Source organism: Toxorhynchites rutilus, chromosome 3 (genome assembly GCF_029784135.1).
Source record: "Toxorhynchites rutilus septentrionalis strain SRP chromosome 3, ASM2978413v1, whole genome shotgun sequence".
NCBI lineage: Eukaryota > Metazoa > Arthropoda > Insecta > Diptera > Culicidae > Toxorhynchites > Toxorhynchites rutilus.
The window spans coordinates 314,093,702-314,220,672 of NC_073746.1; the positions used below are offsets into that span (position 1 = coordinate 314,093,702).

The 126,971-nt window shown below is 38.8% G+C and overlaps 1 protein-coding gene and 1 long non-coding RNA gene across 8 annotated transcripts; one reads left to right on the forward strand and one right to left on the reverse strand.

Annotated features, from left to right (window-relative positions):
* The first annotated feature begins 6,861 nt into the window (after positions 1–6,861).
* LOC129775213 (bicaudal D-related protein homolog) lies at positions 6,862–109,099 on the forward strand. 7 transcript variants are annotated; one of them, XM_055779611.1, is made up of 5 exons: positions 6,862–7,157; positions 41,560–41,915; positions 103,084–103,843; positions 107,186–107,484; positions 107,558–109,099. In XM_055779611.1, the coding sequence occupies exons 2-5, from the start codon at positions 41,682–41,684 to the stop codon at positions 107,996–107,998; spliced, it is 1,734 nt and encodes a 577-aa protein (XP_055635586.1). In that variant the 5' UTR covers positions 6,862–7,157; positions 41,560–41,681; the 3' UTR covers positions 107,999–109,099. The 7 variants fall into 7 exon arrangements, with proteins under 7 accessions (XP_055635586.1, XP_055635589.1, XP_055635588.1 ...); XM_055779614.1 differs by having other exon boundaries at positions 41,696–41,915; XM_055779613.1 differs by having other exon boundaries at positions 41,734–41,915.
* Positions 67,024–68,092, reverse strand: LOC129775215 (uncharacterized). The gene is made up of 3 exons (XR_008742884.1): positions 67,985–68,092; positions 67,727–67,917; positions 67,024–67,651 (listed from the first exon to the last, which is right to left on the reverse strand). It is a non-coding gene; the product is annotated as an uncharacterized LOC129775215 (long non-coding RNA).
* Positions 109,100–126,971: the final 17,872 nt, after the last annotated feature.

Genomic DNA, 126,971 nt, shown 5'->3' on the forward strand with positions numbered 1-126,971 from the left:
GCCACGGGCAAGATAATGTAAGCAAAAGAAACATCATAGTTAGTGGAATGCCATCACGCGTTGGCCGTCCGCTAGGAGACGCAAGCGTGCGCATGCCGTAAAGATCATAATCGGATAAATCGCGTGATTAGCGTGGCAAATCCAAGCAACAACAACAGCACTAAGTTTGGTGCGGATTTCCATTCACACGTGTTGACTTGTGTTTTCAATTCGATCACATCGCGACTGATTGTTGACCCGGTGTTGTGCGTGAGTGTTTGTATGTTCGTTTGGTCGTGGTTTCGCTTTATTTTGGGGCGCCTTGTAGGCTTTTAAACTTAATGAGATCGATTGATGATAGCCATAATTGTGAGATGTAGTTCGATGTCAGGCGGTTCATTCACAATTTTAGAGATAAACCTTCAAAGTGGAGTAAGGATTTACTACGGTAATGATACATTAGTGCGACTAAACATCCGTTCGACATGCCTTTACGTAAGACGCACTGGCATTCTTATTCAAACCTCAGACGTGTCTAAAATTCTAAAACAGAGATGTATGGTGCGAAGGATCCGAATTTCAGGTCGTCTGTGAATAATTAACAGATTGTTGGGCTCTTCGCTTGAATGTTGGAGTAGTTTATATATGAATGAAATGTTCGTATACTTTGAATCTTAAAAATCTGAATGTGTATCGAAACACAATGTCCTGGAAAAAAGGTAATGAAGATGGTCGAGTTTCGAGCGACATAGCATGCGCTGCCATAACTATTTAGCAAATAGTGACGCCAGTCGTTGTGTTTATATTTGATTGCCCACCGCATCCATGTAAAAATGTTATTTTCAGGAAGTAATTTATCAATTAAAAACGTACATTTTTGTAGAGCTCCCGCTGAATATGAGGCTAATGTGATAGCGTGGAGTGAATATTTGTGAAATCACGTCGAAAAAGACGGATAAAAGTGATATTTCCATGTGCCATTTTCACTCCACCACGTTCATAGAAACAAACGAAGTTTTATTATTTTACCGTTATGAAGTTGATGTTTCGAAGGCTCTCAGTGTCGGTGTGTATGTTGTGAGTTAATAATCGTCAATTAATCAAAATTTCACCGGAAATGTTACTTCTTTCGAGAACTAAGTATACGACTGCTCTCTGGACCTTTTTACCACATGAATAATCGAAATAAGCCACGATATAATTGCCATCTGTTAAAAAACAACCAGTTGAATGATTTCATGATAATTTTGGCTCAAATTATCATGCAACCGTGAGTACTTTGAACATTGTTTTGTATCTTCCATATACATTCCATATTGAATGCAAATAATTACGACACGATATTTTGCTTGCCAATACAGATATACTTCGCCTACTGCTCCACCTCTATATGTACCTCATTGATCGAAACAGATAAAATTATTATGTTTCACAAATGTACAATTGAATCTAGTTCAGCGCTGCCGTAATCTCGCAAAGTGACGCAAGCGCCAGAGGAAAGAATTTTCAGTCGCAAAATTTCATGTATAATCAGCATACGCGTACATTACAAAAATATGATCTGTACAAATTGTGTACAATTGATGGAAAAACATTGCCATCTGCTTGATTTTTGAAAAAAATGCAGTTTTATTTAAGCTATGTTACCAACGCCAGTTTGTTATGGAAACAGCAAATTTTTATCACTATTTCTACAACCGATTGGAGTTCATCCATCAAAGTATACGAGAATCTGTTACCAATTATTTTCTCCAAAATACCGCCGTTGAGCGGAGCATGAAAAAGCATCAGGTAGAAAAGTTCTACACATTTTCCGACTTTGTAGCATGCGTCGAGCAGGCTCACATAGTTGAGAACCCGATTGTAACAATTATGGACAGCACAATTTTTTTCAATCCAAATTACAATTGAAAACATCCGTGTTAAATAATGATAGTGTCGTCCGGAATTGTCCGATGTAAAGCAAATACTGTTTACGAGAGGATGTTTTGAGTTTTGTTATATGATGCGTTTCGATGGAGAATTTAGAAGAGTGCAGCTATTCACCAAATCCGACATTTACCATTCAATCAACACTCAGCTTCAATTCATCCGAAAAAGAAATTGAGCAGGTGAGGTAAGTAAACATCGTCAAGAAGCTTTGTCCCTTGATTTCTGAAGATGAAGGACACTTTAGGGAATTCCTTGTAATCAACCATTAAATTGATGAGTTCAACTATTTCGTTACAATCGTTACGTGCAATATGTGAGAACAACAATACACTTAAATCTAGGATATTATTTTTTTCTTTTAAGATGGGTTTGATTTTATGAATTTAAATATTTGACGAGACATTTAAATAGATCTTCTAAGTACATAATTTGTAGTTCTAAAACAAAATTGCTGTTAGTAATTTAGCACTGCATGGAGATCGACTGTTTTTGATTAAAATATTTGACATGACGAGCTTTTCGGAAAACTGTTTTTTCATAAGAAGGCATGTGACTCTCATTATGCCAAAAGTCCATTACGGAACATGTTGTTATTTGAAATTTGCTGTCTCTGCTCGTTTATTCTATGCCATCAGAACAGATAAAAAAACACATCGCATCACAATAAAATTACGTCACACCATAAGGGAAATGGCGCTTGCGCAACATCACAGTGGAAATTCCGTTTTCAAGAATTTACGAGGTTATTTTTTCACATTTCTGTAAAACTTTGTGATCGTTTGAAAGGATTTGGTATTCTTTATCGATCTATAACATAAAAAGTAAAATGTCAATTTTGGCGGTTGCGTCACTTTGCGAGATCACGGCAGAGCGCTACTCAACCTTTTTTCAAAGAGGCCACAAATACGTGTCAGTGATGGTGTCGCGGGCTGCAAAAAATGTTAGGAAAGGTGATGTTCAAGACACAACTGTACTGTAAACATAGAACTATGAAAGTATTATCGACGAGCACAAACATTAAAGAAATTCAATAATAAAATTCTTTAATTTTTAATAGCAATGGCATGGGACGACAAATGAATGCTTTCATGCGAAGCAATTTGAGTAGATTGTCAAATTAATCCTAAACATCAACATGTACTGTTGATTGTTCGCTGTCTAGAGCACTGAAACTGAAATATTGAACTTATTGAATATCTAAGTGGTTTTTCAGTGTCTCTTAGCAAAATTACATCTCCAACGCAAAAAGAAACATCTTAGTAGACGCAGAACGGCAACAGAAAATTCGAACCGAATCTATTATATGGTAGTGGCGGAGTAACAACATCGAAAAAAAATTCACCTTCAATTTTCCACCGAAGAACACTACTCTCAAAACTGAAAAATACCTTACGTCGCTTTCAACCCGAAAACAATAATTGAAATCACATTGAAATTGAAATTACAAATCAGACATTCCCGATTTATCAGTCATCCAGCTAGTGACTGGACGGCAGCACCGCTTTCCAAATGGTATTTTTTAAGGCCGGGCCATTTAGTTTGTTTTTTTTTCAAGGCTAGAGGCGAATGAACTGAGAAAGCTAAAAGCTTCTATAATTAAAAACAACATCATTACACCAATAAACTCAAACACACTCCAGAATTGACAGAAGCTTCCTTCTGCCAGTAATGAATATAAACTAGGTTTTTAGAATGCATCGAAATTTCTAAAATAATTCTTTAGTTGAAAGTTGTAATGTCCCTGAAGAGGACCGATGGGTTAGCATTGTTTTGTAGACGCAGCTCAAGCTGGCTGATTCATTCATGTTCTTGCGAGAACATTACACGCACTCAGAACAATAAACGTAACGCACTCAGTATGCATTGTTACATTTTTCTCGTACAACACACTGTGCGGCTCCGGGCCATTATATATTTATCCCCCACTACCGTTTTTTTTTATCTGTTTTATAGTGACTTTCAACTCATTTGGCTGGTTCGTCACATTTACTTCCATTTTTGGAAGAATGTCGGGAGTGAGAATTGAACTCGTGACCTTCAGCGTGAGAGGCATGGATGTTACCACTACGCCAGATCGCCTCCACCACCCCACTACCGTTATCTATTTGATAACGCATAAAATCAACAATACGTACAGCCTCCACGATATGAAAACCGAACCTATTCAATATTTCTCTTCTGCTTCGATTCTGCTCTGCACTATGCTTGCTTCTTACTAATTCTGAGGATGCATTCTGTGGTGAAAAAAAAAGTTCTACACAGCAAAATAGAAACAAATGAAACAAAAATTTCTGCATTAGTCGAGAATTAATCAAGCTAACAAAACCGAATTAGGTATATGGAGGTTTCATGGCGTAATAAATATTTTCACGGTGGTTAAACACTCCACCCCCTCTCTAAGGGGGAGCTGCCATACAAATGAAAGACAAATTTCTGCATGACTCGAAAACTAATCAAGAAAATTCCAAATTTGGCGTGCGAAGGTTTTTAGGGACACAAAACGTTTTTATGGCGAATAGACACTCCTCCTGTCTCTCTGAGGGGGGAGGAGGGGACTGCCATACATTTTCGCATAATTCAAGAACTAATCAAGCAAACGGAACTGAATTTGGCATATGGAGGTTTTCAGGTGCAATAAATGATTCTATGGTGGTTAGACACTCTACCCCCCCTCTCTTAGGGGGTGGGCTGCCATACAAATGAAACACAAATTTCTGTATAGCTCGAGAACTAATCAAGCAAACGAAACCAAATTTGGCATGTAGAGGTTTTAGGATGCAATAAATGTTTCTATGGTTCGGCACTTCTCCCCCCTCTCTTAAGGTGGGCTATCATACAAATCAAAAACAAATTACTGCATAACTCGAGAACTAATCAAGCAAATGGAGCCAAATTTGGCATGTGAAGATTTTAGGGGACACGAAACGCTTCTATGGTGAATAGACACTCCTCCCCCTCTTTAAGGGGAGAAGAGGGGAGGGGTCTGTCTTCGTTCTATCATATTTTCTGTATCAAACATTTATTCCATGTAACGGAGAAACATGTTATTTGCAAGTGGTTGAAAAATCTTGAACGAGAATTGTGTCTGAAAATAATCTGATATTATAATGATGAGTTTTGATAGAAGTACTAGGAATTTTTTGGTAAAAGGTTAATTCAACGGGGTCGATTAGAAGATCACTCAATGAACAATTCTGCGAATGGACTCATGAACTTGCGCTTAGTAAGAAAACGTGATTGTTTGAAGGTATTGATAACAAAAAAAAACAAATTTTGGGTGGGACGAAGTTTGCCGGGTCAGCTAGTGCGTAAATAAAGCTTAAAAAAGGTTTGTATGTAAGGGAGCAGACATCTTTTTCTTTTTTCATTTCATTTGGGATTGTACCAAAAAAAGTCCATACGATGACAATAGGGTTCGAACCAAAGTAGGTTGAAATGCAAAGCTGTTTCACACGACCACGCTATCCATATAGCTACTAGTGCTTTTGTATAAAAGCGTGATAATATTACACCTCATTATAAAATGAAATTGGAAAGTGTATTCTAAGAAGAAAAAGAAGAGCACAACCGAAAATATATACAGCCATTCCATGTCAAACCGATATAATGGTTCTCAGATTTTCGTCAAAAGTGGTAATTTTGTTCTTTACTTCTTCTTCTTTGTTTTTAAGAGGCTTTAAACTTTGCAGTTCATTCGCCTCTATTTTGTTCTTTATCGCAAAACATTAGACTCGTATTTTTTTATTTTTTTTATTAGTGTGCCCATTTCAATTTTACGTATTGGGGAGTAGAGCATTTTCTGTTACTTTTTGGCTCATTTATTGTAATAAATCGGGATGCCAAAACATGTGCCACGCAATATTTAACTACAAATTATGAAATTGAATTCACAATTGCTCTGGAACATGGTTGCTATTTAATGAAATGCAAGCCGCTTTCTCTCCAATCATAAAGTTTTCTTGTAAACTGAGTATTCAGAACTAAATGTGGCATGGCTGACGTCCAGGTTCAATTTGCGCTCTTTATTAATTTTTAAACAATTAACACATTTCAATACAGTTGACTTGCACTCAGATGTTTTGTGTTTTTGACTACATTTTAGAGCACGTCTCACAATTATTGCAATCTTTGCTCTTATGTCCGAATTTTGAAACATCTTAAAACATTAATCGCGAGAACAACTAAGCACCGATCGAACCCTACATTTACTTTTTTCGCACTCAATAAATTGTTATATGTGTCAAGATCTACTTCAATTAAAACACTAGCTACAAATCCACAAAATCAGCAAATCCACAGAAAATGTATCAATAGGATAGATATTTAGTGGACGTTTCTGCTTGTTGGCATAGCGTTTGTCGTTTCGATGGAAAACTGAATGTACGTTAAACATCAGATAATCAAGTGCTAATAATGAAGAAGGAAGAAAGCCTCGTTGATGATAGGACAAAATATCTTGGATTCGCAGGATATGACTAAAAGCTAAAAACTCCGTACCGCGCGATAGAAGAATTGAATTGCTAAAAAGTTAAGGACATAATAAAGCCATAAAATAGTAAAAAGTTTCTGCGACAAAATATGAAAACAGAAACACACACCGTTAACATTGCAATGAGGACATGATGAAGCGCAGGAATGAAACACCCATCGATTGGTCATTTCTACCGTGCACTGACGTACCTTTGTCCCCACGTGGCGCGATACGCGGAACTCGTTTATTCCGCCAACGCGCATCGAAAGAGCTACAACCCCAGGCGCCTTGCGTACTCTCTGTGCTGTTTGTCTGTGTGGTGGTGTGGTGGTGGTGCAAACCGATGATAACCGAGCGAGAAGCCTTCATCGCCAACCGACTAACCCGCCCGAAGCCAATCCAGGTGTGTAGAGGTGCGATGGCGCGGGCTCTCTCCGGTGGTGATGCTTTCCGTACCTTCGCGGGTTCGCTCTTCGGTAGCGCACTTTCAGTGCGGTTTTAGTTGCTACAGTGTCGAGATCGTAGCGGTGGTTTCGTCGTGCGTTCGTTTATTTTTCTACTTCGTGTCTTTTTTTTTCGCTCGCGTACCCGTCACCCCGTGGTCTTGGTCGTCGTTGTAAGGTGGTTATACCCAAGCGTTCCTGGAGTTCTTTGTTTTGTCCCGCAGTCGTTTACCTCGGTGGCACGGGTTGCTAAGGAACTTTTCGATGTAATCCAGCGATGCTGAAATAGAATTGCTTCTGTTTTTTGCGGCCGAGCAACCCAAGCATCCAAGGTGACAGCAATAGTTCATAGCCTTCCGTTTCGTTCGACTACACTCATCAATCTAGCCTTGGAATATCCATCGATTGTGCCGTTTTATTTTGGACGTGTCGCGGTGTATTATTATTTTGTTGTGGTTTTATTTTTCTCCCTTTCCGTTCTCGTTTATTTTTCTCTCTTCACTGCCGGCCGTGCGTGATCGATTTCACCTGGTTTCAAACTCGAGGTTGCGGTTTTGGGCCCACTACCGCCCGAAAACATCGCCCAGAAAACCGCTCAGAGGAGAAAAAGAAAATATGCTTGGCCTACTAAGGAGAAGATTTGACATAACTAATTTTTGCTTTGTGCTTAATCAATAGATTGTTGTAAGTGGATCGGAGTGCATGCGAGACAAAACAAAATCAATAGTGAAACGTGAAAAAAAAACTTGCATCCAAGAAGAGTCCTAACTGTGGACGACGGAAAACATTTGGTCGATAAAATGTTTTTGCAAGTAATATCGGGAGGGTAAAAAAACTCGTACGTTGGAAACACGTTGAAGCACACAGTTGAATCGTCTGTTTGTTAGATACTAAGCGTCTCGATGCCAAAATGAAAACAAGATGTGAGACAATAAATAAATAAATGAATAACGCGACTACGCGCGACTGGAAAGTGCGGAGTGTGTTGTCCATACGTCAAGTCAGTTGCAACTAATGCTTACGCTCATTGGTCCAAACAAACCGCCACGAACGAAGTCAGTCAGTCGGGCAGAAGTGTAGTGCAATTATTGGCCGATGGAGTGTAGTAATATGAACGTGATCCGTATCTGCAATGACACACAGCCAGTTATGAAAACAATGTTAGCGCCCTGGTCACGGAATGAGGCAGAAGAATTCGCCGTGACAGTCCCACCGTAATGGACGGTAGAATCCGAATTTGCTTCTTATCATCGCGGCTCGTTGTGGGGTGAATCGTCCCAAGCAGCAATATAATGGATTGCTGATGTTATCATTTTCAAGACCGCTGATGCTGCTGCTGCTTCTGTTGCTGTTGACGAATGTTGCACGTTTTTCATGGTGCGCTACGATCGTGTGAATCACATGGGATTATGACGGCGCGCCGATGGCAGTGACGCCAGATAACGAGTGAGTCTCAAAAGTGAATTCGAGGCTGAAATCGAAATCAATTGATGTATTAATTGGTAGCATAATTGGATTTGTACCCATCAGGTTGAAAGTCTGATGTAGATATGATGAGATAATGAATACACGATTCAAGCGTCCGACGCGAAAAAGCTAACAGTTTTTACCGTATATTCATATTTCTGCGAACAAGCGCAAAATGTTGACAAAACAAATAAATCAATCGTGGCAAATTGTAAAACGAGATGCTAGATGCTGCAACTAATTAGGCGTTGTTTACCAAGCTGTGATTTTCTGTTTACAATACACGCTCGGTGCATCCGCGCTGTTATGCGCTAGACGATGTTATGAGACGAATCGTTTGGAATTCAGCGATTCCAGAGTGTCAGAATAACTCTTGAGTCAAGTTTTTCCATTTGATTAGATCTGGGAGAAGACCTGAACACTTGCTTCTTATTCTTCTGTTCGCTCTTTAATCAATCAAGCGCGGATCAACAAGGAAACCAAAGCTGAGCGAGATGTCAGAGTAGCCCAATGATATGAAAACTCGACGATTATTTTCCTACAAAAGCAACACATATGTTCTTCGTATCATATATACTATGAAACGTAACATTTAAATAACTGAAAATTATATAACTTTCAACAAAAAGTATTTTTCTGTTTGTATCGCTTTCAAGGAACGAACTTCATTCCACCGAAAATTGATTTTTTAATATGAATACTTTCAAACATTTCCATTTTCTTACTAGCTGACCCGATGAACTTCGTCCCGCCCAAAATAGATTTTTTGATTTGCATACTTTCAAACAACCACGTTTTCTTACTAAGTGAACGTTAATGAGTCCAATCCCTGAACTCTTCATTGATTGATTACCCTTTGACCCTTTACAATTTCCTTTTACTATAAATTGTCTAGTACTTCTACAAAAAATCGTAATATAAAATTATTTTCAGACACAATTCTCGTTCTTATAATATACAATAATAAGATAAAATTATAATATAAAATTATAATATAAAATTATTTTCAGACACAATTCTCGTTCAAGATTCTTCAAGCATTTGGAAATAACATGTTTCTCTGTTGCATGGAATACATGTTTGATACAGGGAATATTACAAAATAAAGACAGCTCAAATCGGACCATTCCTTCCTCGGGTTTAGGGCACACCAACACATTTGGCCTTCCATTTTTGTTTATATAGATAGAAGTTATAGGAATGCGTTATTCCGTCTGAAAACCTTTTTCAACTTTCGAACAAAAACCAATTTCGTTAGCGCCAACATCAAATGGACTGACAACGCTTAGCTAATTGTAGAACATATGGGAATTCAATTTTCCGACTCAAATTGAACCATTCCTTCCTCGGGTTTTGCGCTTACCAACACATTTGGCCTTTCATTTTTATTTATAGACTAGCTGACCCGGCAAACTTCGTCCCGCCCAAAATTTGTTTTTCGTTATCAATACCTTCAAACATTCACGTTTTCTTACTATGAGCAAGTTCATGGGTCCAATCGCAGAACTGTTCACTGATTGATCTTCTATTCGACTCCGTTGAATTTACCTTTTACTATAAAATTCCTAGTATTTCTAACAAAACTCATCATTATAATATCAGATTATTTTCAGACACAATTCTCGTTCAAGATTTTTCAACCACTTGCAAATAACATGTTTCTCCGTTACACGGAATAAATGTTTTATACAGAAAATATGATAGATTAAAGACAGCCCTAAATCGGACAATTCCTTCGTCGAGTTCCGCTCTTATCAACACATCCTGCGATCCTTTTTTTTTTTGGTATAGATAGAAGAAGATATAGGAGTGCGTTTCGTCACATTAAAATCCATTTCCAGTTTCGAACAAAGATCAATTTTGCTAGCGCAAACATCAAATGGATTAACAGCACTTGTCACTATGTAATTGTAGAACATATGGGAATTCAATTTTCCGAATTTTCCCTTTTTCCTTCAGAGTTTTTCGAAAATTTTCTATTGTCATGTTTAGTTGGAATATTTTTGGTTGAAATATGTGTAATATTTTTATGGGACCCCCTCTCCATTCCAGAGGAGGGGTGTCATACCATTATAAAAACATTTCTCATACCCAAAAACCCTCACATCCCAAATTGTGCTTGATTAGTTCTCGAGTTATGCAAAAGTTTGTGTTTCATTTGTTTGGCAGCCCCCTTAGAGAGGGGGGTGGAGAGTCTAACCATCATAGAAACATTTATTGCACCCTAAAATTTCAATATGCGTAATTTGGTTTCATATGCTTTATGAATTCTCTTGTAATACAGAAATTTGTGTTTCATTTGTATGGCAGCCTCTCTAAGAGGGGGGGGGCTCTCATTTGTATGGCAGAGGGGGGAGGGGTCTCAAACTATCACGAACACCTACATGCCAATTTTCATGTTGATCGGTTCTGTAGTTTCCGAGTCTATAAGAATCAGACAGACAGACAGACAGAAATCCATTTTTATATATATATAGATATATAGATATAAGATATGGAAATGCGTTATTTCGCCTGAAAATCCATTTCCACTTACGAACAAAGATCAATTTCGATAGCGCAAATATCGAATGGACTAACAACACTTATTATGAAGTAATTTTCGAACATGTGGGAATTCAATTCTCCGAATTTTCTGATCTTCCTTCAGGATTTTCCGATTTTGCTCTCCACTATATTGATCTACAGGAAGAGACGAATACAACAAAATAAAGAAGGCTAAAATCGGACCATCCCTTCTTCGGGTTTTCCGCTTACCAACAGATTTTGCCTTACATTTTTATTTATATAGATTAGGCGAACGTTCGTGAGTTTAATCGCAGAACTCTTCATTGATTGATTACCCTTTGACCCTCTACAATTTCCTTCTACTTTAAATTTCCTAGTACTTTTACCAAAACTCGTCATTATATTATAAAATTACTAGCTGACCCGAAAACGTTGTTCTGCCACATAAATTATTTCTAGTTTCGTCGTTGTCATTCAATGGAGGAGTATTCGCACCGATATTCTGAATTTGAAATACAGCCATATTGCTTAGTTTATTTATGGACTTGTAAATGTATTTATTGCTCTTCACCGAATTGCAGAACTCAACATTAATATGAGCATTGAATGTTTTGCTGAACTGTGTCGAATATTGTACTACACAATGATTTTGTATGTGTTGATATATTGGATATCCGCCTACGCTTGTGAAATCTTAAGGAAGTTTGAGATCACCGCATGGGCCATGAACCTTGCATGTGGTAACCATATCACCCTTATGCCAGAAATTGTCTGATTTGAAACTCGTTCGAATCTCAAAGTCGATTGAACTCGACTTTTGCATTATGAAATCCGTTCGACTCAAATTCAATCGTCTGATGAAAATGTAACAACCTTGCCTTGACGCAAATTAAACAAATTAAAAATTCATCCGCATCCGCTCTATCAGAGTAGCAGACCAAAAGCAATTTTAAATAATTGTAGTTTTGAATGAATAATTATTACTTAATGTTGTTTTAATATTTAGAAGACATTGTCCTGGCTCAAAAATAACTATTTTTCTATAAATTTGCTTGCATTTTCGCCAAAACTTTATCTATAATAAAAATACTTTATCAGACATTGTTTCCGTTTCGTATTCTATGTATTACTCTTTTACATAGAATACATATTTGATACGGTAGAGTTAATTTTAATTTATAATTTTTGTTTCGAAAGGGTGTTCATTCCACCTGAAAATTCATTACCATTTTCCCGAATACATATGATATATATGAACAATGCTGTGTCGCTGTTGCTCATGATAGCGTCTCGCAAGTGAATGTATTTCTTCATACGCCGCTTCTGTTGATAGTGTTATAGGAATCGCAGTCGTTCGTTCTCTACCTTTGGGCACATGTGAACCATGAATTGAGGGCTGAGCTCACGCTATAATCATTTGATACACATACAAATCCATCTAACGCACTCTCTTGTTTGTTTCGTCTCCTTCAACCACATGTTCATAAATATTAATTTGAAATGAGTAATGATGTTTATAGTGAATGATAAACCTGTGGCAGGATCCTCAGTTTATCACTCAGAATACATTCAAGGCGTGTTGTTTGACATAAAAATCTCAATAAAAATGACGCAAGTAATACTATGTTGAGATGGCGAACGTTAGGAACGTTAAGAACGTTAGTAGCATTGAAGAATAAAATGTAGAGCTTGTTATGAACGGTGTGTGTCGACGATTGTCTCCAGATCATTGTTCCATCCTCGAATCAAAATTTCTCGCGTCGCTGTGCAGTCGCCTTCCATGCTTCTACCAACATCTCCAACAACATGTGCATGGAATCTTCACACACGCTCTCCAGTTGGTCTTTAATCAGGACTGATGACATTATGTGATTGTCATTTTGCAATCTGAGCATGTGCGATTTAATGAATTTCAATAATTAATTTTGCTCATTCAATAAACCTTCCAACTCGTTGGAGGTGCGTCATGCTTTAGGCGATTTAAGGTTACTCGTGCATGTGTGGATGAAATTTAGATGAAGCGGACGTAGCGCCATTTGTCATTCAACAACGTGAATAAATTCGTGTTGTTTCAAAAACGAAGGGTGGATAAATTTATTAGTTAGGTATTGTTTATAGAAAATAGTAAAATCACAATTAAGGAGGAGTTCGACCACGAATATCGTTACACGAGATTTTTATATACATGGTCTTTTCGATTAAACACTCACGCAAAAAAACCGAATAGCTCTTTATGACAAAAATTTTTCACTCCGTCGATGGTATGAGGCAGTCGAATCTGAAAGAATTTGAATATATATATATATATATATATATATATATATATAAGAACATATATATATATATATATATATATATATATATATATATATATATATATATATATATATATATATATATATATATATATATATATAAGAACATAGATAAATTTTCAGACAAATTCTCGTTCAGGATTTTTCAATTACTTACAAATAACATGTTTCACCGTCACATGGAATAGATGTTTGATACAGAAAATATAATGAAAGAAAGACAGCTCAAATCGGACAATTTCCTTCCTCGAGTTTTGCGCTTGCCCACACATTGGGCGATCCATTTTTATTTAAATAGCTAGAAGGTTTAGAAGTGCGTTTTGACGTAGGACTACGTCTTTCATTTCTATACCGGGGTGTAAAATCAAAGTTTCGAAACCGAAAGCGTTACGCCGGAGACCGAGATTTTGAGCGTTAATAGCTCCTGAACAACTGAACGAAATGGTATGATAAACACTTCATTCGAAAGATAAAATGTCTACGCGTTATATACTTGTTACTTTTTTATCCAAAAGCTTGTTTCAATAGCCTTAAAATTGTTCTTGAAACAGGCTATTGAAATCACCAATCGGTATATAAGCGAGCGCCGCTCGGAAATCCACTCAGTTCTAATTGAACAGCGATTGGAGCATGTTGTCGCTGTTGTGGTGAAGCTCTTCGTTTATCATGAAAGCGCGGATGAACGGTGTCACCAAGAGCCTGTTTGTGCACCCTAGGCCAGAAGGGAATCCATTAGGAGGAGAGTGATGCCACAAACGGTTCCCCGGGAAGACATCGCTACACACACATACACGCGCGGAATTCTTTCCGTTCGGATGCCATTCAGCATCGAGAAAGTTCCGGAAAGATCTAATCATTTCTGGAAAATAATCTGCCAGTTCCCCTGGGAGTTTAAAAATACATTCATGTGAAAGAGTTTATAGGTTACGTCTTCCTTCGGAGCGGAAGTAAAAGAAGTTGGCCCGGCTCATGAGTTGTTGAGTCTGATAGGTAGGAACAGGTGGAGTCGCCTCCCTGATGTCGGTGATTGGCACTAAAGTGGCGGAAATAGGCCGACGAAAAATAAGCGAAGATAAAAAAAAAAAAAAAAAAGAGTTTATTTTAATGTTTTCTAACCATGTAACACAGCGATCAAATTCATTTGATTTTGTAGTTGTTCAACCAAGTGTAATTAGCAGGAAAGTTTCTGAAGATTATTCTTCCCCATCAGTAGGATATTTACGTATCCAATATTGTATGCGCACGCAATCGATTATTGCTCAGTCGCCGAAAGTTTCGAGCTCAGAGAGTTCATTCCCCTCTAGTTTGCCTTCCAAATTGCCATCGTAAACCACACCTTCTCTCGATTCAATCACACACAAAAATCATACTTAAGCGATAATGCGTAATCGCATGGTGGTGGTGATACGCATTCATTTTTCGTGAGGACATCGACAAGACAACCCAGCAAACATTAAGTCGTATGAATAGCTATAATTGGAGGCGATATACATACAACCAAGACACATTTGTATGATATATGATGCAGATAACTAGCATATACACACAAAAGTGGAGGCGATATACGTATATGCCATATTTTGTACGCATATAAAGCCGTATATAGCGATATGCGATGCTTTTTAGACTGATATGCGATTTGATACGACAACGTTACCACTCAATCCATCGATGACATGGAAAATCGTGTTTTAGCATTTTATGCGATTTTAGATATATATGATCGATATTTTGATTGATATTTTATGCGATTGTGATTTGATACGAAATTATATGTGACTTATCATGTGCAAAGTTATACGATTTAATGTTTGCTGGGAACATCGTTGCCTAACGTGCTGGAGAAGGTGGACGGCGAAGGATCGACACATACACGCGCAGAATTCTTTCCGTTTGGATGCCATTCAGCATCGAGAAAGTTCCGGAAAGATCTAATCATTGCTGGAAAATAATCTGCCAGTTCCTCTGGGAATTTAAAAATACATTCATGTGAAAGAGTTTATTTTAATGTTTTCTATCCATGTAACACTGTGACCAAATATGTTTCAATCAAGTGCTATTAACAGGTGGTTATCGAATTAGTATTAACCACTGGTGGGCTTCCAGTATCGAGGAAAATGTGGAAATATCTAATCGTTGCTGAAAAATAATCTGCCAGTTCCCCTTGGAATTGAAAATTACATTCAAGCGAAAGAGTTTATTTTAATGTTTTCTATCCATAAAATATCCATATAATACATTTGGTTTTGTGATTTGTCAATCAAGTGCAGTTAGCAAGAAAGCTTCTGAAGATTATTTTTCAGAACAAGGTTTTGTTATCCTATATTGGATGCATAAAACCTTGTACCTCCAACGTAACGCTCTCGTTTTCGAAGTCCCCCAAATATTCATTTATTCATTCATTCAGAATGGAGTTTGATTCAACTTCAAACAAATGATCTCTAAATCAACGATAGTCCTACGTCACCCTTGCGGTTATACCATAGATATAACCCACTTCCTATTTTTTTTTTCTTGAAAACCCATATCCACTTTCGAACAAAGATCAATTTCGTCAGCGTAAACCATAAATGGGCTAACAACGCTTATCACGATGTAATTGTAGGACATATAGGATTTCAATTTTCCGAATTTGCCCATTTTTCTTCACAATTTTCCGAAAACTTTCAATTGTCATGTTTGGTTGACATATGTATTGCATTGGTATTGCAGTCTATCCAGTCAATGTCTTTTCGTCAATAATATCAATGAGAGACATTTAAGGCTATAAGAGGCATAATGAAATTAGGTTCAAGATGGCAACAGATTTTCAAACAAAACGGTGTACAGGTAAACTTCGATATAACGTACATTTCACTTTCAAAATTGTACGTTGTATCGAATTTTACGTTATATTGAGTCATAATAAAGAACTCAGAAACATAGCTTGTATTACTTTATTGTGTTGCTGTTTGGGTAAGGTTGATGAATAAATTCAACTAAAAGACGAAGCTAGCCTTTCTCATGATGTTTTCCTTTGCACTGTTGATGAAAGCTTGATTCATTTAGAATCCAAAATCACAAAACCAGTTGTATTTCGGGATTGACTTAAGGTACAAAACTTGTTTTAGCATCATAATACAGATAATTCATTGTTCTATCAGAAAAAAAATATTGTAAAAAAAATTCCTTTACACTTTGGAAATGTGTACGTTATATCGAGGTAAAATGTACGTTATATCGAGTGACGTTATATCGAGGGTACGTTATAACGAGGGTACGTTATATCGAAGTTTCCCTGTATATTTATTATGCTAACCTAAGTCTTGATGCATCAACCTAATATCATACACACGATTTTCTGAATGTAAAATACAAAGTAAGTGTTCTATTAAGCAGATGAATCTAAGCCATACATTTATAAAAAATTCTCGAGGAAGTTATAAATAAACGTTTTAATTATACATACAATTTCAAATGAGTAAAAACCAATTGTCAACACCATCTGTCCGATCTTGACCAATTTGTGCATTAATATTCTTCGTCAAAAATATGAAACAAACGCACAAAGGTGGATCAGTTTCCCATAATTGAATATAATTATATTGTGTGACTTCTATTTATTGCACACTTCCCCCTTTTTATAAGCATCAACCGACGACGGTGTTTGGCTATATAATTCAGATTCGAATAAGGAAGCAGCACCAATGTGTGGCCAGCACACATCCAATTATTCTTGGCCTGTCATGTTTCGGAAAAAAAATGTTTGTTATTACATTAGAATTGTTTATTCTCGTGGTTAAATATGATATTGATCAAATGCTGTGAAAATCTATTTTTCCAGCATGGTAAAGAGTTCAGACACGCATTCGAGAAAATGTAGAAAAATTATCAACCTGACAAAACACTAAAAATATAACCAGACCTCCACGGCCTTTTTCAAGACTAGAGACGAATACCCTTTGTAATTTGAATCCTCTTTAATACAAAATAATCAATCGAATTTCGCCTGCGAATGAGGGATCTCGATAGTAGCGGACCCGAAAAAGAACCTGGAACTTTGAAGAACCGGAGCAGAGGGTCCGAGGATACGAATAATTCTAGCAAATAAAATTTAAATTTGGAACTTTAATGTTGGTTGCTTCATGAAACTCCATATCAATGTCCGATCGTGTATTTTGAAAAATTTAGCACAATGGTAGGTGTAAAATTGTATACTATAGCCGTTGTGTTAACCCTTTCCCGTACAACATAGAGTCTCATTACATATGGTACATATAGTATTAGGTATTGTTAGTCCAATCAAAATTCGCATTGGGTTGAATAAACAATCAGAAAGTAAAAATTATAGAAGAAAATTACCTTTCCCATTTCAAATATATTTTCGCTATATTAAAGTAACATGTTTTTACTGATAAGAAAAATTGATAATTGTGTTCGGTATTAATAATTATCTTATATTAAATTGGTGATTTTTTTTTCTTTATTTCATCAATACATATCACAAGAGGCTTCTCGTCTAGGATTATAGAGGGCGGTTCTCATAATATCTCGTTCCACTTCGGTATCCTTTATCTGATACGAGCCATCCAACGACTCTTTATCACCCTTCTGTCATCATCACCCGTTAAACACTGGTGGAATGAACAAATACCCAACAACCAAACAAAACGGCCCTTTTCAGGTCCACCTAATCATTATAAAAGAGTTTAACGATGTAATTATCCAAAATCAACAGATAACCTAACGGAATCCTACGTCAATTATGCGGTCGTGTCTCGGACACAATCCTCCTGTGACTTTTTTAGTTCAATTGAAATTCGCGGAATGTAAATTCGTGTTACGTTGCTATGAATCGAAAACAGTAATACATTTTGAAGTGGAGTAACACATTTTCATTTATTATTATAGAGACTTTAAAATACAAAGTTCATTCGTCTAATCCCGTTTAAACCCACGAACGATCGCTTAGTTGGAAATATGAATGTTCAAATATATTCATCTAAAAGAAATTTGTTTGGGCGGGACGAAATTCGCCGGTTCAAATAGTATTTTTTTTTTAGCTTACGTGTCCCATTTTCAATCACGAACTATTTGGTTGAGGGTGGTTGTAAAAGCTGTTATCCATGGTTGTTGTGCAAAGAAAAACATGAATAAACTCCTAATCACAGTGAATCCAGATTCTTACTTCACCCACTAACAACTATCCCTCCCATGATAATCGCTAGGGAACCACGCTATAGAGGCCCTTCTGGCCTTCGTACTAACATTACTAACATTCCTTCCCTTCCCCTGATGACTGTAAGGACGTGGCCAGCGTCGTTATTGACGATTTAAAGCTCGATGCACCGAAACTTGCACAATGAGAATGATTTGCGACTCTCAAGCGTGTGTTCGATGTGTTCTTTGTTCAATTTCGCTGGTTCATGTCAATCACGGAGAGCAACTACGAAGTGTATAGTCTACCCAAGCTCAAGCTCAAACTCAAGCTCTTTAATAGTTTCTAATGACTTTGTTCTGGCATCAAGCTACGGAAACTAACATTGCATTCAGAACACCTTCTCGTAGTACAAGTTCAAGATTACCACTTCAAGTAGAACTCGTGCTCTAAAAAATTCGTCATAAAATTTTGCAATGATGCTTCTTCGGAACCGTGTGCATCCTTCGGAGGTTTCAGTTCACATTTTGAACCCTTCCGCTGATAGTTCTTGCGGATTTCTGCCACACGGATTTCTAGTGTGCATCGTTGCAGAGAGAATTATTGCATTTTTCTGGTGATTACTACTGAACAGGTTTGCATTCACGGCTGAACGAATAGTTTTGTTTTATTGTTGCCGCTTTAGCGTTTAGATTTTTGGCAAACGTCAGGCTTCTAAGGTGGTGCAATGTTTTGCTTGAACTTTTTTTCACTGTAGGAGTTTCGTGTGCTTTTCGCTTTTATCGTTGCTAAATCCTAGACTATTAAATCAATTCAATTAGTCGGAATGAATTTTCATGAATGAGCCGGCTCGTAAAAAACAAATAGTGCATTGCATTAAGGGCTTCTATCCGTTTCGTCTATAGAGCAGAAAAGTCACTCAGAATAATGCATACAAGAATGGTACGAATTTAAAATTAGTAAATTGGCATGAAATATATTTAATGCAGTTTCACAGTTTTTTGAAGTCGACAAATTTTGCAGCTCGGAATTGAGCCAACAAATTTTGATGGAGTAGAAGACATTGGATAATTAAAAGACTCATTCATAATATCAGACAACATAAAAAATCCCGGTCGGGAAGTTGTGAGACATATGAACATGTGATGAAAGATTCAATCCTTCGGCAAACCGATCGTTCGAGCTGAGCTGTTCAAATTGTGCATAAGGATATCGATGTATTGGTCAGCATTCATTTTACCATCGATCTGAACCAGGTTTCCAACCGGACCAAGCAAAACACACCCAGACTATGATGTTGCCGCCACCGTGTTTCACTGTGTTCTGAACGTTGTTGTTAAGCAGCTTCTCTCCTTGCTTAATCCATACTCTGGGTCGATGTTTCGTTCCGAAAAGCTCAAATTTGATTTCGTCTGACCACAGCACCTTTTTCCAGAACGAGATTGGCTTGTGGGCGTATTTATTGGCGAACTCCATACGTTTGATCTGGTTGACCTCACGGATTAACGGTAGCCAAGACGCAAACTTGCTCCTTAATCTTTGCTGTTGCAGTCCCAATCGCACTGTTCATTATGATATGTTCAATAGTAAGCTTTTTTCATAGTTCTACTTGTAGCTCTTGGGTTTTTTCGCACTTCTTCAACGATTCTGGTACATTCCGGTCCGTCGTCAAGCGTTTGTGTCAACGTCCTACCCGGTCGCAAAACGGTACCAAGCTCTTGGTACTTCCTCCAAAGCTTCTGAATCGCACCAATACTTACGTTGTACTTGGTCGCTATGTTACAAAAAGATACAGCATCTTATCTGCTCTCCTATTAGTTTCTGCACAGAAATTTCGATTTTCAAGAAAATCATCAGCAAGAAAAAACTTATAACAATTCACGAACCGTATTCAGAATCAACAAACTCAATCTGACTTTAGAGAATAATGTAACCCAAACACCGAAAGCGTACAGAAATGTCATTGATATCAGTAATGACGCACCATCTCCAGCTGAAAACGAAAACTGTTCAACTGTATTCTTTTTTGTGCCACATTCAGGATGACCGTTTCTACAGCATTATTCATTTGTTCGCAAATAAGATTAAATCTAGTACAACCAATGTACGAATCTTACTGCAATCCAAAAACAATATCTATGGTGATAACTGACATCTTACTTATGTGAAAAGAACGATTCAAGAACAAAGAGAGTAAAATTTAAACAGTGTATTCTTCATTATTACCTGTACTGTGTATTTCCATATCATTATCATTCTAGATCAACATGTCTAAAGGCTCTATCTTCTTTGATCGATTCTCTTAATCTACATTCTCTTTCATTAATAACTCAGCAGTAACAGGATTTGCTGATGTGTTCGACGACAAGGAGTGTGAAAGGGGATCTCGTTTATCAAACTACATGGCAAAACCGGAGTAAAATCTCTCTGATAGATCAATGAAGATAGACCCTTTTGACATGTTGATCTAGAACTGAGGGGCTCAAAATGAAAGGGATGTAAGTGACATCATCGATTTCTCTACATCGACTCTCTCTTTTGGTCATAACTTAGCTAAAACCGCATTCCCAGTTGCATTTGACAATGTGGAAGATAGGTCAGAACCTCATCTATCGGATTCTAGAAAATACTCAAATTGGATTCACCAGCTAAGTTATTAACTAAAGAAAAAGTTGATGAAGAGCCCCTGAGCCCCTCAATTATAATCCATATCCTAAGTTAAAATCTGAGAGAGAGGAGCCAGCTCGCTTTTGTTGTGATCACCCTTTTGTCAGCGAGGACCAGTCACGGTGAACCAAGGGGAAGTATTGAAATAAGTAGAAAATTTCAACATGACATTTTTTTGCAAGACATTTTATGTGAAAATAATTTTGACGTCAGACTACATCTTTCATTTCTATACAGGGGTGTAAGTTCAAAGCTTCGAAAACAAGAGTGTTACATTGGAGAAACAAGATTTTGAGCAATAAAACCTCTTCGCCGGTTGAAAGAAATGTAATGATAACCGCTTCATTCGAAAGATAAAATGTCTACGCGTTATATATGTGTTACTTATTGATCCAAAAACTTGTTTCAATAGCTAAAAAAATGCTTTGAAGGCAAGCAATTGAAATCACAAAAATCTGTATATTCGGAATATAAGGTGCAAGCTCGGAAATGCACTCAATTATAATTGTACAGCGGTTAGATCATTTTGGAACAGTTACTGCTGCAAAAAAAACCAAACTTCCCAGCAAACATTAAGTCGTATGAATAGCTATAATTGGAGGCGATATACATACAACCAAGACACATTTGTATGATATATGATGCAGATAACTAGCATATACACACAAAAGTGGAGGCGATATACGTATATGCCATATTTTGTACGCATATAAAGCCGTATATAACGATATGCGATGCTTTTTGGACTGATATGCGATTTGATACGACAACGTTACCACTCAATCCATCGATGACATGGAAAATCGTGTTTTTGCATTTTATGCGATTTTAGATATATATGATCGATATTTTGATTGATATTTTATACGATTGTGATTTGATACGAAATTATATGTGACTTATCATGTGCAAAGTTATACGATTTAATGTTTACTGGGTTGCTACTGTGAAGAAGGCGACCAGCAAGAAGAAAGCTGCTGATACTGCTGGTGTGGCTGCCCGAAAGCAAAAGTCAAACAAATCCTCAAAAATCGCTGCATGCAAGCCAAAAACGCCGAAGCCATAGAAATCAGTAGCTGCTTCGAAAAAAACTACCATAGCCACACATAATGCACAACACGAGAGAAAACAAGATAGTGTTTTCAGCAAATCAAATCCAGTTCTTTTCAGAAAGAGTTTATCAAATACTGCGGTCAAATACATTCTTTTTGTAAATTCTTCGATCAAGTGCGATCAACGTAAGATTACATCTTTCGAGCACTTATTAGGGGTACAATGAATCTTGAGAAAGACAATTCATTCCGGCTCGACACTCACACAAACAATGTTCACTCATCAATGTCACAAAAGGGAAGTGGGTGTTGTGAGGGAGAGCAGAGTGAGCGCTACATTTATGTAGACTGTTTGGAAGCGACAGTGATTTTGTCTATGGGAAATGGTATACAAATTAAATCACACATAAAGGGGAGAAAGAATCTTGACCCTTTTAGTTTTGTGGACAAGACCAATTGGTTCACCTTCACTATCGGTCGATTCGATTGGATCTTCGGTGATACTATTGCCTTGATTAGCGACCTGCATGTCAAATTTAAAATTTGCATATGAATGATCCATCAGTGATGGGCAGGAATATCATGGCAAATATGACGAGAGACTGATAGGATAATTCTCATCTTCATCCGAATCGTGATCACTGCCTGTTAAAATTGCAGACACTGCATCCTTTATAGTCAACCTACTATTATTTCCATCGGACACAAACAAAATTCCATCATAATGCACCTGAGAGAAATCAATGTTGACTCTTTTAATTGGAAGATTAGCACTTATTTTATATATTCCACATACGTTGCATATTCAAATTGCATCGGAGAATATACAATCATCGCCCACATTGCAAAAATCGATTCACTGAGCTTGCAACAATAGATCAACCTGGAACCAATGAAAGAATGAATGAAAGAATGAAAAAACTCGCGAAAACTGAATGAAAGATCGGAAAAAGTCACAAATGAGCCCAAAACACCCATAAATTCACAAAAGATCTCCACCGACAAACAAATCATAAAAAACAGTTTGCTTCTTATTTCGGATATTGTTTTAGTAATCATCGAAATAATTCTTTAGAACAACTATATCGAAATTATCAAAAGTAAATCAAAATATGTTGGAATGGGCCGATGCTGCTGGAACCCATGATGTGGGCTAACCTGGTACATCTTTTAATATTTCCTACATGATCCTTTTTATACTCCCCATATATTTCTGTTAGACGCAGTCCTAAGTCAAAAATCAAATCGGGGATAAAAACGAACAAAAATACTCACAAACAAAGGTTCACGTCAAGTTTGAACACTTTTCTCAGAAATGAATGACAACAACTTGCTTGATTGAAATTGTCAGATTGGAATTTTCTTGATGATGATGCGTAAGAAGAAAAAGAAGAAAACAAACTATCTGTCATTCAGCTGGCTCCTCTCTCTCAGGTTAAAATAATAAACCATTTGTTGGCATCCCTATTAAGCAACCATGGCGCACCGCTGCGCTGTAGAAAAAGGAGGCCATGTCACAACTTTCCCAATGCCGACACATCGCATGCCAACGAACGACCAAACTAAGGATCCTTAAATAGTTGAGCTGAATCCTCCTCCCTCCACCTGCACAAAGTATGAAGCAGAACAACGAAATAAAAACCAACATTGTTCGCCTACTGCTACTGCGTCGTCCGCCATTCGCGTGTCGGGGGCAAAACAAAAAAAAACACAAAATACGTCGACTAAAAATCGAACGCCAACACAGGAGGCTCCGGTTGGAGGTTATTCCTCTTTGTCTTTGCGTTCTCCCCCCAATTAGGGATCATCGAAATGAAATGAAAATACAGAAAAACATTCGCCTCGGCGAGTGTCGTGATGAGCAATCGGAAAAACCACGAAAATAGAAGCGATTGAGGTTTTTGTCCAAGGTCTGTTAACTTTACAAATTCGTATTTCTTCGTCGATTGCGTTTCATTGGCCAACATCAACACCGGATCGGTTTGCTCAAGCGTGACGCGGATAGAGTACATCGCAGCGATAAAACAAAAGCTTTACTTCCTTGCTACCCGAATCGTTCGAAAATAACATCTCTTCGTCGCCGATCATCTGTCGGGGTCCGGTTGTCACGAAAGTAAAATTTCCGCTTTCCACTAGCTCTAGCGTTTTCACCTTTTTCCCATCCTCCGTGGGGTCTCGCGTAATTTTGGAAAATTACAAAACAGGTGACGCATGGCATGACGCGCGCGTCTGCCTGCTCTCTTCTCGCGAATAAATTATTTTATTCATTAATTTCAGCAGTAGCCCCCCGTCCGATGATAGGTTGTCAAACACGAGTTTCACCTGCTTGGCGGTACACACACACACACATACGGCTGGGAGCGCACGATCATGTAAATATCCCGAGATGCAACGTGATGAGAACAATACATCATCCCGGAAGCAGCAACGTGCATAATTATTCCGCAAGCTGGAATGTGCTCAACCTAACCGGCTGTTAGTAGTAACGTAATGTGCGAAAACTTTCACTGGTTATGCTTGCTTCGGGGAGATAGTACAGCCTGCTTTCGATGAGATATGAACTCATCGCGCCTCATCGGCTGGTACATATAAGTAAATATCAGAGGAAGTTACGCTGCGAAAAAATCTTGGGATAGATTTACCAACCGGTTGATTCATTGAAGTAATAAAATTTATTGTTATTACCAAATGATGAGATGGTTATTGGCACAACGGTGTTCCGTCAGACTTCCGAAAGTGAATTTTATCTTTTTGGCAAATTATTTATCGTTTAACGACACGCTATCTTTCAATTCTAATCAGTTCGTTCTTCATCGGAAAAGGATGCAAGTGCAAGATTGGTGCTACAAGGGTGACTCATCGCTGCCGTCACTGATAAGAGGAGCGACAAACGGTGTGTTCTTGTCCACTTGACACTGTACCACAACGGCTATCTTATCACGTGAAACAAAATGGCGAGATAACTTCTTTCCCTTGATTTGATATTGAATGTTCGACGTTGTCATCAAATGGTTAAATCGGGTAGTTTTTCTCTATCCGCAAAAGAAAATCGCAATAAATTATTCGTGGAAAAAATTATGACATTTTAATATCGAGAGTTATTGTTCTGTTCGATATTCGCGGTAGATTTGATAGCGAATGTGATTAATGTGTATGCAATTTCACATTGTTTGAGTTTCACAACCCGATCATATAATTTATTCAATAAATTAATAATTAAGTGCATCATCACAGACAATACGCACACTATGTGAAATAATTGAAAGGTTGTTTCCGAGACATGACCACAAAGTTAACGAAGGATTAAGTAAAGATATTTGTTGGATGTTTATTTTGGATATCTTTGAAGATGATACTATGCAATCGACACTTATTTATTTATTTATTTGTTTTATAGATAGCATAAGATTTTGCATTCATCGCATTGCTACATAGCATACGGCTTGTTCCTACTAACATAACACAAAAAAAATAACAATCATACAATTCAATTATTAAGAAAACAAAAAAATAAACTATAACAATTATTAAAATTAATTCAGATATTCTTTGCATTGCTTGTGAATGATTTTTTATTTCTCATATGATTGGGAGGAGAATTCCAAAGACACCAGCTCACCTCTTACAAATAATGTTTTCCCAAATAATGCAGTGGTGTGTGGCGGTAAAACATATTTATTTAGTCTGTCACTTCTGAAAGGCGTCAATTTTTCAAATATGTAGGGCACTTTGTAGTGATTATTTTATGAATCAAAAAACAAGAACGAGCTTTGATAAAGTTGTGGAATGAGTAACCCAAAAGTTCGCTTTGTAAATGAGAAACGCTGTCCAGGTGGCTGAGATTGAAAACGAAACGAACACAAGTATTAGCTGCTACCCTTAGCCTGTCCAAAGTTTGCATATTAACCGAAAGCAAAAGAAAGTCACACGATATGAAGTATGGTAAAATGATACTTTTAAAAACTCTAAGCTTAGTCTCTTTATTCAAGCAATAACCCTTTAATTTGAAACATCGCAAAGTAGCGTAAATTTTGCCACATTGGGACAAAACAAATTTATCACATTGTAAATCGTTCTGAATTGTGAATCCTAGACTAGTGGCAATATCGACTAAACGTGTTGTGTTGATCCCAATTTTCAAAATCGAAGGTTCATTATCACTACCACGTTTAATGAACAAAGCTTGTGATTTTTGTGCATTGAGTTTCAAAAAATTAGCGTCTTCCCAAGTTTTTATACAATCTAAATCACCGTTCTCTAGTCTACAAATAGTCTCGTTGTTCATACCATTACAATTCATATATAGTTGAACATAATCTGCGAAAATGTGTATCGAACAAAACTTCAAGATTGACGGAAGATCATTAATATAGAGACTAAAAAGAATTGGAATTTGAACCGACCCCTGAGGCACACCCGAAGTAACTGGTAGGAAATTTGAGAGAATTTCATTTGACCAGACTGCTTGCTTACGATCACGTAAGAAGGATTCAATAAGTTTAACGGCATCAGTATTGAAATTAAAAAGCAATTTGAGCTTATTGCACAGCTGATTATGAGAAATCGTATCAAAAGCTTCAGAGAAATCTAAAAAAATCATGATCACTTTGCCACCACTGTCGATAGCAGCACCAACATCATCATAAATTTTTAGCATAGCCGTTTTGGTACTATGACCCGCACGATAACCAGACTGAAAAGATGTTATTAAACTATGCTCATGCAAATAAGAGCACATTTGAGTTTTTAGATGTATTTCGAAGCTTTTCGATATCGCGCATAAAATACTTATGGGTCGTAAGTTATTCAATGAATCCATGTTATTTTTCTTTTTCAAAGGTATTATTTTGGAGTATTTCCATGCTTGGGGATATTTGGAATGGATAATGATATTGTTGAACATGTATGTTAATGGCTCAAGTAGAACAGGAAGGATTAATTTTACAAATTTTATAGGAAGGTCGTCTAGACCCACAGCATTTGACGAAACTTCATAAATAGAATTTATAACATCGTAGTCCTGAAGACAACGGAAGCGGAAACTATCGTCCAAACCAGAATCAGGCGTTTGATGAAATGAATTAGTAATTTCATTAGAACAATTTAATTTATATCGAAATTTATATCGTTTTGCATTGATCGGCTAGAAAATCCTAATGCCCGAAACTTTTTCCAAAACTCATTAGATGACAAGCTAGCAGATAGTTGAGTGTTGTTATAGTTACGTTTTGCCTGAACCACTAACAGATTCGTTGAATTGTTTAAAAAAAGTAAAATAATTTTGGTTCCTAGAAATTTTCCATTGTTTGTACGCAAGATCACGATCAATCATAGCCTTTTGAATTTGGGTATTAAACCAGGGGTTATGGCGAGCTTTATGCCTGATTTTCACAATAGGAACACACCTGTCATGCAATGATTTCAGGTAATGATTGAATAAACCAACTAGCACATCAGAGTTTTCGGATGAATAGAAAATACTCCAATCAAGCTTGTTAAATTCTGACGCAATCAGGATCGACCCGTTTGTAGTCACGATAAAAGAAATCATTAGGGACAGTATTTCTATCGAAATCAAGATAAGCAAAAATCAGATCGTGTTGTGACATATTCTGGACATCAATTTGAGCAAATCTCAAAATTTTGCTCAAATTGTTAGTTATAATGCGAGCTGCGATGACCCAGAGGAATGAAAAAAAGTCGGTTCATCACGAGTTATTTTCAGTGACAATGAAGCCAGAACATCGGGAAAAACGTTCGGTTTTTGGACAAAGAATATTTGTGTTGAAATCCCCAAGAAGCAAAATATGTTTATAACATGTTCCATAATCTATGATTTTTTCGTAAACAAACTCTGAACAATCTAGCAGCGGGTGGAAAACAGTTCTCTGAACGGACGAATCAAAATTATAGGTGTTCAACCAAAAGCGACGGGTTCGTGTGTACCGCAGGTGATGAGCTTCAGAAGCGCCACATCCAGGGCACGACGGAGCATGGAAGAGGGAATGTGAAGGCCTGGGGTGTTTTTCGTGGGGTGGAGTTTTAGGTCTCGTGAAAAACAACAGGATAATAACGGCAGATTTGTATATCAATATCCTGCGGGAAAATCTGGAGGTTTTGCTGATCCAGAAGAGAAGTTCGTATTTCAGTAGGACAACGACAATTTAAATTTTCTCATGCATACAGAAACGTAGTAAGAAATACATAACATTCCGCATAATGAGACTTGATTTAGTTGGAGTAGCATATTTATACAGGGTCAAAGCCATAAAAGGATCCTCCTCAAGAGCAGAATGTGGTGCGGTATATCAGCTTTAGTGAATAAAACATTGTAAGTCGTTATTCACCTATGACCACTTTGCCCCCAAACATCAAAGTAATTTCTATGCTAATTAATCACTGAGATTGAAGAAAATATCTGTTCACCTCTCCTAGAATATGTGAACAGCCGTCCGAACTGATGAATTGTCCAATATATCAGATTGAATAAACTAAATTTCACGAGAAATTCCTTAGATACCATGCGCATAAAACTGCAGCCGAATGGCTGTCGAGAGAGCAATTTCTGTTTTTATTTATATTTTGACATGCGACAGCTCTACTGAAGTACAGGGTGACTCAAAAGTCATTAAATTCATCAAACATAAGGTGTCCATCAATACGGTATCTATAGTCAATAGTTATACTACCGAACAAGCAGGTGACCACTTTGCCCCCCATGACCAATTTGCCCCCATTACCCCTAGACTTTTCGTTATGAGAGCGTCGCCATTGGGAACGACAGTAAGAAATTGGAGAATGAGTCTTAGAAAAATTCACTATCGGACCGTAGGGACCGTCAAAGGCCAGACGGGAAGTTAATTGTCGTCTCCACAATTGGTGGACCAGTTCATTTGAACATTGACTTTTAACTCACGAATGATTTGCTCTTTGTTTTCTGGTGCATCTTACTTATCATTCATTTCAGTAGTCTCAAAATCGAAAATATTTAAAAAATAAAAAATTATCAAATATTGAATAATTTGGTTGAGTTGAAGTCATCCATATCAAATTAAGTCAAGAAGTCAAATTTAATAATCCACTAAACACTCAACTCAATGAATCCGTGCATAGTTGGATACTGTTATCCATTATTATGATTGCTTATTTGGTTTACATTGATATTCTAGCTGGTTCCCAAGAAATTCAGGGAGTTGAGGTGGTTTTTGGTGCTTTTCATAATAATTTAGCTTATCTATTTAAATAAATGACAGTAGTAGAATATACGTAGCCCATGTTTTGACCAACACCGTACTAAAAAAATAATTAACTGTAATACAACACTAGCATTTCATTTATTTCGGTCATTTTTTGACTATAGAAAAACCCAAAATAAGAATGACAGACGTATCTTGTACTTGTGTGTAATTTCCTTCCTAAGAGCGAATATGAGAAACATTTGATCACAAATCAACAATGATTCATGTCTGCAAATATTCCTAATTGAGAAACATCATTCATACGAACAATTCTTCTACAGCTTTAAAGTGTATCCGGGATGCATGACAGCGTGGGGTCGTTGACCTCATCATTCTGCAGAATCGCATTCGCACCAACTGGCGATGACAATGACTGTGCGGAGGTCTAACGAGTCACGAGGCGGATCCCGTCTCGTCCGACCAAAAGCAGACGGTTAAATTCACCATTACATTGCCATGAGCTGCGATCTCGTTAGGAGAATGGTTGATGACTCACGATGGTCTGTGAGCTCGAGGGTTCTCGGCCACGACCAGAAAAGCCCACTCTTGAACACGCTTGACCTATTCTTCCCCCCCCATGAAGTGGATGGAGGATTGTAACTGGAAAAAATCTGCACACGACATCGACATTCAATGTATGATACAAATGTTATTCTAAAGATAACACGATGCTATGTATGTACCTCGAAGCAGTGGCCGTGGATTATATGAGCTCCATTGGCTCTGTACACGTCCTTCGCGGTAGTCGGCGGTAATCATACACTATACAGCGCAAAACTTGTCCTGTAACAACCTCAACAATCACATAAATCGTGCCATGACCAACCGTAAAATATGTACGATTGATTTTGTTTCAGTGCAGTGAGCCCACACCGTAGTTTGAGAGTGTGCGTTTTCCACTTGATTGGCCGGCATCATGGCCAGCTGCGTGTACAACCGCCACCACCGCCACCTTCGAAACATGATCTAATAATATCGAGGAAGCTATCGAGCTATCAAAAGTAAAAAGCAATACATTGTGTTTAATTCCAACACATACACCCACACGTCACACAGCCAAGTAGACGCAAGGAAGCAAACAATTCAGTCACAACCAATCCCCCAAACAACACACAAGAAGCCTGCTTTGATGTGCGCGAAACAGATGTGCGCACATTGCGTAAGACGGCGGAGTTAAGTGTTGATTCAAGTGCGATAAGCTTTTATCTCTGGTTTGTTTTGTTATCATCGGATGTTGCGAGCACGCGAAAAGCGGAAAGTGTTGCGTCGTTTCGAGATGAATTAAGACAATCAATTAATCAAGTTACAGTTACTGGAAATTTACATTAAAGGGAAGAGAGTGGATTGTCGTCAGTTATTAATTACCAAGTGGCGAAAGCCTAATTTAAAAAAATGATCAAACATTGAAACACAATTCGGTTAATATTATTTTTTCTTGTTCTCCACCCAGAAATTGCCCAATTTACGAACTAAATATTTATTTCACAAAAAAAACAAGTCCGTGAAATTACCCTGTGCTTGTGCCACAGTTTCTTGCAAGTTTGACTGCAGTTCACGAACGCGGCCAGCGAAAGTCAGACATAGCAGGCGATCGATTGGAGCACAGCGACCGCATTCAATTATTGGAGCGTCAAAAGTACGCATGTAAACAACGCAACGCAACTCAATGCAGCATGTGTGCATTTCTCCAAACCGAGCTTGTGCTTGGACTAAGTATGCGGCTATTGCGAACTTTCGCCCATCGAAAGATTTTCGGATGGTCTGTTCAATGCTCGATGGGCTGTTATGATTTTCACACACATCAAGCGAAAACCCATCGATATTGGGTCCAAGATGAACTAGCATTTGATGAGCCTTTCGTCGATCGCAACACTGTTAACTTTCTCACACTGAATCTTGTTTTTTATTTATACAAATCTCATTCATTCATTCACTGACGGAAGTTGGGATATCATTCATCTTTTCGAAGCATAGTTCTATTTCTCGACTACGCACAGTGAGGCCGTTCTGAGGAGAGACGGTCAAAAATCTTTTCTCGTCCTACCTTACAATCTAGAAGTTGAGTGTCATCAAAGAAGTTGTTCAGATCATTGATCCGAATAATTGCACATAATAAATGTAGGTGCAATATCCGGACTTAATAAATGTAGATGCAATATCCGTTTTGTTTAACTGATAGAATAGCTTATCCCAGTCAGATTCCAAAAACACTCGTTGCGTTTACGAAGCCAATCGTTTCATAAACGCAATGGAGATGCAATCCATTTCAGGGATTCCGGCCAAATTGTGTGATACTGCCAATGCTTTCTGCCGTTTCATTTCTTCATCAGAACCGACTCTTCTTTCGAAAGCGACTGACTTAGATGATCTCTTGTGATTCGAGAATAATGAATGAATTCAGATCAATCGCGAGAAATTAAGCAGGGTCATAAGATGTTTTTTTTTTCAAATACTTGCGATTCAACTTGCGTGAACCGTATTATAATATTACATATTATATATAAAAATCTGCCAAAGGTAAATTTATTAATTTGAATTCTGGACTGGGAGGAAAAAATCTCGTAGCACTATCCTCAACGTTCATTTATTCAATTCGCGTTGAAGGCACTGAATTTTGTTTTTCTGTCATTGTGAAACGAAAATCTTATTGGATTCGCAGGTGTAATAAACGCACTTTTAGAATGAAAATTAAAACTCAAAATTTATTTTCCCGTATCGAATATGTATTCTACGTAAAAGAAGAACGTTTTTTCGCAAATGGTGATAAGAATTCAGCAAACATTTTATCGGATAATCAATTATATTATAATGATGAGTTTTTATGAAAACAGCAGAAAAAATTTAAACAATGGTTCAAAAAAGCATTCAAAAAACATTAGGTAATTATTCATTTTTCCATCTCAAGCTTTAATAAATGTCGACAAAAAAATTAAAGACTTTGATAAATGCGATTCACAAACGCAAATCGCCTTGGAATAAAGGGTGTGTCACATCAAATTGCATCACGGAAAAAACGCTGTAGAAATTCGCCCAGTAGACCGATCCTTTTGAAAATTTTAGACAGTAAAATAAAAACTATTAAACAACTTTTGGCATTTTCTTTTTATTCATACTTCGAGCCCAAGCCCGTATGCTCGCACCTTCCTCTTTACCCCGTCCATAAGGTTCTGTACAACGTCAGGTCGTAGTTTTGTTTGAACAGAAATCCATTTTCTCTTGAAGTCCGCCTCCGATTTGACAACTTTTGGGTTCTTCCGAAGGGCCTGCTTCATAATCGCCCAATATTTCTCTATTGGGCGAAGCTCCGGCGCGTTGGGCGGGTTCATTTCCTTTGGCACGAAGGTGACCCCGTTGGCTTCGTACCACTCCAACACGTCCTTTGAATAGTAGCACGAAGCGAGATCCGGCCAAAAGATGGTCGGGCCCTTGTGCTGCTTCAATAGTGGTAGTAAGCGCTTCTGTAGGCACTCCTCAAGGTAAACCTGCCCGTTTACCGTGCCGGTCATCACGAAGGGGGCGCTCCGCTTTCCGCAAGAGCAGATCGCTTGCCACACCATGTACTTTTTGGCAAACTTGGATAGTTTCTGCTTGCGAATCTCCTCCGGAACGCTAAATTTGTCCACTGCGGAGAAGAACAACAGGCTCGGCAGCTGACGAAAGTCCGCTTTGACGTAGGTTTCGTCGTCCATTACCAGGCATTGCGGCTTCGTCAGCATTTCGGTGTACAGCTTCCGGGCTCGCGTCTTCCCCACCATGTTTTGCCTTTCGTCGCGGTTAGGAGCCTTCTGAACCTTGTATGTACGCAGGCCCTCCCGCTACTTGGTCCGCTGGACGAATGAACTTGACAAATTCAGCTTATTGGCGACATCCCGGACCGAACTTCTCGGATCACGTCTAAACTGCTTAATTACGCGCTTGTGATCTTTTTCACTGACGGAGCATCCATTTTTGCCGTTCTTCACCTTCCGGTCGATGGTTAGGTTCTCGAAGTATCGTTTTAGTACTCTGCTGACCGTGGATTGAACGATTCCCAGCATCTTACCGATGTCCCGATGTGAAAACTCCGGATTCTCGAAATGAGTGCGCAGGATTAATTCACGCCGCTCTTTTTCCGCTCTTTTTCCAAATTTACGAAAAATTGACAGTGCAGCATGGCCAACGTGATCTATACACTCTTATCTGATTATAAGCGAAAGCTGAAGATATAATTCCTAAAAATTAAATTTCTACAGCGTTTTTTCCGTGATGCAATTTGATGTGACACACCCTTTAGATAGATAATAAATTAAAGAGTTAAGCATCATACGAATGTAGACCTGGGTGTTCTTCTTATGAAGGCTTTTATGACAGTCATCATGTTTTTTTGCAAAAATATATATTTATTTCTTACTAGCTGACCCGACGAACTTCGTCCCGCCCAAAATAGATTTTTTGATTTGAATACTTTCAAACATCCACTTGTTCTTACTAAGTGAACGTTAGTGAATCCAATCAATGAACTCTTCATTGATTGATTACCCTTTGACCCTTTACAATTTCCTTTTACTATAAATTGTCTAGTACTTCTACAAAAATTCGTCCTTATAATATAAAATTATTTTCTCGTTCAAGATTCTTCAAGCATTTGGAAATAACATGTTCCTCCGTTGCATGGAATACATGTTTGATACAGAGAATATTACAAAATAAAAACAGCTCAAATCGGACCATTCCTTCCTCGGGTTTAGGGCACACCAACACATTTGGCTTTCCATTTTTGTTTATATAGATAGAAGAAATTGGAATGCGTTATTCCGTCTGAAAATCCTTTTACACTTTTGAACAAAAATCAATTTCGTTAGCGCCAACATCAAATGGACTAACAACGCTTAGTTAATTGCAGAACATATGGGAATTCAATTTTCCGAATTTTTCGATTTTTCTCTCCACTTTCTCTCCACTCCATTGATCTACGGGAAGAGACAAATACAACAAAATAAAGAAGGCTAAAATCGGACCATCCCTTCTTCGGGTTTTCCGCTTAAAACAGATTTTGCCTTACTTTTTTATTTATATAGATATAAGATAAGGAAATGCGTTATTTCGCCTGAAAATTCATTTCCACTTACGAACAAAAATCAATTTCGATAGCGCAAACATCGAATGGACTAATAACGCTTATTATGATGTAATTTTTGAACATGTGGGAATTCAATTTTCTGAACTTTCTGTCCTTCTTTCAGAGTTTTCCGAACATTTTTCGTTTTTTCTCTCCACTATATTGATCTACTGGAAGAGAAGAATACAACAAAATAAATAAGGCTAAAATCGGACCATCCCTTCTTCAGGTTTTCCGCTTACCAACAGATTTTGCCTTACATTTTTATTTATATAGATATAAGATATGGAAATGCATTATTTCGCCTGAAAATCCTTTTCCACTTTCGAACAAAAATCAATTTCGTTAGCGCCAACATCAAATGGATTAACAACGCTTAGCTAATTGTAGAACATATGGGAATTAAATTTTCCGATTTTTCCGCGAATTTTCCCGATTTTCCGCGCTTACCAACACATTTGGCCTTCCATTTTTATTTACAGATATAAGATATGGAAATGCGTTATTTCGCCTGAAAATTCATTTCCACTTACGAACAAAGATCAATTTCGATATATCGATATATAGCAAATATCGAATGGACTAACAACGCTTATTATGATGTAATTTTCGAACATGTGGGAATTAAATTATCCGAATTTTCCGACCTTCCTTCAGAGTTTTCCGAAAATTTTCCGATTTTTCTCTCCACTATATTGATCTACGGGAAGAGACGAATACAACAAAATAAATAAGGCTAAAATCGGACCATCCCTTCTTCGGGTTTTCGGCTTACCAACAGATTTTGCCTTACATTTTTATTCATATAGATTATTTTTGTTTGATACAAACTTCTTCACACATTGAGTGAACGGCTATCGCTGTGCGTCTTAGGTCTAAATAGAAATTGCATTTAAAAATTCTTGTTTTTAAGGTTATTTATTTTTTGTGACATTTTAAATGTTGAACAAATTGATTTATTTTTTAATTATTAGATTAAAATTATCTATCTGCTAAACCTAATCTTAACTTACATCTACGACACTACTATACAAGTTCCGGACAATAAAATGCTCGGAAATAGAGCATCTCTCTCCAAATTTCTGAATATAGCTCTTTCGTGAACCTCCGTTGTTCTCGTCTAGAGGGCCAGGTTCAGAATGATTTTGAAGAATTTATCCTGAATTCATTGAAGTCTCAACCTGTGTGTCTTGTGCAGGGTAAATGATCTGTTTACAGACCACCATCTGATTTCCCAGACAAAGTTTAAAATTCCGATCAATCAATGAATACAAAAATCGGAGCAGAATGTTACATTTTGTGGAGATTTCCCCAACGTGAGATCTGAAAATCAAATGACTGTTACTGTGAGTCCACGTTATGCAGGGATACCCGAAATGTTCGATCAGAGAGATAATTTCTCATGATCTTAATAAGATATGTAGGAAAATTGAATCGGTGCAGCTTGTGCATTAGACAATCGTGCCACACATTATCGAAAGCCTTCTCAATGTCCAAAAGTGCCATTGCCTTGGACAACGACTTCTTTCGCTGGATGACATTAGTTACTCTAGTGTAAAGTGACCAGATGGTCAGAGGTCTAACGCGGGTCACAAACAACATTATGTATATACTTTATGTGAGCATAAGCCATAGTCTCATTTATTCATGAAATTTTTAACATGTGTCTTTGCAATTAAATCTGATCTGTATTATTTCTTTCAACGTATCGGCACATAGTTGTGATTTTTCGGTGAAACAGATTTTGTTTACGCCTGAGAAAAGTTCGCTCAGTCAGAGTATTTAAGCCTGGCAAGCACGTTTCGAATTATACCATTTTCTTCAAATTACCAAGTTGAATACTTGAAAATTCGAAGCAATTTTTCAACGATTTTAGTGTTAACGTATGAGCTCCACCCGAAGCGAAGAAGATGAACATCCTGAGACATTTCGTATCCACCGGATATAGCCGATCTGGTCTTTACAACATCCTCTTCCTGCTGCTCCTTAAACCGGGAGATCTAAGCAACCAGCCAAACGGTGGAGAAGAATCTGGCCAGAATGACCATTTTTATGGCCGCATAGCTCTTCATTTACGATACTTTTTCAAACATCTCTGCCCCTTCCTGTTCAGCATCCACTAGTTCATCCGGCATATTTAACACGTTGAGCCCCGACCGAGCTAGAGGACCGAGAATGAATTTTTCGTCTGACTCACGTCGGTCCCTGCGGATCAATAGAGAACTTTTATAAAAATCATTTTCCAATTTGTTGCTATCGTTCCCAGTGGACACTCTCTAAACAAAGAGTTCACTTGCGGTGCGATGTAACTGGCTCAACTTGTTATTCTTCGGATTCATTGGAAGCGCTCTTGCACAGTCTGCCAAATAAATGTATTTTGAGGTTCATTTATTGGAGAAAATCAACATGATCAAATTATAATATTGAAATATACTGATATCGTGGGACATTTTCACTTCTTTTGCCAAATGCTGGACGTTTCGCAGGACATAATCTAACGCGGGACACTTTGTCGAAATGTGGAACTGTCCCGCGGACTTTGTTCCTCAGGAAAGAAACCTGAGGGATAGAAGGGATAGAAGGATCTTTCCCCGGTTTCAAAACTGGGATGACTTTAACTAACTTCCACACAGAAGGGAAGTAGCAAAGCTCCCAGCATCTATTGAATATGTTAGCTACAAAAGCAAATGAGTCGTGGCTCAAGTGCTTCCATTCTTTGTTTGGACACCGACTGGACAACATCGTTGCTGGACGGGCTGGACGGCGAGGGATCGAGTGCCTTTCGCAAGGCAAGAGGGCGGAGGTGGTAGCGCTGGAGTAGAATAGAGTAGAGTTTTCAAAGGGCCTTTCTCAAGGCTGGAGACGAATGAACTGCAAAAGTTTAAAGTCTCTATAATACAATACCTTCCTTCCTCAAGTGCTTGAGCTCGATGACAGTCGTCATTAGATTAGGTAAAAAGTACAAAAATCAGGAAAAAATCAGGATAATTTCTGAAAAATCAGGCAAAATTGAGTGATTGTCAGGATATCAGGGAACGTGCCAAAATGTCTGGGATACCCTGAAAAATCAGGAAAATTGACATCTCTGCGCACAACCCTTCTCGGAGTCGGGAACTTTCGGATACTTTACTTTTAGTGCCAATGTTTGCAGCGCTATACTCTGTTTTCTTCATATTTTTTTTATTTACTATAATTGAGATTAGATATGATTCGCAACTTTTCGCCAATAAACCCGATCCATGGTCGCAGTTCTCCTACACCCGGCTGAACTGATTCTTGCCAAGTCCTGCAGTTGGTGATAGCAATTAGACTTTTTTCGATCTTTGCTTCGAAAGCTGCTACCGAAATTTTATAGAATTGTTTCTAAACTATTACTCTTTCAAGTAATTAAGAAGTTTTGCCATTTTTTGTTAGATTTTGTTTAGTCCCTTACATGACTTCCTTAATGTGTGCAATAATGCGATGACAAAAATATTATTAAAAATATAGTGATTCTACTCAAAACTTTTGAGTAATCCCTCGCTTCTTCATTTTATGACAGTTAGAGCTGTGTGGTATTGTTAGCAATCGATATTTTAAATATAACTTTGTTAAAAATTAACGCACATCGATGGGATGACATCATTTTTAAGCAACAACTTTCAGGTGTTAGAATATTTTACGTGTGAATTTTTATCCTGGTGTGTGTAGGTGTAGTGGACAAAAATGCCGAGAAGAAATAAAAAAAATATTTTTTTCTGTTTTTTTTTCAAAGATTTTGAGGAGTAACACATTTTTTTGCTGTGCACCCGTGGCCGGGTGGTTAGCGTCTCACATTGTCATGCCGGGTGATCGGGTTCGATTCCCGTTCTGGCCGGAGGATTTTTCGTCAAAGAAATTTCCTTCGACTTGCACTGTGGTCACGCGTATTCAAGAGCTTGCCCCTCGGAATATATTCAAGGCGTGTTATTTGGCTTAAGAAATCTCAACTAAGTATTAATAAATGACGCTAATTAATGCATACGTTGAGACGGCTAAAGTTCCACAGGGAACGTTAACGCCATTCAAGAAGAAGAAGAACATTTTTTTGCTAACTAACTCAACAGCAAATCTAATCAACCTTTTCAACCAACCTTCATTTGGTTCCTAGAACGTTCCTGTAGGACCTTTCCATACAGAGATATTTTAGTTTGAATGAAACATTATCCGTTCTTCTCCGATGATGAATTATTCAATAAACAACCATCACCGCAAATCGAAAAGCAGTTTTGAAAACTTCAATAAATTCTGCACAGAGATAAGTTGTGGTGGCAGCTGAAGTGCAGCTGAACTGAATATATATGTGGAAAGTAGAATTAGCTGGACGGACAGGTTAATACAGCGAGGGCGCTTGGAAAAAAACTAAAAAAGAAAATAACATTGTCATTCACAAGCAAAATGCATGCAACGCGCGGCTTGGTTTGTTAATGTTTGCTCAACTTCCAGTTTGAATTTTTTTATTGGTTTTATCATTGCAATTAAATGAGATTTTCGAAAATTTAAAGGCGAAGCTGTAAATTTTCAATTTCATGTATTCATTTCAATTCAATATATACTTTTTGTTTATTAAAAAAAACTCTGAAGGGAGTTAAGATGACTAATGTATTAGGTATACAAAAAATCTTCTGGTAAATTAAAAAAATCTTTCTCGTTGCTTTCGTTGATTGTGTCTCAGACACAACTCTGCTGCGACTTTTTTCTTAATCTGAATATATTATAACGAAATTTGTCACCGCCGAGAAAGGGAAACATTCCCAATAATCGACTGTCTAGCTTTTCAGAAGAGATCAGTAGGAGCGCGATTTTAGTAGTAAGATGAGCAAATTTTGTGCAACGGAGGTAGGAATACTATGCTCACTTATTGCTTTACAGTTGACTGATTAAGTACAACTTTGACAGTTGATGCCGAAGTAGAACGCGGATAAACAGACGGTATCTATTAAGAAAATTCTCGTTTAATGTCCTATCATCCCAGTTTTTTTTTTGATAATAGTACCTTTCAAATAATTTACAGTGATAGTAAAAAATAATAAATTGACTGGTAATGGATTCCTTTTTTCTTTTCTGTGAGAGTGACCTCCATATATTTTGGCGAAGACTAATGTTTTAGCGGAAATAAGAAGCGTACTACTGAGAATAAATTATTTACTGAAAAGTATTAGACACTCTATTGAAAAGTATGAACACATACACACGTCATTCTTTGTTCAACACGTTTGTCGCCCAACGTGACGTTTTTGAGTTTATTACAGGGCCCAACTTGCGGATAAATTATTAAATGAAGATCAAACTTTGTTCGAAAACAACTTTTACATGATCTAACAATATTTTTTTTTAATTTGAAGACGAATTGACAAGAATAACACATGCCGAACTCATATTATGTAGGTTTCGCAAAAAACTGCAGTACAAACCATCCACACTATAAGTTAATAAAAAGTATAGTACAGGGAAACTTCGATATAACGTACACTCGTTATAACGTACCCTCGATATAACGTCACTCGATATAACGTACATTTTACCACGATATAACGTACACGTAGTACGTAGTGTAAAGGAAAAATTTTTTGAATATTTTTTTTTCTGTCGGAACAATAAATTATCTGTATTTTTATACTAAAACAAGTTTTGTACCTTTAACCAATCCCGAAATACAACTGGTTTTATGATTCCAAATTCTACCCTTAGAAAAAACCTCGGTCGAAAACTACTAAATACATTTGGTAATGCAAAATTAGTAGAATGTACAAATGTTTTGTACATATTGTCAACAAACCCGCATCCCTACCAGAGATTAGTATATTTTACTCGATAACATTAGTAAGCTTGGATATTGTCATATCTGAAAAGTGGTGAGAAAAGCGCGTATCAACCATTTTCATTGTTCCCATAAGGCAATACGGAGGTATAATAAGGATATAATTCTGATACGTGCATTTTCGGCGAGATATTGGGCTTCCGAATCATGGTTCTGCTTGACATATGTGTTTATTAGTACGGTCGAAAATGACTATAGATTGGTAGTATTTACCAAAAAATTCGTTATATTTACTAATTATTTCTCTCAGTGTAAATGAATCAAGCTTTAATCAACAGTACGAAGGGAAACATCGTGGCTTTCTTTTCTAGTTGAATTTATTCATTAACCTTACCCAAACAGCAACACGATAAAGTAATAAAATCTATGTTTCTGAGTTTTTATTATGCTTCGAAGTTACCCTGCGTTATATCGAAGTTACCCTGTATAAACATTATAATAATATGGTTTTGATTCTATTATTTTTCTACGTATCCTATAGTTAAATCTAGGTGGCTATTCTATAAAATTCCTTTTAAAAATCCTATTCAATTCGAACGAGGAAAGGGTGACGGGGCGACGAACGTGTTAAATCCTCACGCACCCCTGAACAAGTGGTGGGCTACACGTTTCAAGTTGCGGGCCGGCGCACATTGATAGCCGTGCAATCAAAGTCAAAACGCAGTAGCAGCAGCAGCAGCAGCAGCCGCAGCATCGTCGAGGGGAGGGCAAATATTCCGCATGAATCGAACACTTAACCTTTGTCCGTTTGAGCACAAGCCATCTTTTAACCTTCGTTCGTGTCGGTGAACTTGCGGAGAAAATGAGCAGAAAACAAAAACCTCTGCGGAGAAATTTTCCCCCGCAAAGGGTGGGAAGAAGCATCACTTGGAGAGCCGGAAAATGTAAACAATTTCTTTCGATACAGCAAGAGTGCCCAATTTGGATTCATTACCGTAAGACGGCGCGGGCCGGGGGCAGAAGAAAGCTTTGTTGCGTTGGTGGAATTGAATTGGCAAAAGAATTGCTGTTTGGTGTTTTCGTTTTACGAAATTGCAATAATCGGGGTGAGATGGAGAAAAAATGTGTTTGAATTTATGTTCGGTTGACAACCTTGGCAAAAGATAGTGAATACATGTCGGCAGTGTTCAAGTGAGACAAGACAAACGAAATCGAACATTGTTGAGACAGCCAAAATGGATGATACGGTTCAAAGCCGGTGCGCTCGTGATCGAAGCATGTGTCAGGGAGAAAAAATGAGAGCGTGAAGAATGAAACACACAACAGAAGCCCAAATTCCACCCCATCCATTCCATCATTCATTCATTCATTCATTCATTCGATCGGATGCAATGAAATAAACAACGAATTTTCGTTCAACTAATTGTTTTGAAACTAACCATTTCCTCATTCATTCCAAAATAACCCTTGCAGTGTAAAACGACTGTAATTATAATCCGAGACCCTTCGCCACCATAACTGAAACAAAACAAAGCGAGTAGATCACACAATTGGTTTCTTACCTTCATCCCCAATAACAACCCTGCATCATTTGTATGGATAAGCACAGTAGGTCGAAGAAACCAACACTCGAAGATTACATTATAGACATGGAGACGCGGCCGCCCGATAGCGGCCAGATCTCCGACACCGATGTGTGGGCCCAGCTGCACCAGAAAGAGGCCGATCTGCTGCTGGCGGCCGAGCTCGGGAAGGCGCTGCTCGAGAAGAACGAGGAGCTGAAGAAGCAGCACGAGAAGCTGGTGGACGACTACTCGGGCAAGCTAGAGGTGAGTAATGTTGATTTGTTTCGATTCCATTTCCATTTTAGGGTTGTCCGAAAAATCAACTTTTTGCTCTTTTTTCAAAATTCAGAACTTTTGAACTACTAAAACTATTCAGATGATCGACATATCAAATAAAAGCCAATCATCTGGTTTTTAAAAAAAATATGCTATACCTGCAGAAAATTTGAATTCTGCTCTCGTTATTATTGATTGTATTCGTTTTTTATTGCTTTCATAGTCTCAGGACCAAAGGCGCTATGTAATTTTGTATTTTTTCTGGAAAGCTGAGGATTTTTCACATAACATATATCGAAACCAGAGAGGGGCTGTCCACATACCACGTGGACAACTTTAGGGGGGGTAGGGGTTACGAAAATGTCCACGCTTGTCCACGGTGAGGAGGGAGGGGGTTTAGATAATGTCCACGTGGACACGTTAAATGAATTTGAAAAAAAACAATCACTTCTGTATTCAATAATACGTGAAACCTATTCTGCATTTCCAAGAAATGCCATATTGATCAATAAAAGGTTGAGCTTTCTGATAGTCTGGTAGTCGTTTCGGATATCGTTGGACTGCTTTCCTAAATGTGTATTCTGAAATTGACGTACATGAACTGAAAGCGATCGATTTACTTTCATTTGTTTTAGAGCCATTGAAGAAAATGAAAGATGAAGACGCCACCAAAGTAAAAACTACGTTTCTATTTTTTAGAACTCCCAAGTTTTGCGAAAATGAAGCACTAAAAACAATTTCTTTCATGGATGCACAGACCGTATTTCTGGATAAGTGTCCCTAGTAATGTTTGTTCAAGAATGAGCGAATTTTTCAGATGAGAAATTGGTTCTTGCGAAATGTTTTTGCTAAAGTTGAACATTGAATAACGAAATCATACGAATCGGTCAAACTATCGTCCTTACAACGAAAACAAGTTGTACGAGTCTGGTGAAAGAAATTCATATCAATCTCAAATGTGATTTAAAGTATTTCTCGGACTCGATACAATTCAATATTAGAAAATTCAGTGGAATATAAATATAAATTTGAAAAATTATGTATTATCCTGTAGTAAGCTTGAAAATTGCTTACATCGTTCAATCGATTTGAAACTGAGCGAAATTTTTCATATCTTACTGCACCCATCTTGATTGTCTGGTTAAAACTTTCTGATGTGGGCAAAGGCAACTGTCAAAGCAAAGCAAAAGTTTGGGAAGTTCTATATTTTTTCACTCTCTCCCAAGAGATCCCGCGCTTCATTCGGATTGGCTGGCGGAAAAAAGGTCACAAAAACACTCCTATTGCCTTGTCCGGGAAGTTTGTATTACCACTGATGATAATCAAATCGAGATGCAGATCAAGAGTAATCCTATCAGCCGTCACTATCAGCGACTCGCTTTATAAACGCAATGAAAACTCGCAGTTTTCAAACAAATCGCGATGGACGATGATAAGTTTAATTATTTATAACAATGTTGATCGGAAAAAATCTTTAGGGCAAGCGAAATGCATCTCTATTAGCTATCCCTAAAGCCGATCTTCACTTGGAGGAAGTCGTTCATTGAGTCTGGTAGAATTGGAAATTCTATTTTATGAATTTAGAAACAATCGACAACACGTGGAGATTGCAGTCTCAAATCCTGAGAAGACAATCTGCTGCACTTTGTGAAAAACCTGGCGTCAAATCGAACCTTCGAGGTAAATGTTGGGTAAACCAGTTCTAGGCGCCTCCACGAAGGAACTCAAGATTCCATCCAGATTCCAAGATTCCAGTGTTCGCATCAACCTATACGACGACAACCTGAGGATGTACTGCGTATCTCGATTTTTTAACCATTACCAAACCTCACCGGAGTAATAACTGATGATCCGTTTATGGGTGGCCAGAGATGGTCTCTAACTGACGTGCCTGGCCAGAGGTAAACTTCACTGCGGAATATTTTTGGCTTGCTACATTCCATACCAATAGGTCCGGTATGCGCTGAAGTAGGGGAACCACCGTTTGCCATCTTCGTGGACGCGGCGAAAATCTCCAGAACTGCGAGTTTCCTTGTCTGAACCAGCGGATGTGAGGAGACACATCTGACTATCTTAACAAAAAAAAGATCTTACAACAGGTGGCCCGAGTGGACCAGGTGACCATCAGAAACAACTTCAGATCTGGGGCGAGCTTAGTGGGACTAAAACGAACTTTCGTTATTTTATCCCACGAAAATTGTTCGTTGAAGCGGCTTGAAGCGGTCCGAAAAATCAAAGGCTCCATAACCAGAATCGAAGACGTGAAAGCGATGAGGGAGCAGCGAATCCTGTCCAGACTAAGAACCAGCCACTGCAAAATGTCACATAACCTCAACATGATATTCTTTCATCCCCTTTGCGATCTGTGCGAGATCCGCAATTCGGTCGGACAAATCGTTTGTGTTTGCCTGGAATACGAGAACCTTCGGAAGTTTGACGGGATCAGCGGGAGCGTTTGTGGTCATCCTTGAAGATAAACCTTCATAAACTGTTACACTGCTTTATTATCTAAAAAATGGCAACTTGTTTTTGAAAATTTGAATAAGAAATTGTGATTCAAAGATCCTTGTTTTCTCCCCGCCATTGGTCTGGGATCTTGGTAATCGGACATCTTTGCCAAACTACCAATGAAAAGAACTCAATGTGTAAATGTGTAGAAATTATCGTGATAAGAACATTTTAAATTGTTTATCCGTATCTGTATGTAATATCAATAATGTTGGAAATAAGTTCATTGTAAACACACCTCGCGGCACTTATTAGGTCGTTCTTGTGGGACGAACCAGCTTAGGAGTTTCAAGAGAGGAGAGGATAGCTGAAAATCGAAAAAAAAAATTAAGAATAAAAACCGTAATATTACTTAATAATAACGTTAATGGAGTTTGGGATAACTTAACAGCTATACAATAATTTCACGGGAAATGTTGGGGAACAAATTGAGAATAAACCGCTACTATTTAAAAAGCTAACATTTCTATCAATGTCAAGCCATAGAATAGAAAATAGAAACACAAAGTCCACGTGGACAACAGGGGGAGGGGTATAGATAATGTCCACGTTTGTCCACGGAGGGGGAGGGGGGTGTCTAAAATCGTGCTTTTTCTGTCCACGTGGTATGTGGACAGCCCCAGAGGCGTTTTTTTCGTTTTTGAGTTATGATTTTTCAAAGTTGTCAGGCTGTTTCACACGACTACGCTATCCACATAGCTTCTGGTGCTTTTGTATAAACACGTGATAATATTACACCATAATTTAAAATGGAGTGGGAAAGTGTTTACTAAAAGTAAAAAGGAGAGCATAAACGTGAATCTATATCATTCTCGGTCTGGACCGTGTATGTGTCAAAGTATGCGAAAAGCTTTAATGCGTGCTTATTTGCAATATGTCTCTTGTTTCGCTCGCTTCTATTGCTCTTATATTGCTATAGCATATATATTTTACAAATGCTATACCAGTGTGGAAGAGTAGCACATTTTCTGTTGTTTTGAGGCTCATTTAATGTAATAAATCGGGATGCCAAAACATGTGCTGAAAATAAATTTAGATGTGGGTTATACAAAAAGTGCATATAGCAGGGCTTGACAATTTCTAAACTAAAAGATAAAAATGATTTTTTTTACTTCTTCCATTCTCTTCAGTCATTGAATTTGAAAGCAGACCCCTTCACTTGACGATTGAAACTGCTCGAATGTGCAATATTCATCAGTCTTCCATGTTTCACAAAAAACACTGCGTCCGGAATAAACATGTCCACGCTGCTGTTCACAGTTTTGTGTTTGAGTACAAAATGAATTTTTCGTACCTATGTTAGAAAATGTGACATGTTTGTATTTGTGGTATGTTTGGACATACGATGTTTAATCCCAATGTTTCACATGATGTTCGAACATGGTGTACAGTTTCTCTTGCATTTTCACCCCAAGCACCGGTAGTGCGTAGAGTAGAAGAAGCGAATCGGACACCACACCACCACCACTCAACGCGTGGTGTGTTGGTATGTTGACATGGAAAAAATGCTTTCCTTTGACAATGGGTGCTTCATCAAAATTATTGGGCAAATAAAATAAACCTCTTTTTCTGTTCTGAACAAAATAAACATCGATTGATATGAGAGTTTTTCACATTTGATATCATTATTTAGTGCACGCATCAATTTATATATTGAATTCATGTAACATTCGCTATTATTAGCTATTTGAACAAGTACTAAAATTGAATTATTCAGCAGTGACATGTTAGGCGTGACGCTAACCACTCGACCACGGGAGCAACAATTTTGGCTGGATCTTTGAATACAAATGGCCAATATTGCTTGTTCGCGACGATCGCGACCCGAGCTATAAAACGAGCGGAGAAGAGGAGAAGAAAGGATGATGCAATCGCATGCACACATAGCATATATAGTGCAGTGTAAGTGTAGCTTTTAGTTTTCTCCTTCATTCAGTTTGTGATAACATCGAGAAATTAATGGTGTGTTTTAGCCGCTGAAATTTCTCTGCTGGTTCTGCTGTGTGCCGCTGAAGGTTGCATCTAAAACTAATTTTTGGGTATTTATTTTTTTGGTCAGCATTTGTACTACGTCGCCCGGTATGCAGTCGGCTCCCCAGACTTTAATTGCCAACATGCACGCAAAAAAATAGAAAGCTTCTTTCCATTCAGAGAATGTTTTCTTTGAACGAAACCAAGGATTATTTAATCAGACTTGCAAAATGTGCATGAACGATCTATAAACTTTTACTTAGTCGCGGCAATACATACACACACTCTTTACAGATACACGGGCCGAAGGTTGTGCAGTCCACTGATGATTCAACAAGAGCCAAAGGTTGTACCGCTCATGACAACTCTACACGAGCTGATAATTGCGCCGGCTAGTGATCATTCTATCCTGGATTCCTCGAGTCGAAAAAGACGCACCACGCTAGATATGGGGTGCAGACTAAGGGGTCGTTGCTGATTAACGGTCAGCTGCATCCCAATAGGAAGTATCCCATGTCGGGCACACGTACAGAGCACTGAAGACTGCAACATCCCAATTATGAGAACACTTGTAATACTAACCTCGAGCCAACCGCGAGTAATCGGTTACATATTACTAACATAGTTGTAAGCAAACATTGTCAAAATATTGAACTCCCGGCCCCGTTAGGCTGACGCCATATGAGCCTTAATAAAAATATATATTTTGGTGCATGAACTTATAGCCTCTTAGTTCGTGCAATTTTTGAAATGCGAACTAAATTTCAAGTTCGTTTCTGTGAAAAAGTATTATACGAAGAAATGTTTTGGGATGAATAATTTCTTTCCGTGTATGAAAAGAAACGAAACGAAAGCAATGAATACTGCGACATCGGGTGATATGTTTGTACATGATGTTCTTGAATTATAAACATCGTGTTTGTTTTCACATGTCTATGTTTGTGTATCATTGTTCGTGTTGGGGATAGACACTCAACACTAGCGAGAATCATGTTCGAATTCAAACAAAAACATGGAATTTTCACATCGCGTGGACATGTGTAAGTGTTTTTCGGAAGACTGATATTCATTATCATTTGAATGGGCTATATGACAGTTTACAATATAAGGTCGAGCATTGTTATGCTGTAAAATCCGTTAACGCCCCAAACATAAATTACGTAAGCTAAAGCAATCTTTTCTGTCGGCCCTCTCAGCTTAGGATATACTGCGCCGGATCGCCGAATACTGAACATCTCCTTAAAACTTTGAATAGTCGGCTTGGTCATTGCCGTGGAGGCATAGATGGGAATTCCTCATCATGTTTCATCATGTTTCACAAGGAAAAAAATGCTTGTGTGTAAATGTTTCCGAGAAGACTAGAATGAATCAACTATCCTCAACTGCTTCTACGAAATCACACAAACAATCGGCTCTTCTCAGGGTCACAAAAATTTTCTGCTAATAGTTGTTTATCATATATTGATGCACTCTAAATAATATCCAAGATCATAAGCAAGCGAATTGAATAGAAGAATTTCGTAGTCCTACGTTAACAATGCGGTTGTGTCTTGGGCATAACCGGCTTAATTTTTTTTGCTCGTCAAGCAGTTGTTCACAAACAATGAAACGACATCTGGAATCTCTAGATTTCTGAAAGAATTCAGAGATTGAAAAAAATGGAAAATTAATTGATTTAATGAATTAAAAAAATTAAAAATTTTAAGATTAAAAAAAAACTGAAGAATTTAAAGAATTTAAAGAATTCAAAGAATTTAAAATAAAATGAATTTGAAGAATAAAAAAATAAAAAAATATAAAATAAAAACAATTAAATTCATTTAAAAAAACTAAAGAACTAAAAAATGATTTAAAAAATGAAAAAAATAAAAATTTTAATAACAAAATATTCAAAAATTTAAGAATTTAAGGAACTTGATGAATTGAAAAAAGTAAAATAATTTATAGAATTAGTTAAAGTTAAAGTTAAAGAATTTGAAGAATTTAAAGAATCTAGAACTAGAGAGCTAGAGAACTAGAAATAAAAAATTAAATAAATTGAAGAATTTAATAAATTTAATGAATTGAAAGAATCGAAAGAACTTAAAGAACACAAAAAGTTAAAGAAATTTCTATAATTTAGAGATCTTCAAGAATTTTAACAATTTGAGATTTAAATAAATTTTGAAAATTTTACAGAATTTAAATAAAAATTTAAAACATTTAAAATATGAAAGAATTTAGAAAAATTAAGAATCCAAAGAATTCAGAGGATTTGAAAAAAAATTAGAATTTGAAAAAAATATTATTCAAGCATTTTGAAAAGAATTTAACAGAATTTAAAAAAAATGAAGAATTTAATGAATTTAAAGAATTTAAATTATTTGAAGAGTTTGAATTATAGAATTCGAAGAATTTAAAGAATTTAAAGAATTTAAAGAATTGAAAGAATTTAAAGAATTGAAAGAATTTGAAGAATTGAAAGAATTTAAAGAATTTAAAGAATTTAAAGAATTTAAAGAATTTAAAGAATTTAAAGAATTTAAAGAATTTAAAGAATTTAAAGAATTTAAAGAATTTAAAGAATTTAAAGAATTTAAAGAATTTAAAGAATTTAAAGAATTTAAAGAATTTAAAGAATTTGAAGAATTTAAAGAATTTAAAGAATTTAAAGAATTTAAAGAATTTGAAGAATTTAAAGAATTTAAAGAATTTAAAGAATTTAAAGAATTTAAAAAAATTGAAGAATTTAAAGAATTTAAGGAATTTAAAGAATTTTAGGAATTTTAAAAGTTTAAAGAATTCAAAAAGTTTAAAGAATTCAAAGAGTTTAAAGAATTGAAAGAATTTAAAATATTTAAAAAAAATTAAAATTTTTAAGAATTTAAAGAATTTAAAAAAAAAAGATTTTAAGGAATTAAAGAATTTAAAGACAACCGGTCAAAGTGACCGGTTGTGTCATTTGTTCGCAAGAATTTATCTTGAAATTCAAAATCATGTTTTCTAATAATGTTATGACTTTTTCTAAATATAGTTTATTTCCTTTGAATTGTTGAAAATTTGTGTTGAAGAATTTGAATAATTTAAAAGAATTGAAGAATTTGAAATAATAATTATAGTGTTCAAATTCAAAGCATTTGAAACAATTTAAAAACAATTAAAAAATTGAAGAATTTGGAAAATTAAAATAATTTACAAAATTTAAATTTAAAAAAAAATAAAAAATGTAATAAACTTAAAGAATTTAAAGAATTCAAAGAATTTATAGAATTGAAAAAAATTAAATAATTTAAAACATTTTGAAAAAATGTAAGAATTTGAAGAATTTAAAGAAATTAGAGAATTTGACGAATTTGAAATAATTTAAGATTTTCAAAAATTCAATGAATGCTGAAAAAATATGAAAAAACAATTTAGTTATTGAATTGATAGATATTATACGTAGATAATTGATACGTAATGTATTTGAAGAATTAAAATAATTTAGAGCTTTTTTATATTCCATTTTACTATTCTATACCTTTCCTATTTGTCTATTCTCTTTCATTATTCTTTTTCGTTTTTAGCTGTTCTTTTCTTCTCTTATCAGGGGAAATAAAGTGTCCATCTCATTTTTTTTTTCTTTCTCATTTAATAGTGTGTAGCGTTTTTTGATATCTTATTTTTTATATTTTTTTTAAGTTACACTTGTGCAATACTGACAAAAAACGAATGCCTAGTTCATTTTGGCTCCATTTTTGGATAAATTAAAGTAAGAAAAAACATTTCAATAATTATTTGTCCTCGTTTGGCCTTCAAGACTTGCAACATATGTTTCGGAATGCTCTGCAACAGATTCTCTAGTTGCTGTGGATCCAGCTCTTCCCAGACGCGCTCCAGGGTTTCAAAATAGTTTTGTCAACAACCCACGTCAACATTCGCCCACAAATTCTCGATGGGTTTGGGATCCGGGCTTTTTAGAGGTCATTCCTGCGGTTTGATCCAACAAGGCAAGGGAAGCAAGACTTCTTGGAAGTTTGCTTCGATTAGTGGTCCTGCTAAAATACGAACTTCTCTTCAAGGCCCGTCTGTATCAGCGAAGCCTCCTGATTTTCCCGCTCTCGAAATCACTGTGTTTTCCCTTTTTCCAATTACAACAAATGCGATCACTTGTACAAATGCACCAGGTCGCACCGTTTGCTTCAAAATCAAAATGTCGTAATGCCGAAACATAAACAATCGAGGGGTCTGATGGAAAATCATCGAAAACATATCGATTTTCGAAATCGACATACAGGGTCTTTCAGATTCAACGCTCACGCAACAAATTTTAATAACTTCTACAAAAGTGAACCGATTTTTATTTTTAAAAACGAAAAGCTTATTTTAGGACATTTTCGATGTGACCACCCCTTTTTTCGATAACGCGCTTTAAACGGTGAACAAAATTCTTCATGCACAACTCTAACATTACGACTTCGATGCTGTTGAAATCCGAGTTATTTCTTCTTTGAACTCCTCCAAATTTTGTGGCTTATTAACATAGCAGCGGTCTTTCACGTACCCCCAGAGGAAGTAATCGACGACGAGAAATGTTGAAAATCTTTCCATAAGAGGACAATTATGGCTTCGGTTGCAGACTGAACGAGTAGCAGTGTTACCATCGACGGAGTAAAAAAAAAATTATAAGGAGCTATTCGATTTTTTTGCGTGATCGTTTAATCTGAAAGACCTTGTATTTTTTTTTTATCTTCGCTTATTTTTCGTCGGCTTATTTCCGCCACTTCAGTGCCAATCACCGACATCAGGGAGGCGACTCCACCTGTTCCTACCTATCAGACTCAACAACTTATGAGCCGGGCCAACTTCTTTTACTTCTCCTCCGAAGGAAGACGTAACCAGAGATTTTTCGCCTCAGAAAATCCCAACGACGCCAGCTGGGATTGAACCCAGGCCGATCGGATTGTGAGGCTGTTACGCTAACCACACAACCACTGGCGCCGTCTACCTTGTATTTTTGTCACTGTTTTTTTTTTCAATACAAATTGATTTTTTGAAACTCTTTTCTTCGGTATTCCATAAGTGAAACTTTAAAAGAATATAATAAAAAACATATCAATAAAAGATTACAGTGTGTTTACTTTATTTTGAGCCAAAATAAATTGAAAGAAATTCAAAAATGATGAGATGGCCATTTTATTTTGCTTGTCATTGTATTTATTTCCTATTGTTCTGTTCCGCCTGGCATTCATTTTTCTCGAGATGCTATTATTTTTCGGAATATTTTCATCTGTGTAACCCTATTGTAAATTTTCAATTTCTCTGTACTTGGAAACTATATTAGGGTAAATGATCTTGGTTTGTCCGATTTGACAATTTGAATCGATTTTTCTTCATGAAAATCAAATATAATCAATACGAGTTTGGGTTTGTTGAAAAGCCCCAAGTCTCTAGTTGTTAATACTATCCTAAGCGTTGAAATTATTCAACTTTTTATGTTTTTTAACGATTTTCTTCAAAGAGAAATTATGATTATGGTTTGTGCACCTTTGATCATGGTTTGTCCAAAAAATGATCATCGTTTGTCCGGTTTTAGAAATCACCATTTTTTAATGGAAAAAAACTAAGTTTCAAGTAGATGTTGTATTTCTCATTGCTTGAATTTACTGTCATATTGATCCATTCATAATTTAGGCTTTCTTCAGAATATCGCGTTTTCATGGGCATTTTAAAGATATTCATCTCAACACACTCAACACAGAGAAACTTTATTCCTGCTATGCGCGAATGACATCATAAACAATCATATACAAACATTGCCATAGAAATCATGTGGACAAAACAACATTAGTGAATCGGACAACTCATGATCAGAACTGAGGTCATCGAAATGCAATAAATACATGGTTTAGCAATGTAACTCTTATACAAATGGTGTGCAAGCATGATGTTTACAATATTTGTAAGTGTTATAATCCAGAGAAGGTCTGAACACGTGCCAAATAATCATCTGGCGATTGATTAAAAGTTAGCTCAAATGATGGGGCGCATTGACACCAATAGAAGCTGGATTTTATAATCCTCTAAAACATGTGAATCCGTAAAAGTATACGATAAAACTATTGTAAATCATGAAAAAGACAATTTTATTTATATGTTTTGTAACATTCGAATACCTGATTTGACACCGGTTCGCAGAATTAGAGCATTCAAAAAAGTGGACAAACCATGATCATATTTTCGACTGGACAAACTAATATCATTTACCTTACACATAACGTTCAGACTCATGCTCACACTTTACATACCGCCAGACTGGGGACTTGGCATAATTGAGAAGCATATTATCCAGCAGAAGGATGATTGATGATCCCCCAAAGGTTACACGAGGCTACCGAATGAATCATCAGTGCCCAGCTGATGTCAGCTGCGACTGTGTTTCCAAGTGTTTCGACTTTCGAGCGAGTGGGGGCGTGACTAACCAGCAACCAGCAATGATATCATTTGGAGACTGCACAAACCGGAGCTAGGGGGCAGTGACTCACTTTTTTTGTGCTTACGATCAAGTGATGATTGCTATGACACAACAAGCTGCGAACCGCGCAGATCGCTGACAGCTTGAGCTGTCATTATCAGGTGCTGGTAATTGGCCGCTGCGGCTTTGCAATTTACATTTGTTGTTTTTTCACGGGCAAAAAGTAGGTATCTGTTTCGATTTCCTGGTCCAACGCGTGCGCTCCCTTCTATGTACAATCTAAATGGTAAATGGCAAGGCTCGAGCGAGGTGTTTGTGTTCTCGCCTTGCAGGTTGCCAGTCACTGTCTGAATAAAGGACGCTTTACCGACAACGCTCATGGCGGCAAACGGTGAAAGTCAAACCGCGCCAAAACACCTGAGCCGCCAGCCCTAGATTTCTACGCTCACTGCGATCCTTCTCGATTAACAACAAATAATATTACGACTTTACTATTTGCCATGGCTGATATGATCGATTTTGATTGAACGATGTTTGAAGTAAGAACCATACGGGGAAAAGGGATCAAATTAACGAACTGTACGATTTCCTCTCGGCCGTCTCTATTTTTCAATCCCCTTTTTGGTTATATTTGTTACCTTAGCATATGGTACAAAAAAGCGGCTTCATCACATTCAAAAGATTTTTGTTAGCATTCGGAGCATTATGGCTCCCAGCAGTCGTTTGATGAGAATTACCATCACTCCGGATGTTGGAACCCAAATGTTTGAAGAAGTAGCTGAAGTAGCCCTTCTTGTGTGCGGTTAATTTCCTCTTCTCGTCTCGGCCGATGTTTAATCATCAACAATTAACAAACCTTTTCTCAATCACCCACAATTTAGGCTACACATCCGCTCAATATCGGAAGGGTGGAAGGAGCAATGGGTATTGAATTCCGTCGGCCTTTGTATGAGTTTATTTTTCAATTTCGGTCGATTCCTTATGTTCTCGCTGTGCCGACCACCATTTAGCCTCCAACAAATACCACCGAGAGGAGAGCGAACACAAAAGAGGAGGGCGAATAAACTGCTGCTGCATGATCCGGTTTTCTTTCCGGTTTGAGTCACGAATTTTTTGTACCTTTTCGCGAGTCACTCTGTGCCGGTTGTTTACCCTATTCTGCGGTCGCCGCCGTTTATCGGAGAAATGTCATCGCTCTTTTGCGGGTGCGCTTAGCGTATAAATGGGTCAATTTGCGGGTCATTGAATTATGACCCACCTATAGAATAGAAATTTTCCCCGGATCGGATCGCATCAAATTAATTAGCATTTGAAGTATAAAATACACAAAGCCAGCTCCAATTAGCGACAGTGTTCTCGCGTTGAGTTTGGTGTCATTGTTCGTGTGAAAAAGTTAGCTGTAACTTTGATCGATTCCGTGACTGGGTAATTATCTTCCATCCCCCATTGCATCATTGCACCACGATATATTCTGGAGACGATTCTAACGAGCGTCGAGGGCACGTGTTTGATTTAGCTAATACAGCCTCAATGTCGTTGCACACGTTGTGCACGAACGGAGGCATTTTCATCGGGCGCGCCATGTCTTCTGCGCGTGAGCTATTGATTCTACAGCCTCGAACATGTGTGGGAGGCCAGCCCGAGCAGGGCACCATTGACATTTAATCGATTTAAACACTACGCGCGTGACAAATCAATTTTCATCGAGTGACCATTATGAGCGCGGGCGCCTGCAAACTTTGCTTTAACTGTCAACTTTCATCGGCCCCAGGATTAGTGGCAAACAGCAGCAAAGACCCGTTACTGTCGAAGAACGGCACTGCGCCCGACTTGTCACGAAATCCTTGATCACGGGTACAGATCATACCGTCGCCCATCGAATGCCACACGTTCCGTCTGATTGGTTGCGGAGGTGCGCACACACACACACACACCCACGATAAGTTGTATAACCACCACCCAGAGATAGCTGCTATTGTTTGGTCTCGGCAGTGCTGTCGCGGTTTTCGCAACGTTTCGCCACCAATCAAAGTGTAATGAAGTGAGTAGCCGGTGTGGAATTTCGTAATGCACCCGCCGATCCGCAGAATTGAAGCCTTTGGACTGCTGGACTCCCGCTGGATGGAAATTGCATTAATGTGATGAAGAATGGATGGAAATAAAGCCGACAACACGAGAACGGTTTGGCCTACAGGTAATAGCATTTAGTAAAATTAGAATTGCACTTATCGCGGATTATCGATGAGTCCGGCGCGTCAGTTGGATAACGTGCAAGTCGTGATGGATCGACGGGTAGCAGCAGAAAATATACGGTTTTTGTCTGCTGTAATGAGGGAAACGTGGCCACTGTAACGGTCGCGGAATCCTGTGTGACGGTATGGTACAGACATGTGCATTCTGTACCATACCGTGTTTTATTTTCGTTTTCAGGAAGCCATTTCTTCCTCTCTTGGGTGTAATAGTACATTAAAAGTCAAAAGATCATTTGGATTAACCTACCAAAGACATAGGGTAGGTTAATCCGAATTGTGGTTTCTTGATATTTCTTGTGCAGATCGCTCTCAATTTTCAAGAGAAAGAGATGCCAAATGTTTTTTTTAAAGCCTGCAATGAAAATCTGAAGTGTTGATGTGTACAAATATCTGCCAGCTACCTTTGTAACCGCTAGAATCGTAAAGTAATGTTTAAAGCCACAATGAAAAGAAATACCATATTCCTACACTGCCCTTGTTGGTATAGGAGACGTAAACGGCGAAATGAACAAAATCGACTTTTTCGCTGTTTCGCATTCTACACAATGTAATACGTTTGCTCAACATGCAAACAAACATTTTTTGTTCGAAAACATTTGAGTAATTTGTCCGCATAACGGACGTAGTTCGATACAGCTTTCATACATCGTTCGAAAATCAACAATTGTCAGTATGATGTGCTATAAGGTAAATCTACATTTGAATCACATTCTTTGTAGAGTCCAAACATGTCTGTCACGATAGTGTCTTATTACTTAGTGTTTCCTAATAGATGAATATAAGAAACCATTGAAACGCTGCTCATATAATTACTACTTTCTGTACACGATGAACAAAGAGAAGCAATTGTGTTTCTTAATGTTATAATTACCTAAATTTCTGCATTTGAATCTTCAAGTAGATAATGAAACAATAAGAGCAATAGTACAATTAAATTAATATTGGTTCTTAGCATTATAACTCCTCGGATTCAACATTGAATTATTCCACATACTCAGCATTTACTCATACCGTTGGTGTAAGTCACTCCACCATCCACCATTGATCGTGGTATCGGTAAATCATGTTGCTAAAATTACCAACATTGCAGTTTGCCTTTACAAATTCAATTAATTGAAAAAAAAACGAACCTGCTGTTCTCATCATATCCCAGAGTATTCTTCAGGAAAAAAAGTACTATCATAGGCTCGCAACAAATCAAGAGCATCTTTTCCAGACATTTCACTACATTTCTTCCAAACCTTTTTTTATTTTATCCGATAACAACTAAAACTACAGACAGAGACGTTTTGACTATAATCGGAATTGTAAATACTAACTTTACAAACAGAGCAGTCTGGTGATTACGTCTAGCTATGCGGATGCTCATTGAAACGATTGATTGTCCGCATAAATAGCGTTTACCAAATGGAAAAATAATTGTTATAATCCGCAAAATGACCTAGACCCTCTTTTTGCCGATAATATCCTTCAAAAGGACAGATCATTTCATCGGAAATTTGCATTGTTATCAGGGGATAGTATCTTCAAGCGAAAAAGTGGGACCGAATCGAGATTGCTTTTATGTAAACAGTGAACTTTTTTTACACTCTAAAAATTGAACCGACTTGCACTGACAACTGAATGATATTGTCAGTTTGTACGAGATGCCTCAAAACAGCTGGGAATAAATATTGTTTATATACAGTAAGTTACATTCAATGTGACGTTTAGATTATTGGACAGACCTGTAATGTGACACGTTTAATTGGACATTTTTGTAAACATCGAGCTCGGGGCCCAAATTATGGCGCCACATTAAAGTTGCCACCAGACGTCGACACTGTACCACTCACATCGCCAATGTCCAATTAAAGGCCAAAATCGCCTCCAGAGCGACACTGAGTGGTACCTCGGCATGTCGTATTAAATTTAAATTACTGTATTATGTTGTTATTTATGTTCGCATCATAAGCAACGAACACACATTTATTTTCAACTTGCAACAGTATTCACGACGATTGGATGGATGAATATACGACTCCTACATGCATCTAGTACGACTATTGTCATGCGTATATACGATTTACTACAGACAACACAAAAACGAATGGTGGAAAACGTTCTTGATAATTATGATAATTATTATAGATTTTTGTAAATACATGTATGTTGAGAATATTACGTTAAAAATTATTTTAAGTCAGAATATTTCCGGTTTCAAGAAAAGTGAAAGTTAAAGTTGCTTTTTTTATTTTTAACTTTTAAGAACGAAAGATTATCTGTTTGCCGGCCTTTTGAGTTCTGATAAACATGGTGACAAAAATAAATTAGTTCAACTTAGTCATTCAATTGCACTTAACTCAAAACTGTAAACATGAGATTATGAACTTGACAAACCAAGCTGCCAAGTATGCCAACCCAGCAAACATTAAATCGTATAACTATCTTTTATCGAGCATCGAATATCTGATATTTTGGGTGGTATATGATGCGCCCAAATAGCATATACAGTAAGTTTCCTCTAATCTTCGACATACCAAGGCACTACTCAGTGTCCCATTAGAGGTTATTTGCCTGTAATTGGACATTCACGATGATAGTGGTACAATGTCGACGTCTGGTGGCGACTTTCAATCTGGGGCCATACTTTGGGTACCAAACTCGATGTTTACAAAATATCCAATTAGAGATGAAAATGTCCAATTATTTGTGTCCCATTACAGGTCTGTCCAATTAACTAAATGTCGAATTAGAGGTAACTTACTGTACATGCAAGGTTATTAGGCAATACCTAATAACATAATAAGTCTGTTGTCATACGAATATACGATTCATCACTGCCATAAAAAAATGGCAGAAAATATTTAAGTAAAATGTTCGGCCCGGGGAATCACCATTTTTATATGTATATAGAACCTTTATAAACATTTATGTTTGTACAAATAGGAATTAATCAATTGACTTTTAGGGATATAAATGTTTGATATGAGTGGTGGCGACGGTTATAAAATTGCTCCGATGGGATTTGAACTCCGGTTGTTTGGATTATCAAGCCGCAGCTATCTCGTACGGCTATCTGAAATATGATTCTAGGGCAATTAAAGTTTTTACATATGATACGAAAGAGTTGCACTCGGATACTTCATTCCTGATTGTTTATTGTGCTTTAGTGGAAATATCGCAAAATTTATATAGAAATGGTTAAATAAAGTTCAGTACTACATGTTTCAAGTAATCAAATAACATGAAGTAAAAAATTTCATTCATATTTTAACAATTTAAAACTGCCTTGGGGCTTGCCTAACAAACATTAAATCGTAAAAAAATTCGAGGGGTAGTATCCGAGACACGACCGCTTAGAACGTAGGACTACGCAATCTTTTTTCGTTTTGAAATTTAATGGTTCATCATTTCGAATATTATTTGCGAATACGTCGAAATCTAATAAATAAATCTTTAGTAAAAAGTTCCGGGGACCCTGAAAAGGTTTAATGGCTTGCGTAGATTTGTAGAAGAAGAAGTGCATCGCCATTCAGCAAGCATCAAACACGCGACTAACAGATGCAGTGCTAAAAATGAAATATCGCGAGAATGACCGTTTATGAAAAATCATTTCTCGACTCTCGGTCAAAACCGTCAACAAAGTTTCTAAGTTCTAAGTTTTGCGCAATGAAAACAAGCTACACACAAAAAACCAAACACTGATGTTTAGAGGCGACCTATAATCAATTGTACTCTGCTCTTTTTTCGCCTGCTTTGCCATGACTCGGATGGTTGTGTTAATTGCAATGCCAGATGCACTTCAAGTGAAATATTCACTAGCGTTCACAGCTCGAGAGGATACATTAAACACAAAACGAGTAGAATAAGCGACCTTTGTTGTTTCGGGCACAGAAATATTCTGAGAATTACTTATACTTATACGCTAGCGACAGCTTACTTTCTATGCAAGGGTGGAGTTTACTTCGCAAATTTTCTCTTTTCGCTATCCCCCTTCGTTGTTTCTGTTCTAGCGGCTGCATAAGTTACCCATTATTGACAGCTCTGTTCGGGAAAGCACACAAATGGACTGAACAAATGTATGGAAAAATGGGAATTTTTCCATTTTTCATCAATTTAAACCATATACAGATTATTGTAATGTATAGCATATCAAACAAAAAAAATCTTAGAAAATTTCCAATTCGATTGGTATACAAAACGTTTAAATCAGCTCGTAGCAAAAATAGTTATTGACGTTAACTTTATTTCAGAAAAACGTGACCTGTTTTCTGATTTGGCACCCCTAATGTAAAACGTAGTCATACGTCAAAAATCTAAAATTGGAGGCGAAATACATACATCTAATACTTATGACAGACATACAGCTGTACTCGCGTTGTACTTCGAAAATTGTATGTCTGTCACCATGTACAGCGCTAGAACCATGCAAGCAACTCGGTACAATCGCTGTACCTGTACCGACCTGTTTTACCGCTGTACATGGCTACAGTTGTACTGTGAGCAGCGCCATAGACGGTTAGTGGTGGGTAGCATGAACAAGCAGAATCAAATCACTTGATAAACGTTCTTTTCATTGACTTTCTTTTAAGTTAATAACTCAGATTGGAAACTTTTTTGTTGTGTTTGATAGTTTAGACACTAAATAAAAACCTTTTTCATTGAAATATGTGGTGGAAATTGGAAAAATATCTGATTGTCAGTTTGACATACGGTACAAGGTACAACCAAAGTATGTCTGTCATGGTACGATGGTACCTGTACAACGCTGTACACGTACAACGCAAGTACAGCTGTATGTCTGTCCCTGGTATAAGACACATTACTTGTATGATGTATATAACTGGCATATGCATATGAAATTGGAGGCCATATACATGTATATTGGGGTATATGATGTAATATAAACGGTAATTATACGATTTATTATTTTCTTGGATGTATGTATATCGCCGCCACGTTTGCAGGCGCATCATATACATGCAATTTATATTAATCATACTTGTATGTTTGTGAATATAATCCTCAAAATAAAATCATTACACTAAACCTTCGTTCCAAACAACTTATTCAGTTACCAAATCATGCAATAAACATTAAGAAATGCAGGGAATCTCTTATCAATATTTGTACAAATTTAAAAAAGTGCTTAACTCCAGTTTTGTTGACAACTTTTATGTATTCAATTAAATCATATGATAAATCATATATAAACATAAACATTCCCACCTTTCATCCTTCATTAAACACCTCGTAGTAGAAATCTGTTAGTAGTCATCTCCTACGAAACATAATGGAAAAAAATATATTCGTCGATGTAAACAAGCGGTGAAAAAGGAGACACTTTTCGACGAGTGATTTGTATGAAGTTCCACTGCCGTGTTGTTATGTTTGTAGGCCAAAAAACAACAAAAATGCGTTTTCCCAACACTAATGGTGTTGTCGATTACGTCTCCTATGCAATCATGGACAATTTCGCTCCAAAATTCATCTCTTCCATGAAGCACAGTATCATCTCGACAGGATAAACAACAAACAGACAAAATTGAAAAGTTCACAGGTAAACATAGATAACCTAATGCATCCTGAGATTATGACTGTTTGATGTGGTTTTGGGTGCCCTTGCCCAGCGGTGTAGTGAGGGTAGACAGCCGCCCCCGGCAAATATATATATTTCGATTTTGATTGTGATACATTTTGAGGAAACTATTCACTTATACCATTTCATTACCTGCTTCGCTTATCCTCTAGTCAAATCTTTGCCTTGCGTGCTTTAGTTGAAGCAAAATGAGTCCCAATTGCATCTATCAACGTCTGATTTCTCGATCGAAAGAATTCCCAATCCATTGAGTTGGTCTTGGTTCATTTTAGAACACAGATAATTTTTAATCAATTTAAGCTTGCTGAAACTGCGTTCGCACGATGCCACTGTAAGGCCGAGGTGACATTGGATCGGAGCACGCACGAAAATTTTATTGTACGATAACTGACGAAGAGAAACAAACAACTTTGTTCGCTAGAAGCTGGCGAATTCGAACGAAACAATGTAACCACACCAATAAAATTCAATGTGGTTGTTTACTTCCACAATGGTATAAAATTCTTATGGCAACATTTCCATATCCAATGTCCCCGCCGCCTAACTGGAAGCGTCAGGAAAAATCGTAGAACCGTCTCGATGTAAGGATGAACTGCTCCGAGAGAATATCTGAGAATAATGTTCAAGATGGCGTCGAAGAGTTCAGGTCAGGTAATAGGTCCTTCATTTGCGTCTTGAACACTTCCATCTCTGGTACAAGTTCCTCTGTATCAACATTTGGAGAATACTTTCGTCCGAAATTTGACGCACCCTGCTTCAATTGATCCATTCTCACCCGTATCGCTCCCACGCTCTCTGAAAAACGTGTCGACTCTCGCTGGTCCGCACGGTGCGCGGTCCAAATGTGCCATTTTTACTTTAGTGTAAACTAGGATTGGGCGACTTTGGTTCGATATTTAGAAGATCGATCTTTCCATTTCGATTTTCGATTTTTTGGATCGATTCTCTGTACTCGATAAAATCACATAAAAACGATATTTTTACAGTATCACAGCTAGCGGTTGTTTTATAGAACTGGCGCTAAAACCAAGATTTATATTTCAATTTAAAAAGTAAAATTAAAAAAATAAATAAATTGAAAAAATGGCTTTCGATTTTCCAAAGATTGATCCTCTGGTAACGATTTGAATAGTGAATCGATTCCTATGCTGTTTTGAGAGTCGATTCGTCAAGACCAATCTGCAAAGCAAAATAAAATGCTATTGATGTTTGAATAGAAATATGAACATTGTATTTTCTGTTTAAAGATAAGACGGCTCTCATAGAGAATAAATAAATAAATTGCAAAAAAGATATTTGATTTTTCGAAGATCGATTCTTTGGTATCGATTTAATCAGTGGATCGATCCCTTATTGCAGCTTAAGCAATAACTGTAAAACATCGCATAGCATAGAGGGGCGCCCAGGCATGCACAACCGAAAAATCAAAAGGGTTTTGGTGTAATTTGATGTTGGTTGTTTCAATTTTGCGAAAATCAAACAGAGGTGGTTTCATGTATGGACAGAAGCAACTACTTATGATTGATATTTTTTTTACTCAATTAAAAAATGAAATATATCACGGGATAAAAATCGCTATTCTTGGATTTTGGCGCCCCAAAGGGGTCAGCGCCCCGGAAAATGCCGGATTTGCCACCCGCACACTACACTGCTGCCCTTGCCTTATCGACTCTTTTGTCTTCCATGGAGACGATGGGATAAATGTAACCGTCCGCTTACGTCATGATAACCACTTTCCCCGTGAAATTTTGTTTATTCGCCTAGATGTCTCCGACAAATAATTTTTCAGCTTTATGTTTTTTTCCGTTCTCGCCCAGTTCAAGAGCTTCTGTTTTTACAGATTCAACACCGACTATTGGCTTCATCAGATGCTGTTCAAAATCTTCAGAATCTTTCGGTCGTGGTTTAACCCTCTCTAGGTTACGTTTAAGGATCGATACTAGATTCAGCCATCTTGAGTATCACCAGTCACCATTAGTATCTTGAATGGTATGAGCTTCAATATTTCTTGAATCGAGTGAAACTTATTTGTTCACTTTGGGCGCTTCAGGATTACAGATAGCTCTAAACGTGGAACCCGCGATGCGTTTTTTTAACACGCCCTAGACATTTTTTCTTTATTTCCAACATAGAATTATTGAAAATTTTATAAATAAAATGCAATATATTGTCTAGAAGTGTCCAAACTGACTGGTGCAAAAATATCATTAATTCATCATAAAATCTCTAAGCAAAAGCGCTCAAAATTGAACAATTTTCGTGACACGTCCGATATTTAGTTCTTTATGTTGTATTCCCGAACTTTCAAAAACAAAAAAAAAAGGCGAACAGGTTGTTCAATTGTTTTTTTCTATTAAACACTTTTCATTATTGCTTACATTGTTGACAGTAGAGTGAATAAATCACGCAGAACACTGATTCCTGTAGAAGGATTTGTAGCTTGGATTTGACACCTCCCAACAAATTCTGCACAGTAGCATCCGTGTCCTCCCAGGACGTGGCAGACCAATTCTTCCTGAAGTCTAACATGTTCCGAGGAACTGTACCATCACTGTACTTCTCGAATATGCCCTCGCCAATTGCCCAGTAACGTTCAGTTGGTCACAGCTGGGGATAATTTGGTGGGTTGATGTCTTATTCGTTGTTTTGAAGTTGTTCTCCGCAAACCACTGGAGAGTAGATTTGAAGTAACGAACGGTTGGCAAAGCTGACCAGCATAGAGGAGGCATGTAATGCTTTCTATACAATTCAAGCAATATTTTCTTCAACCATTCGTCCAAATAAATTTAAGAATTGATGGATATTTTTGTGAGAAAAGTAGAATATCGCAAGCAAGTGTGCTAATGGCTTGCCAGACTAGCACCTTTTTTCCACCGCAACAGACGTACCCGTAGTCGGTACACTCTACCCAGATGATTTAGTGTAAAACTGAGGCTTCGTCAGCGTTCTGGAATCCTATTTGACATGTGTCTCGTCGTCCATTACAATGCACTGGTTGGAGTTACCCAGAATTTTTACTAAGTTTTAGCACGATGTTGCTGTTCCGAAGTTTATTTGGGTACTTCCTGCTTCTCGAAGGTTTTCAAAACATGCCTTTTCTCATCAGCTGGATCATTCCGATGCTGGTACCTAATTTATTGGCCATGTTACAAATAGCAGCAGATCGATGCTTTCGAATATAATTCACAGCTTTCTGGTCCAATCCAGGGTCACTAGAACCGGATTTACGTCCACTTCATGACAGGTCCTCCAGTGAACACTCATTGCCAAACTACTTAAATATTCGTTTCCGCTCTCCGTGCAAATGTTGGTCCCTTTCGCGATTTGATTGTATGTTACACCCTGCTCGATGCACCAAATATGCAAAACTTTTTTTTAGTTTCCAATTCGATGAACGGCATCTGGAAAGCAGCTTTGCAAACGTAAACAAGTGATCTGCTGTTATGTTTTAGGTGAGTATCAAATGTTTCAGATTATTTTTTGATACATTGACCGAGAAATAAGCTCTCAAAATTGGATGAGTATAGTAACGCAACATTTACTTTTTCTATCTTTTCCCTCAATATGTTGTTTTTTACATATGACATAAGCTATGTCGAAAAAACGTAAGTTCCAGAAGAACAATCATTATAGATTCGTTTAAAGTAACAAATTTTTCTCATCTTTCGGGTAAAATTTTGAATCTGTCCTTTTGCTTCCCCTTTATTATTGATTTTCAAGTCATTGTTCTATGTTCGGACAAATTAAGGCGCTGCACAGTGCATTGAATGCATAGCAATGTGGGACGAAAATCATAACAGCAGAATTTAGTCATTGCGATACATTGGCGTGATGGGTAAAATAGTTCATAAGTATCAGAACTGCTGTTTGCATAAATTCCCCATGTCGATTGAATAATCGCGTAAGTGTCTCAAGCGACAAAATCTTTGTTTATATGATGTGAAAAGTTCTGATCATTTCGGATACGCAGAAATCATTATATGAGTAACTACTGGTTTAAATTATGCTGAAGTAGTTGTTTTTAAAGATCAGAATAAAAAATGTTTCAAGTAAAAAAATATTTGTTTGTCAGAAGTGAAAAGTGCTGATCGGTTGCTGGTAATTATTTCACGTTTATTGCATCAATTGCCAAAGTGTATCATATGATATATGATTTACTCGGGTTTCTTTCAAAACAAAACAAAAACTATGGCATTTTCATCTTTTTTAATTCATAAACAAAACTGCAGCTTGCTCCCAACACAAATTAGAAACTTTTCTTTCGCCTTCTACACCTATTATTCCTTCTCACTAGCGGCCCAGTACCATGTTTTCATAAGTTTCCCGCAAAGTCATTGGCATAGCTTTGCTGTTGCACTCGAACAGAATCTCGCAACTTTTTTTCTTTTCTATTCTTTTCTTCAATGTTCCTTTTTTACTCCGAATGTCTCTATGTGTCTGATGTCCTACTCTTTTTCTGCATTCAAATGTTGCTCTTTCATCTTTGACTTTGACTTTTAACTCTCTACTCTTCATTTTCTACCCTCTACTCTCTACTCTCTACTCTCTACTGTCTACTCTCTACTCTCTACGTTGTCCAGCTACTGAATCAATCTCATCATCGTCAAATTTGATCAGGTCAAGAACAATTTAAAATGTCTGTTTGATCACTTCAATCCGTGACGTTTAATAGAAAACGCCAAAATCATCATTAATTGTGTCACGACCACGAGCAGAATGATTATTCATATATGGGACCAAATCTGCATATACGAAGCTTCTTTCTGCAAACCTTACAGTCAGGGCTTCAAGCAGTTGCTTCGAAATTTCTGATGCTCCGATAGCTGTTCTACCATAAATGACAATCTGACGTCAGCCTTATAAAGGGTGCATTTCTTCCGGCATAGCAGTTCAACAGCGACCAGAACTGGTGCGAGGGCATCTACCAATTCCTTTATCGCTGTTCGTCGCTGAAGCTAATCCTGAGACTCGTTTTCGGACCGGGTAGAGATTTTTGAACTGAAACTCGAAGATCGTAGAATCGGCGCAATACTGCCAGTTGCGTTTTATCGATCTTATTTGATTCTCGAGTAATATTACGAAGCGGCATAAAGGCAAATATTATTTAAGGTATAAAGATAAAAAATACCGAAATTACCGATTATTGATTGAAAATTACCGGTAATTCGGTAACGGAAAATGACTCGGTATTACCGGTAAAACCAGTAACGTTGAAACCGGTTAACAATTCCTAGAGCGGAAGTCGGTGGAGGTTTTTTAAAACGATATCTAAAATTAAAATGTAGATGTCATAATTTTTTATTTCATTGCAAATTCAACTTCCCCGTTTCTCAAGAGTATTATTAGAGCCAAGCCACTTTTCCATTAAAATATTTGCTACTCACCATGATAATGGCATTTCATTTCAGTTGATTTGATGTCACACAAGATTTGACTTTTGAAAATGATTTGATATTCATTTGAAATTTCACAAAAACCTTCGCATGCAACATTCTCACCAGAATTTGACAGTTCAGCTGGTTTTATTAGTAGCTGTGATGCTTTATCTAGCTTATCTATACTTGTTTACATATTTTCAGGTATAAATAAACAAGTATGAGTGCATTGGACACCAAAAAAAAATTAAATTATTTTTTGTCTACGGCTCAGTGCACTGTGCGCTGCTCTGAAACAGCTGCATGACTTACGGTTAAATCTTCGTCCAACAATTTTTGCAATATCCAACACTTTCGAACTTGCACTGTGATCACGCGTATTCTAGAGATTGCCACTCAGAATGCATTCAAGGCGTGTTATTTGGCATAGAAATCTCAACTAAGTACTAATAAAAATGACGCAAGTAATACTACGTTGAGACGGCGAAGTTCCTCTAGGAACGTTAGTGCCATTGAAGAAGAAGAAGAACACTTTCGAAACGCCGAAACTCTCAATCACATGTATCTCAAGGGTTCTTGTATCTATTCCTCTGATTTTTTTTTCGACTGAAAAATGTTTGGTTTGAACTTCCATATATTTATCACGTCACTTGTCACTTGTTGATAGACCAATACAAACATGTCAAATTTTTATAGCACACATCTTTAATGCGCTATCGGTTTTCTCAAATCTAAATTTCATCCTCCTACTTTTAGAAAAAAGATTTTTTGCAGGTACGAACTCGATGAATATATTGATATCTACATGTCGAGATACGCAGAAAAATAATCCTTACACTGAAGCAAAATGTGTCTGTGGGTTAAACAAAAATCACTCACTTCTTGCACAAACATTTTGCTCGACGAAGTATGGTACTCCGTAAGCATTAATATGTTTTTGTTTATTATTTTATTCCACAGCTTACGTACCGTAAAGGTGTAAAAATTACCATTTTCACTTCTCAATGAAAGTTCTCAGTTATTTCCGCAAGTTGCAACGAGCACTGATCATTTGATAACACGAATTTATTGTTACATGCTTGTTCATCCGTTGAGGGAAACAATAAATCAAAATAATTTACACCGAACCGTTTGCTTCAGGAAATGATTTATACTATCCGTTCCCATCGGTTCGAATCTTATTCGGTCTAATTACAATTCGCTGTGTATTTCTTGAGATCGCTCGTTTCGTGAGCACCTGGGCCAGCACACATTTGCCAACTAACCCGTTATGCAATAGGAATGCATGGTGATTGCAACAACTTTCTCATATGTATGTGGCATATGATTTTTTACCATAATTCACCAAAAAATAACACATCCCCCGCGTCTCTGTGGAGGCGTACATAGATATTAGCAGCAATTTTCGCAGTGACAATATCTCGGAATGTGTTCGATTGAGCAACACCTCGCTCCATTCGTTGCAAATTTCTACTCCTTTGTTAGAGACCACCAATCTATCATAGGTATCGTGTTAGAAATGAAGACAAAACCAAGGCAACGATACGCTCCGCTGATTGACACATCCTCCTTTGGCACGATTGATGGGCCGGGCCGAATGGGTCCTGAACAATAGAATCGCTGACATCATCACGTCGCAGAAGAGAGCATATCAAAGGCTACAGATCTTTACAACTTACCCGTTGGACGAATAACCCGGTATTAGGTTCGGTCGAAGAGGAGAACTATGGCAACCGCAGCAGCAGCAACAGCTTTCGAAACACTTAAGTAGCTGTTATTAGTGTGGAATATTACGAGGGAATAATAAGTTCAGCACGGTTTCTTGATCGAGAAGGCCTTGGTTTTCACCCTTCAGTATCTAATTGTGTTCCTAAAATCCGTGAAATAAACTCCACTTTTGATTCCCGGCTTTCGTCTATAGATTTATTTTGATGTACCCCAATTTTCCGCTTTTCACCAACGTGATCATAACCGCTAACCGTTTCACCATGGCACTTCTACGCGTGCTCCATTTTCCCAACGGAGCAAAAACAACATTTCTCGGAAGACACAGGGAGTAGTTCAAACTCAAACAAACGCGCGTTTGACAAGTTTGCTACGTTGCTTTGTTAACCCAAATTCCCACCCGCCGCCTACTGTTAGAAAATTTACGGCGCACCTCGCGAAGGAGGGGAAGACATACCATCATTTATTCAACCACTGTTTCCACGCGATCATTGTGAGTGGAAAATAAGAGGTTTCCCTCCGCAACCACATCATTCTTGCATCGTGTGATACGCGATCGTCGTGTTCTCTATTTTACACCTATAATTACGGTTGACTTTTAAATGTTCCCCCACCCTTCCTGGCGGTTCCTTCCTCTCGATATATGTGAGCAACAGTGAGTGAGATCGACGCTTATCTGCAGTGGTCGTTTTGCTCTTTGCTTATTTCTTTGTCGAGCCCACGAGCTAATTTGTGGGTGGCAGCGAGTTGTTACCGCGAACAGTGTTACGCGATAGGAGGAAAACCAAAGAAAAAACTGGAAAAGCTTACACGAAGCGATCATCGGCCCATTCAAGATTGCGAACGTTTGCGTTTGAACGGTCAATTTGTTTCGCTTGTTTTCTTCTTCCCTATATGATATAATTACCTCAGAAGGTAAAACAACTAAATCGTAAGCACATCATGCAGTGGTGGTTATCATATCGAAACCTCTTCATGGTAATTATTGGACGTCTATTAGCGCATGCGTAGGGGAAAGCAGTTCAACTATACTTTATGGACAGTGGTCACTTTGCCTCCAGTCTGCGGCGTACATTTAAAGTGCTTCCTCGAGTGCAGTGCCCAAGCGGTCTGCAGCTCAGTTTCGGGAGAGATGATATAATGTAATTGCGAGGTCCGACAATAATGTAATAAGACCACTCAGAGGATTATTTTTATTTGAATTTTTAGACAAAATCTATGTTTTCTGTACATGCACAATTGTATCCTTCCCTTATCAATTGGTTTCACTCCCAAAGGCATTCAGACCAATTAGTTTATCATCAATATTGCTGAAAACTATGGAAAAAGTATTATATGAATACATAAAGTCACCCAAACTAGCGTTGGCAGAAAACATTTCATCTTTGACAGAAATGATGCCATTTAGTGTACTGGAGAGTCAAATGCGCAAATAATGAGCTGTTTTAAAAGCTTAAAAATGGTTTGTATGTATGCGTGCAGACATTTCTTTCTGTTTTCTTTTCTCATTTCATTTGGGATTGTGCCAAAAAAAAGTCCATACGACGTCAATGGGGATCGAACCAAGGCCGGCTGGAATGCAAAGCTATTTTACACGACCACGCTATCCACATGGCTAATGATGCTTCAGCAGTTGTTCAGCAAATACGTGATAAGATTGCACCTGATTATAAAATGAAGTTGGGAAGAGTTTTCTAAGAGTAAAGAGCGCATGAAGGAGAACAATATCTATCTCGGTCTGGGCCGTGTACTTTGCCACATAGCTTATTTGTCTTTTGTTTCGCTCGCTCGTCTTAATCTTCTATTGCTGTACCACGTATATTATACAAATGCTTACCAGTATTTGTGAGTCATGACATTTTCTGTTATGTTATGTCTCATTTAATGTGATGAATCGGGATGACAAAACATGAGCTAAAAATCAATTTTGGGTGTATCAATCAGACAAATCCACAGTAACAGCGCAACACACGATTGTAACAAAAATTGAAAAATCTCTCTCGTCAAAAGAAACCGCTCTATGCGCGTTTCTTGACATCGAAGGTGTCTTTGATAATGCTTCTTATCTATCAATGGGACAATTTATGGGAAAAAGACACTTCGATAACTGCATAGTCCACTGGACCCAGGGCATGCTCATACATAGACGAATCACCTCGGAGCTGGGCGGGTCGTCGACATCTGTGATTGCAACGAAAGGTTGCCCACAAAGAGGGGTTCTCTCACCTCTCCTTTGGTCACTTGTAGTTGACGACCTTCTGATAAGTTTAGAGGTTAAAGGATTTGAGGTTATGGGCTTTGCCGATGATCTAGTCATAATGCTACGTAACAAGTTCGACGACGTATTATCGAGCAGAATGCGGATGGCCTTAAACTTCACACAATCTTAGTGTATCAAAGAAGGTCTGAGCATAAATCCCTCAAAAAAACAATTATTCCTTTCACCAAAAAGAAAAAACTACATCTGCAGTCTTTACATCTTGGTGGAGAGGAAATAAAAAGCAGCGCTTCAGTTAAATATCTAGGTGTTATCTTAGATGCTAAACTAAACTGGAACGCACACTTAGATTCAATAATCAGCAAGGCCAACTCAGCCCTATGGATAACTGGCCAACAGTTTTTCAGGCAGAAATAACTGCAATAATAGAATGTTTAAATGTCTGCCTCAAAAGAAAATATAGACATGCTAACATCTGCATATTCTCAGACAGTCAAGCGGCACTTGAAGCTCTAGATGCTTTTGAATGCTCTTCAAAAATTGTCTGGGAGTGCATTTCCCTTTTACGGCAATCAAGTCAGATAAGTTCGGTACAATTGTACTGCATTCCTGGCCATTACGGTATAGAGGGCAACGAGCGAGCTGATGAACTTGCTAGGAACGGCTCAAACTTACCATTCACTGGTCCAGAACCATTCTGTGGACATTCTGACTGTGTTGAAAAGTGAGCTGAATAGATGGGAAGACCGGGAAGTGACAGCCAATTGGACAAAACTTAAGCAGGCGAAAAAAATCTATTACGCCGAGTATTAAAATTACTCAACAGCTGCTAAGCCTTAATAAGAAAGACTTCAGCATATTCACTGGTCTTGTAACAGGACACTGCCCGAGTAAATACCGTCTTAAAAAGATAGGTTTAGCACAAGATGATATTTGTCGCTTTTGTAATGCCGAAAGCGGAACCTCGGAACATTTGCTCTGAAACTGCGGAGCTCTAACTAGACGCAGACTTCAACACCTTGATAAAGATATTCTGGGACCCAAGGAAATTTGGTCTGCGTCGCCGATCAGTATTATAAATTTTATCAAACAGATTATTCCTGATTGGCACCTATATCGCTATAGCTTTCAGTCTACTCCTTCACCAATAAGTAGTAGATAAGCTAAAGTGTAGTATAGAAAAGGAGTATATCACAATAGTTGAAAATAATGGATGCATTTTCCCCCTGTTGGGTTCCCAACAGGGGGAAAAAATCAATTGATTGGTGTTAAGGAAAATGAGATCAAGTTGCAAAATTTGAAAATTTCGAGTTATTGATTGCATTAGGTTAAGCATTTCGTAATCTACATAGTGGCAGACCGGGAAAGCTAGCAGATCCTCGGACATATGCGAAGGTAGTGGGTCTTTTCAAGCGGAACCCGAAGCTGTTAACGAAGGAAATGGCGAACAAGACAAATGAACGTTGTCCCGAAAGAAAATCAAATCAAAAAGAAGTAATTTTCCAAGAATCCTTGCGAGGCAAGTAATCTGCAGTAGTGAACTGAAAAGGGAAACTCTCCTCACTTCTGGGACCATGAATCTAAAAATTTACCAGGAGAAGAGCCTACGGAAGAAGACTACTGCCTTTTTGGAGTATCTATTTCATATAGATTGCCTATTCTAGCCGGACTTGACTAGTTGCCACTAATCAAATTCCACCATTATACAGCGAAAATGGCGTTACAGTGGATTCCAAGGAGATGAATCCGGCAAATATCCCAGAACTAAGGCCAATTGGGGAATACTGAAGCGAAGCACATAAAGGGTATTTCAATAGGTGCGCTACAAAAATAGACCGATAGGGACAGCAAACGACGTCATATTTTTTCCCGCTCTCTTGACATTTCTCTTCAGTAAGGTTTGCCACTTCATAATGGAAAGATATACGATCCAACAAAGAGTCGAGATTATTAAAATTTACAATTTAAGAGTGTTACGTCCAATTTGTGGTAGTCATAATCGTCCTGCCAGATCAACAATTGAGCATCTAGTGGGAAAATTTGAATCCACAGGCACAGCACAAAATGTTCCCATGCCAGTGCGTAGTGTCGAGAATATTGCTGCCGCTGGCGCATCAATTGAGGAAGACCCAAATCAGTCTCTCACACGTCGTTCTCAAGCGTTGGGCATCTCTGTGACGTCGTTGTGGAAAATTCTGCGAAAAGATCTTGACCTACAACCTCACAAGATCAAATTGACGCAAGAACTGAAGCCGCTTGACCACCAGAAACGTCGTATGTTCGAGAATTGGCTTTTCGACCTTTCGACCACCTCTTTGCATCGTAAGACGCGCACTTGCTGAACAACGCAACGAATTCTTATGAAAATGTGGTAAAAATGGCTTGATGGCTCCATTCTAAACAGTTCTTCAAGCGGGTCATCCCCAAATTGCCAGGAAAAATGGGAAAATTGTATAATTGTCGATGAAAAATACTTTGAATAAACTAGAGTTCTTCATTTCAATGCAATTAACGTGTTTTATATAGAAAATTTTTTTGAGAAATTTGGGAAACAGAACAACTACCGCAGGAGTGGAAAGATGGGGTTATTTACGATATCTTCAAGAAAGGGGACAAACTAGACTGTGAAAACTTTCGTGCAATCACCGTCCTGAATGCCACCTACAAAGTGCTTTCCCTAATCATCTTCCGTCGTCTTTCGCCACTGACAAACAGATTCGTGGGAGGTTATCAGGTCGGCTTCATCGAAGATCGGTGTACTACTGAACAAATTTTCACCTTGCGGCAGATTCTCCAGAAATGCCGTGAGTACAGAGTCCCCACGCACCATCTATTCAACGACTTTAAAGCCGCATACGAAAGAGCTATGGAGAATCATGGACGAAAACGGCCTCCCCGTGAAGCTGACAAGACTGATTAAGGCTACGATGAATGGAATACAGTGCTGTGAGCGAATTTTGGGTGGATTATCTGATCCATTCGAGTCCCGCAGGGGGCTTCGACAAGGTGATGGTCTCTCTTGCCTACTGTTCAACATCGCGCTAGAGGGTATTATGAGACGAGCGGCGTTTAATTTGCGTGGAACGATTTTCAATAGATCCAGTCAATTCATCTGCTTCACTGATGACGTAGACATTGTCGGCAGAACATTTGAGACGGTAGCTGAACATTACACCAGACTTTAGCACGAAGCAGAGAGAATTGGACTGAAAATCAATGCGTCCAAAACCAAATACATGCTGGCCTTCGGATCCGAGCACGACAGGACTCGATTAGGTAGTAGTGTAATGATCGACGGCGATGAGTTCGAGGTAGTGAACTAATTTGTCTACCTTGGCTCAATGGTAACGTATGACAATGACACCGGAGACGCATCATCAATGGGACTCGTACTACGTACTACTATAGTCTCCACAAACACTTAAGGTCTAACAGACTTAGCACTCGTGGGAAATGTTCCCTGTACAAAACGCTTATATAACCGGATGTCCCCTACGGGCACGAGACGTGGACAATACTCGGAAGAGGACCTGCGAGCACTCGGAGTCTTTGAACTGCGGGTGTTAAGAACCATCTTCGGCGGTTTATAGGAAGACGGCGTATGGAGGCCCAGTACCCAGTACCCAGAAAGTGATCAAAGCTGGAAGGATACGCTGGGCAGGACATGTTGCAAGAATGTTGGACAACTATCCTGCAAAAATGGTGTTCATCGGTAATCCGGCTGGTACGAGACGACGAGAAGCACAACGAGCAATGTGGTTAGACCAAGTGGAGCATGACATGGTGATCACGGGGTCCCCGCGGAATTGGAGAGAGAGCCACGAACCGAGTTAATTGGAGAAAAATTGTGAATCAGGCCATGTTGTAAAGACGTTAAGCCAAAATTAATAAAATATAGAAAAAAACGGTATCATTCTTGTACACCTGGTATTGTGATAGGGGACGTCATGGACCGTCCATCGTCAGAACACAAAGAATAGTAACATGGTTTTTTCCCTCGGCCGGTGAAGATCAAAACATCTTCGTCTGTTTTTTTGGTTTTTTATTTTATTATTTATTATTGTGGCTTCGATTGTGGTGCTATCAATATCACGAATGTCTCTTGTTACAAACAGAAGGGCATGGCTGGGCGAAGAGAGGCTAGATCTCCATCACTGATGATTGTTGCGCAGACGTAGCTATTTGATTGTCAATCAAGATTTGAGCTCACGATAAAGGGCGAACACGAAATTATTGCGACACCAAAAATGTCATGCCAATTTTCTTATATGTTTAGAATCAAACCAAAATTTCAGGGTAGTTTTATACATATATTTACTTCAAAAATCAAAAGAAAAGTTAATCGATGGAGCCTTGAGTGTAAAATTGAACGCATTTTCGCTTGATGCCCTCCATCAAAGTCTTTACAGTGTCATCCGGTACCAGTTTTTCAGTTTTTTTCCATTTTCTTAACATGTCCTTCTCGTCTTTGACCGTCTTCTTGCTCTTCCGAAGTTCCCGCTTCATTATTGCCCAGTACTGCTCCTGACAGTTTGGCGGGTTCATGTCCTTTTGAACAAAATGGACAGAATTGACCTCATACCACTCGAGGACACTTTTAGAATAGTGACATGATGCCAAATCTGGCCAAAATAGCGGAGCTTCGTCGTGCTGCTGCAAGAACGGCAAAAGGCGCTTCTCGCGTTGGTTCACCTCAATTTTCGTTGAATCGAAAAACACGACTTCGAGTTTGACAGCATGTAGACAATACACATCAATGAGAAAGTGTGCAAAATTTGGTTGATTATTACCCAATGGTAAAAAAGTTATGCCCTGTTGAATGTGTCGCAATAATTTCGTGTTCGCCCTTTAGTTTGCTTAATAGTAAGTGAACGCGTTTTGGGTACGAGAAACCCCATCTATAGTAATCACATAATTGTAGTTGTGTTGTATTGTGAAGGTCGAATCCACTCGCAGAAAACCTTGCGATGATTGCAACCAGATTTTTCAATCCGAAAATTCAAACATTTCCGAGTGTTCCGACAATCTTGTCAACAACCCCAGTACTCATTGAAACCATGATCATTGAACTTAAACAGCGATAAACATTAAATATTAAAGATCTGAGTTGAACCGGGACATGTACATACTTTGCAGTGGATACATCAACTGCTACGAGTATATTATATCACTTCCGACTCAACACAATATCAATCGTAATGCTCGCGCAAATTACAAGCATGCGCCGACTGTAATTAAGTGATAACCGAACGATCCTTGCATCATCCATTAACCTTTTGCTGCATGCCTAGCAAAGTTTCACGATCGACTTCACGCTCCGTGACCACAGAGCTCGCGAGCATCAAATCCTTCGTTCTAATTAGTATTATCCATGTTCTTTGTGTTTACTCATCAGCCGTTTTGAAGCCCCACTCATTAGTACCATTTTGTACCACGTAAGCCAACTCGGGTCTGCTCGGCCAAGATGTTACACCTCGGGGAAATCCAAGCAACCCAACAAGATGTTACGGAAAGCGAAACTAACTACATATAGAAACGTGTATACCCTAGCAGGCGGAGAGGTGTAAAATGTAGGATTAGCTTTTAATCCGCGGAAGGAATCTTGCGCGATCGTAGCAGGCCATGATCGGCGTTGCGCTTTCGCGTAACGCTCAGCGCACAGACGTGCAGATGTTTATCTTTTGATGGAAAACCAAATGGCGGCGGCGGCGGAATGTGCTCACTGCACTGCACTGATTTGTTTGCAATTAGCGGCAAACCGCCGATGATGAAATGGAAACGTGAGAGCATAATGGTTCACTTCGTACTGGAGTGAATTTCGCAAATCGGGAATAATTACAACATACATTTTTAGATTACGGATACCATTCGAAAAATATCAAAGTTCAACTTATTGTTGTTCAAGATAGCGAACGGCTTATATTTCCAAAGTTTAAATAGTACATTTTTCAACATTAGAAAAAAAGGTGAAAAATCGAAAAAAATGGCCTGGAGGTGAAGTGGTCAACTAGTGGGGGAAAGTGATCACTCGCACATGTAATGTTAAATGGGATATTTTGCGGATCACTTTGTCCTACCGAACGAAAGTTTGTGATGTTGCAATTGAGATTTCCGTTACTTCGCATATGTTATTACAACATTTATGTTTTTTACCAAGAGACTTTGAATCCGGGAATAGATTACATATTTTGCACCAATTGCACCAAAAATTTTGCATCATCGAAAAATTTTTTTTTTCTAATTGGAGCGTTCTAGGCATTCGAAATATTGTTTTGTTTGTTCTAATTTTCGCTTCAAAATCTGAATTTGTATCTCTCTGTCAAGGTTCAGTAAGGAAGTATATCGAAATCCATTAGTTTTTTTTCTTTATTAAAGAGATTTTCAGCCGAAGGCTGGTTCATCTCTGTTGTTTCTCCATTGAAATCCTTTCAACACATTTTTTTGAACATTATCTCGATTAGATTCATGTAAAACATCATTCAATTGTGCTGAATCATTTCAGAAGTCTTCAGAAAAACTATGTTCGATAGACACTCGTTTCTCGGAATTGCAGGTCTGCAGGCGAAAGATTCTATTGCCAAATAAGTTTCTTTAGATGTTATTTCATGCGTCATTTGATTATAGTTTATTGATTCAGCTGAGATTTTACTATAACAAAAAAAAAGTTTTTGCTCAATTGTGCAGTTCTACTGTCGTACCGTTTTAAGCTTTGTTGGCCATTAAACAGTGTCTCATCACTCAAAATGGTACCGTTTCGTGAAATTTATGCGATTTTTTGAAACAATAGATCCTTTTGACGTGGGACTACGTCTAACCGGAATATATGGAGGGTAAAATGAAAACCTAAACACAGAACATGCAGGAAAAAATGAAAGATTTCGAATGCTTATAGCTCGAACATTTCGTACTGGATAGGAGAGATGTTTGCATCACTTGATAGGGAATATTTCTACGCATCTATCGCAACTAACAAAATGTTGTTTTTCATTAGATAAACAATTGAATAACTGTAAAATATTAGGCGTTATCTAAACGCCCTAACTGCATCATTTTGATTGGCCCGATTTACGGTTTCCCTAACACAGCCATCAAAACCAAGCAGCCTTGGGGAAATCGGCATTGCAAATACATGAAAGTAGGGGGACTTTTGTTCTCATCGAAAAATGTTCCCTAACACAAACTTTAAAACCAAGCAGCGAAATCGGCATTGCAAACACAAGAAAGAGCCTAGAGGCGAGTGAACTGAAAAGTTTAAACCCTCTTAAAGCCAAAAAGAAGAAAAAGAACACACGAAAGTAGGGGGAGCTTTTGTTCCCACCGAAATGTGTTCCCTAATAGAGATTTCTAAACCAAGGTGCCTGGAGAAATCGGTATTTCAAATTCATGCAAGTCGGGGGTATTTTTGTTCCGACTGGAATGTGTTTCCCTAACACAGACTTCAAATCCATGGAGCGTGGGGAAATCGGCATTGCGAATTCATACAAATCGGGGGTATTTTTGTTCCGATTGAAATGTGTTTCCCTAACACAGACTTCAAAACCGAGGTTTCTGGGGAAATCGGCTCTGCAAATAAATGCAAACTGCGAGTACTTTTGTCCTCGCTTGCCTTTGTGCAGAGTGGAATATGTCTGTCCTAACATGATCTTCTAAACTTAGGAACCTGGGAAAATCGTGCAGCCACTAGAAGCGAATGAACTTCCCAGTTTCAAGCAAATTCGAGAATCGAGAAGTTTGTACACTTTTGGAATGTAAACTTCAGAAGGAAATGTAAAATAAAATAATCGTTTGATAATTTTTTTTTGTCTTTATTGGAAAGATTTTCAGCCTTAGGCTGGTTCATCAAACGTTTGATAATTCTTCCGTACATATATTTTGTTCTAGTCATCATACCAAACGTAAAAGGTCAGTCATTAAATTTACTTGTAACGAAGAACAATCAATCACAATAAACTGTTTCATTCAATCAAGAATTTAATCAATACAAACGAATGATTGCTAAGCTAAGGTAGTTCCACGTGAACCTTGCGGTTATATCATAGATATAACCCACTCATTTTTTTCCACTTGCCGACAACAAAATTGATTTAGAAATACATATTCATGGTAAAAAACTAAAAATATGTTTAATTACATTTGTCTCACATTCCGAACACTATTTAGGTACTATTTAGGTACTTACCATTTCCAGCACTTAACATGGAAACAGCAAACAAAATAGTTAAAACAACTACAAAAACTTAAGAATTAACGATGATTGTTTTTTTGCGGAATTTGCCAACGCAAAAATGTTATCACTAGTTTTGAAAGTGACCTTTTTCGCAAATACTTTGTATTATAAATTGCAGGCTGTATCGATACCAGTAAACGATGTTAAAATGAAGCCTATACCCCAAAGAATATCAGAGTTTTCATTATTCAATTATTTATAACATTAAAACTTTGTAAATTTACAATTTAAAATGAAGTGTTCGTAATTTGAGACAAAACGGTACAGTCATTTGAAGTCACCGAAGAAATGTTTCTGATTGCAGTAGGATTATTTAGGGTGCAATCCTAATGTCGGATGGAATCAATAGTGTTTTCATTTTTGTTTTGGAAACAATCTCCACGTTGAATCCATTAGGAAAGCAGATATTCATTTGTCGTTGGTTTTCTCGAATGTTCTCGAAAAGCGATTTTAAATGAGATTTTGGGCTTAATATCAGCTTAATATATTAGAACAAATGGAATGAAAAAGAACGAATTTTTGTTTTAGTAACTTTAAACCACCATTTCATACAGTTGTCATAACTGAGCTTTTCCTGTAGCCAACGATTTCACATATTTTCAAACTCTTGTGGTTGATTTGTATAGTTGCATTATGAATTTCAAATTTCTGAAACCCTTCTAACGGGTGTTAAATAAAAATGAGAATTTTTTCGCATTAGAACAAATGAAGAAAAAAATTTTTTCATCGATTTCAGTATTTTTTATTAATAACATAATGTATTTTCTTCAAAAAAATGTCAGTGAATGTTTGAGTAAGGGCCGTGGTCTGCTGTTCGACGCAACTTTGTCGCGATGCTCTCACAAGAACGTTGTATGGCACTTACGTCCATTTTCCGGATACAATTCCGGATTCTTGTAGTCAGTTGCTTCGTGTCCTTGGCCCTCCAATTGTTTTTATACACTAGGGCACTGAGTGAGCCAAAGAAATCCTCTATTGGGCGGCACTGGGGCAAGTTTGTTGGGTTACGATCTTTCGGCACGAACGGTATCTTTTTCTCCTCAAGATACGCCAGCGTCTTCTTGGCGTAATGGGAAGACGCCTTGTCCGGCCAGAAGACGTACTTCCCATCCGCGTGATGCTCGTTCAGGGACGGCAGCAGGATTTTATCGAGGCACTCTTCTCGATAGATTTGTTGGTTGATTGCCAGACCGCTCGGCTTAAACCAGGGCTTTGAAATGCCCCGGTCGGAAATGGAGATGTACAACAAAACCTTTTTTTCCAACCTGTGCTTGAACTTGTATTTCACTTCTGGCGGTGTGGATGACTTGTCGCTGGAGTAGTAATTATCATTTCCTGGAATATGCGTTTTGGACAGCGGAAAATAGCTTTCGTCGTCCAGAACGAAAGACGTCCCGCGGTATTTTTTAGTCATCCACCGACACTGTGATTTAACCGTCTCAATCTGCTCCTCCGTGTACTCCGGCGACCTCGTCTTCTTCCTGCAGATGATTCCTTCCATCTTGAGGGTCCGATGGATCAATACGTGGGAGAAGCCATATTTCCGACCGGCGTCACGCAGGCTGGTTGCGTCCTTGTTGTCAAACAGCTTCTTTAACGATGTCTTCCTCTGCTTCGTCATTATCGTCACCGGACGACCACTTCCAACCTTCCGCTCTACGTTCAGGAAACCCAGGATACGATATACCGTACTGACAGGTACATTTTCTTCCTTAAAATGTGCCACCGTGAACTTTTTTCCTTGCTGGAAATGCGTTTCGTAGAACCGTACAATGCGTTCGCGGAGCACGTGCTTTTTCGACGCCATCTTTGCTTTGAATAAATTCAAACTAGCAAATCCAAACACGCCTACTGTTTCTAGGGAGCGCCCAAAGAGCAATTTTCTTGGAGAAAGAAAATGTTACGCTCTTTATTTGAGTTACTGAAAGGTATTGAAAAAATTCTCATTTTTTATTTAACACCCGTTACATGCAGAGCATCTGTTGGGCAAACACCATTTGTTTACATTCGTAGCTTCTATGCAGAAGCGGATTCATTATCAATCGACGTTCTTGTAGATTTTTTTTTATCCAAAATATATATTTTTATTAAGGCTCATATGGCGTCAACCTGACGGGGCCGGGAGTTCAATATTTCGACAATGTTTGCCTTATAACTATGTTAGTAATATGTAACCGATTACTCGCGGTTGGCTCGAGGTTAGTATTACAAGTGTTTTCCTAATTATGATGTTGCTGTCTTCAATGATCTGTACCTGTGCCCGACACGGGATACTTCCTATTGGGATGCAGCTGACCATTAATCAGCAACGCCCCCCAAGTCTGTACCCCATATCTAGCGTGGTGCGTCTTCTCGAGGAATCCAGGATAGAATGGTCACTAGCACTAGTCACTAGCCGGCAATCATCAGCTCGTGTAGAGTTGTCATAAGCGGTACAACCTTTGGCTTTTGTTGAATCATCAGTGGACTGCACAACCTTTGGCCCGTGTATCTGTAAAAAGTGTGTGTATGTATTGCCGCGACTAAGTAAAAGTTTATAGATCGGATAGGAGGGATACGAAACAGGGACACAACGAAGGAAACATCATTAAACGTTGACATCGGCGTTTCTGAGGAACAGGTATAGATGAAGCAGAAGATCAGGATCACGGCTACCTAAGATATCCCGGACGGGGATATCCGATTGTCTGCCTTTTGCTCTCAGTGCTCTAGAGAGCTGAGAGCGAGCAGCATGGAACCGGATACACGACCAGACAATATGCTCGATGTCGTGGTAGCCATCGCCACAATCACAAAGATTGTTTGCTGCGAGCCCAATGCGATAGAGATGCGCGTTTAGGTTGTAGTGATTGGACATAAGCCGAGATATCACGCGAATGAAATCACGACCGACATTCAATCCCTTAAACCAAGCTTTCGTCGAAACCTTAGGGATAATCGTGTGTAACCAACGACCGAACTCATCTTCACTCCACATGCGCTGCCAACTAATGAGTGTGTCCTGACGAGGAATGTGAAAAAATTCGTTATAAGCAATTTGCCTTTCAAAAAGTGTGCCTTCTGAAACGCCCACCTTAGCTAGCGAGTCCGCCTTCTCATTCCCCGGAATCGAGCAATGAGAGGGAACCCATGCTAAGGTAATCTTGAATAATTTTTCGACCAAAACACTCAATAGATGTCTTATTCTTGTTAGGAAATAAGATGAGCGTTTATCAACTTTCATTGAGCGGATTGCCTCTATTGAGCTGAGACTGTCTGAAAAAATAAAATAATGGTCGATGGACAATGTTTCAATGATCCCTAAAGCGTAGTATATCGCACCCAGTTCAGCGACATACACGGAACAAGGATCTTTGAGTTTGAAGTTCTTGTAGATGATTTAGATATAGTTGCGATCTTTCTATTAGCGCGAAATATTTCATAGAACTAACATGAACTTTGTGAAAAAGTTAGGCAAGCTATTTACCGAATAAGAGCTTTTGTGTGACGCATATTGCTTAACTTACTAGCACCTATTTCGCGATGTTCATTAAGCTACTTTCCCACTAGATTTGAATCGAAAAAATAACAGGAAAGGATTATCATTATGTTCGGATCTAGATTCAAGACACAGAGGCTCGAGCTCACGTTCAAATGCTTCGCTATATTTTCCATGAATTAGCAAATTGATGGATTTTCTTCGTTTCCGATCAATTTTCTCATAACCATAGTTCACTTCTTCGCAGAGCATTCAGGTACCCGGAAATCTTATCTGAGGGTTGGTTGATCTTTCTGGCTGAATATGTTCCTCATTTCAACATGATCATCTGCTTTTTTGGCGAAACTAACCACCGATTAAGGATATCTACACACGAATATTCATTATAGTTTACTTCTTCACGAGACCAGTATACCAGGGCAAAAAGCACAAAGGCTAAATGGGAGCACACTTCACCTAATCCGGTTATACAATCGCAATTTGCAATTTGCATTGTTTCTGTGAAACTTTTTGAATAATCAATCTGCTTCCATTGATATGGATCATACCCATAACAGAAATTTCTATTTTTCTCCGTGTTTATGGCTTTGACGCTAAAAGTGAAGATTTTTATGTAAAGAGACATATATTCGCATGTTATTAATATAGTGTAGCGCGTAATTTTTTTTGTCTGCCCAACATATCACTAATACATATGCACGCTGCAAGCGCCCTATTTCAAAGTTTTTTGGCTGCTCACCCGTTTACCCCATACATACAAATCAAACGTCAAATTTCATTGTGTGAGTACGTTCGTAATTCTTCGGATCGTTTGAAGTTTACTCGCAACCGAATAACTGACAACGTTAAAACCCGGTTGTACTGCCGTTAAGCTGGGTTCAGACGGTGCGAGTAAGCATACGAGTCGGTCTAGTCAGTACTCACACCGTGTGAACACATCATGCCAGTTAGTGTCATGTGTGATTCGGCGTGCGAGCTACTTCAAAGTTTTTTGAATTTACTCGCACTCGCATCCCTCAAAACGTCAAAAACAGAATTTAGCGCTCGAATCAGGGATGCCAAATCGTTAGATTGTCTCTATTTTTAAGATATTTGAAAATATGCGAAGATATTTATAGACTTGAAAATTATTGAAAAAACAAATAAAACCCTCATAGTTTCTAAGCGGAATCGTTGTTATTAAACAGTTTTATTTAGCTTGCCCTGTAATCTGTTTGTATGTTTGTATGTTTGTATGTTTGTATGTTTGTATGTTTGTATGTTTGTATGTTTGTATGTTTGTATGTTTGTATGTTTGTATGTTTGTATGTTTGTATGTTTGTATGTTTGTATGTTTGTATGTTTGTATGTTTGTATGTTTGTATGTTTGTATGTTTGTATGTTTGTATGTTTGTATGTTTGTATGTTTGTATGTTTGTATGTTTGTATGTTTGTATGTTTGTATGTTTGTATGTTTGTATGTTTGTATGTTTGTATGTTTGTATGTTTGTATGTTTGTATGTTTGTATGTTTGTATGTTTGTATGTTTGTATGTTTGTATGTTTGTATGTTTGTATGTTTGTATGTTTGTATGTTTGTATGTTTGTATGTTTGTATGTTTGTATGTTTGTATGTTTGTATGTTTGTTTTTTTTTTTTTTTTTTTTTTTTGTGAAGAAGGTGGAGATCTTCATAGACACCCAGTCGCCATGTTGACTGGGTAGTGTGAGATTCTTACTCACTAAAACCACCTCCTATGCGCCTTGCCTTTCCCCCCCGGAACCACCGTTTGGTATTACTTCGGGAGGAGGCTGTGCTCATGCACTCATCTCTATGAATTGCTACTTCTTTGTTCTTCTCTCCATCTTCGTTGGAGCATCGTGAGTATTTTGGTAATAGCAGAATTAACCGCATTCCACGTGCTCTCTTTTTCGCACATTCGTTGAACAACGTTTCCAGCGTTCACATCTGGGCTGATCTCCCGGTACATTTGTTCTCTTTCTTGGACAAAGCGAGGACAGTAGAAAACCACGTGCTCCGGCGTTTCCTCTATTCCATCACACTCAGGGCAAAACGGTGAACTTGCATGGCCGAATCTGTGCAAGTACCGTCTAAAGCAACCATGTCCGGATAAGAATTGCGTCAAGTGGAAATTGACTTCACCGTGCTTTCTTTGTACCCAATTGATTATATTTGGGATCAGTCTGTGGGTCCATCTACCGTTAGGGGTGCTGTTCCACTCCTGCTGCCACTTCCTCATGGAGTCGGCTCTTGCTGTTACTCGAGCTTCTCTATTGCTCTGTGTGCTTGTCGTTCTCAGATTGTAGCACACACTATCTTCGCTCAGAGTGATTTCGATAGGAACCAATCCGGCTATGACACATACCGCCTCCGCAGATATCGTTTTATAGGCACTGGCTACTCTCATCGCCGTCATCCGGTAAGTTCTGTTCAACAGTCTACGGTTTTGTTGTAATTTAAGCGCTGCTGTCCAAGCCGGACCACCGTATCGCAATATCGAAGTGGCTACACTGGCCAGAAGGCGCCTCTTACTACTGCTTGGCCCTGCATTATTGGGCATTATCCTAGCAAACGCCGTGGAAACTTTAGCCGCTTTTTCACACGCGTATTTCACGTGGCTCTTAAAATTGAGTCGGTCGTCTATTATAACACCCAGGTATTTAAGTTCGCGTTTGGAGACGATAGTATGCGCCCCAACTGTTATTTCTGCCTGCTGTACTGCTCTGTGGTTGCTGATTATCACCATTTCTGTTTTGTGGTGTGCGATCCTCAGTTTAGCATCGTTCATCCAATCTTCAACAGTTTGTATTGCCTCAGTAGCCAACATTTCTACTTCCTCTCTTCCTCTTCCTTCTTGCCTGTTACCGTCAAGGATATATCGTCGGCGAAGCCGGTAATCACTACACCCTGCGGAAGCTTCAACCTCAGCACTTCATCGTACATTCCATTCCATAGTGTTGGACCCAAGATGGAACCCTGTGGGACACCCGCTGTTATGTTAAATGACTCCTGTCCCATGTCTGTGTCATAAATCAAAACTCGGTTCTCGAAATAGCTTTTCAGGATCTTACAAACATAGTTTGGTACCGTCAGTCTGTGCAACGCTTCGGCGATAGCTTCCCAGCTGGCACTGTTGAACGCATTTTTTACGTCGACCGTAATTACTGCGCAAAATCGATTTCCACGTTTTTTCTGCTTCAACACTTTTTCAGCTGCTTCGACAACTGACAAGATGGCATCCACCGTAGATTTATTTTTCCGAAATCCGAACTGCATCCTCGAGAGTCCGTGTTCACTTTCTGTGCATCTCGACAGCCTGTTGAGGATGATCTTCTCTAACAGTTTCCCAAGGGTATCAAGGAGGCAAATCGGTCTATACGAAGATGGATCCCCTGGTGGCTTCCCTGGTTTTGGCAGTAGCACCAGTCTCTGCTTCTTCCACATGTCTGGAAAGTACCCCTCATCCAGGCACTTTTGCAGCGTTGCCCTGAAAATGTCAGAGTTCGCTTGTATTGCGGCTTTAACCGCCACATTTGGGATTCCGTCGGGGCCAGGTGTTTTGTTGACTTTTAATTTTCTTGCTGCCGTAATCAGCTCCTCTGTTGACACTCTCTCGACGCGTTCTTCATCATCGCCATATGGCGTTGCTGGCCAGGTAATCGGATCATGCTTCGGGAAGAGCCCTTCTACGATTTTCTTCAGCTTATCCGGACAGCTTTCACGGGGCATCGATGGGCCTCTGATTTTGGCCATCACTACCCTATATGCTGTGCCCCAAGGGTTCGCATCGGCATCGCGACATAACTCTTTGAAGCAGTTTCTCTTGCTGGATCTGATTTCGTGCTTAAGGGCGGCTTTTGCCGTTTTGAATAATTCTCTACGCTCTATTCTTTCGCTAGTAGTTCTAGCCCTCTGCATTCTCCTTCTCGCTCGGAGACAGTCCGAGCGAAGGGAGTTAATCACCTCGTTCCACCAATAAACTGGGCAGCGTTCGTTTTTCGGTGTTCTTTTTCTCGGCATGGCGACGTCACATGCTCTCACCATTATACTTGTCAATTCACTGGCGCTCGTGTTATTGACTGATCGTTCCTCTCGGAGTGCTTCCAGGAAGAGATTTTTGTCGAATTCCTTCGACTTCCATCTTCGACCCTCTGTTCTCATTATTCGTCTTTTTACTAAGTTCTGGCTGCCGACGGTATAGCGAATTGCTTGGTGGTCGCTGTGAGTATAATCATCACACACTCTCCAATTAATGTTTGATGCCAGTGTCGGACTGCAAAATGTGACATCAATAATTGATTCTCGACCATCTCTATGGAAGGTGCTGGTGCAACCTTCATTGGCCAGTCTCACATTCAGCTTTGCCAGAGCTTCCAGCAGACTAAAGCCCCTCGTGTTGGTAAATCTGCTACCCCATTCCACTGCCCAGGCATTGAAGTCTCCGCCGATGACTATAGGGCTCCTTCCTACGAGATCTTCGGTTAGATTGTGGAGCATCTGATCAAACTGCTCTATCGTCCATCTCGGGGGGGCATAGCAGCTACATACGAAGATTCCATTTATTTTGGCTATCACGAACCCTTCATATGCGTTGGATACCACTTCCTGGATGGGGTATCTTCCCGTTGTCTTCACTGCAGCTATTCTAGCTTTGTCGGTCACCCAGTTTCCGTTATCTGGAGGTACTTGATACGGCTCTGCTATGATCGCTACATCGCATTTGGTTTCTGATGCGGCTTGCCATAGCAATTGTTGCGCCGTGTCGCAGTGATTCAGGTTTATCTGGGTTACCTCCATTTGGTTATTGCTGCCATCGCCCTTTTAAAGACCGGGCATCTCGGTCCCCCTGTAGCGTGGTCCTTCTCTTCCTCAGTCGTGCAGAGCAAGCACCTTGGGGGCTTCGTACAATTCTTTGCCAAATGCCCCTTGTCGCCGCATCTTATACAGAGCTCCGATCTGTCAGGTCCTTTACAGTACTTTGCTTGGTGGCCAAAGTCCATGCATTTGAAACACCTAGATACTTGCTGGATAGCTCTCAGGGAGCACACCGTCCATCCGACTTTCATCTTACCAGCCTCCAACAGCTTGCTGGCTGCGGTTCTTGGCAGTCTTAAGGTTGCTATTTGGGTATTTCCAAATGCTTTCCTCAACCTGATTGATATGGGGACTTCTCCCAGCTTAAACTGTTCATTCAGGGCTTCTTTCAATTCGGTATCTGTAGTGATCTCATCCAGGTTTCTACATTCTACCACTGTTTCTTGGGACAGAGCTTTCACTTTCGCTGTTTCGCCCAACGATTTCTCGACAAGCTCTTTATAAGTTGAGCTTTTAATCGTTGGGTCCTTCTTTAATTCGAACAGCAATTGTCCATTTTGAGTTCGCCTTACTTTGGCCACGTTTTCTCCGAGATTTTTCAGGGACGGATCCTCTTTTACTTTCCGCAAGATCTCAGCATATGTTGCAGCGCCCGCTGTAGCCACAATCAGAGCGTCCGGCTTTGGCCTCTCCAGCCTAGGCTTTAATTTTTCTTTCTTCTTCTCTTCTTTTTTCTTTCTTTCGATCTTTTTCCACTCATTTATCTCTTCGTTGTTCTGTTTGCTTTCACCATTAGCCACTTCGCTACCATCTTTCTGTTTCTTTGCTGCCCTTTTCTCTTCAGGAGTTAGTCTTTTCCTTTTTGCGGTTAACGGGGTACTGTCACTCATTGGTGTCGAGATCGCTTCTATCGGCTTACTCTGCACATTCTCTTTCAGTGCGTTCTCCGCCTTTTCAGCTTTTGCTCTCCAGAATTGTTGCTCGCGTTCGGCTGCTGCAAGCGCCGATTTGATTTTAATCGTCAAGGTCCTTATGACGGCGTGAACGTTACTGCGAGGCTTAATGTACTCGTAGAGTTCATCAGATGCCTTTTTGGCCTCACCCAGCTTAGTTTTCTCGTGTTGCAGGTTTGGCTGCTCTCCGATGTATTTATCGCTTGTGGATTTTGGTGCTGGTGGTTGGCTCAGCGGCGGAGATCTCATCACCTGTCCCCTTCTGGCAAAGATGCCTACCTCTTCGATTTCGCTCTCGATTTCTGTTGAATTTGTTTGGAAACTCATTTTTGTTGTTGGGTCCCAACTCCGGGCCGCTATCTCCGCTCGTTGCACATAGTCGCTATCAGTGATCCCATGGTTATCTATGCAAGCAGTGAGGCCATGCAGGGGGTTGACACGGTCCTTCATGGGGACCGTGTTCAGAGCCAGATCAGCGCAAGTCAGGAATGTGACATCTGACGCCTAGTACCTAGTGCCTAAGCCTAGACGAGCATCGAACGTACCCGAAGACTTGCCAAGTTATTACCGGGACGGGGGCAACCGCGCTATTAGCCCACACGCCGTTTCAGGAAGGTGTCACCCTTCCTTACTCAGGGAACAGGATAGCACGATTGTCAGCCTTTAGCGTCGAAAGTAGTTCTCATCCTTAACATGTCCGTTTTCCGTGTCGTACCAGTATGTCGTAATCAGGATCTTACTGGCGTCAACCCTGATGTGCTCGGCACTCCCTACGTTGCTCCTGTACACGGTATTTCCCCCGTGCAATCTCCATAGGCTTTACCGCGCCCTTACTCGCGTTGTCACCCGATTAGTCGCCTTCTACGACAGGGACAGGGACCAAGACCCGAAGTGCTATTCTAGGCCGGCAGCTCCACGGCACGTTTGTATGTTTGTATGTTTGTATGTTTGTATGTTTGTATGCTTGTGTGTTTGTAACATGTTTGTCTGTAGCGCTGACCCACATTAATAGAAATTTGACCCCCTTCCTGTTGACCGATTGATCTGAAATTTGGAACACAGCTTTATCTCTGTAGTCATTACAAAACTGCGTATTTCATGATCTTAAAAATCCAAGATGGCGCTACAAAATGGCGGATCCCTTTCTTCCTCAAAACCTCATCAATGTGGGTTTTCCAAAACCCCATCAATATGGATATCAAATGAAAGGGATTGACTAGCAGAATACGGTTATTTAAAAAAAATCAAAAAACCGAGATGGCTGTCACTACAAAATGGCGGACTACATATTTTCTCAAAACTTCATTAATATGGGTATCAAATGAAAGGGATTGACTAGCACAATACGATTATTTATGATAAATGTAAATCCAAGATGGCTGCCACTGCAAAATGGCGGACTACATATTTTCTAAAAACCCTATTACAAATCCGTCAAAATTCTACCAAATGGCGGACTACATATTATGTCAAAACACCATTAATATGGGTATCAAATGAAAGGGCTTGAATAGTAGATCACAGTAGATCATGAAAAATTAAAATCCAAGATAGCCGCAATCACAAAACAGCAAATTACTTTATTAAACGGTTTTATTTAGCTCTAACTGTTCGTATGTATGTTTGTGTGTCTGTACGATTGTCTCACATTAATAGAAATTTGACCAATATGAACTGACCGAATTTATAAAACACCTTTATCTCTGCTGTCATTTTAAAACTGCTTATCTTGAAAAATCCAATTTGGCCGCCGCTACAAAATAGCTAATTCCATATCATCTCAAAAAAAAAGGTTGATTGAGATATGTGTATCAAACCAACGAACTTGACTTAGAGAACATACTATGTATTTTCTGCAATCCACTCAATATCGGTATCAAATGAATTTTTTTGACTGATAGAATACAGTACAATGCCTTTATTGTAGAGAAATATTCTAATGAACCAGATAATGTACTAAAAACTAGAAAACAAAATGAGTAAAAAAAACTTTTTAAAATAAACGGTTTATTTGTGATTAAACATAATAATGTACTAAAAGCTAGAGAAAATAATTAGGCAAGTAGCAGTTAGAAGTTATCACACCTCTAATTCATTAGTCTAGGGCATTGATAAGACTAAAATAAAATCGTGGGGCACGTTGGATTTCCATTATCCACAATTAGTAACTTCATCATATGTCCCACGATAAAATAACGAACTCGACAGTTGAACAAATATTTTAAAATCTCCAACCGAATCAGAAAATTCCATTGCTTCCTCATAAAAGCAGTATATCTACAAACAAATAATTTATTGAGATTTGACGTGATGTTGCCACTCCAGGTGTGTACTTCTGTCACCGTTGACGTTATGGGCACCTTACACGATCAAACTGATTGACAATAAGTGTCTTCAATATCGTGACAGCTAGGCTTTCGACATCCGATCTAACCTCAATCAATATTTTGCCGCATTACACGGTCAATATCGCCCTCAACCAGAGACAACGAAAATATCCGCGATGACTACTGGCGACATTCGAGTTTGGGATCCAAACTATTCTCCATCAGATTAGAAGGCTAAAAGGCAATTTTTAATTGATAAAATTTGAATGAAAATATCTACTTGATATTATTTAATTAGTTGAAGTGCGTAGTCCTAACTGTAACTTAACCTGTTTCCTCTGAATTTTAAGATATTCCTACTAAAATTTATTATTATTATATAACGTCAATTTCGGACACAATTTTTGTATGAGATTTTCTCACCACTTGCAGAAAAAAAGTGATTTGCATTCACATAGAATACTAATTTGATTCGGAAAAGTTAATTTTCATTCATAATTTACACTTTGAAACTCGTTTTTCCTTCTCAAAAACACATCATAATACTCGCTTCACAAATACAGACTGTTCCTTTCAGTTTCAGAGATGCCAGATTATTTATGTTTGCGAAAATATCTTCTTCTTCTTCTTCAATGGCACTAACGTTCCTAGAGGAACTTCGCCGTCTCAACGTAGTATCACTTGCGTCATTTTTTATTAGTACTTAGTTGAGATTTCTATGCCAAATAACACGCCTTGAATGCATTCTGAGTGGCAAGCTCTAGAATACGCGTGATCACAGTGCAAGTCGGAGGAAATTTCTTTGACGAAAAATTCCCCCAACCAGAACGGGAATCGAACCCGAACACCCGGCATGTTAGTTATGACGCTAACCACTCGGCCACGGGAGCACAGGGGGAGCGAAAATATATGCAAGTTATATTATCTGCAAGCAAATGTTTTTATTCCATAAATAAGACTATGACAGTAGAACCCCGACTATCCGCGAGCGGGTGATCCACCGTGCGTTTCTTTTTGGTCCTTTAATGGGTCATCCGCGATTTTCGTTATTCGCGGTGAGTTTACCCGACTATTCCGCGGATAATCGGGATTCTACTGTAACTTGAATTAACACGTGATGTTTTTTCACCTGTGATCTTCTCATTCTCCAAATTTTACAGCGGAGTGTGAAGAAACACTATTTTGCTATTTAAAGACAGTAATTTACATTTAATGCGTCATTTTTCTAATTGGACAGACCTGTAATGCTTTCATTTATGATTCCTACAATTTCAGAAGTGTATAAATTTTAATTGCAATCGCAAAAAAGACTAACAAAAATTAAATGTCCGCTTGCAAATATGGCAACTCAGTCTGGAAGTCCGTGAGGTAAAACGTCAACATCATGCATCCATATGAAATGTCACGATATTGATGCCCGAAAATCAGAAAATCCGGATTTCTGCGTTGTCGGCCATGTTCAGCTGTCATTATGCTCTCAAATGTCATCATATTGTCAATAAAGTTGACCGTGTAAGGTCCGCTTTAGATTACCGTCGTTCCATATTGGCTTGATATTAGCACTCCACCAAGCGATTATCGACGTTTATGCGTCATTATTGTTTCTAACAACTGTCAGCCTTCGGTCTCGTTCAGGTTCACCGCATCGATTTTCGCTGGCATTGAGTGATTACAGTAGAAAAAAAAATCAAATAAACCGTGGCTGTTTCGTGGGAATACCTCACTGCGCTGAGCTCATTGGCAATGTTTTATTCTCATTACAACCACCCTTCACTCTTCCTCATTCATAAAACAACAACTATCCATTCTAAATGCGAAGCGCTGCGCATTCTCACCGGTGATGATTCACTTATTGACAGTGACAGCTGGTTCCCCAGCAGGGCACGCTTACAGTTTGCCAGGTGAACTTTTTCGACATTCACCGAACGCACCTCCACCCACCGAGACAAGTTCACGGACTTTCGTGCGTTATCTCTGTCTCCGATGTTGTAGTCAATTTTTAGGGGGAACCATTCAAAGTTATTGAAAAAAATAAAAACGAACAGATAACTAACTGTTATTGCATGTTCTTCGGGCGATTCGTGTTTTGCGCAGCGTTCCGTGACAGCTGCGTGTCCCGATAAGGAGCACCCCCCCGGAACAAGTGCAGAACAACAACGCGAAGGTCATCGTTCGTGTGAGGTGGGAATCAGCAGGAACAAGGAAAATAAAACATTGTCATGCTCGCGTGCTCCCCCTTAGAAGAGTCTGACTGCCTGCACGCAAGCTTCCATCCAACAGGGAATCACACGTTGCCCTCAGTCCACGCGCGAATCAATTATACATCTGGACGCGGAGCCAGCACTGTTGTCAGTCGTAAACCTATCGATTTTCGTGGGTGGTTTTGGTCCACGCTGTCCACGCCTACCGCCGATTATTTCTGCTAGTGCCTCGATTTGGACAGCGGTCGCAAAGGACGCACTGTCAATGCTCGAGAAGCTAGTTCTTACCAAAAACATTTTCCAGACGGTGATTCATAACACGATCGTCGATCGTAAATAGACTTTATAGCTTATATACCGGTGGGGATACAACGGCAGAATACAGATTGGTGCGTGGACCATACCTCTGTAGATCTGTATCCGATGGTAGCATCCGGGAAGTAATAATCGCACAAGGTTGTGTAACACAACTGCAAAATTCCAGTGTGGTTCTGTTTTTTTTCAAATGTTTTATAGCAAAATCGCTAGCGGTTACACTTTTATGAGTAAAGATACTTTTGGGCTTCGGTACCTTTATATGTAGGTACCGTTCTGAATCATATTTCGGACAACATCATATTTCGGACACTTTGTTCTAATATCTTGAAATGCTTAATGCACTGATGATATAACTATCAAATTAATATCACAATTGCTTCTTTGGAGTAATCCCTTGGTTTCACTATCATTTCACATGAGAACTACATTTGAATTATAACATAATCGGCAGAAATCTTACAACACTACTCATTATCGTTTGGGTTTGACGTTTCCTTAGCGTGAGCACGTAGAATTTACCCGTTCATAAATATTTAAATTTCTCCCGTGTTTCATTAGTTCTCATCATCATTAACAGTTTACTGTGATTGCTTGGTAAGTGTTTCGCAGTTGACTATAAAATATAATCAAGCGTAATGTAATTTTCGTCCAAAAAAATTACAAAATAAAGTGTCCGAAATTTGAATTCAATCTGTCCGAAATTTGATTTAGTGTCCGAAGTTTGATTTTTATTCGCTTCATTTGAAAAGCATTTTATTCGATGATTTTTTTATCTTTTCAATCAAATAGGTACCAAAGTAGAAAACTTAAAAGCATATTGAACTAATTTATTAAAAATATCAACCAAATAATACCTGTGCATAAAGTTTAGAGCTGTTTTCTGCATCATATGCCTTAAGCGTACGAAATATGATTCAGAACGGTATGTGAAACCTTTTCATCACTGAATACCTCAGTCATGACCGAGATCATAACAATCATAGAAGTCTCATTATCACCATTACAGTTCCCTTCACTCGAGGTGAAGCATCAGAGCAGGCGCGGTGTTCTGTTGTTAGAATGACAACGCTAAACGGCGCTAAGCGCCTTTATTTCATGTTTTTTCGCCATGCGATGCTTTCCAGCACCGTGATTGCTGCGGCTAATGACAAGGCCCGCTACGATTCGGCCGCCAGTAGAGCGTGAAAATGTGTGTTGTGGTTGCGATTCGTCGGTACGCCAAAGAAGCGATCGAAAGACGACAGATGTAGGTACCACAACTCATCATCATCATCATCAGAGTCGTTATTCGAGAACAGTACCTTGAAGTGTCACCAAAGGGAGAAAATATGAAACCGCTTGCAGCGGGATCCATTTCCCGTTTCATTGCCACGGCGGAATGTTTGGATCATGTACCATAACTTACCGCATAATTTATGGGGGGTAATGTGAAGTCGGTACTGCCTTGGGCAAGGTAAAAAAGTGATTGTTCTGTTGATGTACCCGGCGGAAAGCCCTCCTCGAGAACACTATCAGCCTATGAAGTGTTGTTCTTGAGAATTGTTTGCCACAATTAGCGAGTGACATTCGAATGAATCACCGAGATTGCTTGAGATCGAGAAGATCATCTTTCGCAGCAAAATGCGTTACGGATGTGAAGGATGTGGCACAATTATTACTAAAAATAGTTTATTCAAATTGTCTGTAAATTGCAATGTGCATACAGTTCTGGAACAAAAAAAAAGTGTTCATTCCTAATTTATTTCATCAACGTGCCAAAACTCTTTCAAATTTCATTAAACATGACACCTTTCATTGAAGTTGGGTTTTGATAATCTATCAAAGGACTCAATAGCAATTTGACTTTTATGATAAAATTTCTATAAAAAGTAAAATCTGGAAAAAGTTCGAACAATATGGTACTGTTGCAGATAAAGCAGGCCGTGGACACAAGCGATTTTCAACCGGTGGGGAAGGGAGGCGATCTGGCGTAGTGGTAACATCCATACCTCTCACGCAGAGATCACGAGTTCAATTCTCACTCCCGACATTCTTCCAAAAATGGAAGTAAAAGTGACGGACCAGCCAAAATGTGTTGAAAGTCACTATAATAAAGAAAAAAAAACGGTGGGGAATTCCCCCCTAGTGGGGAATTTGATCATCAAGAGGGGGGGATTTGTGCAAGGGAATAATGCATAATTACTTCACTTCAAAGATGACAATGAATAGCAAAAATTGCCACAAAACCTTTTTGAATACGCTAGTGAATATTTGCGATCCTCGGCAAATACTTTCCAAATCTGAAATGTAATGTTCAAATGAACAACTTCACAATGCTTGAAAGACTTTCGTCAATGTAATGTGATGATGGAACAGACGACGAAACAGTACAGAAGATCATTAAGAAGGAAATTGAAAAACATTCGTCAAGACTTTTCACCTTTTCAGCTTGAAACATATTTTCCTTATATCAAAGAACAATATTTGGACATGGTTTGAAGTATCTTCCGACTGGCATTGACGAAAGTTTCGGATCAATTTCAGAACAAACTCATCGATCTACGAATGATCGATTTTTATCATGATATGCGAAATAAGCGTTACGAGCGTTGTTGTCTTTTCGATAGTATTATGTGAATATGGATTTCCTACAATGCTCCTGATGGAAGCAATGCATTTCCTGATGGAAGCAAAACACCATAACAGAGTGGATATCGAAGATGACATGAGGTGTGCTTTTCGACAACGTTCTCACGAATTACGATTTTGGCGGAAATCGTTCAAACGCAGATGCCTTGCTGACTTTATATACCTTTTTTGTAATCAGATATAAGTATAAAATAAAAATTTGCTGCGAACATAACTTGAAAACCGTTTGTATTCTATTATTTTACAGATATGCTTGCTTACAAAATACTGATAGGGGAGAAGTACTGGGATTCATTTTCGTAAAGGAGGGAATGAAGCCAAAAAGGTTGAAAAACACTGATCTAACGAGTGCTGACGTAAGATTGCGTCTTTTGGGAGTATATTGCTGGTACAAATTGAAAAACATCACGCATCACTAAAATTGACCGATTTCGAACACTTACACTGATGGGCGGAAAAAATCCATCCCATTTGAAATAAAAGTGTTCATATATTAGAAGTTTGTTCAAACTTTTCGGAATTCCATTCAATACTAATAGGAGTACCGGTAAGTTTCTTCGTTTTTTTTTTCAAAAATTAATGCTTAAGTATCGCTCATCGCTAGTCACAACTTTTTCCCATTTTTCTGGCAGTTCATGGTTCCCTTTGTGGAAATAACCGGCCGGTTTGTCGGCTAACCACGAATCGATCCAATTTTTGACTTCATCAAAAATCATGTTGCATCGATCGAAAATGGTAGTAATCGGACGGAGTAATTTCTGGAGAATACGGCGGGTGAGATAGGACCTCCCATTTCAGCGTTTCCAAATATGTTTTGACCGGTTTCGCGACATGCGGCCGAACATTATCGTGCTGCAAAATAACTTTATCGTGTCTTTGCTCGTATTGTGGCCGTTTTTCCTTCAGTGCACGTCTCAAACGCATCAATTGTCGTCGGTAGAGGTCTCCAGTGATGGTTTCATTCGGTTTCCGAAGCTCATAGTACACCAGTCCTAACAAATAGACAGCATAACCTTCTGGCCGTGGATATTTCGCGCGGCGGTCGATGTTGGTGCATGGGCGGGGTATCCATACGTTGCCCGACGTTTAGAATTGTCGTAATGGACCCACTTCCCTTCGCCAGTAACGATTCCATGCAAAAAAAACCATTCTTTTATGTCATTGGAGCAGTTGGCTTCAATTCATACGGCACCCAATGTCCTATCCTTCAGATCATTCCCATTGCTTTTAAACGATCGGATACTCCAAGTGTATCTACAAGTTCTTGTTGCATTTGTGACGGATATTGATCGAGTAAAGCTCCCAATTCTTCGTCTTCACCTTTTTTGGCGGTCCGGAACGTTCTTCGTCTTCCAAGTCAAAATTGCCACTTTTAAACCGTGCAAACCACGCCAGGTTTACCCACCTTGTTGTCCAAAATCGCCCATAAATTCTCAATAGGATTCAAGTCGGGGATTTGGGTGGCCACATAATTGGTTTGATCCGGGCCGATCGGCAGAATGCTGCTGTTTTCTTCGCCTACACTTTGCTGGAAGCTGTAGTTATCCTCCAGCCCCATTTTCAGCTTGGATTCTTCCAGGTTCTTGCACAAAAATCGATGTAACCATCGCTAAGTTTCCCACGAGAAACAGCTCCACACCATGATGCTTACCATTCATAGTCGGTTGTAGATGCCGGTCCTGGAGGCCCTCGTCGCTCTTCCGCCACATTCGGAGTCGCCTCTTCTTGTTAAACAGACCAAATAATGCGCTTCCAGAACACCAGCGGCTTGTTCGCATGGCCCCTCACAAACTGAAGTGAAGTTTCTTGGTGTTGCTGATCATCGGTCGCTTCTTGGCGAAATAGCTCTTCAGGTTTCGTTCCATCAAGCGTCGTCCAATGGTGCGATTGGAAAAGTTCGGATCCAACCTTTCTTCAATCACCCGAATGGTCGTTCGTGGGTTTTTCTTCACTACCGAGCATCTGATGCTTTCGAATGACTAGCTGGAGCACACCACGGCTTACCTCAGCAATGTTTCGTTGATACTCCTACGCTGTAAGTCACGCACAATCAAATTTCGGATCTGTGTTGAGATTTGCTTTCCACTCATATTCCGGAAGCTTCCTCGACGTCCAAAACACGCCACTACGCACAAAAAGTTAATTAAACAGATACGAAAATTATGTTTGTGTCAGATGTAAAAAACCAGCTGTCAAAAACGAGAGGTGCATCGATGAAGAAAACGCGGTAAAACAAATTTACGCAAATGCATTTTTTACATGTCATACCCGAAAAGTACTCATTTAAGAACAAAAATCATTTTTTGTTTATTTAAAAAAAATCAACGAAGCTGAAATGTTATCTCTAATTCGACATCTAGCTAACTGGACAGACCTGTAATGCGACACGAACAGTGGAACATTTTCGCCGCTAAATGGACATTTTTGTAAATATCGAGTTTGGGACCCAAATTATGGCCCCAGATTGAAAGTCGCCACCAGACTTCGACACTGTCCCACTGTCATCGCAAATGTCCAATTACAGGTCACCATCGCCTCAAATGCGAATGCGACACTGAGTGGTGCCTCGGTAGGTCGAATTAGAGATAACTTACTGTACTTTGATGTATCGCTCAGTCATTTACTGATTTTACTGATTTACTGAATTATAATCGTGTACATGTCACATGGTTATCATATCTATAATTAGCACATTACACAGTTGCCGTTCGCCAGTATTCCTTCTATACCATTACATATGGTACATTCACACAGTAGCCATTTAGGCGTAAGAGTTTTCCTTCTGCTCTTCCATTATCCAGTTGGACCACCGGACAGCGGAGACAGTTGATTGATCATTGTTGAGTTATTTATAGAACAGCAGCCCGATGTGTCTTGCAGAGCAGAGCAGTTGTATGGATGAATCGATCTTATTTCGACCGTGGATCGATCTCCATCTCTGATGATTGTTGCGTGGACGTAGCTATTCTGTAACAACACAAAGATGGTCAATGAGGGTCCTGAGTTTTGAACTCACGATCGATCGCTTACTAAGCGAACGCGCAACCAATGTGGCTACGGAGACCCCCAAATGCGGCTCTTGTACTCACATTTATTGCTCAGTCATTGCCTTAAGGATTCACGAGATGTTTGTATCAATCGATTTATATCTCGAGAACACAAGATAAAGATAAAATGTTCCATATAGTTTTTCATGTTGAATGGCATTAAGATTTCATTTTTTATGTTACTCTTCTTAAATGGCTACGGTTCCACAAAGAATTGAAATTTCATAAATTTTCAAAAATTCATACCTCCATTTTGGGGAGTTTGCCATGGCCACGGCCAAAGTTGATGGCAAAACCATTTTTGAAAACACTCAGTTTTGTGGATTTCACCGTTTATGGTGCCTTTAATCACGAATGTTCCACTCCGTTCGCCACAACTACTTCAAAATGAGGTATTTCAAAGCAAATTTCGACGGTTTCTTCTTCCGTTTGAAACGGTCATCCACAGCAAACTTATTCTTACCAGTAAAGTAGTCCTATCCCGGCAACTGCTCAAAATCCGCTTTGATGTAAGTCTCATCATTAATGATGCAGCACTAATATTTCGTTAGCAGTCACGTGTAGAGTTTGTGGGCGCGCTGGTGTTCGTCCTGAATCGAGAAGTTCTGCACCTTGTACCTTTTTCAATCCGAATCGTTTCTTGGCCCTCTGGACGAAAGTTTGAGAAACATCAAGTTCTTTGGCTTCTTCTGTAGGAGCCTTGAACCACTGCGACCATTAGTTTGATCTGTTGTAGCGCACTTCAGTTTGCTATATATGCATTGTCAGGTCGTTCCATCACTTAAGAAATAAATGATAGTCACCTTAGGGTCAGGAGCGTCCGATCAATAGACTCAAATCTGCATTCTACAATTTGAGTAGGCTGCTTGTTATTCTGTTACAAGGTGTAATGAATAATTTGGATTGTCTTGCTGTTGATAGAGTCCTCCCGTTGGCTTCAAGCATCGATATTTCCAGATTTTGAGCACTGATTTCCGGCATGTAGATCAGGGGTTTTCAGATTTTTTTCAAGGCAGGGCACTTTTTATAGCAAAAACATTTGACGGAACATTTACATTTTTAATCAATAAAACAATTCCTAATTGCATTGACATCAGCTAACAGGGAACAACTCTATTTCGGTTGCGCGTCTCAGATACACGACATCTGACCCAGAATAAAAAAGATAAATCACACAGCACAAATTTCCCGCGGAGCACCATTTGAAAAACCCCTGATGTAGATAATCACGATAAGGCTCAGGCCCAACGAATTTAGTTTTAGATCCGAATCTTGCTAAGAGATTGACTTTTTCATTACCTTCTACATCGCAGTGACGAGGCACCAAGTATAGATTAACATCGTTAATAGCAGCTAGTTGTTTAAGGAAAAAATACATTCTCAAACTAGCTTTGCATTAAGAGCCGCTTGGCTATCTGAGAAGATACATATATTGACATACCTGTATTTTCTAGCCAAACAAATATTCGTGCATGCAAGAGTAGCATGTATTTTTGCTTGAGAGATTATAGATCACAGTTCTTTGGGCATGTCTCGCGTTGAAATGTTTGAATTTAGCTTGAAATTAGCAATCATCCGCTCTCTCGGTTTTTTTGCGCGTTATTCCCGGTTTTCGTCTAGCTCCTGGCTTGTGGTCCACTGTCAAACGTTCTTGGAACTGGTTTTGGGATATAATCAATAATAACATCTTGAAAACCACTATCTCTTAAGGTTTTCACTTTCAAAAAGTTATTTAAATTCACTAATTTAGATGATTCCACATCTATATCATGTACTAAATTTTATCATTTTTCAAACAAAAGCAACAGAGTCGTCTTATGTGGCGTTCTTTTCAATGCAGAGCCAGTTAAAGACAAACCGAGTCCGAAACAAAACAAAAACTATAACTCTGTCATTGTTGAACTTCGACCATATGCGTAGAAGAATTTTTTCCATCAAACATGATCGTCTATCACCCCCTGAGAGATTCTGAATAAATTATTTTTTTCATGTGAGAAAAATTGTTTTCTAGTTTTGAGGGGAAGAATCAAAAATTATTTTTTTTCTTTTACAATGAAAATCGAAAAAAGTGTATTAAAATACAAATAGCTTTTTTTTGTTTCGATTATATACAGGATTCAATTATATACCGTGGAAAGGAATCGGAGACAGTATATAATCGAATCCGCCCTGTACTGAGTTTGCATAATATGCGTTTCTACCCAATTTTCGTAGCATGTCTCATTTTCAACTTTTTAAGGTTTCCTCCACTATTGAAATTAGAGTTGTAGTACTACGTACAAATCAACCATTACGAAGATATACCTTCATTAGAGCTCAAAGACCCTCAATGAATCGAATTTGCGAACAATTTGCTAAATTTATGACAGCACAAAGGCTAGAAACATTTAGAACCCGGAATTACTAAACCAGCTGTATCTCGGGATTGGTTAAAGGTACATTCATGAATTTTCATACTTTTCTTCGGATACCTTCCAACAAATTTGAGCTCTCTGTTGGTTAACCTCCGAGGCCATTTCTTTCCACGATCTCTTCATTCCTGTATGTAGTACTCTTTCACATACGTTTTTGCCAAATCAAGAACTTCCTGACAAATTTATCATCAAAAACAAACTTAAATATGCTGGGAACAGTGGCTCTTTACAATTTCAGGCATCGGAGTTGTCCAAAATCCATCTTCCCTCATTTTTCGTCATCCATCAACATGCATCCTTCGTACTTTGTCAAAATCTTGCTGTACAACTTTCGAGCGCTTGTTTTGGCCACTAGATTTTGCATGAGAGCCCTGTTTGGTTGCTTGCAGGCACAAAAATTCAATAACCTTCTCGCATTCTGTTTCTCCGGATGGTACTTTTGGTTAAAATTGTGCTTTTGGCGATGTCGTAGTCCAAGTGTCCTCAGTTTCCCATCGTAAGTTCTACTACGAGCGTCCTATGGTCCATCCGAACAACAGTTATACGTTTATGAAAATGTTTGAGCACATTACACATGGTGGATTAAAACACTCTCAGCGATTTCGCGATTTTAGTACCTGACCACGCCGGATTTTCAATGTGGGTGTACAAAATCGAATTTCTTCTCTTGGCTTCCATCCTGCACAACTTAGTCAAAACAAACGAATCTACGTGGAATTTTTAACGTCCAAAGATACTGGATTTTAAGACAATTTACTGTCAAAAGATTTCAGATACGCCTACTACGACCGCTGCTATAGAATGAACAGTGATTAAGGATTCTGAATGTTTCAAGCTTTATAGTCACGTTTTCGTAATTATACCAATCCATCGCCAACATAGCACAATGACAGGAGGCAATTCCCAACCAAAATATGACAGGAAAAAGGACTTTCTCAGGAATTAGTTAACCGTCCAATAGCCCACAGGGACTCTTTGGTCACACCATATCGCTTGAACACTAACATTTTCCTCGTTTAACAACATTTTTAATGTGGGCCCGAATTCCGATTTGTTCACAATGACTCGGTATTTTATGTAAATTGCGAAATTCTTCTGCGATGCGTTCATTTTATATTATCATCTTTCCAACATACCAGAGCGAAGATTATATAACGTGAACTATTTATCCTCAAGTTTGGAAGGTTGTTGGTTGTTTGTTTTTGAGAGACTCTCAACTTCTTAGTTCACTCGCCTCTAAGTTTGGAAGGAGTATAAACACAAATCATTCTTGGCCCAATCTTTTTCAGTTAAACTACTGCTAGTTCATAGATGAATTTATAGCGTTATCCGACAGTTAATGTTACTTTGGTTTTTCTTTTAGTCGAGCAAATGAAAATTTCTCCCAAACTTCCTTCGATGTAGCAAATTTCATCATCAATTCTTGAGCAAATAAAACGACACACTTAAGCTCTAGATTGCCAATGAATGCACCAGTCTGTAATACTCGAGCAGCAGCCTTAATGCGTTAGCAAAACAGTGAAACGAGCGAAACGCCAATAATTTCCATTCTTCGCGTTTTCATGGATTATTGCCGATAATTGGATTGAATAATTGACCATCCATTATGGATCTTTGGATCTCATCAATTATAGTTGGCAAACACACACACAGATGAATGGCTTTCGAAACGCCACGATGAAAGGCATCGTTAGGATGCCAGCATTCAATGCACCCAAGAATAGAGCCATACTCGTCGCAATATGTACTCGCCCAATGTCGGACTCAAATGCGCCCTCATTAGTGTCCACTTTATTGCGCATCATGAGCGACTCGAAGGCCGCAATATAGATCAGAGAACCAATAGATTTAACAACCACCCGATTTTGCATCATCTCCTGAAAATGAAGGTCGGCTTTGGCGAGACCGGTAGCGATTAAATTGACATTCGATACAAAGCGGATACGCGACAAACGCGCGCAAACGACGAACACTCATACTCGCACGCCCTGATGCTAATGAGATTGCAATGGATTAGTCAGCTGGCGGCGATGACATCAGACGGGGATAAACAAAAGTTGAAATGGTACCCAAGGACACCGAATGGATGAATTTCACTCGCTGAATTCGCCCGTCTCTGCCCAGCACGCGACGACGCGCTGTCAAATCGATAACTGGAGTCATGGCCTGCTGGGTACAGGTGCGCCAGCAAATGTGGCGTTTTTTTTACAGTGAACGTTTGACGTCGCTTCAAGTTTTGTTTTTCTATAATAAATGGGAAGAGGAGGGATGCCCAGCAACAAATGATCCATTATGGTTATTAAGGGTAAAATGTTCTACCAACTTGTGTAAACATATTTGTGTATGCTCGGTATTCATTAGTTCAGAGTAGAAATTAGTAAATGCTCGTGGATTGAATTATCGAGCTTTGCCGTGCACACGCCGGACCGGTAATGAAAAGATTAATGAACCAGTCTTAACTCGAATAACTGAACACGAAAAAACCACTTTTTGTCCTCGATGAAGGTGTAGGCGGGCCATCGTCACCATACTTGCAATCTACTTGAACTGCTAATGTTCACACTAATGCTTTCAACTCGGTTGCCAAGCGTGGGTGAGAATATCGAGACGTTGAACTCAATCGATCGATTTGTTGAATAAAATCAGGTTAACAGCTTTCTTCTTCCATTTCTTTCTTCCGTTTCAGAAATTGGAACAAGAGAAGTACATCCTAAAACGGCAACTGGAGATAACCTCGAGTGAGAACGATGCCATCATCCTGGAGCTACAAACCGACATCAAGCAGTTCCGGCAGAGGCTGGAGGCGCAGGAACAGCTGATGCGACAGATGGAGCGGGAGAAGAACCTGCTCATCGAAGAACTGACCGCCCAAAATACCCGCCTTTCGAACGAGCTGAAAAAATCCAATGCCACCGAGCAGCAGCTGTCGGCGCAGCTACAGGAGATCAGAGAGCAATGCAATCGGCGGACGTTGAGCATACAGGACCACGTCAACAGCCTGGACAGTCTGAAGAACGAACTTCGGATGATCCTGGAGAAGAAGAATGACCTCGAGCATCGGCTGCACATGACGTCGACCGAAAAGGAGAACTTGTCGATAGCCCTGAACGAGGCCTCCGAGAGGATACACATCCTGGAGCGAAGCACCAGGGAGCAGGACACCCAGTATCAGATGACCGTTCAGACGCTGGATCGGCTCGAACGGGAAAATGGGACGCTCAGCGAGCGGCTCGAATCGTTCGATTCGCAGAAATCGCACATAAGCGACCAGAACCATTCCTCGCTGATGCAGGAAATGAACGGAGAGGACGATTCGATGATGATTGGCGTGGCCGGGTGCAAGGACGAAGCGACTCTGTTGCTCAACAAGGAAGCACAGTCGGTGTACAAACAGCTCAAGACGCTCTGCCAGACGCTGAGGAGTACCCACCATGATGACGATTCGGGTGAGTGTTTTGAGAAGTCAATATGACTTTCGAATAAATTCAATTATTCAAATTCAATTAATTCAATTATTTCCGATATTGTAAAAAGAACCTATGAACAATTACACAGTTGAGTGGTGCTAGCTATTACTGTCTGTTTAGTTTCTTTCCTAGATATATCTCTCACTAAAGCAATTTTGCATTCTGCGGTCACGTCGACTTGATTTGAGCAATATTCAACCGGAAATCAAACTTTTTACGCAATTCGCGCTGACAATTTGAGCTTCGTGTTGTATTTTTATGAAGCGGTTTTTTTTGTAATATTGTTCAGCTGGTTCGTCACTTTTTACTTCCATTTTTGGAAGAACGTCGGGAGTGAGAATTGAATTCGTGACCTTTAGCGTGAGAGGTATAGATGTTAGCACTACGCCAGATCGCCTCCATTGAAACGGAAATGCTGAGGGATTTTCAGGTGGAATAAGATTTTTTTAAATTAAAATTAAGAATTAGAATCAACTTTTCCGTATCAAATATGTCTTTTAGTGCTAAAGTAACACATTTGCTGCAAGTGATTAATAAACACTTGAACTAAGACTATATCTTATAATGAACTATATTACAATGTAAAAATTTTCGTGGAAAACTAGGAAAGGGCCTGGCCAGGTAAGGGAGTAAAACGTGCCCACGAACCAAATGGCAAATATTATATAGGACATCAAATAAGAAATTTTGGCGGTTTTTTTTTTGTACCCCTATGTGGTTTAACATATGGTCTGTGGTGAAGAACGTACTTTTTCGTTCATTTCACGCCATTTTCATCCATATTTAAATGAGTTCTTACGGCTTTTCTAGATATTTGTGATTTTTTCAGATTTTTTCAGTGTTGCGCAGTACAAAAAAATATTTTTTTTATATTTCCAAAGGGCCTGGCTGGGTAAGGGAGTAAAAAGTGCCCCCAAACCAAATCACCAGCTGTATGGAAAATATTGTATAGGGTACTAAATATAAAATTTTGACAACATATATTTGAGTTCTTATATGCTACAACAGAGGATCTATGGTAAAACATGCACCTTAGTGTACATCTTACTAAGGTGTATCGATCAATAATTTCAAATAATTTTTTTATCTATTTTAGGTATATGTAATTTTTGTCAGAATTTTTAGAGTGTTTTTCGCGGTACAAAAATATTTTGGGCATTTTTAATTTATTTTGAATTTAGAGACTCAGTACGGCTCTAATATTTTTTTCAAATTTTGTTTTTATATGTCTTTTAATATGCTTCGGATTGTCCGATTTGGGTCAAATATGCACCGTTTTGTTGGAAAATTATTAAAAAGATCCATTCTAAAGGTAGCTTCATAATGCCTCTCTCAGTTGGCTGGAGAAATTGGAAATGGTAAGCGCAGTTCGAAACGCGATTCGGAAATATGGAGGGGCGAATGTAGCTTCAGAACAAAACAAAATTTGAGCGAAAACCATGTCCTGTGGACAAAACTTTGGACCGGAAAATCATGCGTGCTTACGACAGCAACGCTTGCATTTAAAAAAAAGGGCAAATTTTACCAATTTATCATGCTTTCACCATTATACCTGGTGATGAGACCACTTGTGCATCATCAATCATAGTAACCCATGAGTTTTTAAACAAAAGTTGACAGCGCTATCAGTTGAACCGCGGAAGGTATGGCGAAAACAGTAAAGCAACGGCGCTCTGTGGTTTGTGCGTACGGCGTTCCATCTCGTTGCTTAGAAAGCAGACATCGTCAAGTACTTTGAGTACTTGACACTTATGGAAAAAAATGAGAGCATTGAACGGAAGCCTGGTTCCAGTCGTCCGACGGTGCCGTAAACTGCAGCTATAGCTAAAGCAGAAGACGGAGGGAAGGACGGCCAAATCGTTCCAAGCTTTGGGCCGGAAGGTCGGGCAACGGGCCAGACAGTGAAAAAATACCTAACAGAGATGGACATTGTCCTACAGAAACGTAAGTCAAGACGGGCTGTGTCAGAACAGCAAGTTGTGTCCCAGAAACAAAGGAATGAAAGAATGAAAATTTTCCGAAGAAGCGGAACGTCGCAGTCGTCCTAGACGACGAGACATATTTTACATCCCCCACCACGGACCACGGACCACCAGTTTCGAATTGAAGCACATCTATCACATCAAGTTCCCAAAAAGGTGCTTCTATGGCTAACCATCAGCGAAAAGGGCATGCTAAAGCCGCCTTTCTTCAGTTCTAGACTTGTGGTGAACGGGAAGATCTATAGCTCAAAGTGTCTGTCGGAAGTTGCCTCCTTCATCCAAAAATACCATCTGGACGAGGATGTGGTGTTTTGGAGGTGTTTCCGCCCATTACGCGAAGAAGTCACTGGAGGAGATGAACCGCTTGAAGATGTTGTTCCGTCCCATCGAGAATTTCTGGGCAAACCGGAGCGAAGTAACGGAGGTCTAATTTCGTGGCGAAATTGAAGTGGAACTAATAAAGCTAAAAAAAACAGAAAAAATACCAACAAGTATGTTTTCGACAGCAATGGCGAAAGTTTCGCCCAACTGCCGTTTGTAACACGGCTGATCAAATTGACGGGTGTTCAACTTGACTTTCAGGCGTTTGGAAGAACCGTACAACCCGCTCGCGGAGTGCTCTAAGGCGTCGTGCCAAATTACGTAACGCTAAAAATCCGGATTTTGGACCCCCTTCCCCCCTACGTAACGCAATTTACTATCTCTAATACACATAAAGAAACGCAACCTCGACCCACCTTCCCCCCCTCCTTATCGCGTTACGTAATTTCTGAACGACACCTAAGTTGATCGTGTCTAGACTATGATTTATTTCACCAATAAAGAAAAAATCATGCAATTGATGCATATGACGAAGGATTACTTAGACTATTTGTTGCATATTGATTTTGGATATGTTTGAAAAATGCCATTATCACACACTTTGATAATAATTTGGCTCGATTGACATTTTCCCTTCAACAGAACACTTGGTTAAATGCGTCAACGCGAATTTCAATTGGATTAATAATACAACAAAATGAACAGCTCAAATCGGAAAAAAATACCAAATACCAGTAGGAAGGAGAAACCTCAGGCCTAGCTGTAGCGGCTTCACTGCTTATCGTTTCCAATAATAATTCTACTCCTTTCAATCTCTCCGATATTCTCACCGTTCCTCTTTTAATACTGCACATTGTATTTGGTGATTATGATGATATTATGATTTTGAATCTATTGTTTGTTTTGAGAAATACCAGTTCCCCAAGCCTCAAAATGTATGAGCGATCATTTCAGCACAAATACTGCATACCATTACCTGCCCAAGTTAATATAACATATACCATAACTCATTCTACAGGTCTCCACTCGGACATGTCCTTCTCCTCGTTGGACAACACCTCCTCCTCTTCGCCACAATCGGTTGACGCTGGTTTGGGAGGTTCTGCGGGTCCTTCGACCACGCAGAGTATCCTGCGTGTACCGGAAAAGTTCACCCGCGGGATGCTGTCGGCCGCCGCCGACGAACTAGTACACATCATCATGGACCTGGACGCGATGCAGTTCAAAACCATGTTCGAGCAGACCCGTGCGATGCTGATCGACCAAGAGGAGGAACTGAAACGGAAAACCGAAACAATTCGGCAGCTGGAGAGCAAGGTAGGGTCACTGGCTAAATTCCTAATCACTTCTTTCACCACTATTTTTGGTAATTGTCGCTTATTTCTCGCAGCTCTCGGTGCAGGATATAGAGCTTCAGAGCGCCCTCGAGGAGCGTAACCAGGCCCGGAATGACGCGTCCCACTCGAGCCTTGCCCAGGACGAAACTGTGATTCAGGCCCGCCAGGATCGGGATGCGGCCATCGAACGGCGCACGAAGGCCGAGGTTGAACTGGCCAAAAATCGGGTGGAGCTGATGCAAGCCAACAGTCAGCTACTCGAAGCCATCCAGCAGAAGGTTGAACTGCTGCAGCAGCTCGAACAGTGGCAGATCGACATGCACGAGCTGATCGAGGAGCAGATGAAGAACAAGCTTAACAATGAATCTAGTACAAAACCGCAGACGCCTCAGCGTGTATCGAATTCGTCACAGCAGGCCGGTGCCAATGGGTCGGCAAATTCTTCGGCCGGCAATCGCAAGAGTCGCCTACTAGATCTGTTCTACCACCGATGAGATGACGCAGCAGCGGAAGACAGGAAGACAGGAAGAAAAGTAAATAACACTGGAACATGTGCAAATGCAAAGAGCGCAATCTCGATCAGTCAGGGAATGTAGCTAACGATGGGCGTGCGGTAGAGATGTCCGGTAGTGAAAACGATTCACACTGCATTTATATTCGACCTACTTATACCTTAGTGTAACTGTTGTAATCGCTCGTCTCACGTTCACCGGATAACTTCCCCCACTTTTCCCGCATGTGATAAACAGCTGATCGAAGATTGAACCGATCAACGAATCATTTTTTTACGGTTAACCAGTATTTTTGTAAGAAATGAAAGTAAACGTAAATTGATAACAATTTTTAACAGCTACGTCAACACTAACCCATACCCATACTCCCGTAATCAAATGTCAATCCGAGGAAGCGAGAGATCGACCACCGGAAGATTCAGAACTCGACCGTAACAAGCAAAAAAAGTCTAATTTATATAACTGTTCTTTTTACCACGGTGTAACCAAAAATTTATATTACTACATAGAAGAATTAACAATGATCAGACGCTACAAGGTAAAAATGATTATCTGCAAGGCACCCTGTTTCCTCTGTTGTTTGTTCCGTTATCAAAGATAAACTTTTTAAGTTGTGATAATTGTTCGAAAACAAAGCTTTGCTACGAACAATACCCTAACCTAACCTACGATGCTAATTAAACGTTGAGTGATAACCGGTTGCCTTTTGCTGTGAATGGAGTAGAGCAATTATCCGAAACGAAAATCATATTTGGAAACAGTGCCTGAAGTGCAGATGGATTCGAAGCTATATTTAATAGTTGTTCAATAAGTCTATTGGATCGATTTGGTAATTTAAAAAAAAGTGAAAGAAAACAGCATATTTTTAACGCGCAGCTAATTGTTAGGGAACACTAAAATCTGCAGCAAATGCGAAGGAAAGAATTAGTTTGGAGCGAAGCTAACTTATCGTTAAGGACATAGTGAAAATGGAGCAACTGTAAAGCTGATAATGTGAAATAATATTGAATAATAATCTATTTGTAACTGTTGTAACTGGAAGCAAGAGAAATGATAGAATAAAGTATTATGATGAGATTAAAATGGTGTCCTGCTGCTGACACGGATGACAGTTCTGCGCTGCGTAGACGCTATCCTTTCTCTTCGTGCGCCTCGTTTCTCTAAATCACGTGTTGACGCAAAATAAAATCTCAAACTTGAGGCTCGTACTTTCACCCAAATACTATTCACTATTAGGCCGACCGAACGTACCGTTTTTTCGACCGATTTTGATTGTCCCGTCTTTTTATCAGTTTGTACCGTATTTTTAGTATACAGAAAATTCTTATATCCCTAATATTCCACTATCATTATTTTCAATTTTTTTTTCTGATGAATGAATTAGGATTTACATTGTTGTATTCCCAGAGATTTCACACATTTGTCTTCAACAGGCAATCGTTATTGAAAGCTCCGTTGTAAAAACTTTTAAATATCTTCATATTTACACGATTCGTTTAGAAAAATTGAACAGTTTTTGTGATTTCGTCGGCGAACATGATGCAAGGCAACAAACGATTCCTTTTTCTTCGACCTTCTATCGAGAGGGCTCTTAGTATTTTTGAAGGATTGTCCTGTTGTACTACGGGATTCAACTGAAAACCGATGCTAAAAACTATGGTTGCTTCCTACCAGAGACATCAGTTGGTGACCTTTCAAACATTTTCGCCTCGTCGAAAGAATCGATGTATCTGCCACTGATATTGCCGTTAATTTTGATGATTTTATTAGAATTCTTATCGGCGACAAATCGCCTTCAACTCGGTTCTCCCCACGGATAGCGTCAAACCATGGTTCAAAAGTGTGTACTTCGGTCAGAGCTTCATTCGCAATTTCTCCCGACTCATATCCAATCACTGTTCGCTAGACGCATTGTTATTTCGTATCAATCTGGCCTGCAACAATCTCTGCGTTTGTGGACAAGGTTATCACGACATGGAGCATGTTGTTTGGTCGTGCGAGGTGTATCTTGTAGCTAGATAGAATTTAGAAAACTGTCTTCGGGCCCAAGGGAAACAACCCCTTGTACCGGTGCGGGATGTGTTGGCTTGGTTAAACCAAATCTATCTTTTCCTCTAAACTATCGATCTCCGTATGTAATCACCAAAATTGTCCAAATCGTCTTATGCCCCCTTCTCTCCATGATGAAAGTATGTAACCCTACTATCCTCGAGTCGTCCGCGTTTAATCGGCTCCCCATCCTATTAACCGTAGAATGAGCAAATCGTAAATATATTTTAAAACAGGGTGTCGACTCAAAACCCGGAAAAAATTCCCTGATATTCCCTGAATTCCAAAAGTTCATTCCCGGAAGAAAAAGTCCAGGTGTAGACTAGTAATCAATTTCTCTACTAGTACTTTAGCTGTAGTTCCTAAAACATTTAGTTAGCTTAAACTATGATTTTCTCTATTCTTCCAAAGTGGAGTATATCATCATAAACTTGTCTCATAGCACAACAGTTTCCCCAAAAAAAATTTCTAAAAACATTCGGTATTAATGGGAAAGCTCTCTCACCGTTGGGTTTCCACTCGAGAGACAAAAACAGGAAGTGGGTTATATCTGTGATATAACCACAAGGGTGACGTAGGACTATCTTTGATTTAGTGACCATTTGTTTTTAGTTGCTTCTGAATCAATTCTGAATGAATGAATAAATGAATATCTGGGGGACTTCGAAAACGAGAGCGTTACGTTGAAGGCACAATATTCAGCAAAAAAAAAAGCAATCACACGAAAGTTGTATAATAATGGGGGGTCTCCGTAGCCACATTGGTTACGCGTTCGCTTAGTAAGCGATCGATCGTGAGTTCAAAACTCAGGGCCCTCATTGACCATCTTTGTGTTGTTACAGAATAGCTACGTCCATGCAACAATCATCAGCGATGGAGATCGATCCACGGTCGAAATAAGATCGATTCATCCATACAACTGCTCTGCCCTGCAGACACATCGGGCTACTGTTCTATAAATAACTCAACAATGATCAATCAACTGTCTCCGCTGTCCGGTGGTCCAACTGGATAATGGAAGAACAGAAAGAATAACTCTTACGCCTAAATGGCTACTGTGTGAATGTACCATATGTAATGGTATAGAAGGAATACTGGCGAATGGCAACTGTGTAATGTGCTAATTATAGATATGATAACCACGTGACATGTACACGATTAAAATTCGGCTCTGTTACAGCTAAAAATGCTAATGAGCCTTAAATAAATAAATGAGATAAAAAAAAAAAAGTTGTATAATACATAATACTTTGCTTGTATTGTGATATGATTTGTATTCCATTTTCAATAGACAAAATAACCGCTGCATCAAATCAATCTACATATTTTCTGCGTTCACTCATCCTTTCTCACAACACCCATTTCTCGTTTGAGAAATTGTTGAGCAAACATCGTTTATCAGTGCGCGTAGAACGGGAATTCCTTCTTAGGATTCATTGCACCTCTAATAAATTGCCGAAAGACGTGGTCTAATGTTTTTTTTTTTTTTTTTAATTTAATTTATTTTCAACTGGCTCAGCAACGTTAAGCATCAATGAGCCGTGTTTATGTATAGGGAAAAGCCTCTGTGAGTAGAACTATGCAAATGTTCTTTCTCATAAAGGCATAAAAGCCCTATGATTTTTTCAAGAAATAGAACAATATAAATAATTATACAACAATTCATTATGAAATATTATTTAAGACTTCTTCTTGAGGATTTTTTATAGAGAAAACCACCTCCTTGAAGATTGCGAGCAATTGCGTGCATCTGAGTATTTTTGAGTTCTGAGGAAAATAGTTGAAGAAAAATGAAAACGTTAATAACCATATATTATTGATAAATAATAAAAATATTCATAACAAAAAACAAAAAAGTTGGAGAAGTAAACGATAATCAAAAATAAAAGAAAAATACACACATACTCATACTTGAAAGTGTATGGATTTGAGGAAGTAATAAATCAACATAATTGCATCGAGATTACGAGTAGCCAGAACGTCACGGATCGAAACATTACCATACAATGTGATCAATATCGTGGTAACCTGTACCACAAATACATAGGTTACTATCACTGATGTAAATTCGAAAAGGATGTGCATTCGAGGAATAATGATTAGACATGAGTCTGCACACTACTCGAATGAAATCACGAGAATAATTATATCCTTTGAACCATGGTTTGAGGGAAACTTTAGGAATGATAGAATACAGCCACCGACCTTTATCACTACCATTCCACTGAGAATGGGTAGGAATGCTTTTTTTTTTATTAAGGCTCAAAAGGTAACTACCATCTCAAAGCCGTGTTTTCATGTTACAAACTTAAATCAATATTCGCCAAGTACTACAAATTTAAAGGCGTAAGGAAGAACTTAAAACTCTAACGATTTACAAAAAAAAAAAAAAAATTTTTACAAACTACATACAAATACACGCATAACATTTTTATAAACAAATCTTGGCCGTTTTTATAAAGGAATTGATGATCTTCATTGACTCAATATCTTTGAGTCCCAGTATATCTCGAATAGGCATTTTGTCTCTGTGTTGGCTCATAAGTTCGGCTCGATGTTGTTCGTATAACTCACAATCCCAAATTACGTGATCTATGTCCTCGTAGTCTTTTCCGCAAGGGCACATGTTGCTTTCGGAGAGATTTATCCTATAAAGATGAGAGTTTAGACAATAGTGATTTACTGTGATACGAGTCATATTGCGTATGAATGTTCTGTCCACATTTAGGAGGTGAAACCAGGGATTTCTGTTAACTCTAGGCAATATGCTGAAACAATGTCGGCCCAATGTATCTTCATCCCACATTTGTTGCCATTGAGCATTAGTCATTCTAGCTATTTCCGGAAAGAACTCAGGTGCTTCTACTTCTCGCTCAAACATATCACCCTCATTTGCTCCTTTTTTGGCTAAACCATCAGCGATCTCATTCCCAGTGATATGTGAATGAGACGGAACCCAAAGAAATTTCAAATCGTATCCTTTGTTCGTTAGCTCATATACAAGTTCTCTTATTTTCAGAACTATGTGATTTGTCTTACTATCAACTTTGATATTACGCAAAGCTGTAAGAGAACTGAAACTATCCGAACATATCAAATATTTTCCGGGGGGGTACTTTTGAAGCTGTAGGCACGCAACATATATTGCAATCATTTCTGCGACATAAACTGAACAAGGCTGCTTCAATTGATAACAACTCTCATCCCGTAAGCTATACACTCCAAAACCCGTTCTGGCATCAATCAGAGAACCGTCTGTATAAATGATATTTTGACGTGGGTAGTCAGAGAATTTCTCACCACACAGTGCTGACAAAATCCTTGACGTCATAAAACCAGGATGATTTTTCAACTCTGAATGTAGTGACAGATCAATGTTCAAGACTAACATTCTTGTGCAGTTATCTAACTCATAGTATCTAGTGAATGTGGTTTTACTGATAGATAGACTGAAGCAATTCCGGTAGGATGCTAAAAATTTTGATCCTGGATTAACTTCAAACAAGCTGTCCAGTTTATGTATTACATTTGTATCATTTATATGAGCTGTGACCAGGAACCTACAGCTCAACTCATTAAATCTCATATACAAAGGCAAAACCCCTGCAACCACTTCCAGCGACATATTGTGAGTTGATCCCATGCTTCCAAGACAAATTCTCAAGCATCGGTATTGAATCCTTTCCATCTTTAGCATATGAGTTTTCGCAGTTGTCATGAAAACAAAACTACCATATTCCATAATAGAAAGAACGGTAGTCTTATAAAGTGTCAGCATTGCACTGGGATGTGCTCCCCACCAAGTGCCCACAATTGATGTCAAGAAGTTTATCCTGCGACTACACTTTCGTACTATATATTGTACATGTATTTTCCAGGTGCAACGAGTATCAAACCAAATACCTAAATATTTATATGAATACACCCTTTCAATAGAACCACCGCTCATGCAAAAAGATATGTTCCACTGTGTATACCTCCTCGTAAATACCATGAACTCCGTTTTCATGGACGAAAATGTCAAACCATTATTCATAGCCCAATTATCTAGATTGGACAAGGAACGCTGCACCGATTGTTTCAGTGATGTTCTATCTCTATCAGTTGCCCAGAGACAAGCATCATCTGCGAATTGTGACAGTACACAATCTCCTGCGATGCACTTGTCAATATCGGACACATAAACATTGTATAGGAAAGGACTAAGTGTTGACCCCTGGGCTAGTCCAAAATTGCTAGTTCTGTGGCACATCTCCTGATTATTAACATAAAAATACATAATTTTTGTTGACAGCAAGGTGAACAAAAAAGTGGTCAGTAATTGAGGTACACCATAGTCTTGTAATTTTATGCATAGTTTATCAATTAATACGTTATCGTAGGCACCTTGCACGTCTATGAACACAGCTACTAGCTCTTTCTTGAGTTCAAACGCTTTTTGAATATCAGTTGCCAAAAGAGCAAGGCAGTCTCTAGTACTCCTTCCTTGACGAAAGCCGTACTGTGTGTTGGAAAGAATGTGATTCTTCTCAGCCCATGTTTGCAACCTATTAAGCATCATCTTCTCCAGAGTCTTCCTCGGACAACTAATGAGACTAATTGGTCGATAAGAATCAATATGTTCAGAATCCTTTCCAGGTTTCAAGATTGATACCACTTTGACATCTCTCCAACAGTTGGGAATTTGATTAGAAAGAACTATGTTGTTGAAAATTTGAATTAAAATCTCCTTAGCTGAAGCAGGTAGATTTTTCAGAAGATCGAACTTTATGTTATCTAATCCTGGAGCAGTATTCGAGCAGTCCGATAGAGCTATCTCCATTTCCAAAAGTGTGAACTTATCTCCAAGTGACAAAGCAGAATTCGGTCGATTAGTGAAATTTGGAAAACAATTTTGTACGAAAGCCGGGCAAATCTTATCAGCGAAGCCATGTATCCACCCATGACTCCGTGCTTCTTTTGTAACATCAGGAACAACTATGTTTCGCAGTCTCCTAGCTAAAGTCCACAGTGTTTTCAAGGAAGTGCTTCTATCGAAAGTACCCACAATGTTCCTCCAATACTCTCTTTTTTTGTCTTTGAACATTTTTTTTTGATTTGAACTCAATTTGTTTGTAACTTAAATAGTTTTCCTTAGTACCATTTTTCCTGAAACGAACGAAGGCATCAGATCGTTCTTTCTTCATTTTCGAGCAATCAGCATCCCACCATAAGGTCGGTGCCCTCCTGTGACTATTCATACGAAGAGGTTTTGTTTGAGATTCAATAGCTGATTCTTTGATATTTATCATTAAATGCTCATACTGATCCAAAAAATTCATTGACCGATCTAACTCTTTCATTCTGCGATCCATCGCAGATGAATATGTATTCCAATTTATATTTCTACACAGGTCAGTTGGCATTTCTACAAACTCAATATCTATAGATCTATATGTAACTAAAATAGGTACATGATCACTATTCGCTGGATCTGGAATGGTTAGCCAAGAGCAATTTAGTGATAATGATGATGAACATAATGACAGATCAATTCGTGAGCTACGAACTGGAGGTGCAGCCACTCTTGTAATTTCACCTGTATTAAGCACATTCAAATGAAACTCTTCAATTATATCATACAACAACCGAGCTCGAGAATCGTCTTCGCTTTCACCCCATGCAGTACCATGGGCATTGAAATCACCCAGAATAAACATAGGCTGCGGAATTAATGAGAGCAATTGGCGAAATGAATGTTTGTCAATATAGCTCAATGGTGACACATAAACAGATGCGATTGAAAAATGAAAGTTTCTAATTTTAACCTGACATGCCACGATTTCAATAGGATGTATTACTGGAAGCGAGATTCGGTGAAATTCAAAATCGGTTGATATTCCGATTAGTACTCCACCATAACCATCAACCCTGTCTTGGCGGATGCAGTTGAATCTAGGAATAGAAAATTCTGAACTTGGTTTAAGCCACGTTTCTCCAATAGTGAACAACTTTGCATCGTGTTCGCACAGAAAACTTTTTAAATTATCCAATTTTGGTGATATACAACGGGAGTTCCACTGAAAAATTGTGAAGCTATTTTTAATACGCTTTTCAGTGAATGTCCTCAATCAGAAAAGCGAGGAGGGGCATTTTCTCAACGATCTTCATCCAGATTTTTTTGAACAGGGGAATCAAATTGTGGAGCATCTTCACCCAAGTACCGGACAACTGGAAAGTTTCGGTGATCAAACCAATCAAAAACTCAAACGTTACTTTCAAGCTAGATTCGTCGGAATGTTCAGATTCGTTTTGACAGTTTAATTGCTTAGGCAAACTAGGAAAATGCTTGGCATCATCAATATCGGGAGGACTGGTCTTTTTCTTCGTTTTAGGCATATTGGGAACAGTAGTTTTAACACCACCTGTTACAGCATTGTCAGTACTGGCATCAGCAGTTACAACAGCATCATCAGCAACAGCGGTACTAAGAGGAGAACGTTTCGGAAGTTTTCGTCTTTTGGGAGCTATCTTGTAGCTGCAATGAGCTTGAGGTTCTTCATCATCATCGTTCGAACCATCATCAGTCAAACTGCCATAGAAGTTAACATTACTGAAGTCGGGTGTTGTTGGGAGTGCTTTAACAATTTGCGCATAGGACGAATTCGATTTGTTGATAATTTTCTGTTTTAGGCTTTTCGTCTTGGTCTTGTACTGTGGACATAATCTAGCTTCAGCATGGATACCCTTGCAAGCGAAACAAGTGTCTTTCGGAACCTCACAAATTGTTTCATTATGATTTCCTCCACATCTGCCGCACTTAGCCTTGTTATTACACATTTTCTTGGTGTGGTTGAACTTTTTGCACCTTTCACAAACCATAACCTTTGGAGTGAAAATTCTAACTGGAATAAGCACACGATCAATTTCGAGATACGTAGGAAGTATGGTCCCTTGAAAGGTAATCTTAACGGAGCGAGATGGAACATATTTTTTGAGTGAGTCTGGAACACTCTCTACTAGCCTTTGACATTCGAGAACGCGCACCGATTTGAGTCTGCCATCTTTGAATTTACCGCTTCCTTGATTAACCACATGTTCGAAATCGATCTCGGCTTCATCCACTACTCCATCAATCTCAACGTCGGAGCAGGGAATATATACTCTGTACAACTTACTCAGTACCTCATTTTCAACAGATTGATTGGCCTCGCTGAGATCAGAAAAGATAATCCTCAGCTTACCGTAGTTCACTTTTTCAATTAGATTCACGTTCTTGAAGCACCTGTAAAGTTCTGCAGAGACTAGCAATACGTTAATTGGTTTTTCCACTTGTCGAACAAAAACAACGTAGGGAGCCTTTGCCGTATTTGGATACACGCGGAGCCGTTTAGACTGTGGATACTTGGAGACTTTAGCAAGGGGATCATTTGAGACCGGGTTAACACAAGGAGAATCGAGAGTCGCTGAGACATTGTCAAGAACCTCCATCTCGACTGGCAGGGTTTCTCCAGATCCCCCGCTATCGGGGTCCATAATGGCGAAGGATTCTTTATTTCTACTATTGAATAATAGCTTTTCACTAAACTATGAGCCGAACAATAGAAGTATGACAGCAAAATGATACTTAGCTCTGATACTGAAACACAATAGAATACAATAGGATAACTGGAAAATAAACTCGAACTGAACTGTTGACCGATTATAATACTCGACTACACTGGGCAACGGTTGAGCTGCGAATGTACCATTCCAACTTGTCTGCCAACATTGAAGTGCACGTTCACGAGGAAAATGGAGATATTCATCAAAAGTAATTGGCCTATGAAATAACAGTCCTTCCGTAGCGCCCTTCTTAGCAAGAAGATCAGCTTTTTTCATTACCTGGTATCGAACAATGAGAAGGAATCCATACAAAAGTGATATTAAATGATCTACTTATCAAAACACTTAAAAGATGTTGGATTCCAGACAAGAAATACGAAGAATATCTAGACCTTACCGAACGAAGTGCCTCTAAAGAGCTGAGACTATCAGAAAAAATGTAAAAATGTTCAGGGGACAAGGTCTGAATATGTTGTAATGCAGTGTATATTGCAGCCAATTCCGCAACAAACACCGAACAGGGTAAACTAAGCTTACGGAATATGGAGAAGTTAATATTAAATACCCCAAAACCTGTGGAACCATTAAGACTAGATCCATCAGTAAAAAAAATTTTGGTTGAGTCAATATGTTTATATCTTGACAAGAAAATTGCAGGCATGACTATTTGGCGGAGATCACTGGAAATACCACTCACATAAACTTTCATTGACAAGTCAAAATTAATAGAAGGATTGAACAAAATTGAAGGAATGTTCTGGAAACCAAGTAAAGCAGATGGGCTTTCCAGGGTCAGAAATTCAAGATATAGCGACATTCGCTTAGATTGAGTGCCTAAGGTTAGCATTTTTTCAAAGTTTGTTATCACTATCGGATTGAGTGTTTCACAACGTATCAAAAAACGAAATGATAACTCGAAAAAGCGCACAGAAAGAGGAAGGATACCAGCTAAAATTTCTAGGCTCATTGTATGTGTTGACTGCATACATCCTAGAGCAATACGCAAACAGCGATATTGGATCCTTTCCAGTTGCATAATATGAGTACGGGCAGCGGACCTGAAGCAAAAACTTCCATACTCCATAACAGATAGAACGGTTGTTTTATACAACCTAATCAAATCGACGGGATGCGCCCCCCACCAAGTCCCTGTTATGGATCGGAGAAAATTTATTCGTTTCTGACATTTTTGTTTCAAGTAACCTATGTGTTTACCCCATGTGCCTCTAGAATCAAACACAACTCCTAAATACTTGAATGACGGCGAGTGCCTAATTGTTCTATCCAAAAGTTTAAGTTGCAATTGTGCGGGACGGTGTTTTCTTGAAAACACAACCATTTCTGACTTTTCAGAAGAAAACTCAATACCCAATTTACAAGCCCACTCAACCAAATTATCAAGAGAAATCTGCAAGGGATTATACAGATGAATACTGTCTTTGCCTGTTACCGACACTACACAATCATCTGCATATTGTCTCAAAGTACAGTTTCCTGATAAACAAACATCGATGTCATTTATATAAAAGTTGTAAAGGATTGGACTAAGACACGAGCCTTGAGGAAGGCCCATGTAGCTAATCCGTAAAACTGACGAAGAACCATGGGAAAAACTCATATGTTTTTCACGCATTAGGTTAAACAAAAAACTATTTAATTTTGGAGAAAACCCATTTAGATGAAGTTTTTCAAAAAGAACCTCAATGGAAACTGAATCAAACGCACCCTTGATATCTAGGAACACTGATGCCATTTGTTGCTTACTACACAAGGCTATGTCAACCTCTGATGAAAGCAGAGCAAGACAATCATTAGTTCCTTTACCTCTACGAAACCCGAACTGCGAAGGTGAGAGGAGGTTGTTGGATTCTATCCAGCTGTCTAAGCGACATAGAATCATTTTCTCTAATAATTTTCGAATGCAAGAGAGCATTGCAATTGGTCTATAAGAATTATAATCAGACGCAGGTTTACCAGGTTTCAGAATAGCTATAACTTTAATCCGTCGCCACTCATGCGGAACAACGTTCTGCTCAAGAAAAACATTGAACAATTTTAACAAACGTTTCTTCGCATTATCAGGTAGATTTTTCAATAAGTTGAATTTGATCCTATCTGACCCCGGCGCCGAATTGTTACATGACAGAAGTGCAAACGAAAATTCAGCCATACTGAACGGAGGCGCAATATCATCAGATGTCTCCAAGAAGGGAGGTGGAACAGGTGCTGAGTCTGGACATATCTTCTTGGCAAAGTCAAAGATCCACCTTTCAGAATATTCAACTTGTTCATTTGAATGAGTTGAATTTCTCATTTGTCTGGCAACTCTCCAAAGAGTGCTCAAGGAAGACTCTCGGGAAAGCCCATTCACAAAATTACGCCAATAGCCTCTCTTTTTGGCTTTTATGAAGCTTTTGAATTTACGCTCCAGATAAATGTAATTGTCGTAACGTTCGCAGGAGCCTGATTTACGCCAATTCTTGAAAGCATTCGATTTTTCTTTATAGAGATTTGTACAATCTTGATCCCACCACAGATTAGGAGAACGTCTGCGAAACGAATTCCCAGGAAAACGTTTCGTTTGGGCATCAATAGCACTGTCATGAATTAAACCAGCTAGAAAATTATATTCTTCTAACGGGGGTAACTCATTAACTAATGCCACTGATTCTGAAATAATTGAAGAATATCTCTTCCAATCAATGTTTCTAGATAAATCATGCTGAACATTTATAGTTTCAGACGATTTAGAATAATTTGAAATAGAAACGGTGATCGGCAAATGATCACTTCCATGTGGATCTTGGATAACCTTCCAATGACAATCTAATGATAAAGAGGAAGAACAAAGGGATAAATCTAAGCGACTTGCGCGGCCTGATGAAGGAGCAATTCTTGTTATATCACCTGTATTTAAAACTGTCATGTTGAATTCATCGCAAAGATCATAAATAGAATTAGCTCTTCGATCATCAAAAGATTCACCCCAGCCAATGCCATGTGAGTTGAAATCTCCCAAAATAAGATGAGGTTGTGGAAGAAGCTCAATTATATTCACAAGGTTTCGATAATTAAGCATTGTACTTGGTGGAATATAAATAGAAGCAATGCACAAATCTCTACCCTTGATGCGTGCCTGACACGCAAGAATTTCAATTCCTGTGACTAAAGGCAGGGGAATCCTGTAAAATGGATAACATTTTCTAATACCTATGAGAACTCCTCCATAGGAATCATCACGGTCTAAACGAATAATATTGAAATCATGGATGTTTAAAATATTGTCCGAACGAAGCCATGTTTCAGATAGAGCAAACACATCGCAACTCAAAAAATGGAGCATTTGCTTGAAAGAGTCAAGTTTTGGAAGAAGACTTCTACAATTCCACTGTAGAATAGTAGAATTCTCTGACTCATCCAATAAATTAGGCATCGAAATTAATGAAGGAGAGGAGGGGCCACTTTGCAACCATTTGTTTAGCTAACTGACTGATAGTAGGAAGCCAAGCAGAAATGAGACATTTCAATGAATCTGAAATTCCGAAAATAAAGGGTGTGTCACATCAAATTGCATCACGGAAAAAACGCTGTAGAAATTCGCCCAGTAGACCGATCCTTTTGAAAATTTTAGACAGTAAAATAAAAACTATTAAACAACTTTTGGCATTTTCTTTTTATTCATACTTCGAGCCCAAGCCCGTATGCTCGCACCTTCCTCTTTACCCCGTCCATAAGGTTCTGTACAACGTCAGGTAGTAGTTTTTTATGAACAGAAATCCATTTTCTCTTGAAGTCCGCCTCCGATTTGACAACTTTTGGGTTCTTCCGGAGGGCCTGCTTCATAATCGCCCAATATTTCTCTATTGGGCGAAGCTCCGGCGCGTAGGGCGGGTTCATTTCCTTTGGCACGAAGGTGACCCCGTTGGCTTCGTACCACTCCAACACGTCCTTTGAATAGTGGCACGAAGCGAGATCCGGCACAGAAGATGGTCGGGCCCTCGTGCTGCTTCAATAGTGGTAGTAAGCGCTTCTGTAGGCACTCCTTAAGGTAAACCTGCCCGTTTACCGTGCCGGTCATCACGAAGGGGGCGCTCCGCTTTCCGCAAGAGCAGATCGCTTGCCACACCAAGTACTTTTTGGCAAACTTGGATAGTTTCTGCTTGCGAATCTCCTCCGGAACGCTGAATTTGTCCTCTGCGGAGAAGAACAACAGGCCCGGCAGCTGACGAAAGTCCGCTTTGACGTAGGTTTCGTCGTCCATTATCAGGCAATGCGGCTTCGTCAGCATTTCGGTGTACAGCTTCCGGGCTCGCGTCTTCCCCACCATGTTTTGCCTTTCGTCGCGGTTAGGAGCCTTCTGAACCTTGTATGTACGCAGGCCCTCCCGCTGCTTGGTCCGCTGGACGAATGAACTTGACACATTCAGCTTATTGGCGACATCCCGGACCGAACTTCTCGGATCACGTCTAAACTGCTTAACTACGCGCTTGTGATCTTTTTCACTGACGGAGCATCCAGTTTTGCCGTTCTTCACCTTCCGGTCGATGGTTAGGTTCTCGAAGTATCGTTTTAGTACTCTGCTGACCGTGGATTGGACGATTCCCAGCATCTTACCGATGTTCCGATGTGACAACTCCGGATTCTCGAAATGAGTGCACAGGATTAATTCACGACGCTCTTTTTCGTTCGACGACATTTTTCCAATTTTACGAAAAATTGACAGTGAAGCATGGCCAACGTGATCTATACACTCTTATCTGATTATAAGCGAAAGCTGAAGATATAATTCCTAAAAATTAAATTTCTACAGCGTTTTTTCCGTGATGCAATTTGATGTGACACACCCTTTATCAAAGATCCATCTAACAATTGAAGAAAAGCAAATACCTCCTGAAAATGATTGGGGTTCAGGAACCGATCGAGAAGCAAATCTGGGATGACTTGACAATTCAGGGAAATGAACGTCATAGTTAGAGGATCCCCAACCAGGAGGGTTACTGTTGGAAGGAGCAGAAAAATGAGAAGAAGCTTCTGGTTGATTAGAGGATAATCCTCTTTTTTTTAGCAGGCTTGGAGGAGGAAGTATTTTTTCTCTTCCTGGTTCTTCCCGCGATTATTGGATCGAAAGTAGTATCCGATTCATCATCCTCTGATAAAGCAGAGAAACGATTTTCTGAAATCTCGGATACCTGAGCTGCCTTGAGTATATCAGCAAAGGATCGCTTAGAACGATCTTTAAGTGACTGTTTAAGTTTAATTGAATGGGATTTGTATTTTAGACAGTCTTTAACTGTGTGAGGAACACCTCCACAAAGAATGCATTTATCAGCATCCTTGTTGCAAATACTTTCATCATGATCGACTCCACTCTTAGAACATTTAATTTTATTGCAACAGAAGGTTTTAGTGTGATCTAACTGTTTGCAATTAGTGCATGACATTATTTTGGGAGTAAATAATCGAACTGGAAGACGAAGCTTCTCAATGAGCACATAATTTGGAAGAGCTGTGCCCTCGAAGGTGATTCTAAAAGAACCAGATGGGAAATATTTCTTCTCGTTGCCATCAATTATAAATGAATTCAGCGATCGAACTTCTAAAATTTTCACATGAGGAAGTTTTACATCATGAAAAATACCCTCTGCTTTTTCGAAATCTGCTAGTTGGAGAGATTTTTCCGAAACCACACCATCGATTTCAACAATGAGTACCGGAATATACACTCGATATTCAGCAGTGAACAAAGAATTATTTACAACTGCGTTAGCGTCTTTACAATCCGAGAGCACAACACGAAGTTTGTCTTTATTAACTTTTGTAATCTCCAAGACACTAGAGTAATTAGATTTCAAGTCTTTACAAATTTGGGTCACTCTTAACGGTTTCCCTTTGGGACGGAAGAATACCACCCAACGATTTTTCGATGACCCGAAACGTTCTGGTATTGTCGTATTCGAGAAAGATTCTTGGGAGGAATATTCTCAATGATTGGATGTTGAGGACAATTAATTAGATTTTGAACCGAACTGAGTGAAACAGAATCAATTGTTGGCTGTGTCGAATTTAACTGTGATTGTTTTTTATTTTTCTTCGAAGGACGAACTTCAGAAAAACAATTACTAGGAGAAGCTACGATGCTCATATCAACATCGGAGGGTTCGTTCCCCTCCATTTAGATAGAATTGTGTAATAAAAATGAGAGCAGAGAGAGCATAAAATGCCTAACACTCACAGAAAATAAAACTATTATTTTTGTATATATAAAAAAAATAAAATTAAATTAAATAATTAATTAAGTAACACAAAACAAAAACTTAGCTGTTTTATATTTTCCAGAGGCAGGGAATCTTCAGAAATCCTGCACCACGGTTCAATACAGCGGGAAGCTTCACACACACCGAAAAACACTTGAAAATTCAAAATTCGTATATCTTCTTCGGGGAATTCCACTCGCTAAACAAATGGCTCCAATAACTTCACAACTTCTTCGAGAAATAGTCTTCAAAACACTGAAATGACCTACAAGAAAAAAAAAATCACGAAGAAAATCTGCAATATTCGTTTTGATGAAAATTATACGTCACCTTTATTCCACGGCTTGCTGATGTATATGATGGTCTAATGTTGATCGCACTTGATTGAAAAATCACAAAACCAAATGTATTTGGTCGCAGTATTATGTGGATAGAAAACATAATAAACTTTTTCGCTTGAATGTAATTTTCAATTCCAAGGGAATGAATGTATGCGTTTCAGGTCAAGTCAGGCCAGATAATGAATCCCTCGTCGTTCAGCTCGTCCAGTTCGATCAGCTCGTTCAGTAACGATGTTGTCTTGTCTATGTCCTCACGAAAAATGAATGCGTTTCACCACCAGAATATCGCTTAAGTATGCTTTTTGTACGTGATTGAATCGAGAGAAGGTGTGGTTTACGATGGCAATTTGGAAGGCAAACTAGAGGAGAATGAACTCTCTGAGTTTGAAACTTTCAGCGACTGAGCAATCGATTGAAAATTATATAATTTTCGCGATACGAAACATTTTCCGTTGCGCGCATATACAATATTGGATATGAAAATTTTCTACTGATGGGGAAGAATAATTTTCAGAAGCTTTCCTGTTAATTCAGTGAAAAATCACAAAACTAAATGTATTTGGTTGCAGTGTTATATGGATAGAAAACATTAGAATAAACTCTTTTGCATCAATGTATTTTTCAATTCCCAGGGGAACTAACAGAATATTTTTCAGCAACGATTAGTTCTTTCCCAATTTTCCTCGATACTCGAAGCCCACCAGTGGTTAATGCTAACTCGATAACCACCTGTTAATAGCACTTAATTGAAAAATATTTGGTCACAGTGTTACATGGATAGAAAACATTAAAATAAACTCTTTCGCATGAATGTATTTTTCAATTCCCAGGGAACTGGCAGATTATTTTTCAGCAACGATTAGATCTTTCCGGAATTTTCTCGATGCTGAATGGCATCCAAACGAATATACTCATTTCAGTTTGGCCTGTAAAAAACTTTTGTGAACTCTAATCAAACAAATTTGGAGCCCTGAAAAGGGCCGTTGATTATATGCTAAGCTAATATAGCACACTCTCCTCGGATACGATGGGCCAGCTGGATGTCCTTGGGCATGATGTGATGCGTTTTGCATGGATAGCACACAAATTAGTATCTTCGAATAGGCCTCCTGCAGCGTCATAACCGCGGAACTTTTGAAGCGCAGGTCGGTTTTAAAGTCCTGAGCAATTCCACGAACCAAATGCTGCAAAGCTAGCTTGCGGATCAGCAATTCGGTCGACTTCTGATAGCGACGAATTTCACGCAAAGTTCCCGGTCGATAGCGATGTGGCTTTTTAACACACTTCCTGCGACTGGTGCACTTATCCGAGCTGCTTTCGTGGTGCCTTACCACAGAAAGACTAACGAGCTGTCTGCTTGGTCCCTCAACAAACATGTCCTCACGGTGCGAGAGTAGAGTAAGAAATGAACGGAAGCAAAGGAAGCGTGATATTATAAACCATAAAAGTATAAAATGTAAACCCCACCCTTATTACATTCGTAGCTTACCCTGAGGGAGAAACGAATAACATCGAAGTAAGTATACAGTAAGCTTATATAATAAAGAGGGTGGGGTTTACATTTTATACTTTTATGGTTTATAATATCACGCTTTCTTTACTTTCGTTCATTTCTTACCCTACTCTCGCACCGTGAGGACTTGTTTGTTGAGGGACCAAGCAGACAGCTCGTTAGACTTTCGTTGGTAAGGGACCACGAAAGCAGCTCGGATAAGCGCACCAGTCGCAGGAAGTGTGTTAAATAGCCACATCGCTATCGACCGGGAACTTTGCGTGAAATTCGTCGCTATCAGAAGTCGACCGAATTGCTGATCCGCAAGCTACCTTTGCAGCATTTGGTTCGTGGAATTGCTCAGGACTTCAAAACCGACTTGCGCTTCCAAAGTTCCTCGGTTATGACGCTGCAGGAGGCCTATTCGAAGATACTAATTTGTGTGCTATCCATGCAAAACGCATCACATCATGCCCAAGGACATCCAGCTGGCCCATCGTATCCGAGGAGAGTGTGCTATATTAGCTTAGCATATAATCAACGGCCCTTTTCAGGGCTCCAAATTTGATGGATTAGAGTTCAGAAAAGTTTTTTGCAGGCCGAACTGAAATGAGCGTTTAGCGAAAATCGTGGTGTCGATGATAATTCGATACCGATAGGGGCCATGGATATGGATTTGATAGTGAGGAATACGAAATACATGACATGGTGTAGTGAATATTTCCCCATATCGAAGAAACCACTTTGATGAAACTGCATTATAAAATTATTTGTGTACGAATGCCGCAATCGATAGTCGACTCTATTTTGCGCTGGGTAATTTCCTCGGAGGACTCGATTCCTCCTTTGAGCATTAATAATCTCTTTCTGGCAAAACGGAGTGGTATGAATCACATTATTCTAAAGATAAAATGAAGATGTTTTCTGCCAATTTCCTTCAACCTCCAAACATCTCTTTCTCCCGTTTGTCGTTATTGCGTTCGATAATTCTTTCTCACAACACCATTTCTCGTTTGAGAAATTGTTGAGTAAACATCGTTTGCCAGTGCGCGTAGAGCGGTAATTCCTTAAGATTCATTGCACCTCTAATAAATTGCCCAAAGACGTGGTCTTACTTTGATCGCACTTGATTGAAAAATCCAAAACGAAATGTATTTGGTCGCAGCATTATATGAGTAGGAAGCAAATAATCACTCGAAAATTACATGATTTTCGCGATGTGAAAAATTTTCCGT

Excerpts from the sequence above, each read along its gene's own strand:
- LOC129775213 (XM_055779611.1), top strand. The coding sequence starts at position 41,682 with ATGGATAAGCACAGTAGGTCGAAGAAACCAACACTCGAAGATTACATT. Across the intron at positions 41,916-103,083 it reads ACTACTCGGGCAAGCTAGAG|AAATTGGAACAAGAGAAGTA; the intron begins GTGAGTAATGTT and ends CTTCCGTTTCAG. Across the intron at positions 103,844-107,185 it reads CCACCATGATGACGATTCGG|GTCTCCACTCGGACATGTCC; the intron begins GTGAGTGTTTTG and ends CTCATTCTACAG.